The sequence below is a fragment of the Scomber scombrus genome, chromosome 4 (assembly GCF_963691925.1).
Source record: "Scomber scombrus chromosome 4, fScoSco1.1, whole genome shotgun sequence".
Lineage (NCBI taxonomy): Eukaryota > Metazoa > Chordata > Actinopteri > Scombriformes > Scombridae > Scomber > Scomber scombrus.
Genome location: NC_084973.1, coordinates 28,641,544 through 28,785,722, shown reverse-complemented (window position 1 = coordinate 28,785,722; position 144,179 = coordinate 28,641,544). Strand labels below are relative to the sequence as shown.

At 36.8% G+C, this 144,179-nt stretch overlaps 12 protein-coding genes and 2 pseudogenes across 16 annotated transcripts in view; all 14 read left to right on the top strand.

Moving 5' to 3' along the window:
• The window catches only part of LOC133979691 (nuclear factor 7, brain-like), a 1,428-nt gene extending 1,427 nt beyond the window's left edge, over position 1 (top strand). Inside the window, exon 1 of the mRNA XM_062418263.1 lies at position 1. This exon is cut by the window's left edge and continues 1,427 nt beyond it. Coding sequence (XP_062274247.1) covers position 1 — 1 coding nt within the window.
• A 3,565-nt stretch (positions 2 to 3,566) lies between these two features.
• LOC133979722 (nuclear factor 7, brain-like) lies at positions 3,567 to 5,167 on the top strand. The gene has a single exon (XM_062418300.1). It carries the CDS (start codon positions 3,567 to 3,569, stop codon positions 4,974 to 4,976), a length of 1,410 nt encoding a protein of 469 aa, XP_062274284.1. The 3' UTR covers positions 4,977 to 5,167.
• Positions 5,168 to 8,517: 3,350 nt separating this feature from the next.
• LOC133979683 (nuclear factor 7, brain-like) lies at positions 8,518 to 9,942 on the top strand. Its single transcript, XM_062418255.1, has one exon. The coding sequence runs from the start codon at positions 8,518 to 8,520 to the stop codon at positions 9,940 to 9,942; it is 1,425 nt and encodes a 474-aa protein (XP_062274239.1).
• A 4,929-nt stretch (positions 9,943 to 14,871) lies between these two features.
• Positions 14,872 to 17,960, top strand: LOC133979418 (nuclear factor 7, brain-like). Its single transcript, XM_062417929.1, has 2 exons — positions 14,872 to 16,286; positions 17,909 to 17,960. The coding sequence occupies exons 1-2, from the start codon at positions 14,872 to 14,874 to the stop codon at positions 17,958 to 17,960; spliced, it is 1,467 nt and encodes a 488-aa protein (XP_062273913.1).
• A 1,468-nt stretch (positions 17,961 to 19,428) lies between these two features.
• LOC133979734 (nuclear factor 7, ovary-like) lies at positions 19,429 to 20,856 on the top strand (annotated as a pseudogene).
• Positions 20,857 to 26,001: 5,145 nt separating this feature from the next.
• Positions 26,002 to 27,429, top strand: LOC133979690 (zinc-binding protein A33-like). Its single transcript, XM_062418262.1, has one exon. The coding sequence runs from the start codon at positions 26,002 to 26,004 to the stop codon at positions 27,427 to 27,429; it is 1,428 nt and encodes a 475-aa protein (XP_062274246.1).
• Positions 27,430 to 30,654: 3,225 nt separating this feature from the next.
• LOC133979622 (nuclear factor 7, brain-like) lies at positions 30,655 to 32,082 on the top strand. The gene has a single exon (XM_062418181.1). It carries the CDS (start codon positions 30,655 to 30,657, stop codon positions 32,080 to 32,082), a length of 1,428 nt encoding a protein of 475 aa, XP_062274165.1.
• A 3,473-nt stretch (positions 32,083 to 35,555) lies between these two features.
• On the top strand, positions 35,556 to 37,109 carry LOC133979621 (nuclear factor 7, brain-like; annotated as a pseudogene).
• Positions 37,110 to 40,438: 3,329 nt separating this feature from the next.
• Positions 40,439 to 42,049, top strand: LOC133979684 (zinc-binding protein A33-like). The gene has a single exon (XM_062418256.1). The coding sequence runs from the start codon at positions 40,555 to 40,557 to the stop codon at positions 41,980 to 41,982; it is 1,428 nt and encodes a 475-aa protein (XP_062274240.1). The 5' UTR covers positions 40,439 to 40,554; the 3' UTR covers positions 41,983 to 42,049.
• A 4,154-nt stretch (positions 42,050 to 46,203) lies between these two features.
• Positions 46,204 to 47,631, top strand: LOC133979665 (nuclear factor 7, brain-like). The gene has a single exon (XM_062418232.1). The coding sequence runs from the start codon at positions 46,204 to 46,206 to the stop codon at positions 47,629 to 47,631; it is 1,428 nt and encodes a 475-aa protein (XP_062274216.1).
• Positions 47,632 to 50,956: 3,325 nt separating this feature from the next.
• On the top strand, positions 50,957 to 52,461 carry LOC133979663 (zinc-binding protein A33-like). The gene has a single exon (XM_062418227.1). It carries the CDS (start codon positions 50,957 to 50,959, stop codon positions 52,382 to 52,384), a length of 1,428 nt encoding a protein of 475 aa, XP_062274211.1. The 3' UTR covers positions 52,385 to 52,461.
• A 5,901-nt stretch (positions 52,462 to 58,362) lies between these two features.
• On the top strand, positions 58,363 to 59,790 carry LOC133979675 (nuclear factor 7, brain-like). The gene has a single exon (XM_062418243.1). It carries the CDS (start codon positions 58,363 to 58,365, stop codon positions 59,788 to 59,790), a length of 1,428 nt encoding a protein of 475 aa, XP_062274227.1.
• A 3,394-nt stretch (positions 59,791 to 63,184) lies between these two features.
• Positions 63,185 to 64,612, top strand: LOC133979692 (nuclear factor 7, brain-like). Its single transcript, XM_062418264.1, has one exon. The coding sequence runs from the start codon at positions 63,185 to 63,187 to the stop codon at positions 64,610 to 64,612; it is 1,428 nt and encodes a 475-aa protein (XP_062274248.1).
• Positions 64,613 to 75,155: 10,543 nt separating this feature from the next.
• Positions 75,156 to 136,049, top strand: slc4a4a (solute carrier family 4 member 4a). Of its 5 annotated transcripts, none has more exons than XM_062417977.1 (25): positions 75,156 to 75,172; positions 81,027 to 81,100; positions 87,116 to 87,289; positions 101,196 to 101,331; positions 104,023 to 104,183; positions 106,763 to 106,915; positions 110,227 to 110,303; positions 118,342 to 118,499; positions 119,220 to 119,307; positions 120,260 to 120,414; positions 121,815 to 121,925; positions 122,436 to 122,610; positions 122,703 to 122,836; positions 123,023 to 123,297; positions 125,913 to 125,983; positions 126,603 to 126,788; positions 126,893 to 127,006; positions 128,169 to 128,330; positions 129,153 to 129,331; positions 130,727 to 130,799; positions 131,357 to 131,425; positions 131,552 to 131,725; positions 133,246 to 133,404; positions 134,574 to 134,667; positions 136,006 to 136,049. In XM_062417977.1, exons 1-25 carry the CDS (start codon positions 75,156 to 75,158, stop codon positions 136,047 to 136,049), a joined length of 3,213 nt encoding a protein of 1,070 aa, XP_062273961.1. The 5 variants fall into 5 exon arrangements, with proteins under 5 accessions (XP_062273961.1, XP_062273959.1, XP_062273963.1 ...); XM_062417975.1 differs by having other exon boundaries at positions 106,763 to 106,942; XM_062417979.1 differs by lacking the exon at positions 75,156 to 75,172 and adding an exon at positions 108,655 to 108,750 and having other exon boundaries at positions 80,914 to 81,100; positions 106,763 to 106,957.
• Positions 136,050 to 144,179: the final 8,130 nt, after the last annotated feature.

The window sequence follows — 144,179 nt, the reverse complement described above, 5'->3', positions numbered from 1 at the left end:
ATGTTCAGGAAGGTTTGTGTTATCAACATTTTGATTTTACTTTTTTATTATTTTTTCTTTTGTCTGAGGTAGATTTGAATTCATGTTGAGGGTCACTGAATGTTGTTGCTCAATGAAACAAATGATCCAAACTGGTTTTAATGTACAAAACAGACACATGTGAATAATAGTTTTCAATAAAAAAAAAACACTTTTAAAAGAGTATTAAAACTATCACCTATATATTCTGACTTCAATCACATTATCAAGATAAATAAAGTTTGATCCAGAAAATAAAATCATCACTGTATCACTGAGACTGTATTACATCATCTGAGGTTGAACTTTTATAAATATACAAATCAAATCTGTTTTTATTATAACTTTTAAACCTGGTTAGCAGCATCTTGTTTTTATTCAGAACACAATATAATATAGATATAATAAACACTGTAATGACTGTATGAAATAATACAGGTGGGGAACTTTTTAAACTTTCATTGTAATTAGAAATCAAGTTAATTCAGTTTTTTACACTTTAAACTCAGAGTCTCAGTTGTTCAGTGTATCAAAAATCCTTCTGGCTCTGATTGATTATTATTTGTTCTTTTGTTCTTCAACAGATCTGATTTGTTGTCACAGATATTATTTATTTCTTGTTTTTATGTAAAATCATGAACACCTAAACTTTTGTTCTCATCTGAATTGTTTAAAGACGTTGAGCCGTTCAGGATTTAGTTATTTTCTCTTTAGAATAAATGTATTAAAGATGGTGACTCCTGCTTTTGATATTATGCTGACTTTGTAATGAATTTCAACAGAATATTTACTGATGTTGTTAAATACTCTGATTGCTCTGATGCTTTCTTGGCTTTAAAAAAAACTGATTTAGTTAGTTAGTTGTGTCACCTCTTAAAATAAAGATGAATCCACAAGAAAATATGACTACAAAATGCGGAAACTGTATCACATCATCAGGCCACAAACTTTACAAATCAAAGCTGTTAATTATCCTGGTTATCAGCATCTTGTTTTTAGTCAAACAACATTGTATAGTAGTATATATCCACTGTACTGAATGCTTTGATTGTTTCAGTTTTGTGACAGATTCAGTCATCAGATTTAGATTTTTATATTCTTGAGTCTTTTGATGAGTTATTTCTGTTGTGAATGTGTTGTTTTATTCTTTGGAAACAAGTGTTTTATTATAGTTTTATTTTGATTCAGTGTTTAATTCTGACAGAGCTTCTGCAGACTGTGTGTGTCATTTTGGTGGTGTATACATGGATTGATAAACTGCAATGTTGAGATGATGATCAGCATAAAAGAAACAAACAGCAGAACAATTATGTTTAAAAACTGTTTTCCGAATCAACTCTTTTTATAAAATGTACATTTCTGGGTTTTTTGATGAGTTATTTCTGTTGTGAACCTGTATTATTAGAATAAAAGAAACAAACAGCAGTACAATGGAGTTTGATTTGTTTTCTTTAGCTTACAGTAAAGTATTTGACTCTGAGGGACATGTTGGCGCCATCTGCTGGTGACAGAGTTACAGAGCAGCTTTCACCTCTATAAACAGGAACTGACTGCAGATTTTGACATTTATCACCAGAGCTGAGACGTCATTACTGTCACTTTTGAATATTATCTAGTCAGGTTATCTATTACATTAAAAGTGTCTAATGTTAGCTGATTTATTCAATTTCACATTCATATTTTTTGTGTCAAGGCTAAATCAATATAAAGGTTCATTTGGTAGTTTTCTTATACAGTCATCGGCCACTTCAACATGTTCACCTGTACAATCTAATTCACAGGTAATTCAGTTTTTGTTAGCATTGTCAAAAAGATGCTAATTTTACTTAATGTTTATTACTGAGGTCGTACTAAGCGGTGGTGGCATATTGAGGTGCATTATATTGAATGGTTTTCCCAAAATGTTGCCCCCCTCATGTATGATAATGGGGTGGACAAAATATTAGAAACACCATTCAATATAGTACATCACCATCACCCACTACGACCTCAATAATATACATAAAGTAGAATTATCACCTTCCTGACAATGTCAACAAAAACTGAAACTGTATAAACTATAAAATAATATAAGCTGAATTTATAGCAGAGCTGTTGTATTTGATTGAATTAGATTGCACAGGTGTACCTAATGAAGTGGCCGGTGAGTGTATAATGCTGCTATTTTGATAGTCTATAATTATTGAATCAATATGAATTGTTACAATAGCAGAGTCAATCACTTTACATCATAACATATAAATACATTTAAAGAACTCACAGGATACTAAAGTCTCTGTGTTGACAGAGATATTTAATATTTATCATTAACGAAATCACATTAAACAGCAGCATGTATTTTTTTGCTGTGGTTTTGGTCAAATGAGTCCTCTCAGTTAGTAAAACTATATTTTATAACACTTTAAAAAAAAAGCTGCATTTCATAAGGTCATAAACTGTATGATACTATTTTCCTCCTCAAAGCTCAGCAGCTCCACTTTAATTAACATAATTAGCCAAATTTTGACAAAAACACATTCAACAATCAAAAGATCAAAGTTAATCGTTCAGAGGTGACTTTCTCTCTGAACACACTCATAAAAGAGTTCAATGTCACGGTAGTTTTTATATTTCAGAGCATTTATTGAAACAAATAACCAAGCAGAGAAATGTTAGTCAGAGTTTGAAGAAGTTATAAAAGACATGCTGCCATGTTGGAGGAGTTACAACAAAACCAGAGAGCTCAAAGACTGTAATATTGACACGTCTTGTTTCTCTGTTATAGATCATAATCCTGTAGTGTGTGATTAGAAAGTTTACAGATATTTCACTATCAAATAACTTCTTTTAAACTACATTGTTCTTACTCTTATTTTGTGTTCTTGTATTTATACGTATTTCTGATGTTATTTTAAGACATTGACAGAACATTTTTGACTTATTGACTTATAATTCCTCCTTATACTTGAAATAAAAGGTTAAAGATTATCAGTGGGTGAATGAATAAGCATCTACATAAAAGACAACAAGTAGGGGAAATAAATTAAGTAATAAACACAATCATAATGTCAATTTAGCAAAACATGTTTCCTGTAACAGATATATAAAATACAAATGTTAAAAAACGGATAATTGTCTTTTGAAATGTTCACTCCTAACATGGAAGATGAAATCACCAACCTTTCCTTGTTTCATGTTTATAGGATTCTTCTGAGCTGTAGAAATAAAAACAAAATTAATCAAAATGTTAAGACGTGAGTAGTTTATTTTGTTTAGCCTACAGATGTCTGTACAAGGAAATGTTACTGTAATGAATGAAAAAAATAAAATGTACCTCTGAAAGACGTCCTGACGGCACCATCTGCTGGTGACAAAGCTACATCACATCATTTCCTGATGTTAATAATTTACTGTGACAGTTAAAACTGAAAGTAAACTTTGACATCGTTGATCAGAGCTGAGACGCCATTAAAAACACTGGAAAACACTCGTTTGAAAGATTTGAAGTGGTGAAGGGACAGTAACTTGGTGAGTCTGACTATTGAAAGATCATTTAGACAACAAAGAAAATGGCTGAGAAAATTGGTCTTGTTGAAAGTTTCCTGAGCTGCCATGTGTGTTCAGAGACTTTCAGAGATCCTGTGTCTCTGAGCTGCAGTCACAAATTTTGTTCAAGCTGTCTGAAAAAATTCTGGGAACAAGCTAAAAACAAAAACTGTCCCATTTGTAAAAGAAAATCCTCAAAGGATTATCCAAATGTGGACTTTTCACTGAAGGAACTAGCTGACTCCTTTGTTGGGAAACTGAAAGCTGGATCATCTGAGACAGAAAAAGCAGAAAAGAAGGTGGAGGTGGTGTGCAGCAAACATCCAGAAGTCCCTTATTGGTTCTGTAAAGATGAACAGAGAGCTGTGTGTCCTGTCTGTGAGTTTTCTCTCCACCAGAGTCACAAGGTGGTTCCTGTAGAACAAGCAGTCAGTGACCTGAAGGACCAGCTGAAATGTGACTTAGAGTCTCTACAGGACAAGAAGAACAAATACAAACAAGTGCAGAAAACATACAATGAAATGATTGAACACTCCAAGAAGCAGCTGTTGTCCACAGAGAAGCAGATCAGAGCAGAGTTCAACAAGCTCCACCAGTTCCTGAAAGAGGAAGAGGAGTCCAGACTGGCAGCTCTGAGGGAGGAAAAGGAGCAGAAGGAGAAGACTATGAGCAGAGAGATGAAGAGGATTCAGGAGCAGATCTCCTCTCTGTCACACAGTATCTCTGCTGTTGAAGAAGACCTGCAGAAACACAACGTGTCATTCCTCAGCAGTTATAAACCCACTCAGACCAGAGCCAGAGCCCAGAGCTCACTGTCAGATCCACAGCTGGTCTCAGGAGCGTTGATAGATGAGGTCAAACACCTGGGCAACCTGTCCTTCAGAGTCTGGGAGAAGATGAAGGAGAAGGTCCACTTCAGTCCCGTCATTCTGGACCCAAACACTGCTCACGGATGGCTCTATCTGTCTGATGATCTGACCAGTGTGAGACAAGGAGACACAAAGCAGCAGCTCCCTAATAATCCAGAGAGAAACACAAATGGTCCCTCTGTTCTGGGCTCTGAGGGCTTCAGCTCAGGGAAACACAGCTGGGAGGTGGAGGTGGGAGACCATCCTGACTGGAATGTGGGTTTGGCTGAAGAGTCAGTTGACAGGAAGGGAGTCCGAAAAGCTACACCAGAATATGGAATCTGGTGTTTAAAACATCGCAGTGGAAAATACACTGATGGTCATTGTAAGACTGTCACAGTGAAGAAGGGTCTCCAGAGGATCAGAGTCCAGCTGGACTATGACAGGGGGGAGGTGTCCTTCTACGACCCTGAAGACGAGACTCACATCTACACTTACAAAGACACTTTCAGTGAGAAACTCTTCCCTTATTTCAGTATTGGATCAGCTGGTGATGCTAAAACCACTGATATCAAAATCTGTTAAACTGAGATTTCTCTGTGATGTTCAGGAAGGTTTGTGTTATCAACATTTTGATTTTACTTTTTTATTATTTTTTATTTTGTCTGAAGCAGATTTGATTTCATGTTGAGGGTCACTGAATTGTGTTGCTCAATGAAACAAATTATCCAAACTGGTTTTAATGTACAAAACAGACACATGTGAACCTCAATTTATTTTTATCAAAACTATCAAAACTATTACATATATATTCTGACTTAAATCACAACATCAAGATAAATAAAGTTTGATCCAGAAACGAAAATCATCACTGTATTACATCATCTGAGGTTGAACTTTTATAAAAGGTACAAATCAAATCTGTTTTTATTATACATTTTAAACCTGGTTAGTAGCATCTTGTTTTTATTCAGAACACAATATAATATAGATATAATAAACACAGTATTGACTGTATGAAATAATACAGGTGGGGAACTTTTTAAACTTTCATTGTAACTAGAAATCAAGTTAATTCAGTTTTTTACACTTTAAACTCAGAGTCTCAGTTGTTCAGTGTATCAAAAATCATTCTGGCTCTGATTGATTATTATTTGTTATTTTGTTCTTCAAAAGATCAGATTTGTTGTCACAGATATTGTTTTTATCTTGTTTTTATTTAAAATCATGAACACCTAAACTTTTGTTCTCATCTGAATTGTTTAAAGACGTTGAGCCGTTCAGGATTTATTTATTTTCTCTTTAGAATAAATGTATTAAAGATGGTGACTCCTGCTTTTGATATTATGCTGACTTTGTAATGAATTTCAACAGAATATTTACTGATGTTGTTAAATACTCTGACTGCTCTGATGCTTTCTTGGCTTTTAGAACATAGATTTAGTGTTTAAGTTATTGGTGTCACCTCTTAAAATAAAGATGAGTCCACAAGAGAATATGACTACAAAATGCTGAAACTGTATCATCAGACCACAAACTTTATAAATCAAAGCTGTTAATTATCCTGGTTATCAGCATCTTGTTTTTAGTCAAACAACATTGTATAGTAGTATATATCCACTGTACTGAATGCTTTGATTGTTTCAGTTTTGTGACAGTTTCAGTCATCAGGTTTAGTTTTGATGAGTTATTTCTGTTGTGAATGTGTTGTTTTATTCTTTGGAAACAAGTGTTTTAATATAGTTTTATTTTAATTCAGTGTTTAATTCTGACAGAGCTTCTGCAGACTGTGTGTTTCATTTTGGTGGTGTATACATGGATTGATAAACTGCAATGGTGAGATGATGATCAGCATGAAAGAAACAAACACCAGAACAGTTATGTTTAAAACTGTTTTCTGAATCAACTCTTTTTGATAAAATGTACATTTCTGGGTTTTTTATGTTGTAAATGTGTTGTATTATTAGAATAAAAGAAACAAACAGCAGTACAATGGAGTTTGATTTGTTTTCTTTAGCTTACAGTAAAGTATTTGACTCTGAGGAACATGTTGGCGCCATCTGCTGGTGACAGAGTTACAGAGCAGCCTTCACCTCTATAAACAGGAACTGACAGCAGATTTTGACATTTTTCACCAGAGCTGAGACGTCATTACTGTCACTACTGAATATTATGTAGTCAGGTTATCTATTACATTAAAAGTGTCTAATGTTAGCTGATTTATTCAATTTCACATTCATATTTTTTGTGTCTATGCTAAATCAATATAAAGGTTCATTTGGTAGTTTTCTTATACAGTCACCGGCCACTTCAACATGTTCACCTGTACAATCTAATTCACAGGTAATTCAGTTTTTGTTAGCATTGTCAAAAAGATGCTAATTTTACTTAATGTTTATTACTGAGGTCGTACTAAGCGGTGGTGGCATATTGAGGTGCATTATATTGAATGGTTTTCCCAAAATGTTGCCCCCCTCATGTATGATAATGGGGTGGACAAAATATTAGAAACACCATTCAATATAGTACATCACCATCACCCACTACGACCTCAATAATATACATAAAGCAGAATTATCACCTTCCTAACCGTGTCAACAAAAACTGAAACTGTATAAACTATAAAATAATATAAGCTGAATTTATAGCAGAGCTGTTGTATTTGATTGAATTAGATTGCACAGGTGTACCTAATGAAGTGGCCGGTGAGAGTATAATGCTGCTATGTTGATAGTCTATAATTATTGAATCTATATGAATTGTTACATTAGCAGAGTCAATAACTTTACATCATAACATATAAATACATTTAAAGAAATCACAGGATATTAAAGTCACTGTGTTGACAGATATTTCATATTAATCATTAACAAAATCACATTAAACAGCAGCATGTATTTGTTGCTGTGGTTTTGGTCAAATGAGTCCTCTCAGTTAGTAAAACTATATTTTATAACACTTTAAAAAAAGCTGCATTTCATGAGGTCATAAACTGTATGACACTATTTTCCTCCTCAAAGCTCAGCAGCTCCACTTTAATTAACATAATTAGCCAAATTTTGACAAAAACACATTCAACAATCAAAAGATCAAAGTTAATCGTTCAGAGGTGACTTTCTCTCTGAACAGACTCATAAAAGAGATCAATGTCACTGTAGTTTTTATATTTCAGAGCATTTATTGAAACAAATAACCAAGCGAGAGAAATGTTAGTCAGAGTTTGAAGAAGTTATAGAAGACATGCTGCCATGTTGGAGGAGTTAAAACAAAACCAGAGAGCTCAAAGACTGTAATATTGACACGTCTTGTTTCTCTGTTATAGATCATAATCCTGTAGTGTGTGATTAGAAAGTTTACAGATATTTCACTATCAAATAACTTCTTTTAAACTACATTGTTCTAACTCTTATTTTGTGTTCTTGTATTTATACGTATGTCTGATGTTATTATTTTAAGACATTGACTGAACATTTTTGACTTATTGACTTATAATTCCACCTTATACTTGAAATAAAAGGTTAAAGATTATCAGTGGGTGAATGAATGAGCATCTACGTAAAAGACAACAAGTAGGGGAAATAAATTAAGTAATAAACACAATCATAATGTCATTTTAGCAAAACATGTTTCCTGTAACAGATATATAAAATAAAAATGTTAAAAAACGGATAAGTGTCTTTTGAAATGTTCACTCCTCACATGGAAGATGAAATCACCAACCTCTCCTTGTTTCATGTTTATAGGATTTTTCTGAGCTGTAGAAATAAAAACAAACCTAATCAAAATTTTAAGACATGAGTAGTTTATTTTTTTTAGCCTACAGATGTCTGTACAAGTAAATTTTACTGTAATGAATGAAGAAAATAAAATGTACCTCTGAAAGATATCCTGATGGCACCATCTGCTGGTGACAAAGCTACATCACATCATTTCCTGATGTTTATAATTTACTGTGACAGCTGAAACTGAAAGTAAACTTTGACATTGTTGATCAGAGCTGAGACGCCATTACAGGTTGTGAGATCTCTGCTGGAAAACACTCATTTGAAGGATTTGAAGCGATCAAGTGAAGGGACAGTAACTTGGTGAGTCTGACTATTGAAAGATCATTTAGACAACAAAGAAAATGGCTGAGAGAGCTCTTTTTCAACGTTTCCTGAGCTGCCATGTGTGTTCAGAGACTTTCAGAGATCCTGTGTCTCTGAGCTGCAGCCACAAATTTTGTTCAAACTGTCTGCAAAAATTCTGGGAACAAGCTAAAAACAAAAACTGTCCCATTTGTAAAAGAAAATCTTCAAAGGAAGAACTTGGGGTGGACTTCACACTGAAGGAACTAGCTGACTCCTTTGCTGAGAGACTGAAAGCTGGATCATCTGAGACAGAAAAAGTAGAAAAGAAGGTGGAGGTGGTGTGTAGCAAACATCAAGACGTCCCTTATTGGTTCTGTAAAGATGAACAGAGAGCTGTGTGTCCTGTCTGTGAGTTTTCTCTCCACCACGGTCACAAAGTTGTTCCTGTAGAACAAGCAGTCAGTGACCTGAAGGACCAGCTGAAATCTGACTTAAAGCCTCTACAGGAAAAGAGGGACAAATACAAACAAGTGGAGAAAACATACAATGAAATGATTGAACACTCCAAGAAGCAGCTGTTGTCCACAGAGAAGCAGATCAGAGCAGAGTTCAACAAGCTCCACCAGTTCCTGAAAGAAGAAGAGGAGTCCAGACTGGCAGCTCTGAGGGAGGAAGAGGAGCAGAAGGGGAAGATTATGAGCAGAGAGATGAAGAGGATTCAGGAGCAGATCTCCTCTCTGTCAGACAGTATCTCTGCTGTTGAAGAAGACCTGCAGAAACACAACGTGTCATTCCTCAGCAGTTGTAAACCCACTCAGACCAGAGCCAGAGCCCAGAGCTCACTGTCAGATCCACAGCTGGTCTCAGGAGCGCTGATAGATGAGGCCAAACACCTGGGCAACCTGTCCTTCAGAGTCTGGGAGAAGATGAAGGAGAAGGTCCACTTCAGTCCTGTCATTCTGGACCCAAACACTGCAGACCCCCGTCTCTATCTGTCTGATGATCTGACCAGTGTGAGATATGGAGACACATATCAGCAGCTCCCTGATAATCCAGAGAGAAACACTAAGTATACCATTGTTCTGGGCTCTGAGGGCTTCAGCTCAGGGAAACACAGCTGGGAGGTGGAGGTGGGAGACCATCCTGACTGGTCTGTGGGTTTGGCTAAAGAGTCAGTTGACAGGAAGGGAGAGATATTTCTATCACCAGAATATGGATTCTGGTGTTTACTGTATGGTAATGGAAAATACACTAATGGTCTTGGTGAGACTGTCACAGTGAAGAAGAGTCTCCAGAGGATCAGAGTCCAGCTGGACTATGACAGGGGGGAGGTGTCCTTCTACGACCCTGAAGACGAGACTCACATCTACAATTACAGAGACACTTTCACTGAGAAACTCTTCCCTTATTTCAGTATTGGACCAGCTGGTGATGCTAAAACCACTGATATCAAAATCTGTCAAGCTGAGATTTCTCTGTGATGTTCAGGAAGGTTTGTGTTTGATTTTACGTTTTTTCTTTTGTCTGAAGCAGATTTGATTTAGTGTTGAGGGACTTTTACTCTTCTTTTTTTAATCAATTAAACAAATGAACCATTATTTAATGTAAAAAACACATGTGAACCTCAATAATTGCTTTCAATAGAAAAGTCACTTTTAAAAGATTATTAAAACTATACCTTATATATTCTGACTTCAATCACATCATCAAGATAAATAAAGTTTGATCCAGAAAAGAAAATCATCACTGTATTACTGAGACTGTGTTACATCATCTGAGGTTGAACTTTTATAAAGATATAAATCAATCCTGTTTTTATTATGACTTTTAAACCTGGTTAGTAGCATCTTGTTTTTATTCAGAACACAATATAATATATATATAATAAACACTGTAATGACTGTATGAAATAATACAGGTGGGGAACTTTTTAAACTTTCATTGTAATTAGAAATCAATCTTTTGATGAGTTAATTCAGTTTTTTTTACACTTTAAACTCAGAGTCTCAGTTGTTCAGTGTATCAAAAATCATTCTGGCTCTGATTGATTATTATTTGTTATTTTGTTCTTCAACAGATCTGATTTGTTGTCATAGATATTGTTTTTATCTTGTTTTTATTTAAAATCATGAACACCTAAACTTTTGTTCTCATCTGAATTGTTTAAAGACGTTGAGCCGTTCAGGATTCATTTATTTTCTCTTTAGAATAAATGTATTAACGATGGTGACTCCTGCTTTTGATATTATGCTGACTTTGTAATGAATTTCAACAGAATATTTACTGATGTTGTTAAATACTCTGATTGCTCTGATGCTTTCAAATCTCAAAGCTGTTAATTATCCTTAGTTATCAGCATCTTGTTTTTAGTCAGACAACATTGTATAGTAGTATATATCCACTGTACTGAATGCTTTGATTGCTTCAGTTTTGTGACAGTTTCAGTCATCAGATTTAGATTTTTATATTCTTGAGTCTTTTGAAGAGTTATTTCTGTTGTGAATGTGTTGTTTTATTCTTTGGAAACAAGAGTTTTAATATAGTTTTATTTTAATTCCGTATTTAATTCTGACAGAGCTTCTGCAGACTGTGTGTGTCATTTTGGTGGTGTATACATGGATCGATAAACTGCAATGTTGAGATGATGATCAGCATAAAAGAAACAAACACCAGTACAATTATGTTTAAAAACTGTTTTCCGAATCAACTCTATTTGATAAAATGTACTTTTGATGAGTTATTTATGTTGTAAATCTGTTGTATTATTAGAATAAAAGAAACAAACAGCAGTACAATGGAGTTTGATTTGTTTTCTTTAGTTAACAGTAATATATTTGACTCTGAGGGAAATGTTGGCGCCATCTGCTGGTGACTACGTTACAGAGCAGCGTTCACCTCTATAAACAGGAATTGACCGCAGATTTTGACATTGTTGACCAGAGCTGAGACGTCGTTACTGTCAAGGAGAAGACTGGCAATCTGACCTTTCTGGAAAAGTCCACCAAAATGTCAATAACGCAATAGCCAACAGCAGGGGGCGCTAATACGATAATTGGTTTGCTAAATTTAAAAAATAAAAACTGACAAAGAAGAGTAAAATCATTAGTTGTGGCAATAATGGCAAGCAGAAAACGTAGGGAGAAAGGTGGATGGGAAAAGTTAAAAGAAAAGAAAGCCAAGTCACTCGAGACTGATGCATCAAAATGTAAAAAGCTCACAGAGATTTGTGGCTGCATTACAACTCCAGCAGCAGTAGATGTAGTCCTAGACGTTGGACAAAGTGTTGAGGAGCAGGTGGAAGTTGAACCTGATGAGCATCCACAGGCTGGACATGATGAGGGACAGACAGCAGAGGGACTGGTAAGTGGCAGGGACACAAAACAGTAGACTACATTTATTCAGGTTAGCATTGACCCTAGATAGAAGACCATGGTGTTTACTGAACCTGGAAAACCTCAAGCATCCATTGGTATCACTGTTGACATGCTAGCGAGTAGAGTAGGGAAAGGGCTTAAATAAAGCCTCACATTTATCCAAAAGTTTGGGGTGCTAAAATCTCACTGTCTTCCATCTGAATGCTGTTTGTTTCTGTCAACACAGCAAGCAGAGAAAGTGTGATTGTGCACAACACCGCCACATCGTGTAGAGAGGGGGAAAAACCATCCACAGGCACTAAGTCAGATAGAGCATCAGTATCATAAAAGATAAAGATAAAAAGTGACTTGACTGAAATGTATAAAAAACTGGGCTAACACCTGAAGACAATCAACCAGTGGCGGCCGGTCAATGCGGGGCGCTGGGGCGCCGCCCCCATCAAATATCTGGCCAAAATCTACTTAAACATATTAAACATAAATGAATTAGAAAATGCTAAATAATTATGAAATAAATAGTATTTGTTTGCAAGATGGTCCTGTTAGCCTCTAAGCACCTGTCATCATTCATTATAAATCGATTCCAAATGGTATTTTATTAATTTCTATATGTACTTCCTTTATGTGGGGCGCCGGACTAATGGAAGTCAATGCAAGCCCTCAAACTTTTGACAAGCATGTGACCTGAGGCTGCTCTCTCATTGGCCTGCGTCACGTTTCCCACGGGGCGCAGCTCAGTGCGCCCCGGACACGCCCACTTTTATTGGCAGCGAATTGTTGTTGTTTCATGTTTTTTAATCTACTGTGATTGGACAGTTCCGGCTGTCATTCACGCCCTCCCGTCAGCTGCTGTCACCCAAACTCCTGCTTACGGTAGGTTCAGGAGATGACGTTAAAGTGGAGCCGCGGAAATTAAAGAAGATTATTTTGTAATTTCTCTACAAAAAAATAATTTCACAAGACTTTAACTAGAAGAGAGAAAAAGGATAAAGCAGCAGCAGGTGATGGAGGAGCTGAGAGTATCTCCTGCTGCTGTTATGATAAACGGAGCTGGCTAGCTGGATGCAGTGTGAGTTATTCCTTTTATTGCTTAATCTGTTTGCTGTTTCAAAGTGTCAGCACCGAAACGTTGTGGACAACGACAGGGGAACGAGACCTAAAACATCTCTCTGAAAAAAATCAAACAGAAAGCTGCAGCCATCGAGACAATAGCATGGAGCTAAGTTGTTTTTAGCAGACTTAGCATTGCTGAGCTCTTTCTGCAGCTGTTTCACCACATCTGGCCACATGTAGACCTCTGCTATGCCAAGCTCCAGAAGAGGAACATAGATTCAGTCAGTGGCTGCATCCAGCAGCTCCAACAGGACATATAAAAGATCAGGTAGTAGCTGCATTGCTGTTATTAATATTGTAAAGTGTTAAAAAATACTTTATAAAAGACATAACTATGAAATGTAAAAAACTAAAATGCATAAATGCAGGATAAGAAATGATGGAGGTAATTTTGACTATTACAGTTGATTTGGGGTACATTTCATTATTAAAGTTAAATAAATTATGCCTAATCACAGCAGTGTATAGTGCTTAATGCGCCATCTATTGTCATGTTTAGGTATTGCAACAACTAACAGATTACAGTGAAATCAGGACTGAAGACACAATAACTAAAATATAGGTGGTGTCTCTTTTTAAGCATATTACCTTATTGGTAACTCTGCTTTAACTGCTGGTATCTTTAAGTGATGTGAGTGAAATGTGCATTTTATCATATCTGGTTATAATTTTTTATTCCTCTCTCTGTGGGTCAGAGATACCATACTGGGACAAACCAGGGGACATTATAGTGTGTTGTGTTGTTTTTAGATTCGTTTTTCTTTCTTATTTATATTTTTTTGCTGCGGTATGAAGTGGTGCTACGGCTTATTTGACACTAACCCTAGGACCACCAACCATCAAACTGCGCCCCCCCAAACATTTTTGTCACCAGCCGCCACTGCAATCAACATTAAAATGTTCCATCTACTAAAAAATATAATCAAGAAACAAACATCAAGGTGGACAATCAAAGAACATTAATAGACAATAAATAAAGACAAGCTACATAAAATCAGGATAATAAGCAAAACACAGCAGCAGCCAGATCCTACAATACAGTAGAAGTAAAGATAAGGTTGTCAGGTCCTCTGGTACTCAAAGAGAAATCTACAGATATTTAGATTATTTAACAACATAGAAGTGAGTAATGCTTAAAGGCTATAGGCTCAGGTACTGCTGATCACTCTCCAGTTGTCTAAAAAACAGAGAACAGATATTAAAATAATTAAGAAAATAAAGAAAATAATCATTTTGAAACAAAATAAGCCACATGCTATGCCCTCATGATTAAGGCTACTTATGAGCTGCAGCTTAAACACACAAAGTTGATTTAAATATTTGACCAACCTTAAATGAAACTAAATTAAAAGAGGTGCACTCTGAGTCAGCCTGCAGCTCTACATTCAGGAACATTTCAATATCAGCTGTTAATCTTATGATAATGACCTTTCAACCACTGCATGGTGGGACAGACTCAAGTCCTCCTGTGACCCTGAACAGGAAAATATATGAAATTGTAACTGAATGAGGACATTTTGAGAAAAGACAAAACAGTAATAAATTGTTCAACCTGAGAATTTAAAAAAAAGAAAAAAGGAATAAACAAAGTCAAACTGACATGTGGATAGAAAATGCTTCTTGGTACATGTTCCTGTTGGTTGAGAAAGAAAAATGTTGTAAAGCTGGTTTAGTGTCAGTCAGTCAGTTGAAATGTTCACTCCTCCCTGAAGCAATAAAGCACCATCCTCTCCTTATGTCATGTTTATAAGTGAGTACAAATGAAAGTAGATTTTTACACATCGTTGATCAGAGCTGAGACGCCATTACAGGTTGTGAGATCTCTGCTCGAAAACACTCGTTTGAAGGATTTGAAGTGATCAAGTGAAGGAACAGTAAGTTGGTGAGTCTGACTATTGAAAGATCATTTAGACAACAGAGAAAATGGCTGAGAAAATTGCTCTTCTTGAACGTTACCTGCACTGCCATGTGTGTTCAGAGACTTTCAGAGATCCTGTGTCTCTGAGCTGCAGCCATAAATTTTGTTCAAGCTGTCTGCAAAAATTCTGGGAACAAGCTAAAAACAAAAACTGTCCCATTTGTAAAAGAAAATCTTCAAAGGATCATCCATATGTGGACTTCACACTGAAGGAACTAGCTGACTCCTTTGCTGGGAGACAGAAAGCTGGATCATCTGAGACAGTAAAAGCAGAAAAGAAGGTGGAGGTGGTGTGTAGCAAACATCAAGAAGAGCCTAAATTGTTCTGTAAAGATGAACAGAGAGCTGTGTGTCCTGTCTGTGATTTTTCTCTCCACCACGGTCACAAGGTGGTTCCTGTAGAAGAAGCAGTCAGTGACCTGAAGGACCAGCTGAAATGTGACTTAAAGTCTCTACAGGACAAGAAGGACAAATACAAACAAGTGGAGAAAACATACAATGAAATGATTCAACACTTCACAAAGCAGCTGTTGTCCACAGAGAGGCAGATCAGAGCAGAGTTCAACAAGCTCCACCAGTTCCTGAGAGAGGAAGAGGAGTCCAGACTGGCAGCTCTGAGGGAGGAAGAGGAGCAGAAGGGGAAGACTATGAGCAGAGAGATGAAGAGGATTCAGGAGCAGATCTCCTCTCTGTCAGACAGTATCTCTGCTGTTGAAGAAGACCTGCAGAAACACAACGTGTCATTCCTCAGCAGTTATAAACCCACTCAGACCAGAGCCAGAGCCCAGAGCTCACTGTCAGATCCACAGCTGGTCTCAGGAGCGCTGATAGATGAGGCCAAACACCTGGGCAACCTGTCCTTCAGAGTCTGGGAGAAGATGAAGGAGAAGGTCCACTTCAGTCCTGTCATTCTGGACCCAAACACTGCATACCCCCGTCTTTATCTGTCTGATGATCTGACCAGTGTGAGATATGGAGACACAAAGCAGCAGCTCCCTGATAATCCAGAGAGACACACTAATGGTGCCTCTATTCTGGGCTCTGAAGGCTTCAGCTCAGGGAAACACAGCTGGGAGGTGGAGGTGGGAGACCATCCTGTCTGGAATGTGGGTTTGGCTAAAGAGTCAGTTGACAGGAAGGGAAAGCGATTTGCTAAACCAGAATATGGAATCTGGTGTTTAAAGCATCGCAGTGGAGAATACACTAATGTTGTTGGTCAGACTGTCACAGTGAAGAAGAGTCTCCAGAGGATCAGAGTCCAGCTGGACTATGACAGAGGGGAGGTGTCCTTCTACGACCCTGAAGACAATACTCACATCTACACTCACAGAGACACTTTCACTGATAAAGTATTCCTTTATTTAAATGTTGGATCAGCTGGTGATGCTAAAACCACTGATATCAAAATCTGTTCAGGAAGGTTTGTGTTATCAACATTTTGATTTTACTTTTTTACAATTTTTTCTTCTTTCTGAAGCAGATTTGATTCCATGTTGAGGGTCAATGAATTTTGTTGCTCAGTGAAACAAAATATCCAAACTGGTTTTAATGTACAAATCAGACACATGTGAATCTCAATAAAAGTTTTCAATTAAAAAAAAAAACACATTTAAAAAAGATTAAATAAATAATAATAAAGTTTGATCCAGAAGAAAAAATCATCACTGTATCACTGAGACTGTGTTACATCATCTAAAGGTTGAACTTTTATAAAGGTACAAATCAAATCTGTTTTTATTATAACTTTTAAACCTGGTTAGTAGCATCTTGTTTTTATTCATAACACAATATAATATAGATATAATAAACACTGTAATGACTGTATGAAATAATACAGGTGGGGAACTTTTTAAACTTTCATTGTAATTAGAAATCAATCTTTTGATGAGTTAATTCAGTTTTTTACACTTTAAACTCTTTTAATTCAGTGTTTAATTCTGACAGATCTTCTGCAGACTGTGTGTGTCATTTTGGTGGTGTATACATGGATTGATAAACTGCAATGTTGAGATGATGATCAGCATAAAAGAAACAAACAGCAGTACAATGGAGTTTGATTTGTTTTCTTTAGTTAACAGTAAAGTATTTGAGTCTTAGGGACATGTTGGCGCCATCTGCTGGTGACAGAGTTACAGAGCAGCATTCACCTCTATAAACAGGAACTGACAGCATATATATATATTTTTTTTATAAAGCTTTATTGGTTCAACAAGCATCATTTACAGAAAAAATATGTTTTGAAACAGCAGTAGTAATATGAAAATAGGGAAACAAACAGATATACAACGCCAGGGGTTACAAACAAAACATAAAAATGAAATAAAAATGGTGTACCCAATATTAAAAAAAATATATTACAATTATAACAATACATTAAATTTGGAGCACAGCATCAACATTTTCACAGCTTGTCTATTGCAAGAGGTAGATAATGTTTTAATGTAGGACTCTGCCTCATTTTTAAAGGCACAAAAGGAAGGTTTAGTTTTTAACACTTTACATTTAAGAATATAATACTTGGCCAGGAATACGATGAGATTACATAGAAAAAATACATCGTCTAAGTGTCTCCTATAATTTGTAAAACCAAATAATACATCATTCAAACAAAGTACAAAGGCATCATAGATATAGTCCAATATAAAACGAACATTGTTGATCAGAGATGAGATGTCATTACCGTCCAGGTGCAGACTGGCAATCTGACCTTTCTGGAAATGTCCACCAAAAAGTCCGATAACGCAACAGCCAACAGCAGGGGGCGCTAATACGATAATTGGTTTGCCAAATGTAAAAAAAAAAAAAAAACTGACAAAGATGAAAATCATTAGTTGTGGCATAATGGCAAGCAGAGAATGTAAGGTGGATGGAAAAAGTTAAAAGAAAAGAAAGCCAGGTCTCTCGAGACTGATGCATCAAAATGTAAAAAGTAGGGATGTCCGATATTATCGGCCCTCCGATATTATCGGCCGATATTCACTTAAAAATGTAATATCGGGAAGTATCGGTATCAGGTTTTTATAACCGATATTTGTTTTGTAGGCTTCAGCATTTCCGAACCTGCATGAACACAGCATGGGACGTTTGCGCTTGATGAAGTATAACAACAACAACACGCTGGACTCGTGGGTTGCTAACCGTGGCGAACAAGTTCATAGCGTCCACCGCCATGTACACGAACACACAAACAGAAACGAGGTTTACCTCCTCGTTGTTTTCTCTGTTATGCTTTTGGCGAGTCGCCTCTGTGACGTCACCGTCAGAGTCCGGTGGGTCCTATCTGGGTCCTACTCTGCTAGAGACACAACAGCTGAGAGGACCGAGTGAGAGGACGTTCCTATAAAAGGTCCCGCCTCCAGAAACGGGGCTTATGTCTGTGGTTTGGAGCTATTTCCAAGTGTTCCCTACGGATATTAAATTAGTAATTTGCAATGACTGCAAAGCAGCATAATAAATATGGCAGTGCCATATTGCCACTTTTTTCCCTAACTTAAATTGAAGTTGTTCTCTTATTTTGCACAGACAGTGTTTACATTTGGAATGCCATGTTGCATTTATGTATGCATCCAGCGGGGCCTCACAATAAAATTAGGCATAATGTGTTAATTCAACAAAAGGAGATATGTTATGTTGTTATCTGACAGTTTTGGTGTAAAAAGCCTGCAAATATCGGTATCGGGTGATATCGGTATCGTAAATTAAGGGTTTGGGAATATCGGAACATCCCTAGTAAAAAGCTCACAGAGCTTTGTGGCTGCATTAAAACTGCAGTGTTGAGGAGCAGGTGGAAGTTAAACCTGATGAGCTAAAAGATAAAGATAAAAAGTGACTTGACTGAAATGAATAAAAAACTGGGCTAACGCCTGATGACAGTCAGCATTAAAATTGTCCATCTACTAATAAATATAATCAACAAACAAACATCAAGGTGGACAATCAAAGAACATTAATAGACAATAAATAAAAACAATGTCACATAAAATCAAGATAATAAGCAAAACATAGCAGCAGCCAGATCCTATAATACAGTAGAAGTAAAGATAAGGTTGTCAGGTCCTCTGGTACTCAGATAGAAATCTACAGATATTTAGATTATTTAACATCATAGAAGTGAGTAATGCTTAAAGGCTATAGGCTCAGGGACTGCTGATCACTCTGAGGGGGATCAGCATGAGGACATTTGGAGAAAAGAAAAAACAACAATGAATTGTTCAACCTGACAATAAAAAAAAAAAGAGGAGTAAACAAAGTCAAACTGACATGTTGATATAAAATGTTTCCTGGTACATGTTCCTGCTAGTTGAGAAAGAAAAATGTTGTTAAGCTGATTTAGTGAAATGTTCACTCCTCCCTGAAACAGTGAAGCACCATACTCTGCTTATTTCATGTTTATAAGTGAGTACAAATGAAAGTAAACTTTGACATTGTTGATCAGAGCTCAGACGCCATTACAGGTTGTGAGATCTCTGCTGGAAAACACTCATATGAAGGATTTGAAGCGATCAAATGAAGGGACAGTAACTTGGTGAGTCTGACTATTGATAATTTAGACAACAGAGAAAATGGCTGAGAAAGATGCTGTTCTTGAACGTTACCTGAGCTGCCACGTGTGTTCAGAGACTTTCAGAGATCCTGTGTCTCTGAGCTGCAGCCATAAATTTTGTTCAAGTTGTCTGCAAACATTCTGGGAACAAGCTAAAAACAAAAACTGTCCCATTTGTAAAAGAAAATTCTCCAAAGACAATCCTGGAGTTAACTTCACACTGAAGGAACTAGCTGACTCCTTTGCTGGGAAACAGAAAGCTGGATCATCTGAGACAGAAAAAGGAGAAAACAAGGTGGAGGTGGTGTGCAGCAAACATCAAGAAGTGCCTAAATTGTTCTGTAAAGATGAACAGAGAGCTGTGTGTCCTGTCTGTGAGTTTCCTTTCCACCAGAGTCACAAGGTGGTTCCTGTAGAACAAGCAGTCAGTGACCTGAAGGACCAGCTGAAATCTGACTTAAAGCCTCTACAGGACAAGAGGGAAAAATACAAACAAGTGGAGAAAACATACAATGAAATGATTGAACACTCCAAGAAGCAGCTGTTGTCCACAGAGAAGCAGATAAGAGCAGAGTTCAACAAGCTCCACCAGTTCCTGAAAGAGGAAGAGGAGTCCAGACTGGCAGCTCTGAGGGAGGAAGAGGATCAGAAGGGGAAGACTATGAGCAGAGAGATGAAGAGTATTCAGGAGCAGATCTCCTCTCTGTCAGACAGTATCTCTGCTGTTGAAGAAGACCTGCAGAAACACAACGTGTCATTCCTCAGCAGTTATAAACCCACTCAGACCAGAGCCAGAGCCCAGTGCTCACTGTCAGATCCACAGCTGGTCTCAGGAGCGCTGATAGATGAGGCCAAACACCTGGGCAACCTGTCCTTCAGAGTCTGGGAGAAGATGAAGGAGAAGGTCCACTTCAGTCCTGTTATTCTGGACCCAAACACTGCAGCCCGCAGTCTCTATCTGTCTGATGATCTGACCAGTGTGAGACAAGGAGACACAAAGCAGCAGCTCCCTGATAATCCAGAGAGAAACACTAATTATTCCAATGTTCTGGGCTCTGAGGGCTTCAGCTCAGGGAAACACAGCTGGGAGGTGGAGGTGGGAGACCATCCTCGCTGGAATGTGGGTCTGGCTAAAGAGTCAGTTGACAGGAAGGGAGTGCGAAAAGCTTGACCAAAATATGGAATCTGGTGTTTAATGTATGATGATGGAAAATACACTAATGGTCTTGTTAAGACTGTCACAGAGAAGAAGAGTCTCCAGAGGATCAGAGTCCAGCTGGACTATGACAGGGGGGAGGTGTCCTTCTAAGACCCTGAAGACGAGACTCACATCTACACTCACAGAGACACTTTCACTGAGAAACTCTTCCCTTATTTCACTATTGTATCAGTTGGTGATGCTAAAACCACTGATATCAAAATCTGTCAAACTGAGATTTCTCTGTGATGTTCAGGAAGGTTTGTGTTATCAACATTTTGATTTTACTTTTTTATTATTTTTTCTTTTGTCTGAAGTAGATTTGAATTCATGTTGAGGGTCACTGATTTTATGATCCAAACTGGTTTTAATGTACAAAACAGACACATGTGAATAATAGTTTTCAATTTAAAAAAAAACACTTTTAAAAGAGTATTAAAACTATCACCTATATATTCTGACTTCAATCATATTATCAAGATAAATAAAGTTTGATCCAGAAAATAAAATCATCACTGTATCACTAAGACTGTGTTACATCATCTGAGGTTGAACTTTTATAAATATACAAATCAAATCTGTTTTTATTATAACTTTTAAACCTGGTTAGTAGCATCTTTTTTTTATTCATAACACAATATAATATAGATATAATAAACACTGTAATGTCTGTATGAAATAATACAGGTGGGGAACTTTTTAAACTTTCATTGTAACTAGAAATCAATGTTTTGATGAGTTAATTCATTTTTTTACACTTTAAACTCAGAGTCTCAGTTGTTCAGTGTATCAAAAATCATTCTGGCTCTGATTGATTATTATTTGTTATTTTGTTCTTCAACAGATCTGATTTGTTGTCACAGATGTTGTTTATTTTCTTGTTTTTATGTAAAATCATGAACACCTTTTGTTCTCATCTGATTTGTTTTAAAGACGTTGAGCCGTTCAGGATTTATTTATTTTCTCTTTAGAATAAATGTATTAAAGATGGTGACTCCTGCTTTTGATATTATGCTGACTTTGTAATGAATTTCAACAGAATATTTACTGATGTTGTTAAATACACTGATTGCTCTGATGATTAGTGTGTAAGTTAGTTGTGTCACCTCTTAAAATAAAGATGAATCGACAAGAAAATATGACTACAAAATGCTGAAACTGTATCACATCATCAGGCCACAAACTTTACAAATCAAAGCTGTTAATTATCCTGGTTATCAGCATCTTGTTTTTAGTCAAACAACATTGTATAGTAGTATATATCCACTGTACTGAATGTTTTGATTGTTTCAGCTTAGTGACAGTTTCAGTCATCAGATTTAGATTTTTATGTTCTTGAGTCTTTTGATGAGTTATTTCTGTTGTGAATGTGTTGTTTTATTCTTTGGAAACAAGAGTTTTAATATAGTTTTATTTTAATTCAGTGTTTAATTCTGACAGAGCTTCTGCAGACTGTGTGTGTCATTTTGGTGGTGTACACATGGATTGATAAACTGCAATGTTGAGATGATGATCAGCATAGAAGAAACAAACACCAGTACAATGGAGTTTGATTTGTTTTCTTTAGTTTACAGTTATGTATTTGACTCTGAGGGACATGTTGGCGCCATCTGCTGGTGACAGAGTTACAGAGCAGTTTTCACCTCTATAAACAGGAACTGACAGCAGATTTTGACATTGTTGACCAGAGCTGAGACGTCGTTACTGTCAAGGAGAAGACTGGCAATCTGACCTTTCTGGAAAAGTCACCAAAAAGTCAATAACGCAATAGCCAACAGCAGGGGGCGCTAATACGATAATTGGTTTGCTAAATGTAAAAAATAAAAACTGACAAAGAAGAGTAAAATCATTAGTTGTGTTGCAATAATGGCAAGCAGAAAACGTAGGGAGAAAGGTGGATGGGAAAAGTTAAAGGAAAAGAAAGCCAAGTCTCTCGAGACTGATGCATCAAAATGTAAAAAGCTCACAGAGATTTTTGGCTGCATTACAACTGCACCACTAGCAGATGTAGTCCTAGACATCGGCCAAAGTGTTGAGGAACAGGTGGAAGTTGAACCTGATGAGCATCCACAGGCTCGACATGATGAGGGACAGACAGCAGAGGGACTGGTAAGTGGCAGGGACACAAAACAGTAGACTACATTTATTCAGGTTAGCATTGACCCTAGATAGAAGACCATGGTGTTTACTGAAACTTGAAACCCTAAAGCATCCATTGGTATCACTGTTGACATGCTAGCGAGTAGAGTAGGGAAAGGGCTTAAATAAAGCCTCACATTTAACCAAAAGTTTGGGGAGCTAAAATCTCACTGTCTTCCACCTGAGTGTTGTTTGTTTCTGTCAACACAGCAAGCAGAGAAAGTGTGATAGTGCACAATACCGCCACCTCGTGTAGAGAGGGGGAAGACCACTCACAGGCAATAAGTGAGATAGAGCATCAGTATCATAAAAGATAAAGATGAAAAGTGACTTGACTGAAATGAATAAAAAACTGGGCTAACACCTGAAGACAATCAACATTAAAATGTTCCATCTACTAAAAAATATAATCAAGAACAAACATCAAGGTGGACAATCAAAGAACATTAATAGACAATAAATAAAATAATGTTACATAAAAATCAAGATAATAAGCAAAACACAGCAGCAGCCACATCCTACAATACAGTAGAAGTAAAGATAAGGTTGTCAGGTCCTCTGGTACTCAAAGAGAAATCTACAGATATTTAGTTTATTTAACATCATAGAAGTGAGTAATGCTTAAAGGTTATAGGCTCGGGGACTGCTGATCGCTCTCAAGTTGTCTAAAAAACAGATATTAAAACAATTAAGAAAATAAAGAAAGTAATAATTCTGAAACAGAATAAGCCACATGTTATGCCAACATGATTAAGGCTACTTATGAGCTGCAGCTTAAACACACAAAGTTGATTTAAATATTTGACCAACATTTTAAAAAAATAAAATAAAAGAGGTGTACTCTGAGTCAGCCTGCAGCTCTGCATTCAGGAACATTTCAATCTCAGCTGTTAATCTTATGATAATAATCTTTCAACCACTGCATGATGGGACAGACTCAAGTCCTCCTGTGACGCTGAACAGTAAAATATATGAAATTGTTAATGAAGCAGAACATTTGGGGAAAAGAAAAGCAACAATCACTTGTTGAAGGTGAGAAAAAAATTTAATCTAACTTGACGGAATAAAGAAATTCAAAGTTACATGCGAGCAGAACATGTTTCCTGGTACATGTTGCTGTTGGTTAAGAAATAAAAATGTTGTAAAGCTGGTTTAGTGTCAGTCAGTCAGTTGAAACGTTCACTCCTCCCTGAAGCAGTAAAGCATCATCCTCTCCTTATTTCAAATTTATAAGTGAGTACAAATGAGAGTAGATTTTGCCGTCATTGATCAGAGCTGAGACATCGTTACAGGCTGAGAGATTTTCTGCTGAAAAACACCTTTGAAGGACTGAAAGTAGAAAGCTGTTTTCAGTGTTTTGTCTGAACTCTTTGAAATGTAGAGTCAAAACATTCAATCTGATCAGTTGTTCACAAAGTTTTCAGAGTCTCAAAAATCACCAGGAATCTTTAAAAAAAATTGGTTCTTTAAGACAATGTTTCAACCCTGAAATATACCATTATGTTTTGCCTTTTCCTCTTACTGTGATTTTAAGAATAAAGTAAAATGACGTACATTTGGTTATGTTTCACACACTTTTTTTTGGTTTACATTTCATATCTATGGGTTACATCACATTAAACTCAATCAGTAAGTGCTCTATAAATCAGCAGGTGTGGGGTTAACATATTTACTTCTTAACACTTTATCTTATTCTCTAGTATAGTCATTATCAAATGTACTTATCATCATGAGCATAATTTTATACACCACAAAATAATCGAAATAATGAGTTTATGAGACTTATACATTCAAAATATCTTCAAGACATTGACAAAACATTCATGTGTCGTTTCTAATTAAAATATATGATCATTTCTTATTTGTGTAACTGAGCAGAAGGCTCATTGAGACCAGGTAAATTTGCAGTTACAGACATGTGGCTGGTTATAATGACAGAACATTTTATTTCATTCATGAAAAAAAGGTCAAAATTCTTGAAACCAAAACTTTAATTAAAATATGACATAATAAAACGGATAAATGCTGGCTGTCACACAAGTTTACACCCAGAAATATAAAAAACTCATAACAAGTAAAACAACATGGTTAGACTTTGTGCTGTTTTAGGGCAGAAAAGGGAGGAAGATGCACATCACACATTTACACACTACACACTGCACAAACACACAAAAACCATTTTCGGGTTGTATGCATTTCCATAACAAGTGAAAATGTAGCAAAGTTCTTCCGCTGAAAACATTATCAATATATAACTGCTGCTGCAAAGACTCGAACCAGAGTATCCTGAACTAATGACGGACACGATGCCCGTTACGCCACCGCTTCGTTTCATCATTGTTAATACATATTTGTTCCTTTGTTGTATGTCTAAATAAAATGTACTGCATTGTGTGGTCATTGAAAAAAGAAAAATTATTTAATTGGAATGTTCTTATCCCAAAACATAATATTTTAACATTTAATATATTCATATTTTTAATAAAACTAGGATTTCAAGCGTATTTAACTTATAATATTAAGTTTTGACTATAGTACTTTTAAGTAGACTCCACAATTATTTTTCGATTGTTGATTATTTCAACCATTTAAGTGAATATAACTTAAAAATGTAAAATTCTGACTATTGTACATTTAAGTTGACTATACTTGAGCAAATTAATTTTGAGGCAATCACTTGAATCAAATGGTTTAAGTACAATCAACTTATCCAGGTTTACAGCAGCTCTGCATTCAGGAACATTTCAATCTCTCACATTTGTTTTTCAGCCTCTTTCAACCATTGCGTGATGGGACAGACTTAAGTCCTCCTGTGACCTTGAACAGGCAAATATATGAAATTGTAACTGAATGAGGACATTTTCAGAAGAGAAAAAAACAGCAATACATTTTTCAACCTGAGATTTTTTTTTTTTTAAAGGAATACACAGGGTCAAACTGATAGAAAATGCTTCCTGGTACATGTTCCTGTTGGTTGAGAAATAAAAATGTTGCAAAGCTGGTTTAGTGTCAGTCAGTCAGTTGAAATGTTCACTCCTCCCTGAAGCAATAAAGCACCATCCTCCCCTTATGTCATGTTTATAAGTGAGTACAAATGAAAGTAGATTTTTACATTGTTGATCAGAGCTGAGACGCCATTACAGGTTGTGAGATTTCTGCTGGAAAACACAAATTTAAAGGATTTAAAGTGATCAAGTGAAGGGACAGTAACTTGGTGAGTCTAACTATTGAAAGATAATTTAGACAACAAAACAAATGGCTGAGAATGATGCTCTTTTTGAACGTTACCTGAGCTGCCATGTGTGTTCAGAGACTTTCAGAGATCCTGTGTCTCTGAGCTGCAGCCACAAATTTTGTTCAAGCTGTCTGCAAAAATTCTGGGACCAAGCTAAAAACAAAAACTGTCCCATTTGTAAAAGAAAATCGTCAAAGGATAATCCACATGTGGACTTCACACTGAAGGAACTAGCTGACTCCTTTGCTGGGAAACTGAAAGTTGGATCACCTGAGACCGAAAAAGTAGAAAAGAAGGTGGAGGTGGTGTGTAGCAAACATCAAGAAGAGCCTAAATTGTTCTGTAAAGATGAACAGAGAGCTGTGTGTCCTACCTGTGATTTTCCTCACCAAATCGGTCACAAGGTGGTTCCTGTAGAACAAGCAGTCAGTGACCTGAAGGACCAGCTGAAATCTGACTTAAAGCCTCTACAGGACAAGAGGGACAAATACAAACAAGTGGAGAAAACATACAATGAAATGATTCAACACTCCAAGAAGCAGCTGTTGTCCACAGAGAAGCAGATCAGAGCAGAGTTCAACAAGCTCCACCAGTTCCTGAAAGAGGAAGAGGAGTCCAGACTGGCAGCTCTGAGGGAGGAAGAGGAGCAGAAGGGGAAGACTATGAGCAGAGAGATGAAGAGGATTCAGGAGCAGATCTCCTCTCTGTCAGACAGTATCTCTGCTGTTGAAGAAGACCTGCAGAAACACAACGTGTCATTCCTCAACAGTTATAAACCCACTCAGACCAGAGCCAGAGCCCAGAGCTCACTGTCAGATCCACAGCTGGTCTCAGGAGCGCTGATAGATGAGGCCAGACACCTGGGCAACCTGTCCTTCAGAGTCTGGGAGAAGATGAAGGAGAAGGTCCACTTCAGTCCTGTCATTCTGGACCCAAACACTGCCAGTGGATGGTTCTATCTGTCTGATGATCTGACCAGTGTGAGATATGGAGACACATATCAGCAGCTCCCTGATAATCCAGAGAGAAACACTAATGCTCCCACTGTTCTGGGCTCTGAGGGTTTCAGCTCAGGGAAACACAGCTGGGAGGTGGAGGTGGGAGACCATCCTGTCTGGTCTGTGGGTTTGGCTAAAGATTCAGTTGACAGGAAGGGAGAGATATTTCTAACACCAGAATATGGATTCTGGTGTATAACACATCGTAGTGGAAAATACACTAATTGTGTTGGTGAGACTGTCACAGTGAAGAAGAGTCTCCAGAGGATCAGAGTCCAGCTGGACTATGACAAGGGGGAGGTGTCCTTCTACGACCCTGAAGACGAGACTCACATCTTCACTCACAGAGACACTTTCACTGAGAAACTCTTCCCTTTTTTCTGTATTGGAAAGTCTGGTGATGCTAAAACCACTGATATCAAAATCTGTCAAACTGAGATTTCTCTGTGATGTTCAGGAAGGTTTGTGTTATCAACATTTTGATTTTACCTTTTTTCTTTTGTTTTAAACAGATTTGATTTTTTGTTGTTGTCTTTTTTTGTCTCAATTAAACAAATTATCCAAACTGGTTTTCAAGTACAAAACAGAAAAAGTCACTTTTAAAGAAAATTAAAACTATTACTTATATATTCTGACTTCAATCACATTTTCAAGATAAATAAAATCATCACTGTATCTCTGAGACTGTGTTACATCATCTGAGGTTGAACTTTTATAAATATACAAATCAAAACAGTTTTTATTATAACTTTTAAACCTGGTTAGTAGCATCTTGTTTTTATTCAGAACACAATATAATATAGATATAATAAACACTGTAATGACTGTATGAAATAATACAGGTGGGGAACTTTTCAAACTTTAATTGAAATTTGAAATCAATCTTTTGTGAGTTAATTCACTTTTTTTTTTACACTTAACTCAGAGTCTCAGTTGTTCAGTGTATCAAAAATACTTCTGGCTCTGATTGATTATTATTTGTTATTTTGTTCTTCAAAAGATCAGATTTGTTGTCACAGATATTATTTATTTCTTGTTTTTATGTAAAATCATGAACACCTAAACTTTTGTTCTCATCTGAATTGTTTAAAGACGTTGAGCCGTTCAGGATTTATTTATTTTCTCTTTAGAATAAATGTATTAAAGATGGTGACTCCTGCTTTTGATATTATGCTGACTTTGTAATGAATTTCAACAGAATATTTACTGATGTTGTAAAATACTCTGATTGCTCCGATGCTTTCAAATCTCAAAGCTGTTAATTGTCCTTAGTTATCAGCATCTTGTTTTTAGTCAGACAACATTGTATAGTAGTATATATCCAATGCACTGAATGCTTTGATTGTTTCAGTTTTGTGACAGTTTCAGTCATCAGATTTAGATTTTTATATTCTTGAGTCTTTTGAGGAGTTATTTCTGTTGTGAATGTGTTGTTTTATTCTTTGGAAACAAGAGTTTTAATATAGTTTTATTTTAATTCAGTGTTTAATTCTGACAGAGCTTCTGCAGACTGTGTGTGTCATTTTGGTGGTGTATACATGGATCGATAAACTGCAATGTTGAGATGATGATCAGCATAAAAGAAACAAACACCAGTACAATTATGTTTAAAAACTGTTTTCCGAATAAACTCTATTTGATAAAATGTACTTTTGATGAGTTATTTATGTTGTAAATCTGTTGTATTATTAGAATAAAAGAAACAAACAGCAGTACAATGGAGTTTGATTTGTTTTCTTTAGTTAACAGTAATATATTTGACTCTGAGGGAAATGTTGGCGCCATCTGCTGGTGACTACGTTACAGAGCAGCGTTCACCTCTATAAACAGGAATTGACCGCAGATTTTGACATTGTTGACCAGAGCTGAGATGTCGTTACTGTCAAGGAGAAGACTGGCAATCTGACCTTTCTGGAAAAGTCCACCAAAATGTCAATAACGCAATAGCCAACAGCAGGGGGCGCTAATACGATAATTGGTTTGCTAAATTTAAAAAATAAAAACTGACAAAGAAGAGTAAAATCATTAGTTGTGGCAATAATGGCAAGCAGAAAACGTAGGGAGAAAGGTGGATGGGAAAAGTTAAAAGAAAAGAAAGCCAAGTCACTCGAGACTGATGCATCAAAATGTAAAAAGCTCACAGAGATTTGTGGCTGCATTACAACTCCAGCAGCAGTAGATGTAGTCCTAGACGTTGGACAAAGTGTTGAGGAGCAGGTGGAAGTTGAACCTGATGAGCATCCACAGGCTGGACATGATGAGGGACAGACAGCAGAGGGACTGGTAAGTGGCAGGGACACAAAACAGTAGACTACATTTATTCAGGTTACCATTGACCCTAGATAGAAGACCATGGTGTTGAATGAAACTGCAAACCCTCAAGCATCCATTGGTATCACTTTTGACATGCTAGCGAGTAGAGTATGGAAAGGGCTTATATAAAGCCTCACATTTAACAAAAAGTTTCAGGAGCTAAAATCTCACTGTCTTCCATCTGAGTGCTGTTTGTTCCGGTCAACATAGCAAGCAGAGAAAGTGTGATTGTGCACAATACCGCCACCTCGTGTAGAGGTGAGGAAAAACCATCCAAAGGAACTAAGTGAGTTAGAGCATCAGTATCATAAAAGATAAAGATAAAAAGTGACTTGAGTGAAATTATTAAAAAACTGGGCTAACACCTGAAGACAGTCAGCATTGAAATTGTCCATCTACTAATAAATATAATCAACAAACAAACATCAAGGTGGACAATCAAAGAACATTAATAGACAATAAATAAAAACAATGTTACATAAAATCAGGATAATAAGCAAAACACAGCAGCAGCCAGATCCTACAATACAGTAGAAGTAAAGATAAGGTTGTCAGGTCCTCTGGTACTCAAAGAGAAATCTACAGATATTTAGATTATTTAACAACATAGAAGTGAGTAATGCTTAAAGGCTATAGGCTCAGGGACTGCTGATCACTCTCCAGTTGTCTAAAAAACAGAGAACAGATATTAAAATAATTAAGAAAATAAAGAAAATAATCATTTTGAAACAAAATAAGCCACATGCTATGTTCACGTGATTAAGGCTACTTATGAGCTGCAGCTTAAACACACAAAGTTGATTTAAATATTTGACCAACCTTAAATGAAACTAAAATAAAAGAGGTGTACTCTGAGTCAGCCTGCAGCTCTGCATTCAGGAATATTTCAATCTCAGCTGTTAATCTTATGATAATGACCTTTCAACCACTGCATGATGGGACAGACTCAAGTACTCCTGTTACTCTTTCTTTGGAGAAAAGAAAAAAACAACAATAAATTGTTCAAGGTGAGAAAAAATATGTATGAGGAAATAAACAAAACATGTACTGTAAGTAGAAAATGTTTCCTGGTACATGTTCCTGCTAGTTGAAAAAAAAATCTTGTAAAGCTGGTTTAATGTCAGTCAGTTGAAATGTTCACGCCTCCCTGAAGGAGTAAAGGTCCATCCTCTCCTTATTTCATGTTTATAAGTGAGTACAAATGAAAGTAGATTTTGACATCGTTGATCAGAGCTGAGACGCCATTACAGGGTGTGAGATCTCTGCTGGAAAACACACATTTGAAGGATTTGAGGTGATCAAGTGAAGGAACAGTAACTTGGTGAGTCTAACTATTGAAAGATCATTTAAACAACAGAGAAAATGGCTGAGAAAGATGCTCTTTTTGAACGTTTCCTGAGCTGCCATGTGTGTTCAGAGACTTTCAGAGATCCTGTGTCTCTGAGCTGCGGCCACAGTTTCTGTTCAAGCTGTCTGCAAAAATTCTGGGAACAAGCTAAAAACCAAAACTGTCCCATTTGTAAAAGGACATTTTCAAAGGATCGTCCATATGTGAACTTTTCACTGAAGGAACTAGCTGACTCATTTACTGGGAAACAGAAAGCTGGATCATCTGAGACAGAAAAAGGAGAAAAGAAGGTGGAGGTGGTGTGCAGCAAACATCAAGAAGAGCCTAAATTGTTCTGTAAAGATGAACAGAGAGCTGTGTGTCCTGTCTGTGAGTTTTCTCTCCATCACGGTCACAAGGTGGTTCCTGTAGAAGAAGCAGTCAGTGACCTGAAGGACCAGCTGAAATCTGACTTAAAGCCTCTACAGGACAAGAAGAACAAATATGAAGAAGTGGAGAAAACATACAATGAAATGATTCAACACTCCAAGAAGCAGCTGTTGTCCACAGAGAAGCAGATCAGAGCAGAGTTCAACAAGCTCCACCAGTTCCTGAAAGAGGAAGAGGAGTCCAGACTGACAGCTCTGAGGGAGGAAGAGGAGCAGAAGGGGAAGACTATGAGCAGAGAGATGAAGAGGATTCAGGAGCAGATCTCCTCTCTGTCAGACAGTATCTCTGCTGTTGAAGAAGACCTGCAGAAACACAACGTGTCATTCCTCAGCAGTTATAAACACACTCAGACCAGAGCCAGAGCCCAGAGCTCACTGTCAGATCCACAGCTGGTCTCAGGAGCGCTGATAGATGAGGCCAAACACCTGGGCAACCTGTCCTTCAGAGTCTGGGAGAAGATGAAGGAGAAGGTCCACTTCAGTCCTTTCATTCTGGACCCAAACACTGCCAGTGGATGGTTCTATCTGTCTGATGATCTGACCAGTGTGAGAAATGGAGACACAGATCAGCAGCTCCCTGATAATCCAGAGAGAAACACTAAGTATGCCACTGTTCTGGGCTCTGAGGGCTTCGGCTCAGGGAAACACAGCTGGGACGTGGAGGTGGGAGACCATCCTGACTGGACTGTGGGTTTGGCTAAAGAGTCAATTAACAGGAAGGGAAATATATTTCTAACACCAGAATATGGATTCTGGTGTTTGCTGCATCGCAGTGGAAAATACACTGATGATGTTGGTGACACTGTCAGAGTGAAGAAGAGTCTCCAGAGGATCAGAGTCCAGCTGGACTATGACAGGGGGGAGGTGTCCTTCTACGACCCTGAAGACGAGACTCACATCTACACTCACAGAGACACTTTCACTGAGAAACTCTTCCCTTATTTTTGTATTGGACGAGCTGGTGATGCTAAAACCACTGATATCAAAATCTGTCAAACTGAGATTTCTCTGTGATGTTCAGGAAGGTTTGTGTTATCAACATTTTGATTTGACTTTTTTCTTTTGTTTTAAACAGATTTGATTTTTTGTTGTTGTCTTTTTTTGTCTCAATTAAACAAATTATCCAAACTGGTTTTCAAGTACAAAACAGAAAAAGTCACTTTAAAGAAGATTAAAACTATTACATATATATTCTGACTTCAATATATATTTAGATCACATTATTTGAAGATAAATAAAATCATCACTGTATTACATCATCTGAGGTTGAACTTTTATAAAGATTCAAATCAAATCTGTTTTTATTATAACTTTTAAACCTGGTTAGCAGCATCTTGTTTTTATTCAGAACACAATATAATATAGATATAATAAACACTGTAATGACTGTATGAAATAATACAGGTGGGGAACTTTTTAAACTTTCATTGTAATTAGAAATCAAGTTAATTCAGTTTTTTACACTTTAAACTCAGAGTCTCAGTTGTTCAGTGTATCAAAAATCCTTCTGGCTCTGATTGATTATTATTTGTTCTTTTGTTCTTCAACAGATCTGATTTGTTGTCACAGATATTATTTATTTCTTGTTTTTATGTAAAATCATGAACACCTAAACTTTTGTTCTCATCTGAATTGTTTAAAGACGTTGAGCCGTTCAGGATTTAGTTATTTTCTCTTTAGAATAAATGTATTAAAGATGGTGACTCCTGCTTTTGATATTATGCTGACTTTGTAATGAATTTCAACAGAATATTTACTGATGTTGTTAAATACTCTGATTGCTCTGATGCTTTTTTAGCCTTTATAAAAATAGATTTATTTTGTAAGTTAGTTGTGTCACCTCTTAAAATAAATATGAATCTACAAGAAAATATGACTACAAAATACTGAAACTGTATCACATCATCAGGCCACAAACTTTACAAATCAAAGCTGTTAATTATCCTGGTTATCAGCATCTTGTTTTTAGTCAAACAACATTGTATAGTAGTATATATCCACTGTACTGAATGCTTTGATTGTTTCAGTTTTGTGACAGTTTCAGTCATCAGATTTAGATTTTTATATTCTTGAGTCTTTTGATGAGTTATTTCTGTTGTGAATGTGTTGTTTTATTCTTTGGAAACAAGTGTTTTAATATAGTTTTATTTTAATTCCGTATTTAATTCTGACAGAGCTTCTGCAGACTGTGTGTTTCATTTTGGTGGTGTATACATGGATTGATAAACTGCAATGTTGAGATGATGATCAGCATAAAAGAAACAAACACTAGTACAATTATGTTTAAAAACTGTTTTCCGAATCAACTCTATTTGATAAAATGTACTTTTGATGAGTTATTTATGTTTTAAATCTGTTGTATTATTAGAATAAAAGGAACACACAGCAGTACAATGGAGTTTGATTTGTTTTCTTTAGCTTACAGTAAAGTATTTGACTCTGAGGAACATGTTGGCGCCATCTGTTGGTGACAGAGTTACAGAGCAGCCTTCACCTCTATAAACAGGAACTGACAGCAGATTTTGACATTTTTCACCAGAGCTGAGACGTCATTACTGTCACTACTGAATATTATCTATTCAGGTTATCTATTACATTAAAAGTGTCTAATGTTAGCTGATTTATTCAATTTCACATTCATATTTTTGTGTCTATGCTAAATCAATATAAAGGTTCATTTGGTAGTTTTCTTATACAGTCACCGGCTACTTCAACATGTTCACCTGTACAATCTAATTCACAGGTAATTCAGTTTTTGTTAACATTGTCAAAAAGGTGATAATTGTACTCTATGTTTATTACTGAGGCCGTACTAGGTGGCGGTGGCATATTGAGGTGCATTATATTGAACGGTTTTCCCAAAATGTTGCCCCACTCATGTGTGTTAATGGAGTGGACAAAATATTAGAAACACCATTCAATATAATGCACCTTAGTACATCACCATCACCCACTACGACCTCAATAATATACATAAAGTAGAATTATCACCCTCTTAACAATGTCAACAAAAACTGAAACTGTATAAACTTCATAAAAGCAGAATTTATAGCAGAGCTGTTGTATTTGATTGAATCAGATTGCACAGGTGTACCTAATGAAGTGGCCGGTGAGTGTATAATGCTGCTATGTTGATAGTCTATAATTATTGAATCAATATGAATTGTTACAATAGCAGAGTCAATCACTTTACATCATAACATATAAATACATTTAAAGAAGTCACAGGATATTAAAGTCACTGTGTTGACAGATATTTCATATTAATCATTAACAAAATCACATTAAACAGCAGCATGTATTTTTTTGCTGTGGTCTTGGTCAAATGAGTCCTCTCAGTTAGTAAAACTATATTTTATAACACAGGTCATAAACTGTAAGACACTATTTTCCTCCTCAAAGCTCAGCAGCTCCACTTTAATTAACATAATTACCCACATTTTGACAAATACACATTCAACAATCAAAATATCAAAGTTAATCGTTCAGAGGTGACTTTCTCTCTGAACAGACTCTTAAAAGAGTTCAATGTCACGGTAGTTTTTATATTTCAGAGCATTTATTAAAACAAATAACCAAGCAGAGAAATGTTAGTCAGAGTTTGAAGAAGTTATAAAAGACATGCTGCCATGTTGGAGGAGTTAAAACAAAACCAGAGAGCTCAAAGAATGTAATATTGACACGTCTTGTTTCTGTGTTATAGATCATAATCCTGTAGTGTGGGATTAGAAAGTTTACAGATATTTCACTATCAAATAACTTTTTTAAAACTACATTTTTCTTACTCTTATTTTGTGTTCTTGTATTTATACGTATGTCTGATGTTATTTTAAGACATTGACAGAACATTTTTGACTTATTGACTTATAATTCCTCCTTATACTTGAAATAAAAGGTTAAAGATTATCAGTGAGTGAATGAATAAGCATCTACATAAAATACAACAAGGAGGGGAAGTAAATTAAGTAATAAACACAATCATAATGTCAATTTAGCAAAACATGTTTCCTTTAACAGATATATAAAATAAAAATGTTAAAAAACGGATAAGTGTCTTTTGAAATGTTCACTCCTAACATGGAAGATGAAATCACCAACCTTTCCTTGTTTCATGTTTATAGGATTCTTCTGAACTGTAGAAATAAAAACAAAATTAATCAAAATGTTAAGACGTGAGTAGTTTATTTTGTTTAGCCTACAGATGTCTGTACAAGGAAATGTTACTGTAATGAATGAAAAAAATAAAATGTACCTCTGAAAGATGTCCTGACGGCACCATCTGCTGGTGACAAAGCTACATCACATCATTTCCTGATGTTAATAATTCACTGTGACAGTTAAAACTGAAAGTAAACTTTGACATCGTTGATCAGAGCTGAGACGCCATTAAAAACACTGGAAAACACTCGTTTGAAAGATTTGAAGTGGTGAAGGGACAGTAACTTGGTGAGTCTGACTATTGAAAGATCATTTAGACAACAAAGAAAATGGCTGAGAAAATTGGTCTTGTTGAAAGTTTCCTGAGCTGCCATGTGTGTTCTGAGACTTTCAGAGATCCTGTGTCTCTGAGCTGCAGCCACAAATTTTGTTCAAGCTGTCTGAAAAAATTCTGAGAACAAGCTAAAAACAAAAACTGTCCCATTTGTAAAAGAAAATCCTCAAAGGATTATCCAGATGTGGACTTTTCACTGAAGGAACTAGCTGACTCCTTTGTTGGGAAACTGAAAGTTGGATCATCTGAGACAGAAAAAGCAGAAAAGAAGGTGGAGGTGGTGTGCAGCAAACATCCAGAAGTCCCTTATTGGTTCTGTAAAGATGAACAGAGAGCTGTGTGTCCTGTCTGTGAGTTTTCTCTCCACCAGAGTCACAAGGTGGTTCCTGTAGAACAAGCAGTCAGTGACCTGAAGGACCAGCTGAAATGTGACTTAGAGTCTCTACAGGACAAGAAGAACAAATACAAACAAGTGCAGAAAACATACAATGAAATGATTCAACACTCCAAGAAGCAGCTGTTGTCCACAGAGAAGCAGATCAGAGCAGAGTTCAACAAGCTCCACCAGTTCCTGAAAGAGGAAGAGGAGTCCAGACTGGCAGCTCTGAGGGAGGAAGAGGAGCAGAAGGAGAAGACTATGAGCAGAGAGATGAAGAGGATTCAGGAGCAGATCTCCTCTCTGTCACACAGTATCTCTGCTGTTGAAGAAGACCTGCAGAAACACAACGTGTCATTCCTCAGCAGTTATAAACCCACTCAGACCAGAGCCAGAGCCCAGAGCTCACTGTCAGATCCAAAGCTGGTCTCAGGAGCGCTGATAGATGTGGCCAAACATCTGGGCAACCTGTCCTTCAGAGTCTGGGAGAAGATGAAGGAGAAAGTCCACTTCAGTTCTGTTATTCTGGACCCAAACACTGCTCATTGTTGTCTCTATCTGTCTGATGATCTGACCAGTGTGAGACAGGGAGACACATATCAGCAGCTCCCTGATAATCCAGAGAGAAACACTAATGCTGCCACTGTTCTGGGTTCTGAGGGCTTCAGCTCAGGGAAACACAGCTGGGAGGTGGAGATGGGAGACCATCCTGTCTGGTATGTGGGTTTGGCTAAAGAGTCAGTTGACAGGAAGGGAGAGATAACTGCTTCACCAGAATATGGATTCTGGTGTATAACACATCGTAGTGGAAAATACACTAATGTTATTGGTGAGACTGTCACAGTGAAGAAGAGTCTCCAGATGATCAGAGTCCAGCTGGACTATGACAGGGGGGAGGTGTCCTTCTACGACCCTGAAGACCAGACTCACATCTACATTCACAGAGACACTTTCAGTGAGAAACTCTTCCCTTATTTCAGTATTGGACGAGCTGGTGATGCTAAAACCACTGATATCAAAATCTGTCAAACTGAGATTTCTCTGTGATGTTCAGGAAGGTTTGTGTTATCAACATTTTGGTTTTTCTTTTTTTCTTTTGTTTAAAACAGATTTGATTTTGTGTTGAGGGTCTTTTCTTTTTTATCAATGAAACAATTTATTCAAACTGGTTTTAATGACACATGTGAAACTCAATAATTGTTTTCAATAGAAAATTCACTTTTAAAATATTATTAAAACTATTACTTATATATTCTGATTTCAATCACATTATCAAGATAAATAAAGTTTGATCCAGAAAATAAAATCATCACTGTATTACTGAGACTGTATTACATCATCTGAGGTTGAACTTTTATAAAGATTCAAATCAAATCTGTTTTTATTATAACTTTTAAACCTGGTTAGTAGCATCTTGTTTTTATTCAGAACACAATATAATATAGATATAATAAACACAGTAATGACTGTATGAAATAATACAGATGGGGAACTTTTTAAACTTTCATTGTAATTAGAAATCAATCTTTTGATGAGTTAATTAAGTTTTTTTTACACTTTAAACTCAGAGTCTCAGTTGTTCAATGTATCAAAAATCCTTCTGGCTCTGATTGATTATTATTTGTTATTTTGTTCTTCAACAGATCTGATTTGTTGTCACAGATATTGTTTATTTCTTGTTTTTATGTAAAATCATGAACACCTAAACTTTTGTTCTCATCTGAATTGTTTTTAAAGACGTTGAGCCGTTCAGGATTTATTTATTTTCTCTTTAGAATAAATGTATTAAAGATGGTGACTCCTGCTTTTGATATTATGCTGACTTTGTAATGAATTTCAACAGAATATTTACTGATGTTGTTAAATACTCTGATTGCTCTGATGCTTTCTTGGCTTTTAAAAAATAGATTTAGTGTGTAAGTTAATTGTGTCACCTCTTAAAATAAATATGAATCCATAAGAAAATATGACTACAAAATGCTGAAACTGTATCACATCATCAGGCCACAAACTTTACAAATCAAAGCTGTTAATTATCCTGGTTATCAGCATCTTGTTTAAGTCAAACAACATTGTATAGTAGTATATATCCACTGTACTGAATGCTTTGATTGTTTCAGTTTTGTGACAGTTTCAGTCATCAGATTTAGATTTTTATATTCTTGAGTCTTTTGATGAGTTATTTCTGTTGTGAATGTGTTGTTTTATTCTTTGGAAACAAGTGTTTTAATATAGTTATATTTTAATTCCGTATTTAATTCTGACAGAGCTTCTGCAGACTGTGTGTGTCATTTTGGTGGTGTATACATGGATTGATAAACTGCAATGTTGAGATGATGATCAGCATAAAAGAAACAAACACCAGAACAGTTATGTTTAAAACTGTTTTCTGAATCAACTTTATTTAATAAAATGTACATTTATGGGTTATTTCTGTTGTAAATCTGTTGTATTATTAGAATAAAAGAAACAAACAGCAGTACAATGGAGTTTAATTTGTTTTCTTTAGTTTACAGTAATATATTTGACTCTGAGGAACATGTTGGCGCCATCTGTTGGTGACAGAGTTACAGAGCAGCTTTCACCTCTATAAACAGGATTTGACAGCAGATTTTGACATTATTCACCAGAGCTGAGACGTCATTACTGTCACTTTTGAATATTATCTAGTCAGGTTATCTATTACATTAAAAGTGTCTAATGTTAGCTGATTTATTCAATTTCACATTCATATTTTTTGTGTCTATGCTAAATCAATATAAAGGTTCATTTGGTAGTTTTCTTATAGGGTCACCGGCCACTTCAACATGTTCACCTGTACAATCTAATTCACAGGTAATTCAGTTTTTGTTAGCATTGTCAAAAAGATGCTAATTTTACTTAATGTTTATTACTGAGGTCGTACTAAGCGGTGGTGGCATATTGAGGTGCATTATATTGAATGGTTTTCCCAAAATGTTGCCCCCCTCATGTATGATAATGGGGTGGACAAAATATTAGAAACACCATTCAATATAATGCATCACCATCACCCACTACGACCTCAATAATATACATAAAGTAGAATTATCACCTTCCTGACAATGTCAACAAAAACTGAAACTGTATAAACTATAAAATAATATAAGCTGAATTTATAGCAGAGCTGTTGTATTTGATTGAATTAGATTGCACAGGTGTACCTAATGAAGTGGCCGGTGAGTGTATAATGCTGCTATTTTGATAGTCTATAATTATTGAATCAATATGAATTGTTACATTAGCAGAGTCAATCACTTTACATCATAAAATATAAATACATTTAAAGAATTCACAGGATACTAAAGTCACTGTGTTGACAGATATTTAATATTAATCATTAACAAAATCACATTAAACAGCAGCATGTATTTTTTGCTGTGGTCTTGGTCAAATGAGTCCTCTCAGTTAGTAAAACTATATTTTATAACACTTTAAAAAAAAAGCTGCATTTCATAAGGTCATAAACTGTATGACATTATTTTCCTCCTCAAAGCTCAGCAGCTCCACTTTAATTAACATAATTAGCCAAATTTTGACAAAAACACATTCAACAATCAAACGATCAAAGTTGATCGTTCAGAGGTGACTTTCTCTCTGAACAGACTCATAAAAGAGATCAATGTCACGGTAGTTTTTATATTTCAGAGCATTTATTAAAACAAATAACCAAGCGAGAGAAATGTTAGTCAGAGTTTGAAGAAGTTATAAAAGACATGCTGCCATGTTGGAGGAGTTACAACAAAACCAGAGAGCTCAAAGACTGTAATATTAACACGTCTTGTTTCTCTGTTATAGATCATAATCCTGTAGTGTGTGATTAGAAAGTTTACAGATATTTCACTATCAAATAACTTTTTTAAAACTACATTTTTCTTACTCTTATTTTGTGTTCTTGTATTTATACGTATGTCTGATGTTATTTTAAGACATTGACAGAACATTTTTGACTTATTGACTTATAATTCCTCCTTATACTTGAAATAAAAGGTTAAAGATTATCAGTGGGTGAATGAATAAGCATCTACATAAAATACAACAAGTAGGGGAAATAAATTAAGTAATAAACACAATCATAATGTCATTTTAGCAAAACATGTTTCCTGTAACAGATATATAAAATACAAATGTTAAAAAACGGATAAGTGTCTTTTGAAATGTTCACTCCTCACATGGAAGAGGAAATCACCAACCTCTCCTTGTTTCATGTTTATAGGATTTTTCTGAGCTTTAGAAAATAAAAACAAAATAAATCAAAATGTTAAGACATGAGTAGTTTATTTTTTTTAACCTACACATATCTGTACAAGTAAATTTTACTGTAATGAATGAAGAAAATAAAATGTACCTCTGAAAGACGTCCTGATGGCACCATCTGCTGGTGACAAAGCTATATTACAGCATTTCCTGATGTTAATAATTTACTGTGACAGTTAAAACTGAAAGTAAACTTTGACATCGTAGATCAGAGCTGAGACGCCATTACAGGTTGTGAGATCTCTGCTGGAAAACACTAATTTGAAGGATTTGAAGCGATCAAGTGAAGGGACAGTAACTTGGTGAGTCTGACTATTGAAAGATCATTTAGACAACAGAGAAAATGGCTGAGAAAATTGGTCTTGTTGAAAGTTTCCTGAGCTGCCATGTGTGTTCAGAGACTTTCAGAGATCCTGTGTCTCTGAGCTGCAGCCACAAATTTTGTTCAAGCTGTCTGAAAAAATTCTGGGAACAAGCTAAAAACAAAAACTGTCCCATTTGTAAAAGAAAATCTTCAAATGATCATCCACCTGTGGACTTCACACTGAAGGAACTAGCTGACTCCTTTGCTGGGAGACTGAATGTTGCATCATCTGAGACAGAAAAAGAAGAAAAGAAGGTGGAGGTGGTGTGTAGCAAACATCAAGAAGAGCCTAGATTGTTCTGTAACGATGAACAGAGAGCTGTGTGTCCTACCTGTGAGTTTTCTCTCCACCACGGTCACAAGGTGGTTCCTGTAGAACAAGCTGTCAGAGACCTGAAGGACCAGCTGAAATCTGACTTAAAGCCTCTACAGGACAAGAGGGACAAATATGAAAAAGTGGAGAAAACATACAATGAAATGATTCAACACTCCAAGAAGCAGCTGTTGTCCACAGAGAAGCAGATCAGAGCAGAGTTCAACAAGCTCCACCAGTTCCTGAGAGAGGAAGAGGAGTCCAGACTGGCAGCTCTGAGGGAGGAAGAGGAGCAGAAGGGGAAGACTATGAGCAGAGAGATGAAGAGGATTCAGGAGCAGATCTCCTCTCTGTCAGACAGTATATCTGCTGTTGAAGAAGACCTGCAGAAACACAACATGTCATTCCTCAGCAGTTATAAACCCACTCAGACCAGAGCCAGAGCCCAGAGCTCACTGTCAGATCCACAGCTGGTCTCAGGAGCGCTGATAGATGAGGCCAAACACCTGGGCAACCTGTCCTTCAGAGTCTGGGAGAAGATGAAGGAGAAGGTCCACTTCAGTCCTGTTATTCTGGACCCAAACACTGCACATCCATGTCTCTATCTGTCTGATGATCTGACCAGTGTGAGACAGGGAGACACAGAGCAGCAGGTCCCCGATTATCCAGAGAGAAACACTAAGTATGCCTCTGTTCTGGGCTCTGAGGGCTTCAGCTCAGGGAAACACAGCTGGGAGGTGGAGGTGGGAGACCATCCTTTCTGGACTGTGGGTTTAGCTAAAGAATCAGTTGACAGGAAGGGAAAGATATTAGTTACACCAAAATATGGATTCTGGTGTTTAATGCATCGCAGTGGAAAATACACTAATAGTCTTAGTAAGACTGTTACAAAGAAGAAGAGTCTCCAGAGGATCAGAGTCCAGCTGGACTATGACAGGGGGGAGGTGTCCTTCTACGACCCTGAAGACGAGACTCACATCTGCACTTACAGAGACACTTTCACTGAGAAACTCTTCCCTTATTTCAGTATTGGACGAGCTGTTGATGCTAAAACCACTGATATCAAAATCTGTCAAGCTGAGATTTCTCTGTGATGTTCAGGAAGGTTTGTGTTTGATTTAACTTTTTTCTTTTGTCTGAAGCAGATTTGATTTAGTGTTGAGGGACTTTTACTCTTCTTTTTTTAATCAATTAAACAAATTAACCATTATTTAATGTACAAAACAATTTGAACCTCAATAATTGCTTTCAATAGAAAAGTCACTTTTAAAAGATTATTAAAACTATTACTTATATATTCTGACTTCAATCACATCATCAAGATAAATAAAGTTTGATCCAGAAAATAAATCATCACTGTATCACTGAGACTGTGTTACATCATCTGAGGTTGAACTTTTATAAAGGTACAAAATCTGTTTTTATTATAACTTTTAAACCTTGTTAGTAGCATCTTGTTTTTATTCAGAACACAATATAATATAGATATAATAAACACAGTAATGACTGTATGAAATAATACAGGTGGGGAACTTTTTAAACTTTCATTGTAATTAGAAATCAATCTTTTGATGAGTTAATTCAGTTTTTTCACTTTAAACTCAGAGTCTCAGTCGTTCAATGTATCAAAAATCATTCTGGCTCTGATTGATTATTATTTGTTCTTTTGTTCTTCAACAGATCTGATTCGTTGTCACAGATATTGTATTTTATTTTTATATTTATGTAAAATCATAAACACCTAAACTTTTGTTCTCATCTGTTTTAAAGACTTTGAGCCGTTCAGGATTTATTTATATTCTCTTTAGAATAAATGTATTAAAGAAGGTGACTCCTGCTTTTGATATTATGCTGACTTTGTAATGAATTTCAACAGAATATTTACTGATGTTGTTAAATACTCTGATTGCTCTGATGCTTTCTTTGCTTTCAAAAAAATAGATTTAGTGTGTAAGTTAGTTGTGTCACCTCTTAAAATAAAGATGAATCCACAAGAAAATATGACTACAAAATGCTGAAACTGTATCATCAGGCCACAAACTTTACAAATCAAAGCTGTTAATTATCCTGGTTATCAGCATCTTGTTTTTAGTCAAACAACATTGTATAGTAGTATATATCCACTGTACTGAATGCTTTGATTGTTTCAGTTTTGTGACAGTTTCAGTCATCAGGTTTAGATTTTTATATTCTTGAGTCTTTTCATGAGTTATTTCTGTTGTGAATGTGTTGTTTTATTCTTTGGAAACAAGTGTTTTAATATAGTTTTATTTTAATTCAGTGTTTAAATCTGACAGAGCTTCTGCAGACTGTGTGTGTCATTTTGGTGGTGTATACAAGGATTGATGAACTGCAATGTTGAGATGATGATCAAAATAAAAGAAACAAACAGCAGTACAATGGAGTTTGATTTGTTTTCTTTAGTTTACAGTAAAGTATTTGAGTCTTAGGGACATTTTGGCGCCATCTGCTGGTGACAGAGTTACAGAGCAGCAGTCACCTCTACAAACAGGAACTGACAGCAGATTTTAAAAAATTTTTTTATAAAGTTTTATTGGTTCAACAAGCATCATTTACAGAAACAATATGTTTTATGATGATATGAAATGTAGGACTCTGCCTCATTTTTAAAGGCACAAAAGGAAGGTTTAGTTTTTAACACTTTACATTTAAGAATATAATACTTGGCCAGGAATACGATGAGATTACATAGAAAAAATACATCGTCTAAGTGTCTCCTATAATTTGTAAAACCAAATAATACATCATTCAAACAAAGTACAAAGGCATCATAGATATAGTCCAATATAAAACGAACATTGTTGATCAGAGATGAGATGTCATTACCGTCCAGGTGCAGACTGGCAATCTGACCTTTCTGGAAATGTCCACCAAAAAGTCCGATAACGCAACAGCCAACAGCAGGGGGCGCTAATACGATAATTGGTTTGCCAAATGTAAAAAAAAAAAAAAAAACTGACAAAGAGTAAAATCATTAGTTGTGTTGCAATAATGGCAAGCAGAAAACGTAAGGAGAAAGGTGGATGGAAAAAGTTAAAAGAAAAGAAAGCCAAGTCTCTCGAGACTGATGCATCAAAATGTAAAAAGTAGGGATGTCCGATATTATCGGCCCTCCGATATTATCGGCCGATATTCACTTAAAAATGTAATATCGGGAAGTATCGGTATCAGGTTTTTATAACCGATATTTGTTTTGTAGGCTTCAGCATTTCCGAACCTGCATGAACACAGCATGGGACGTTTGCGCTTGATGAAGTATAACAACAACAACACGCTGAACTCGTGGGTTGCTAACCGTGGCGAACAAGTTCATAGCGTCCACCGCCATGTACACGAACACACAAACAGAAACGAGGTTTACCTCCTCGTTGTTTTCTCTGTTATGCTTTTGGCGAGTCGCCTCTGTGACGTCACCGTCAGAGTCCGGTGGGTCCTATCTGGGTCCTACTCTGCTAGAGACACAACAGCTGAGAGGACCGAGTGAGAGGACGTTCCTATAAAAGGTCCCGCCTCCAGAAACGGGGCTTATGTCTGTGGTTTGGAGCTATTTCCAAGTGTTCCCTACGGATATTAAATTAGTAATTTGCAATGACTGCAAAGCAGCATAATAAATATGGCAGTGCCATATTGACACTTTTTTCCCTAACTTAAATTGAAGTTGTTCTCTTATTTTGCACAGACAGTGTTTACATTTGGAATGCCATGTTGCATTTATGTATGCATCCAGCGGGGCCTCACAATAAAATTAGGCATAATGTGTTAATTCAACAAAAGGAGATATGTTATGTTGTTATCTGACAGTTTTGGTGTAAAAAGCCTGCAAATATCGGTATCGGGTGATATCGGTATCGTAAATTAAGGGTTTGGGAATATCGGAACATCCCTAGTAAAAAGCTCACAGAGCTTTGTGGCTGCATTAAAACTGCAGCAGCAGCAGATGTAGTCCTAGACGTCGGTGTTGAGGAGCAGGTGGAAGTTAAACCTGATGAGCATCCACAGGCTGGACATGATGAGGGACAGACAGCAGAGGGACTGATAAGTGGCAGGGACACAAAACAGTAGACTTCATTTATTCAGGTTACCATTGACCCTTTTATCAATTGGATTTGCATAATATGATGATGAAAAATATCATACAGTTTACTGCTGTTACAATTAAATTATTACATCTTGCTGTCAAGCCAATATGAAAAAATAAATAAATAAACACGTTACAAATTAATCTCTTTGTTATAGCGAGCTCACTTCTGCAGGTAGATAGAAGATTGTGGTGTTGAATGAAACTGGAAACCCTAAAGCATCAATTGGTATTACTTTTGACATGCTAGCGAGTACAGTAAGGAAAGGGGTTAAATGAAGCTCCACATTTAACCAAAAGTTTGGGGAGCTAAAATCTGACTGTCTTCCATCTGAGAGCTGTTTGTTTCTGTCAACACAGCAAGCAGGGAAAGTGTGATTGTGCACAACACCGCCACATCGTGTAGAGAGGGGGGAAAACCATCCACAGGCACTAAGTGAGATAAGAGCATCAGTATCATAAAAGATAAAGATAAAAAGTGACTTGACTGAAATGAATAAAAAACTGGGCTAACGCCTGAAGACAGTCAGCATTAAAATTGTCCATCTACTAATAAATATAATCAACAAACAAACATCAAGGTGGACAATCAAAGAACATTAATATACAATAAATAAAAACAATGTCACATAAAATCAAGATAATAAGCAAAACATAGCAGCAGCCAGATCCTATAATACAGTAGAAGTAAAGATAAGGTTGTCAGGTCCTCTGGTACTCAGAGAGAAATCTACAGATATTTCGATTATTTAACATCATAGAAGTGAGTAATGCTTAAAGGCTATAGGCTCAGGGACTGCTGATCACTCTGAGGGGGATCAGCATGAGGACATTTGGAGAAAAGAAAAAACAACAATGAATTGTTCAACCTGACAATAAAAAAAAAAAAGAGGAGTAAACAAAGTCAAACTGACATGTTGATATAAAATGTTTCCTGGTACATGTTCCTGCTAGTTGAGAAAGAAAAATGTTGTTAAGCTGATTTAGTGAAATGTTCACTCCTCCCTGAAACAGTGAAGCACCATACTCTGCTTATTTCATGTTTATAAGTGAGTACAAATGAAAGTAAACTTTGACATTGTTGATCAGAGCTCAGACGCCATTACAGGTTGTGAGATCTCTGCTGGAAAACACTCGTTTGAAGGATTTGAAGCGATCAAATGAAGGGACAGTAACTTGGTGAGTCTGACTATTGATAATTTAGACAACAGAGAAAATGGCTGAGAAAGATGCTGTTCTTGAACGTTACCTGAGCTGCCATGTGTGTTCAGAGACTTTCAGAGATCCTGTGTCTCTGAGCTGCAGCCATAAATTTTGTTCAAGTTGTCTGCAAACATTCTGGGAACAAGCTAAAAACAAAAACTGTCCCATTTGTAAAAGAAAATCTTCAAAGGATAATCTACTTGTGGACTTCACACTGAAGGAACTAGCTGACTATTTTTCTGAGAGACAGAAAGCTGGATCATCTGAGACAGAAAAAACAGAAAAGAAGGTGGAAGTGGTGTGTAGCAAACATCAAGAAGAGCCTAAATTGTTCTGTAAAGATGAACAGAGAGCTGTGTGTACTGTCTGTGAGTTTCCTTTCCACCAGAGTCACAAGGTGGTTCCTGTAGAACAAGCAGTCAGTGACCTGAAGGACCAGCTGAAATCTGACTTAAAGCCTCTACAGGACAAGAGGGAAAAATACAAACAAGTGGAGAAAACATACAATGAAATGATTCAACACTCCAAGAAGCAGCTTTTGTCCACAGAGAAGCAGATAAGAGCAGAGTTCAACAAGCTCCACCAGTTCCTGAAAGAGGAAGAGGAGTCCAGACTGGCAGCTCTGAGGGAGGAAGAGGAGCAAAAGGGGAAGACTATGAGCAGAGAGATGAAGAGTATTCAGGAGCAGATCTCCTCTCTGTCAGACAGTATCTCTGCTGTTGAAGAAGACCTGCAGAAACACAACGTGTCATTCCTCAGCAGTTATAAACCCACTCAGACCAGAGCCAGAGCCCAGTGCTCACTGTCAGATCCACAGCTGGTCTCAGGAGCGCTGATAGATGAGGCCAAACACCTGGGCAACCTGTCCTTCAGAGTCTGGGAGAAGATGAAGGAGAAGGTCCACTTCAGTCCTGTTATTCTGGACCCAAACACTGCAGCCCGCAGTCTCTATCTGTCTGATGATCTGACCAGTGTGAGACAAGGAGACACAAAGCAGCAGCTCCCTGATAATCCAGAGAGAAACACTAATTATTCCAATGTTCTGGGCTCTGAGGGCTTCAGCTCAGGGAAACACAGCTGGGAGGTGGAGGTGGGAGACCATCCTCGCTGGAATGTGGGTTTGGCTAAAGAGTCAGTTGACAGGAAGGGAGAGCGAAAAGCTTCACCAAAATATGGAATCTGGTGTTTAATGTATGATGATGGAAAATACACTAATGGTCTTGTTAAGACTGTCACAGTGAAGAAGAGTCTCCAGAGGATCAGAGTCCAGCTGGACTATGACAGGGGGGAGGTGTCCTTCTACGACCCTGAAGACGAGACTCACATCTACACTCACAGAGACACTTTCACTGAGAAACTCTTCCCTTATTTCACTATTGTATCAGTTGGTGATGCTAAAACCACTGATATCAAAATCTGTCAAACTGAGATTTCTCTGTGATGTTCAGGAAGGTTTGTGTTATCAACATTTTGATTTTACTTTTTTATTATTTTTTCTTTTGTCTGAGGTAGATTTGAATTCATGTTGAGGGTCACTGAATGTTGTTGCTCAATGAAACAAATGATCCAAACTGGTTTTAATGTACAAAACAGACACATGTGAATAATAGTTTTCAATAAAAAAAAAACACTTTTAAAAGAGTATTAAAACTATCACCTATATATTCTGACTTCAATCACATTATCAAGATAAATAAAGTTTGATCCAGAAACGAAAATCATCACTGTATCACTGAGACTGTATTACATCATCTGAGGTTGAACTTTTATAAATATACAAATCAAATCTGTTTTTATTATAACTTTTAAACCTGGTTAGTAGCATCTTTTTTTTTATTCATAACACAATATAATATAGATATAATAAACACTGTAATGACTGTATGAAATAATACAGGTGGGGAACTTTTTAAACTTTCATTGTAACTAGAAATCAATGTTTTGATGAGTTAATTCATTTTTTTACACTTTAAACTCAGAGTCTCAGTTGTTCAGTGTATCAAAAATCATTCTGGCTCTGATTGATTATTATTTGTTATTTTGTTATTCAACAGATCTGATTTGTTGTCACAGATATGATTTTTATATTTTTATATTTATGTAAAATCATGAACACCTAAACTTTTGTTCTCATCTGATTTGTTTTAAAGACGTTGAGCCGTTCAGGATTTATTTATTTTCTCTTTAGAATAAATGTATTAACGATGGTGACTCCTGCTTTTGATATTATGCTGACTTTGTAATGAATTTCAACAGAATATTTACTGATGTTGTTAAATACACTGATTGCTCTGATGATTAGTGTGTAAGTTAGTTGTGTCACCTCTTAAAATAAAGATGAATCGACAAGAAAATATGACTACAAAATGCTGAAACTGTATCACATCATCAGGCCACAAACTTTACAAATCAAAGCTGTTAATTATCCTGGTTATCAGCATCTTGTTTTTAGTCAAACAACATTGTATAGTAGTATATATCCACTGTACTGAATGCTTTGATTGTTTCAGTTTTGTGACAGTTTCAGTCATCACATTTAGATTTTTATGTTCTTGAGTCTTTTGATGAGTTATTTCTGTTGTGAATGTGTTGTTTTATTCTTTGGAAACAAGAGTTTTAATATAGTTTTATTTTAATTCAGTGTTTAATTCTGACAGAGCTTCTGCAGACTGTGTGTGTCATTTTGGTGGTGTACACATGGATTGATAAACTGCAATGTTGAGATGATGATCAGAATAAAAGAAACAAACACCAGTACAATGGAGTTTGATTTGTTTTCTTTAGTTTACAGTTATGTATTTGACTCTGAGGGACATGTTGGCGCCATCTGCTGGTGACAGAGTTACAGAGCAGTTTTCACCTCTATAAACAGGAACTGACAGCAGATTTTGACATTGTTGACCAGAGCTGAGACGTCATTACCGTCCAGGAGCAGACTGGCAATCTGACCTTTCTGGAAAAGTCACCAAAAAGTCAATAACGCAATAGCCAACAGCAGGGGGCGCTAATACGATAATTGGTTTGCTAAATGTAAAAAATAAAAACTGACAAAGAAGAGTAAAATCATTAGTTGTGTTGCAATAATGGCAAGCAGAAAACGTAAGGAGAAAGGTGGATGGGAAAAGTTAAAGGAAAAGAAAGCCAAGTCTCTCGAGACTGATGCATCAAAATGTAAAAAGCTCACAGAGATTTTTGGCTGCATTACAACTGCACCACTAGCAGATGTAGTCCTAGACATCGGCCAAAGTGTTGAGGAACAGGTGGAAGTTGAACCTGATGAGCATCCACAGGCTCGACATGATAAGGGACAGACAGCAGAGGGACTGGTAAGTGGCAGGGACACAAAACAGTAGACTACATTTATTCAGGTTAGCATTGACCCTAGATAGAAGACCATGGTGTTGAATGAAACTGGAAACCCTAAAGCATCCATTGGTATCACTGTTGACATGCTAGCGAGTACAGTAGGGAAAGGGCTTAAATAAAGCCTCACATTTATCCAAAAGTTTGGGGTGCTAAAATCTCACTGTCTTCCATCTGAATGCTGTTTGTTTCTGTCAACACAGAAAGCAGAGAAAGTGTGATTGTGCACAACACCGCCACATCGTGTAGAGAGGGGGAAAAACCATCCACAGGAACTAAGTGAGATAGAGCATCAGTATCATAAAAGATAAAGATAAAAAGTGACTTGACTGAAATGTATAAAAAACTGGGCTAACACCTGAAGACAATCAACATTAAAATTGTCCATCTACTAAAAAATATAATCAAGAAACAAACATCAAGGTGGACAATCAAAGAACATTAATAGACAATAAATAAAAACAATGTTGCATAAAATCAAGATAATAAACAAAACATAGCAGCAGCCACATCCTACAATACAGTAGAAGTAAAGATAAGGTTGTCAGGTCCTCTGGTACTCAAAGAGAAATCTACAGATATTTAGTTTATTTAACAACATAGAAGTGAGTAATGCTTAAAGGCTACACGCTCAGGGACTGCTGATCACTCTCCAGTTGTCTAAAAAACAGAGAACAGATATTAAAATAATTAAGAAAATAAAGAAAATAATCATTTTGAAACAAAATAAGCCACATGCTATGTTCATGTGATTAAGGCTACTTATGAGCTGCAGCTTAAACACACAAAGTTGATTTAAATATTTCACCAACCCTTAATGAAATCAACATAAAAGAGGTGTACTCTGAGTCAGCCTGCAGCTCTGCATTCAGGAACATTTCAATCTCAGCTGTTAATCTTATGATAATGATCTTTCAACCACTGCATGATGGGACAGACTCAAGTCCTCCTTGTGTGACCCTGAACAGGAAAATATATGAAATTGTAACTGAATGAGGACATTTTGAGAAAAGACAAAACAGTAATAAATTGTTCAACCTGAGAATTAAAAAAAAAGAAAAAAGGAATAAACAAAGTCAAACTGACATGTGGATAGATAATGCTTCTTGGTACATGTTCCTGTTGGTTGAGAAAGAAAAATGTTGTAAAGCTGGTTTAGTGCCAGTCAGTTGAAATGTTCACGCCTCCCTGAAGGAGTAAAGGTCCATCCTCTCCTTATTTCATGTTTATAAGTGAGTACAAATGAAAGTAGATTTTGACATTGTTGATCAGAGCTGACACGCCATTACAGGTTGTGAGATCTCTGCTGGAAAACACTCATATGAAGGATTTGAAGTGATCAAGTGAAGGAACAATAACTTGGTGAGTCTGACTGTTGAAAGATCATTTACACAACAAAGAAAATGGCTGAGAAAATTGCTCTTTTTGAACATTTCCTGAGCTGCCATGTGTGTTCAGAGACTTTTAGAGATCCTGTGTCTCTGAGCTGCAGCCACAGCTTCTGTTCAAGCTGTCTGCAAAAATTCTGGGAACAAGCTAAAAACAAAAACTGTCCCATTTGTAAAAGAAAATCCTCCAAAGACGATCCTGGGGTGAGCTTTTCACTGAAGGAACTAGCTGACTCCTTTGCTGGGAGACAGAAAGCTGGATCATCTGAGACAGAAAAAGGAGAAAAGAAGGTGGAGGTGGTGTGTAGCAAACATCAAGAAGAGCCTAAATTGTTCTGTAAAGATGAACAGAGAGCTGTGTGTCCTGTTTGTGAGGTTTCTCTCCACCACGGTCACAAGGTGGTTCCTGTAGAAGAAGCAGTCAGTGACCTGAAGGACCAGCTGAAATCTGACTTAAAGTCTCTACAGGACAAGAGGAACAAATATGAAAAAGTGGAGGAAATATACAATGAAATGATTCAACACTCCAAGAAGCAGCTGTTGTCCACAGAGAAGCAGATCAGAGCAGAGTTCAACAAGCTCCACCAGTTCCTGAAAGAGGAAGAGGAGTCCAGACTGGCAGCTCTGAGGGAGGAAGAGGAGCAGAAGGGGAAGACTATGAGCAGAGAGATGAAGAGGATTCAGGAGCAGATCTCCTCTCTGTCAGACAGTATCTCTGCTGTTGAAGAAGACCTGCAGAAACACAACGTGTCATTCCTCAACAGTTATAAACCCACTCAGACCAGAGCCAGAACCCAGAGCTCACTGTCAGATCCACAGCTGGTCTCAGGAGTGCTGATAGATGAGGCCAAACACCTGGGCAACCTGTCCTTCAGAGTCTGGGAGAAGATGAAGGAGAAGGTCCACTTCAGTCCTGTCATTCTGGACCCAAACACTGCACATTCCTGTATCTATTTGTCTGATGATCTGACCAGTGTGAGACGTGGAGACACATATCAGCAGCTCCCTGATAATCCAGAGAGATTATTTAAGTATGCCAATGTTCTGGGCTCTGAGGGCTTCAGCTCAGGGAAACACAGCTGGGAGGTGGAGGTGGGAGACCATCCTGACTGGAATGTGGGTTTGGCTAAAGAGTCAGTTGACAGGAAGGGAGAACGATTTGTTTCACCAAAATATGGAATCTGGTGTTTATGGCATGGTGATGGAAAATACACTAATGGTCTTGGTAAGACTGTCACAGAGAAGAAGAGTCTCCAGAGGATCAGAGTCCAGCTGGACTATGACAGGGGGGAGGTGTCCTTCTATGACCCTGAAGACGAGACTCACATCTACACTTACAGAGACACTTTCACTGAGAAACTCTTCCCTTATTTCAGTGTTGGACCAGCTGGTGATGCTAAAACCACTGAAATCAAAATCTGTCAAACTGAGATTTCTCTGTGATGTTCAGGAAGGTTTGTGTTATCAACATTTTGATTTTACTTTTTTATTATTTTTTCTTTTGTCTGAAGCAGATTTGTTTTCATGTTGAGGGTCACTGAATGTTGTTGCTCAACGAAACAAATTATCCAAACTGGTTTTAATGTACAAAAAACAAACACTTGTGAACCTCAATAATAGTTTTTTTTCTTCTAAAGTCACTTTTAAAAGACTTTAATATCTGTTTAAATCACATTATTCGAAAATAAATAAGATCATCACTGTATTACTGAGACTGTGTAGCATCTTGTTTTTATTCATAACACAATATAATATAGATATAATAAACACAGTAATGACTGTATGAAATAATACAGGTGGGGAACTTTTTAAACTTTCATTGTAATTAGAAATCAATCTTTTGATGAGTTCATTCAGTTTTTTTTACTCTAAACTCAGAGTCTCAGTTGTTCAATGTATCAAAAATCATTCTGGCTCTGATTGATTATTATTTGTTCTTTTGTTCTTCAACAGATCTGATTTGTTTTTTTCTTGTTTTTGTGTAAAATCATGAAGTAACTTTTGTTCTCATCTGAATTTTTTTTAAGACGTTGAGCCGTTCAGGATTTATTTATTTTCTCTTTAGAATAAATGTATTAAAGATGGTGACTCCTGCTTTTGATATTATGCTGACTTTGTAATGAATTTCAACAGAATATTTACTGATAATATTAAATACTCTGATTGCTCTGATGCTTTCTTGGCTTTAAAAAAAACTGATTTAGTTAGTTAGTTGTGTCACCTCTTAAAATAAAGATGAGTCCACAAGAAAATATGACTATAAAATACTGAAACTGTATCATCAGGCCACAAACTTTACAAATCAAAGCTGTTAATTATCCTGGTTATCAGCATCTTGTTTTTAGTTAAACAACATTGTATAGTAGTATATATCCACTGTACTGAATGCTTTGATTGTTTCAGTTTTGTGACAGTTTCAGTCATCAGATTTAGATTTTTATATTCTTGAGTCTTTTGATGAGTTATTTCTGTTGTGAATGTGTTGTTTTATTCTTTGGAAACAAGAGTTTTAATATAGTTTTATTTTAATTCAGTGTTTAATTCTGACAGAGCTTCTGCAGACTGTGTGTGTCATTTTGGTGGTGTATACATGGATTGATAAACTGCAATGTTGAGATGATGATAAAAATAAAAGAAACAAACACCAGTACAATTATGTTTAAAAACTGTTTTCCGAATCAACTCTATTTGATAAAATGTACTTTTGATGAGTTATTTATGTTTTAAATCTGTTGTATTATTAGAATAAAAGGAACACACAGCAGTACAATGGAGTTTGATTTGTTTTCTTTAGTTTACAGTAAAGTATTTGACTCTGAGGAACATGTTGGCGCCATCTGTTGGTGACAGAGTTACAGAGCAGCCTTCACCTCTATAAACAGGAACTGACAGCAGATTTTGACATTTTTCACCAGAGCTGAGACGTCATTACTGTCACTACTGAATATTATGTAGTCAGGTTATCTATTACATCAAAAGTGTCTAATGTTAGCTCATTTATTCAATTTCACATTCATAATTGTTTTGTGTCTATGCTAAATCAATATAAAGGTTCATTTGGTAGTTTTCTTGTACAGTCACCGGCTACTTCAACATGTTCACCTGTACAATCTAATTCACAGGTAATTCAGTTTTTGTTAACATTGTCAAAAAGATGATAATTTTACTTTCTGTTTATTACTGAGGTCGTACTAAGTGGTGGTGGCATATTGAGGTGCATTATATTGAATGGTTTTCCCAAAATGTTGCCCCCCTCATGTATGATAATGGGGTGGACAAAATATTAGAAACACCATTCAATATAGTACATCACCATCACCCACTACGACCTCAATAATATACATAAAGCAGAATTATCACCTTCCTGACAATGTCAACAAAAACTGAAACTGTATAAACTATAAAATAATATAAGCTGAATTTATAGCAGAGCTGTTGTATTTGATTGAATCAGATTGCACAGGTGTACCTAATGAAGTGGCCGGTGAGTGTATAATGCTGCTATGTTGATAGTCTATAATTATTGAATCAATATGAATTGTTACATTAGCAGAGTCAATCACTTTACATCATAACATATAAATATATTTAAAGAACTCACAGGATACTAAAGTCACTGTGTTGACAGATATTTCATATTAATCATTAACAAAATCACATTAAACACCAGCATGCATTTTTTGCTGTGGTCTTGGTCAAATGAGTCCTCTCAGTTAGTAAAACTATATTTTATAACACAGGTCATAAACTGTATGACATTATTTTCCTCCTCAAAGCTCAGCAGCTCCACGTTAATTAACATAATTAGCCACATTTTGACAAAAACACATTCAACAATAAAAAAGATCAAAGTTAGTCGTTCAGAGGTGACTTTCTCTCTGAACAGACTCATAAAAGAGATCAATGTCACGGTAGTTTTTATATTTCAGAGCATTTATTAAAACAAATAACCAAGCGAGAGAAATGTTAGTCAGATTTTAAAGAAGTTATAAAAGACATGCTGCCATGTTGGAGGAGTTACAACAAAACCAGAGAGCTCAAAGACTGTAATATTGACACGTCTTGTTTCTCTGTTATAGATCATAATCCTGTAGTGTGTGATTAGAAAGTTTACAGATATTTCACTATCAAATAACTTTTTTAAAACTACATTTTTCTTACTCTTATTTTGTGTTCTTGTATTTATACGTATGTCTGATGTTATTTTAAGACATTGACAGAACATTTTTGACTTATTGACTTATAATTCCTCCTTATACTTGAAATAAAAGGTTAAAGATTATCAGTGGGTGAATGAATAAGCATCTACATAAAATACAACAAGGAGGGGAAATAAATTAAGTAATAAACACAGTCATAATGTCATTTTAGCAAAACATGTTTCCTGTAACAGATATATAAAATAAAAATGTTAAGTGTCTTTTGAAATGTTCACTCCTCACATGGAAGATGAAATCACCAACCTCTCCTTGTTTCATGTTTATAGGATTTTTCTGAGCTTTAGAAATAAAAACAAAAGAAATCAAAATTTTAAGAAGTGAGCAGTTAAAACTTAAAGTGAAACTCAAAATGAGTCCTAATTTAATTCTGACAGAGCTTCTGCAGACTGTGTGTGTCATTTTGGTGGTGTATACATGGATTGATAAACTGCAATGTTGAGATGATAATCAGCATAGAAGAAACAAACATCAGTACAATTATGTTTAAAAACTTTTTTCTGAATCAACTTTATTTAATAAAATGTAAATCTGATGGATGCTGCTTAGTCATGATGTGTTATTTAATCACTTTGACTCCTTTCAATGTGGAAGTCATACTGTCGGAGTGGAGTGGGCGACAGTGACCCAGCCGTCCCAAATCTCAAGTTAGAGGAGTTTAAAGCCTCCTTGAAGTAGATCACAGAGGTAGGGGAGAGAGTCTCATCCGGACTGTCAACATGTCCGTTTTCATCTGACCAGTTTTGCCTCTCTGAACTTTCTGACACCTCTGAAGATGACAGCAGGGAGAGCTCTCCTCCTCACTCCTCCTCTTCTCTCCTCTCTCTTCCTCCTCCTCTCTCCTCCTCCTTTTCTCTCTTCCTCCTGTTCTCTCCTCTCTCCTATTCTTCATCCTCCTCTTCTCTCCTGCTTCTCTCTCCTCTCTCCTACTCCTCTCTCCTCCTACTCCCCCTCTTCTCTCCTCTCTCCTATTCCTCATCCTCCACTTCTCTCCTCCTACTCTTCTCTCTTCTTCTTCCTCTTCTCTCCTCCTCTTCCTCCTCTCTCCTCTTCTCTCCTCTCTCCTCTTCTCTCCTCCTCTCTCCTCCTCCTCTTCTCTCCTCCTCCTCTCTCCTCCTCCTCCTCTCTTCTCCTCCTCTCCTCTCTCCTCCTCTTCTCTCCTCCTCCTCCTTTCCTCCTCCTCTGTCTTCCTCTTCTCTACTCCTCCTCCTCCTCCTCTTCCTTTTCTGTCCTCTCCTCCACCTCTCCCTCCTCCTCTTCTCTCCTCTCTCCCTTCTCCTCTCTCCTCTCTCCTCTCTCCTCCTCCTCCTCTTCTCTCCTCTCTCCTCCTCTTCTCTCCTCTCTCCTCCTCCTCCTCTTCTCTCCTCCTCTTCCTCTTCTCTCCTCTTTCCTCCTCTTCTCTCCTCCTCTACTCCTCCACGACTAGTAACCAAACCTGACTGTGCTCCCATGATTCATTGCAGTGAGTACCAACAGCTCTGATGTGTACTGTGGTGCATCTTCTCTGTGTTAGGCTCTCTGATGAACTATTTATACCTTTCTGGGACATTTTTAGCATTTTAGAAAAACGATGACATTTACTTTCTTTTAACCCTTACCTAATCCCTATTTTTAAAATCCAGGATAAAAACATTTCATTTTCAACAGCTTTGTTCAACAGCTTCTTCCTTTATTTGTTTTTTGATTTTATTGTTGTATACATTTGTCATTCTCATATCACTATCTTTTTGAGCTGCTGTAGCAATGCCTTTTCTCCACTGTGGGATCAATAAAGTTTTATCTTTTATCTTTTCTTTATCTTTAGCCATCAGATTGTTGAACTCCATGGACTATATACAAGTTTAAGTTACATTTAAGGGGAATTGTCTTTCCATTGCCTTACATGCTGTTCATGGGTCAGATTTGTCCCATTTTGACATTTAAGAGCTGTAAAAACACTATACACACATTTCTTCTAGGAGGACTTTTCCTAATGTGAACCTGAATATACAAAAACTGAAATAAAATACATATTTTTTTAATGTTTGTGCAGCTGATACACATTTTTGTCTCATACAGATGTGCAAATTTGAAGTAAAATAAAAGAATTGGCATTCAAACATGTTGTTGGAGTCTTTATAAGCTATGAAAAATGTCTCTTGTATCATAAAATAGTGATAAATAAAAATAATACACTTCATTAAGGATTAATTAAACATTTATTAATGACTGATGAATGTGAATCAGTGTAGAGACTTAATTATGAGTCAGATTATGAACAGTATGCGAGGGTTAAAGACATTTGAATTGGACACACTATTTTACAGTATGCCACACATTGATAGACAACATACAGTCACTGGCCACTTCATTAGGTACACCTGTGTAATCTAATTCAATCCAATACAACAGCTCTGCTATAAATTCTGCTTTTTTCAAGTTTATACATTTTCATTTTTTGTTGATATTGTTAAAAAAAAAAGGTTATAATTGGATTTTACGTTTATTACTGAGGTCATACTAAGTGATGGTGACGAACTGGGATTAAAAGAGAACAAGTTGGGGAAAGAAATGTTAATAACTAAACGTTGCAAATTTTACTTTTAGGCGTTTTGTACAAGATTATAAAAGTCAAATGGGGTTTTAATTAATAATTTGGACCATGTAGTTAATGAAAGTGGATGAAATAAACACAATCATACTGTTTTGTTATTAAAACATGTTTCTTGTTACAGTTACATAAAATCAAAATGTTTACGACTTGTTTAGTGTCTGCCAGTCTTTTGATATATTCACTCCTCTGAAAGCACCAACCTCTCCTTGTTTCATGTTTATAGGATTTTTTCTGAGTAATTATGTAGAAATAGAAACAAAAGAAATCAAAATGTTAAGACATGAGCAGTTTATTTTATTTAGCCTACATATGTTTATATAAGTACATTTTACTATAATGAATGAAGAAATAAAATGTACCTCTGAAAAACGTCCTGATGGCACCATCTGCTGGTGACAAAGCTACATCACATCATTTCCTGATGTTAATAATTTACTGTGACAGTTGAAACCGAAAGTAAACTTTGACATTGTTGATCTGAGCTGAGACGCCATTACAGGTTGTGAGATCTCTGCTGGAAAACACTCGTTTGAAGGATTTGAAGTAATCAAGTGAAGGAACAGTAACTTGGTGAGTCTGACTATTGAAAGATCATTTAGACAACAAAGAAAATGGCTGAGAAAGATGCTCTTTTTCAACGTTACCTGAGCTGTCATGTGTGTTCAGAGACTTTCAGAGATCCTGTGTCTCTGAGCTGCAGCCACAGCTTCTGTTCAAGCTGTCTGAAAAAATTCTGGGAACAAGCTAAAAACAAGAACTGTCCCATTTGTAAAAGAAAATCTTCAAAGGATTTTCCAGGAGTGAACTTTTCACTGAAGGAACTAGCTGACTCCTTTGCTGAGAGACAGAAAGCTGGATCAACTGAGACAGAAAAAGGAGAAAAGAAGGTGGAGGTGGTGTGTAGCAAACATCAAGAAGAGCCTAGATTGTTCTGTAAAGATGAACAGAGAGCTGTGTGTCCTGTCTGCGAGTTTTCTCTCCATCACGGTCACAAGGTGGTTCCTGTAGAACAAGCAGTCAGTGACCTGAAGGACCAGCTGAAATCTGACTTAAAGCCTCTACAGGACAAGAGGAACAAATACAAACAAGTGGAGAAAACATACAATGAAATGATTCAACACTCCAAGAAGCAGCTGCTGTCCACAGAGAAGCAGATCAGAGCAGAGTTCAACAAGCTCCACCAGTTCCTGAAAGAGGAAGAGGAGTCCAGACTGGCAGCTCTGAGGGAGGAAGAGGAGCAGAAGGGTAAGACTATGAGCAGAGAGATGAAGAGGATTCAGGAGCAGATCTCCTCTCTGTCAGACAGTATCTCTGCTGTTGAAGAAGACCTGCAGAAACACAACGTGTCATTCCTCAGCAGTTATAAACCCACTCAGACCAGAGCCAGAGCCCAGTGCTCACTGTCAGATCCACAGCTGGTCTCAGGAGCGCTGATAGATGAGGCCAAACACCTGGGCAACCTGTCCTTCAGAGTCTGGGAGAAGATGAAGGAGAAGGTCCACTTCAGTCCTGTTATTCTGGACCCAAACACTGCAGCCCGCAGTCTCTATCTGTCTGATGATCTGACCAGTGTGAGACAAGGAGACACAAAGCAGCAGCTCCCTGATAATCCAGAGAGAAACACTAATTATGCCACTGTTCTGGGCTCTGAGGGCTTCAGCTCAGGGAAACACAGCTGGGAGGTGGAGGTGGGAGACCATCCTTTCTGGTCTGTGGGTTTGGCTAAAGAGTCAGTTGACAGGAAGGGAGAGCGATTTGTTTCACCAGAATATGGATTCTGGTGTTTACTGCATCGTAGTGGAAAATACACTAATGGTCTTGGTAAGACTGTTACAGAGAAGAAGAGTCTCCAGAGGATCAGAGTCCAGCTGGACTATGACAGGGGGGAGGTGTCCTTCTACGACCCTGAAGACGAGACTCACATCTACACTTACAGAGACACTTTCACTGAGAAACTCTTCCCTTATTTCAGTATTGGATCAGCTGGTGATGCTAAAACCACTGAAATCAAAATCTGTCAAACTGAGATTTCTCTGTGATGTTCAGGAAGGTTTGTGTTATCAACATTTTGATTTGACTTTTTTCTTTTGTTTTAAACAGATTTGATTTTTTGTTGTTGTCTTTTTTTGTCTCAATTAAACAAATTATCCAAACTGGTTTTCAAGTACAAAACAAAAAAAGTCACTTTAAAGAAGATTAAAACTATTACATATATATTCTGACTTCAATATATATTTAGATCACATTATTTGAAGATAAATAAAATCATCACTGTATTACTGAGACTGTGTTATATCATCTGAGGTTGAACTTTTATAAAGGTACAAATCAAATCTGTTTTTATTATACATTTTAAACCTGGTTAGTAGCATCTTGTTTTTATTCAGAACACAATATAATATAGATATAATAAACACTGTAATGACTGTATGAAATAATACAGGTGGGGAACTTTTTAAACTTTCATTGTAATTAGAAATCAATCTTTTGATGAGTTAATTCAGTTTTTATTACACTTTAAACTCGGAGTCTCAGTTATTCAGTGTATCAAAAATCATTCTGACTCTGATTGATTATTATTTGTTTTTTTGTTTTTCAACAGATCTGATTTGTTGTCACAGAGATTTTTTATTTTCTTGTTTTTATGTAAAATCATAAACACCTAAACTTTTGTTCTCATCTGAATTGCTTTAAAGACGTTGAGACGTTCAGGATTTATTTATTTTCTCTTTAGAATAAATGGATTAAAGATGGTGACTCCTGCTTTTGATATTATGCTGACTTTGTAATGAATTTCAACAGAATATTTACTGATGTTGTTAAATACTCTGATTGCTCTGATGCTTTCTTGGCTTTAAAAAAAATAGATTTAGTGTGTAAGTTATTGGTGTCACCTCTTAAAATAAAGATGAATCCACAAGAAAATATGACTACAAAATGCTGAAACTGTATCACATCATCAGGCCACAAACTTTACAAATCAAAGCTGTTAATTATCCTGGTTATCAGCATCTTGTTTTTAGTCAAACAACATTGTATAGTAGTATATATCCACTGTACTGAATGCTTTGATTGTTTCAGTTTTGTGACAGTTTCAGTCATCAGATTTATATTTTTATATTCTTGAGTCTTTTGATGAGTTATTTCTGTTGTGAATGTGTTGTTTTATTCTTTGGAAACAAGAGTTTTAATATAGTTTTAATTTAATTCAGTGTTTAATTCTGACAGAGCTTCTGCAGACTGTGTGTGTCATTTTGGTGGTGTATACATGGATTGATAAACTGCAATGTTGAGATGATGATCAGCATAAAAGAAACAAACATCAGTACAATGGAGTTTGATTTGTTTTCTTTAGTTTACAGTAAAGTATTTGACTCTGAGGGACATTTTGGCGCCATCTGCTGGTGACAGAGTTACAGAGCAGCTTTCACCTCTATAAACAGGAACTGACAGCAGATTTTGACATTATTCACCAGAGCTGAGACGTCATTACTGTCACTACTGAATATTATCTATTCAGGTTATCTATTACATTAAAAGTGTTTAATATTAACTCATCAATTCAATTTCAAATTCACACGTTTTTTTGTCTATGCTAAATCAATATAAAGGTTCATTTGGTAGTTTTCTTATACAGTCACCGGCCACTTCAACATGTTCACCTGTACAATCTAATTCACAGGTAATTCAGTTTTTGTTAACATTGTCAAAAACATGATAATTTTACTTTATGTTTATTACTGAGGTCGTACTAAGTGGTGGTGGCATATTGAGGTGCATTATATTGAATGGTTTTCCCAAAATGTTGCTCCACTCATGTGTGTTAATGGAATGGACAAAATATTAGAAACACCATTCAATATAGTACATCACCCACTACAACCTCAATAATATACATAAAGCAGAATTATCACCTTCCTGACAATGTCAACAAAAACTGAAACTGTATAAACTATAAAATAATATAAGCTGAATTTATAGCAGAGCTGTTGTATTTGATTGAATTAGATTGCACAGGTGTACCTAATGAAGTGGCCGGTGAGTGTATAATGCTGCTATGTTGATAGTCTATAATTATTGAATCTATATGAATTGTTACATTAGCAGAGTCAATAACTTTACATCATAACATATAAATACATTTAAAGAAATCACAGGATATTAAAGTCACTGTGTTGACAGATATTTAATATTTATCATTAACAAAATCACATTAAACAGCAGCATGTATTTTTTTGCTGTGGTCTTGGTCAAATGAGTCTTCTCAGTTAGTAAAACTATATTTTATAACACAGGTCATAAACTGTATGACACTATTTTCCTCCTCAAAGCTCAGCAGCTCCACTTTAATCAACATAATTAGCCACATTTTGACAAAAACACATTCAACAATCAAAAGATCAAAGTTGATCGTTCAGAGGTGACTTTCTCTCTGAACAGACTCATAAAAGACATCAATGTCACGGTAGTTTTTATATTTCAGAGCATTTATTGAAACAAATAAGCAAGCGAGAGAAATGTTAGTCAGATTTTAAAGAAGTTATAAAAGACATGCTGCCATGTTGGAGGAGTTACAACAAAACCAGAGAGCTCAAAGACTGTAATATTGACACGTCTTGTTTCTCTGTTATAGATCATAATCCTGTAGTGTGTGATTAGAAAGTTTACAGATATTTCACTATCAAATAAATTCTTTATAAACTACATTTGTATCACTCTTATTTTGTGCTCTTGTATTTATTCGTATTTCTGATGTTATTTTAAGACATTGACTGAACATTTCTGACTTATTGACTTATAATTCCTCCTTATACTTGAAATAAAAGGTTAAAGATTATCAGTGGGTGAATGAATAAGCATCTATATAAAAGACAACAAGTAGGGGAAATAAATTAAGTAATAAACACAATCATAATGTCATTTTAGCAAAACATGTTTCCTGTAACAGATATATAAAATACAAATGTTAAAAAACGGATAAGTGTCTTTTGAAATGTTCACTCCTCACATGGAAGATGAAATCACCAACCTCTCCTTGTTTCATGTTTATAGGATTTTTCTGAGCTGTAGAAATAAAAACAAAGTAAATCAAAATTTTAAGGCGTGAGTATTTTATTTTATTTAACCTACAGATGTCTGTACAAGTAAATTTTACTGCAATGAATGATGAAATAAAAATTGACCTCTGAAAGACGTCCTGACGTCACCATCTGCTGGTGACAAAGCTACATCACATCATTTCCTGATGTTAATAATTTACAGACAGTTAAAACTTAAAGTGAACTTTGACATTGTTGATCAGAGCTGAGACGCCATTACAGGGTGTGAGATCTCTGCTGGAAAACATTCGTTTGAAGGATTTGAAGTGATCAAGTGAAGGAACAGTAACTTGGTGAGTCTGACTATTGAAAGATCATTTAGACAACAAAGAAAATGGCTGAGAAAATTGCTCCTGTTGAACGTTTCCTGAGCTGCCATGTGTGTTCAGAGACTTTCAGAGATCCTGTGTCTCTGAGCTGCAGCCACAAATTTTGTTCAAGCTGTCTGCAAAAATTCTGGGAACAAGCTAAAAACAAAAACTGTCCCATTTGTAAGAGAAAATCTTCAAAGGATTATCTACTTGTGGACTTCACACTGAAGGAACTAGCTGACTCATTTGCTGGGAGACAGAAAGCTGGATCATCTGAGACAGAAAAAGCAGAAAAGAAGGTGGAGGTGGTGTGCAGCAAACATCCAGAAGTCCCTTATTGGTTCTGTAAAGATGAACAGAGAGCTGTGTGTCCTGTCTGTGAGTTTTCTCTCCACCACGGTCACAAGGTGGTTCCTGTAGAACAAGCAGTCAGTGACCTGAAGGACCAGCTGAAATCTGACTTAAAGCCTCTACAGGACAAGAAGGACAAATATGAACAAGTGGAGAAAACATACAATGAAATGATTCAACACTCCAAGAAGCAGCTGTTGTCCACAGAGAAGCAGATCAGAGCAGAGTTCAACAAGCTCCACCAGTTCCTGAAAGAGGAAGAGGAGTCCAGACTGGCAGCTCTGAGGGAGGAAGAGGAGCAGAAGTGGAAGACTATGAGCAGAGAGATGAAGAGGATTCAGGAGCAGATCTCCTCTCTGTCAGACAGTATCTCTGCTGTTGAAGAAGACCTGCAGAAACACAACGTGTCATTCCTCAGCAGTTGTAAACCCACTCAGACCAGAGCCAGAGCCCAGAGCTCACTGTCAGATCCACAGCTGGTCTCAGGAGCTCTGATAGATGAGGCCAAACACCTGGGCAACCTGTCCTTCAGAGTCTGGGAGAAGATGAAGGAGAAGGTCCACTTCAGTCCTGTCATTCTGGACCCAAACACTGCTGGCCGATGGCTCTATCTGTCTGATGATCTGACCAGTGTGAGAGATGGAGACACAAAGCAGCAGCTCCCTGATAATCCAGAGAGAAACACTAAGTATCCCACTGTTCTGGGCTCTGAGGGGTTCAGCTCAGGGAAACACAGCTGGGAGGTGGAGGTGGGAGACCATCCTGACTGGAATATGGGTTTGGCTAAAGAGTCATTTGACAGGAAGGGAAAGATAACTGCTTCACCAGAATATGGAATCTGGTGTTTAGTTCATCGTAGTGGAAAATACACTAATGGTCTTAATAAGACTGTCACAGAGAAGAAGAGTCTCCAGAGGATCAGAGTCCAGCTGGACTATGACAGGGGGGAGGTGTCCTTCTACGACCCTGAAGACGAGACTCACATCTACACTTACAGAAACACTTTCACTGAGAAACTCTTCCCTTTGTTCAGTATTGGACCAGCTGATGATGCTAAAACCACTGATATCAAAATCTGTCAAACTGAGATTTCTCTGTGATGTTCAGGAAGGTTTGTGTTATCAACATTTTGATTTTACTTTTTCTTTAATTTTTCCAGAAGCAGATTTGATTTCATGTTGAGGGTCACTGAATGTTGTTGCTCAATGAAACACATGATCCAAACTGGTTTTCAAGTAAAAAACAGACCTGTGAATCTTAATAATAGAATAATCGTTTTTCTTTTCTTTTAAAGTCACTTTTAAAAGACGTATCTAAAAGACAGTATCTATTTAGATCATATTATTTGAAGATAAATAAAATCATATGAGGTTGAACTTAAAGGTACAAATCAAAACTGATTTTTATTTATTATTACTTTTTAACCTGATTAGTAGCATTAGTAGTAGTGTTCTTTTGTTCTTCAACAGATCTGATTTGTTGTCACAGATATTGTTTTTTATTTTTTATATTTATGTAAAATCAAAACTTATAAACTTTTAAATAAACTAAATAAACTTTTGATCTCATCTAAAAAACGTTAAAGACGTTGAGCCGTTCAGGATTTAGTTATTTTCTCTTTAGAATAAATGTATTAAAGATGGTGACTTCTGCTTTTGATATTCTGCTGACTTTGTAATGAATTTCAACAGAATATTTACTGATGTTGTTAAATACTCTGATTGCTCTGATGCTTTCTTTGCTTTTAAAAACTAGTAAATTAGTTTTGTCACCTCTTAAAATAAAGATGAATCCACAAGAAAATATTACTACAAAATGCTGAAACTGCAATGTTGAGATGAGGATCAGCATAAAAGAAACAAACAGCAGTACAATGGAGTTTGATTTGTTTTCTTTAGCTTACAGTAAAATATTTGATTCAGAGGAACATGTTGGCGCCATCTGCTGGTGACAGAGTTACAGTGCAGCCTTCACCTCTATAAACAGGAACTGACAGCAGATTTTGACATTGTTGACCAGAGGTGAGACGTCATTACTGTCACTTCTGAATATTATTATTATGAATAATATTATCATTGACAATGTCCACAAAAACTGAAAATGTATAAACTTCATAAATGTAGAATTTATAGCAGAGCTGTTGTTTCGACTCTTTTGGTAAAATGGCAGCTATAATTTGTTACAAATAATTGGACACACTTCAACACTTTAGCACAACATATTGATCCAAAGTGCTTCACACAGAGGACAAACACAATAAAAAATGTCTGAATGTACTATACGTTTACGGTACAACAAATAGCTTTGAATTCTATGACATAAATCATTCACCATAGTATAAAATAGAGTTGTTGCTTTGAATTGTTTCTAAAAACTAAGAATGATTGCCACTGATTTGTGAATGTGTTTTTAGTAACTAGTAATACGATTAGATTAGTTTGGATATATTGATTATTGGACTAGAAGAAGCGTTAATAACTGAAACCAAACAATACATGTTCAGAATCAAAGGATGAATAAATGACAAAAAACATAAAACCAACAAACAAACAAACAAAAAACAGTCAATGTGATTTTTTTACTAACTTATATTTAACTTATAAAAACACTGTTTGCCTATAGAATGCAGTTAATATTTTAACCACATAATGAGATTGAGCTGCTCCACGTGTAATGCCCAAATTGGACAGCAGGGGGAGATGCAGGACTGATGATACCAAGTTTAAAAAGGCTGGAAAATATAAGAGCTTTCTTTATTTCTTTCTTTCTCTGGAGATATTTTACTGACTTTGTAGCTTTACATTGGCAAGCTGCAGCTGCCAGATCTGACGTTTATAATATTTAACAACAAGGTGAAATAATATACAAACACATCAATGTTAAATTCCCATTCAAACAGTTTTTAAGAAGGGAGTAACCTCATTTTGTTTTCATATAGTAAGACATGCAGTTGAAGGTTTTTAACTTTGCATTTCCTTCTGTAAGGAAATTAATTAACCTCATTGTTTCCAGTTATAACCACCACTACATCAGGCATTGTATTGAAGCCCCATCAATCAATAAGATGCAAAGAAAGAGCTATTGGGCTAAATGAACCAACACAAGATATAAACCACACTACAATGTTCAATCTCTTCAGAGCAATAACATGAAGGTACACATTTCTCCTTCAAGGTTAAAACCACACCTGAAGGGACACATCAGCTGCTCAGCGTTATGTGTGTTTTTCTTTTGTGATAGATTAACAGTTACATGAAAACTACTCACTCATTTAGTCGGTTCACAGATTGTGAGGAATTGCAACAGTACAGAGTTTGTATCTGTACGTCAATGCACCTCATAAACACTGTTATAATGCCACATGATGCCACCTTTCAGGGTCATTATAGACACAAATTAGATTTATCTTTGCATTGCATTGTACAGTACGAAGACTGATAGAGTGTACATCTGCTACTCACCAGCTCAACCTAGTCAACAGTCAAATGGAAAGGTAATGTAAAATACACAGCTTTATTTTATTATAAAAATCAACACAAATATATAACTGAGCAACTTTTATGAGTAGGAATTGACTTCAATATGCATTAAAAAGTTAGTGTTGTGCAAATGTTTTAGCCACTAAAAGCAAAGTTTGGATGATTCCAAAATGAATGCCATTTGTTGTTTTTATTCATCAATTAACTTCATATCAGGACATTGGAAGCACGGACTGACAGATTAAAGAACAGTTTTTATGCCAGAAATACTCAATACTCACTGTGGAATATCCATATGAATCGGGCAATATCTGCACAATGTGAATGTTTTTGTGTGTGGTATGTGTTTTATTCTTTTAGAAGCCTGTTAATTAGTTTATATCATTATTGTTTGCATGCACTTTCAATTTTGTTGAACTTGTACAATGACAATAAAGACATATTCTATTCTATATAAAGTCCAGTAAACAGAAATACTTGGAAGGTCATTTTTTTCCTGCATCTTGAAGAAGTTGCCACATTTCTTCTTCTGTGGATTTCGGCGTCTCAGCTGCTTCTGTCTCTTCATGTAACACCAGACTGACTCTGTGATGTTGGGATTTTAGTGTTGAGGCTCTGTGGAAACCAAACCATCTGTTTTCAGGACTCGTTGTACTTCTTGTCTCTGTGGATAGGTCTTTGTGACTCTGGCTGTATGTTTGGGGCTGTTGTCATGCTGCAGAATAAATACCATCGGGGACGCCTCCCTTATGGTACAGCATTACGTATAAGACTGTAAACACCTAAAATGCCCTAAAATTGTTGCACATTATTGTATGTGGCATGATAAGCTTTTCCTGTGTTTTCTGTAGCACATTCAATTCAAGTTGGATCAAACCAGGCTTTAGGATTGACTGTATATATAATCTATTTTCACTAAAGTTCAGAGCTTGCTTTTCTGTTTCCTTTCATAGAGCTCTGCTGCATATTACACTGAAACCTCACAGCTGTATGAGGTATGAGAACATCTACAAACCATAGCATCACGGCCATTTCTCATCATGCCTACAAAATAAATGCTATGAACAAAATACATTTAAACCGTATCAGAACAATATTGTATTCATGACATTGTTATAATTGTCTGTTAGGAGCCACCAAGTCATAATAAGATCTGACCACATATTAAAATCAAATTCAGGGAATGAAAAAACTGTCATGTTTTCAGTTTTACTTTGGTATTACCTGTTCTTACTCTCAGTGCATCCAGCATTTGTCTTTTGTGTCACTCCTAGTATCCCGGTGTGTTTAAAAAAAAAAAAGTTTGTTTATTTTAGTAACCTTAGTTACTTTTTATCCTCCCGTTCTACCTGTCTTACTTTATTTCAGCTTAATTTTATTTCCAATTTAACACTTTTAACTTAATCTGTTTATTTGCCTTGCTTATTTCGTCAGTTTTATTCCATGTTTTAGCATTACTTATTTGTATTTCCATATCTCCGTGGTGTTGTTTGAAAAGTTATTGATATCAGATATGTTTTATAGCCACACAGAAGAGCTGATATTTTACACTTTGTCTGGAGATGCAATATCAAGAAATACATTTTTTTTTGCCTTTTATATTTAATGATGGTTAAACATAAGAATAAACCTCCATTTGACTTTGTATTAGTTATTCAAATGACTGGAAGGGAATTATCATTGTGGTTGATGGGAAGAAAAATTCAACCTATTTTTCCCGAACACATAAGAAATAATTCACCCAGAAAGACAACAACACTACAAATAATTAAACATCTGATAGTGAATCTCTGCCTCTGTTACAATTGTTAATTTACCAGCTGGTGAACCTACTTACCGGACCTGCTTGGTGATAAAAACTCAATTTTGCACATTTCTAAAGTGATGGTGTGGTCTGAAGAGTGAGAGACAAAAGGGGAGGTGGAAACATGTTTCCTGGAATTTCCTGGAATTTCACTTCAAAGGAACGAGCTGGCACAAAATAAAACCCTGCGGAAAGACACCAGGAATCAAAACTGCAGCATCAGAAAGTCACACAGAACACACGTTTCAAACTACAAAGCGCCAACAAGCCAATGCAAATACCCCCGAAAGCCTCCTTTAAAGGGAAAATCAAGTCAAATACTTATTAGGCTTTTATGTTTCGAGATTGAATTTGATGTAAAGTTTGAACTTCATGATCTCCTTTTTCTCTTTCCCTCTCTCAGCTTTTCAGCCTTTCTTTTCCATGAATTAAATGTGTTGTATACATGAGGGCAAACATGGAAATGCTGACATGCTTGAGCTTTTTAATGTGTAAAACAGCATCTGTTTTGCATTATACACACATGTATGGGGGACAATCCCCTTTCACATTAACTTGTCTCAGTCATACTGCTGTTAGCCTTAAAAATATTTTGTGTTATGAATAAAAACATAAAACATTGTTTTGAGAACAAATTTCTACTTATGGAAAAATTTTACTGATGGTAAAAGCACTTGACTATGGTTTGTTCATGTAAAGTGCTGTTTATTACTCAAATACGTTACACAATACATTCAATAAATATTAGTATCTTTGCTATGGCAACGATACAAAAATGTCAGAATTGCGCAATCTCTCTCTGACTTCTAGCTCACATGAAGTCAATGAGAAGTCTTATAACACTCATCCATATACATGTAATTTTTGTCCAAACAGCTTAGAAGAAGAACCAAAAATGAAAGTTGCTACAGTGAAACAAGACATAACACACAATAAATACTACACACTTAGAGACAATACCAAATGTTTGTAATTTTGTTTTTTACGATACAGAAACAAATTATCTTTATTAATAAGGAACAATTTATCTAAATGTCCCAAACATCAATTTGTACAATAGCTAAATGTAGATGTGAATTATCAATATAAAATAAAGATTTTATCCCCGTTGCCTAGTAGTATGCCCAAATTGAATATATTTTTAGTGAGTCTCTTTTCACACACAAAGCAGTTTCAAAGTAAATGCATAAAATTCAGAAAAAAAGAAACCAGCTATCAAATCAGTCAGACAGTTCAGACAGATGATATCTCTAAGTCAACAAAGTCACCTGACAGCAGAAGTCCCTCTCCGCGGGTTTGTTTTGTCAATAACCCCTAATTTTCCAAAAAGTGTCAGGTATCAGAGCGTGTCTTAGATGACACGTGAAAACGTCTAACATGCCAAGTGAGTTATATGATTGAACATGATTTTCACACAGGTTAAATATTATTCTCCAGTTACTGAATATCATGCAGGAGAAACGTGAGCTGCGGGGAAATGTTTAAATAAGAGGTTACACAGCAACTAAGGTTAATCTGTAGAAGCTTAGGACACTGCCAAGGATTCCCGGTCGAGTCACAAAAACCAGACAAATGAAAACATGTCTGAGCCAAGAGTTACATTGCCAAAGACAACGTTTTAGCTTTTGAACATTTGAACATTAATCACATCAGCACAAGTTTCCAAAACTTGACCAAACTGGATGATATGGGTGAAACCAATATTATGCATTATGCAAAATTATGCAAAATCACTGGTTAAATTGCAGTTCAGTGCTGCTGTATTCCAGCTTTTATACATTACATCAAACCAATCATTTCCCACATGTACAACAAGCTTTACTGTGAATCTTTAAGAAAAAAATTAACATATCTTCATAGTTAGATTCCCCTGCAAGTCTATAAACAATCATCATTATTGCACAACCCTTTACAATACTAATTATGTAACATATGTTAAAGCTTAATTAGACCATATTTTATAATAGTGGATCAAATGGCTATATGCAATGTAAAGGAGGTTGCATTGTAAATAACTCTGCAGCTGTATGTTGGCCCCTTTTGCTCAATGTTTAGATTTTAGAGCGCTGTATAAGTTTCACGCAGCTGTTTTCTACAAACAAGCTCTGATAAACCCGCTGAGCCCTGGTTTAATAGGTTTGAAATGAAACAGTAGTCATGTAGTCATCTGCACATCCAAGAAATGTCACTAACCCTAACCCTAACTCAATTTGAGACATTTTGAGCAACTACAGATTTTTCCTATGCATAAAGGGTTAGAAAAGGATCGAGTTCAGTAGGTTTGATCAACACTAAATTACTTTACTGATCAACTTTGTGAGCTAAGAGGTGAACCAATATTGAATTTGCATTAGTCAGGCAGCAGAAAAATGATCCAAACTTGAATAATAACACTGTTCTGTGACTGCTCAATGTGTAGCCATCAGGGCTGCATGTATGTAACATTGATATCTGTCTTTTAAAAGCCTAACTAGGGAGAGGAGATGGGAGCTAGCTATAGCTACAATCTCTATATGCATATGTTTGTAACAAGCTGAAGTTGTACTATGTTAATTTGCATTATCCCTAAAAAATAAACTAATAAAGTGAAATAAAATAAACATCTGTCTGCTATAGTTCCTCTGCTGGCAGATAATCGCCTCTACTGTTACTTTTAATGCAGCTTGAAGATCATCACTCACAATACTGCAGTACTTTTACTGAAATACTTTAACTACATCACTTATAATACTGCAGTACTTTTACTGAAATACTTTAACTACATCACTTATAATACTGCAGTACTTTTACTGAAATACTTTAACTACATCACTTATAATACTGCAGTACTTTTACTGAAATACTTTAACTACACCACTCATAATACTGTAGTACTTTTACTGCAATACTTACTTAAGTAGGATTTTTCCTGAAGGACTTTTACTTGTAATTGAGTATTTTTTATATTGCTGTATTAGATCTTCCACCACTGGCTGCAGGATCTATCAATTGACACATTATTAGTGCGCATGCGTGAACCGTGTGACCAGCCACAAAACTTCGAGAAAACTAATTTAAACTAGCTCTTAAAACTAATGACAGCACTGCGTTGACAATATATTGCCAGTTTTACCTTTATCAGTTTGTCAAATGTGTCAATACCAGATTACTTTACTACATTTCAGTGCAGTGAGTCACTTGGAAAGCCTTGAAAATATATTTTTAATCCATGACAATTGTAGCGTAACAGCTAACGTAGTCTACATAGCTACATTATAGCGTTGGAAAACTGCAGAGCACCTGTGCATCTTTTGACCGAAAAAACTACACAAAAGTAAGTGTAACATCATTAGATAACAACATGTAAACCGGGGTAAACTATGTGTCTGGTTGTTGGTAAACTTTATTATAAGCTCCAATCATCTCTTTCCTTGTTTATTGTGACATCGCCCAGACAGGTAAGTGTACACAACCACTTCATTAGATACACCTGTGCTAATTCAATCCAATAAAACAGCTCTGTCATAAATTATACCGTAAAGAAGCTTATACATGTTCAGTTTTTGTTGACATTATTAGAAAAGGTGATAATGCAGGGTTCAAATATGTGTTCCTAATATTTTGCCCCCCTTATGTAAGTTAATGGGATGGACACAATATTTGAAACACCATTCAATAGGCTATAATCCTCCAGTACACCACCACCACCACCCACCATGAACTCAATAATAAACATTAAATAGAATTATCACCTTTCTGATCATGTATAAGCTTCTTTAAGGTATAATTTATGGCAGAGCTGTTGTATTGGATTGCATTAGCTTGCACATTGTGTACCTAATGAAGTGGGCAGTGACTGTATATTCAGCAAATATTGCTGCAGACATTGTAAATATATTGAAGATTTTCCTGTTTTACAGAAACTTCACCAACTAAATGATTTGAGGAAAAAATTTAGCTTTTGAAATCAGTTTGAATCTGCTGTAGATGGATGGAAAAATGTGCAAAATGTATTTCAGATTTCCTCCAAAAAAAGAGGAAATCAGCATTTATTTAAATCGTGGGATCATCAAGGATATATCCAGTTGAATCCAAGAGAAAATGTGATCAAAGACAATCAACTGCCTTTACTAATTTACTTTATTTCTCTTTTTATCCCTGCAAGGATGAACAGAAACACAGGGGCTTTGCATAAAATCTCTCAACATCCAACTAGAGACTTTATAGACAGTCAGAAAGTTTAATGATCCTTTGAGGTGTTGAATGAAAAAAATGCCCAAAATTGAGAGTGACCCTGGAGAAAAAAGAAACCCAACAACAAAATATCAAGTTTTATACGTTTCTGACTGGACAAAAATCATGTTTAATTGTACTTGAAGAGTGGTTTAAGTTGTATTTTCTTATACATAGAATATTATAATAATAGTATAGAATATTTGTGATCTGATGATGACAATATGTTGCATAATGTGGGCTGAAATTATTAGGACCCCCCCCCCCCCCCCAATATTTGTAAGGTGTATCTGAATCATGCCACAGCTTTGCTTTAAATATAAATTGATGAATAATCTAAAAATCTTCATGCAATTACTGCTTTATTTGATTCTGATATACCAGAACACAATTGGATGTTCATAAAAAAAAAGAAAAAAAGACAACTTTGACGATTAGAGCAAATAATACCATATTTCCACCACCAGATGGCGCTGTGGATTAAAAATACACAATTCACAGCTGAAATATGTAAACAGTCCCACCAAATGTCCCATATGAAGACACAACATTGTAATGGAATGCTTGATAAATATCAGCACTATGCTAGTTTGGGGATATTACATGGATTATTTTCTGTATGATAAGGGATTAAAAACATATTAAAGTATCACAACAATATCCTAATGCTACAGGTAGGCTTCAGGTTTATGGAAGGTAAAATAATGAAGCAGGGCAGATGCCGATATATAAATGCAAAAATGCACAAATCATAAATATTTAATGTCCAAAAAGTTAGGGCAGGTTTGCTTTTAAAATAAACAATATCTTTATGTATATTTGTTTTTTTTAAATAATTTTAACGAGATTTAAAAATAATAATAATTTTGGTAATTTTAATTATATAGACAACAAATGCCTTCCTGATGTTAATGTTTTCAGTAACGTCTACAGACTGCTGACTTAAGGTTGAACTGTGTGTGTTCAAACATTGACCCTGGCTGGCATGTCTGCACAGAGACTCCAGTTTAGTTGTAGTTGGAGGTGGTTGTGTTGGTGGTTGTGTTGGTGGTGGGGAGGCGGGTGATAGAGGGATGATGTTGCAGCAGTGGACCAGTTTGACCTCCCACTGGAGGAGTGGCGTTGACAGAAGGATGGTCCAGCAGATAGAGGCGGCAGCATGCTGAGTGCAGCCGCCGCACAATGCCACATACAAAGTGAGCGCTGGAAGTCGACTTCTTTACCTTCATGCCACCGCAGAGGTGACAACTGGAGCCAAACACATAGAGCCAAAGATCAACCTATAGCGGTAAGTCCTTCACTCATGTTCCGATTTAAGAATTTTTTTTGGACAACTTAAACTCATTTCTGCAGGTCTGGTGCTCATACGTGAAGAGGCACATTTAGTTGATTTCGCTGACAGCGTGTCAGTCGCTCCTTCAGGACTTTAGCGACCTTATCGTGCTTTTTATGACACTTTTAATGCATTATGAGTCATGCCATGTACGTGGTGTCTAAAGTTTTGTGGACATGTTGTAATTTATTGCGCGATCAGACGGCGCCTTGTGCGTAAATGCGCAGCAGGGAAGAGCGTTTTGTTTTGGTCAAGCGCTTTGTTGGACCAGCTACTACTAATACCCAAAAAGTGAGTTAAACAGTGGCTTTAGTATGACTTATGGTAGTAATTCAATGTCGTTTTTTTCACCTTTGGGTGTTTTTTTAGTAAGCTGCATTACATTTTTAACTCCTGTAGTTTTCTAACTGTATCATATGATAACTGCAGTTATTATAAAGAGCTTTAAAGAGAGTGTCAGCATTGTTTTTTGTGTGATATTCCTTATCTAATATCTGTGATTATCTTGTCTTGTTTTATCCTTAATTATACGTTTTGAACCAACTGCACCTGCACCTGCACCATAACTCTACACTGTATATTTTCCTTTTTGAGTCTTTTCATGGTGATATTGTAGCTGATTCTCTCTCAGTGAAGCATTTTGATTGGGAAAAAAGGGCTCTGTGAGTGTTGTGCAGTGAATCCACAGAGAGCAGAGAAGTAACCTCCTCCTCCAATGTGTGTTACCTTGTCAGATCAAACATCAGTAGCCGCTCCGGTGATCCTCTCTGCTCAGCACGTTCAGTAAGGAGCTTTATCACACGCAACCTGAAGAGATGAGCGGCAACAAGAAGTAAGTGACATCAATAAGATTTACTGGAGCTGCTTGATGTTAAATAAACTGTGAGCCCTGATTGTAAAAAAGAAAAAAGAGAGAGAGGCTACAAGTGACTGCAGGTGTTCATTATGAAGTGTGTGTGTGTGTGTGTGCGCATTTCAGGAGCAGGTGGTTCAGTAATGAGGCTCACAAGTTAAAATAAACAAAAACATGATCTTACTGGAAAGGCTGGCATGCTTTTAGACTAGGTGGGCTGTAGCTGACTTCCAAGTTAGTATAGAACAAATGTAATCATATTAAATCTACTCCTATATACTTACCTAATAAATACCCTCTGTATGGCATTTCTTAAAGGTCATTTAGAGTTTGAACATGTTGAAGTTTAAACAATCAAGCCGTGAGAAGTCATGTAATTGCTTTTGCAGGATCGTAGCCTCGGAGCAAAACACACCTCAGATACAATTGTGTGTGAACTCGTGTGATCAGAGTGACGCTAAACACACAATTTGCTCTAATGCTGCACAATTACAGCTGTCACTAAGAAGCCTGAAGTGAGGTTAATGTTAGATTTGAGAGGAAACTGTCTGCATTTGGTCCATTTAAAAAAGAAAAAAGTGAATATTTTGAATAAAGTGAGCGATGGAGCTTTTTAACTGTAACTTTAAAGGTCAATCACAGCTCAGGTGGCACCATATCATACTGGCTTGGCATTACTGGTCTTGTCAGAATCACATAACATACAATTAATGAAGAGTTGGAATTCTTATTTTGATATTCACAGAAGACACTTAGATGAAAATTTTGCATCTTATATACTTAAATAATGCTGATATCCTGAAGTCAAGTGCTGCAGAGGACAAAAAATGGTAATAAAAACTGCGAAATTAGGAAAACACAGGGAGAATATCATCAGTTGAGTGATTATAAACCACTATTCAAGGGCGTTAAATCCTCTTTTGAACCCTGCATTTGGTTTCCCATGTGACCCCCTTCATTCATGTTGTGTAAAGCAGTGAAACCTTTTTTTGTGTGGTTTGTGTGACAATTACCAAGGAAACAACAAAGCCTTGAATTAAAACCTTGTGCACACTGAAAACTACCGTCAGGCCAAGTATGAGGCCCGGTATCGCTAACATTTAACACAAACTGTACATATCGTTTTACTGTGTGGCAAAAGCCTTTGAATCTCACAGAAATCTGATACCCAATGCCATTTTGCCATCATTGCATAAAGGATCCGACTTGATTGGAGTAGAGGATACAAGTTACATACGCCGGGGGAGCATTTATTCATATCTCATGGGACGATTACCGCAGTTTACCGTATACCATAACACAGTCTTGGATGCCTTGAGGCTGTTTGATGTTTCCACCGCTCGGACACACAGTTGTCTGTTGCATCAGCTCGGGTGCAGAGAACACACTCTCCTCTCCAGACAGATAGTGAATGTAGGCTATATGCAGATTACTGTAGGTCTTACAAGGACAGGGAGGCTGATATGTTATCTGTGAAGTGAATGACAGATAGCAGCTAATATACAATCATGAGTGCAAAGTAACAGCTTGTCAGGCTTTTGATTACTTGTACAGTTCATAATAAGGTTGTGAGACAGTTTAACTATTGATCATCAATACCCTTATAATTAGTATTGATTAACGGAGAAATACTTGAAAGTACTAGTAAGTGATCAAGGAAGTGGTTTTTTTTAAAACACTTTTAAAAGCACGGGTGTTGGATGAGTCATTTGCCTTCCTGGGTCCATTTTGTCCAACACAGTATTATGACATGGAGATATTTTGATAGCACACATTGTTTTAGTGATTTAAAACATAAAAGGAACAGGTGAAACTTTCCACATCATAAGCAAATCACAAGTAGTTCCAAAACTTCAAACTAAGTCCAGTCTTGAGTCCTAAACTTTGGCACAGAATGCAAAAAAAAGTCACTTTCTGTCAACTTTGTACTGAGTGTCACTTGAAACAAAATGCAGTTTTGCCTGATTTATAGCTCGAAGGAGTGCGTTAAGTTCACTACTTCTTGCATAAACTTGTGTTGCATAAAATGCTTTTGAACAGATGTTTTGTGCTGCTTGTTTTTGTCAAGACAATCTGGCAGCTTGCTCGAAGCATCTACTGTAAAAAAAAAACAAAACAAAGAAAATCTCAACTATATGACAGCAGCGGTCATCCAACATTGTGAGATTAGGACCAGTCATGTTGTATAAATGCTCAACTCACCAGTTGCTTTAACTGGATGTGGTTGTGAGCTCAAATCCCAGTGCACGTGGTTCAATGGCATTTTAATTGCTGTTTTAAAAAGAGTGACAGCAAATGTCACCCTCATGTGTGGCTATTTTTTATTTTGTACTGTCACAGTCAGTGTTTGTATTTCTGTTGCTCAGCCCGCTGCTTTACACGCACACATTATCAAAACATCAGGTAGAGTAATCAGTTAATTATTCACTTATAGTAGCTTATCTTTCATTAGAAAATTCTAAATCCTGTAAAGAGTTTATTATATTACTAACTGATATTCATTGCGTTGATTACACCATAATCTTAAAGTCCAAAGCTCACCGTTTTTGGCAGCTTATCAAAACCACAAAAATCAAAACCAGAAACTCTGACAGCTACTTTATATTATATTACTCTTTGCTTTCTGCTATTGAAATGACTCCTCAGAAATGAGCTGTTAGGGTTTATTTTGATTGATGGCTCATTGTTTATTGTAAAACCAAAATTAATTCTAGAAAAAAATGTGGAATTGAGACCAAGATGCACTCTCAACACTTCTCTTTCCTCTTGGATTTGAAGGAAATTACACGTTGAAACAGACAAAGTAGGTCAAGGGAAAGCATGCAAAACAAAAAGTAAATACATTTTTTTTTTAAATCACAAAATAACATCATAAAATTGTCGATATTCAACATATAAGTACCTGACAGTAAATGTATGATTTCAGCTTCACATCAAATGCAAAGCTGGTGAATTAAATGTTTCTTTCTTGCTAAAAAAAAAAAGTGAACAAAAGCATGTTATTGTCTTTTTCTTGCTCCTGAGAATACAGCATAGAAATACTGCATAGCTGCAGGCACGTGTGGGCTGGGTTGTCACCTCGGGTTGAGTGGAGTTTGGCCTGTCATATCCACACTTGTTCCATAGGTGGCAATGGAGGAAGTAGGACCAGGCCGCCAGAGTTAGTGGGGGGAGCTGGTGAGACCCAGAGACCCCAGCTTTTTATAACTGTGGCTGAATCATGGTGTTGTTTTTAAAACTCTTAACAAGTTAAACCAGAGCAGACAGAGTTGTATATTGTGTTATTTAGTCGTTTTTGAGTAATGAAACAGTCAATCTTGCTCCAGAATCTAAAGGTGGTACTCTATCATACTTATTTATACCTCTATGAAAGACTAAAAATATACTTATACATGTTTTATGTAAGAGGAGAAACACTTTGAGCTGCAATAGCAAAGCACTAGAGCCCACTTTTAGTGCCAATATGCTCTCAAATGATTAAAACAGATGACAAACTTAATCTGTTTTATTTATAGATTAATTAGTTTGTGTTTTTTATAGCTTAAACACTTGAGACAGGAGGAGGTCTAGAGTTAAGTGTTGATTGGAGACTTGTTTATCCACTATAGGGCTGATATTATGAGGTGACATTTTTATATTGTAATGTGCTAAATTTGACCATCTCTGAGTAAAAATAAGATTGAATTAGACTTGATTTCACATAGTTTTTTTTACCTCTTGCTCTGTTAATGTAACCACTTAAAGTAGATATAGATAAACTGGATTCATTAGTATATGTGACATTAACTTAGTGAGGTGGAGAGCGTCTTCTCATACTGAATGATCATGGAGCAAGACTCTGGAGGACCCCGACCAGCCTGGAAGTATGCTGCTCTCTGGCTGACCTTTGACATCTGAGACCACTGTGTCCAGAGTGTCTCCCTGACAGTTTCCTTGACGCCTGCTGGCCGCTGCACTTTGACCTAGTATGCATTAAGTCGGTGGTGAAAATGACTGAAGGTTAATGAAGGTATTAGTGATATGTCTCCTCAGTTTAAGGGACAGTAACAACATTAATCGACCACCTCCATTAAAAAAAAAAAGTAAATATCCAATCAACACTTGACAATAATATTACTTCATTACCACTTCTTCTACAAATAATAAAATTGATATTAAAAATATTCAATTACCGGTAAATTAATAGAAAAAAACGTACTTCTTGAGCCAATTCTGATGTGTTGTGGCCAAAATATACTACAATTAAAGTTAGTTTTATTTGATTTAAAAAAAAAAATGCAGTGATGAACAATTAATTCATGAACAATGTTGCAGCTATTCTTTTACAAAACAAACCAATTTGTTGGAGATCCCATTAGACTAAAACCCAGGGATTAAGTATTTCCGGTACTACTTGTAAAGTGTGTGTGTGTGTGTGTGTGTGTGTGTGTGTGTGTGTGTGTGTGTGTGTGTGTGTGTGTGTGTGTGTGTGTGTGTGTGTGTGTGTGTGTGTGTGTGTGTGTGTGTGTGTGTGTGTGTGTGTGTTGGTGGATTAAAGGAGGGTCCTCAGTGATTGTCTCTGACTGTCAACAGATAGCTCTTTGTCAGTCCTACAAAGATGTGTTCATGTAAATATTTAAAGCCTCTGTTTATATAAAAGCGAATTTTCTTTGTTTTTTTTTCTTTTTCTCTTTATGTGGCTGTCACTCGCACACACACACACACACACACACACACACACACACACACACACACACACACACACACACACACACACACACACACACACACACAAACACACAAACACACACACACACACACAAACACACATGCACAGACGCACACACACACACACACACGCACGCACACACACACACACATGCACACACGGCTGACTGAGATAACTGTATCTTCCCCACCGCTTAAACAAACAAACACAACTTCTATTCAGCTCCTACAACCAGCAGGAATGAAACATTTTAAAATTGTTTTTCATGTCGATGTTTGTCGGTAAAACAGCACGGCCCGTTTGAGGCGAGGGACGAACGTGCGCGGAGTCGTCTCCGAGAGCTGTGGAGGAGGTTCCTGTGTGCCAGGCTGTTACGGGCTTGTATCTGTGTTGTCACTTAAGTAAAGCCGACGTAATCCTGTAAGGGCGGATGAGTAGAAAGACATGTGATGCCCCACTTGTTTCTTAGGTGGAGGGTGTTGGAGAAGGGGGGCTGGCAAGCATTACTGACCAGATGGAGAGGCTTTGTAATGTGTGTAGGCGTGGGAGTGATTAGACACAACATGACCGATATGTTTTCAAATGTCCCTTTTTCCCCTGAGTAATTAAACACAACACTTTGTTCAAACATCTAATTGTTGGAAGGGAGACAGATGAGCTAGATCCAGATTTCAATAGGCTCAACTCTCAGTCAGCCGGATGTTTTTTGTATTTTTTCTTTCTTTTTATTTGCGCATGACTGCCACCAGTCACTCAGGCCCATCACACTCAATTAGCTGAGACTTCCTGTCCTCTCCCTCACCCCCCTCCGCCAGATTAAATCCATTACACCCTACCTATCGGCCGCGCACGTCGTCCTCCTCAAGGGCGACGCACACTCTCACATTTGAAGATATTTTTTTATTGGAAAGCAAAAATCTCGAGGTGCTAACGCCGAGCTTTGAGGTAGTCAAGGTAGGGGTGTCTGTCAATGAGTCTTTAATGGGTGGAGATGAGTGCCACCAGCAGCACCAGACTGAACCCCAGTCCCAACTTACTGCAGGTGAATGAGCCAAAGCGCTATGGCTCCACGTTGTCGATGGAGGAAAAGTGTGAGCAATCTTTCTTCCTCTTTTACTACTACAGGATGGAGGATGAGGCGGTGTTGGACCGAGGGGCGTCCTTAGTCAAGCACAAATGTGACGAGGAGGAAGTAGAAGGTAAGTTTTTCTGTTCTCGTACACTTTTAAATTATCTGCTTGAGGTCAGTAAAGTGATTTGTTTGACATGTGATGTGATGTAGACGTAGCTGGATAATAAAAACATCAATTTCAACAAACTTCAATCTCTATACTTCTAAGATTTCTCTAATATTTAACTCGTAACATTTTAATTGCTTAAAACCTTAAAAATTCTTCAAGTTCTTTAACAGCCGCTGAGTCACTATTTTCCCACTTTTTTGTTTGTTTGAGCAACTCATTCTTTCTTTACCATTTCAAAGCTAGAAAAGTCATTGAGAGAAATAAGAAAGCCGTCATTAAGCCATTAGACGTATGCCAAATTTCACGCACTTCCTGTAGGTTAACTGTGACGCTCGGTTGTTTAGCGAGCTGGCACGAGAAGGATGTAGAACACGGAGCATGTGATCCTGTGTTTACCTCACTAATCTCTTCAAAGAACCGCAGCACAACAAACCCAAAGAAAAATGCAGAAACATCTAGAACGTGTGTCTTTAGATTATTTATTTATTTATTTAGTTTATTATGACTGTATTCTCTTGGTATTCCTGCAGTCAGGGAATATTGTTGAGCTGCAGATGTTTACATTTCTCGTCATTATGAGCTGTAGATTTTTTGTCGGAAGAAATATAATATAAAATCTAATTTGAGGCATAAAGTGTAGGAAACCAAAATAGTAATATATTATGTCATTGTCTCACTTTTAGATGGAATTATAATGAAATAAATAAATTGCTGAGGACTTCCTGGAACCCCTTCAGGGACCTCTGGGGGTCCCCAGACGTCAATTTGAGAACGCCTGATGTAGGCTACAGACAGAATAATAGACAATAATTTGGATTTGTTTATTATAATCTGCTAAACTAGGTGTTTGTCTGTCTACAACGTGAAGTAAAGAGTACAGCAGTTGACCTACACATATAAAAACCATTCAGGCAAACACTTTAAAGTGAGTTACAGGGTCAGGAGGAATTTCAATATATCTCCATGGAAACCCTGGAGGTCTTGAGTCCTATCTCAGAGCACATTTCTATCCCCACGTGGCCCAGCACCCTCACACACTTGAAGTATTGACGGTCAACACGTCACGGTATGTACGACTGAAGTCAACAAGTGTCCAGTTCATAAGTTCAGAGGGTGGACATTTGGATTCAGCCAATGTCGTCAATACATTCTGTTAAATAAAGAGGTTTTTTTTGGCATTTCTGCCTCTAGTGGATAGCTGATAGTGAAGATGCAGACAGGACACAACTATTCGGCTATTGGGGCACACCCTGTAATATTACTTGATTAAGAGCCATATCAGAGCTTTTTTAAATTTTAGCTATCTTATATTTTTGCCAGTGATTTCAAATGCATGCTATAGAGTAGGATCTACTGTATATATCATTTTTAGAGGCAACTTTTATTTCCATTCATTTCAGTACAGCATGATAAGGTATAAGCAGACTGTTGAAACCTCAGTTATGTAATACATTACATTGCATTACAAAATGCAGAATTGATGCACGCTGATAGTACACTGGTTAAACAAGTTTCAAAAGTCTGCTAATTGATTTTTGTGCTGTTTAGAAGTGAATGGCTGCATAAAACCTGTCAGTCACTTAGCTGTACACATGATTAGCATAAACAGTCAAAGCTGGAATTTGCACAGCAGGGTCCCTCAAGCTAGAGGTCAACATTTTGTCAGGTGTCACCTCAGCTTGAACCCTGTTTCAATCTCTCTGACTGACTTCCTGTGTGTAACCAGCGTCTCAGCTGTGTTTACGTGTCCTCGTCTTCTGGCTAAATCTCTTTTTTGGAGTCTCTGCTGAGCTGTGGTCCCTCCCTGCTGCACGCTCAGACAGGCCCACTTAAAGACTGACTGATAAAGAGAACAAAAAAAGAGTTGAGGTGGCTTGAAATTTCGCACATTGTTGGAGATAAAGCTCTGGAGGCGATGCTTTGGACCAATGACCTAATTATCTTTATCAGACACAGATTAGCCTGCAAAATATTGAATATCTGAACTCTGCGTGAGACACTGTTAAAGCTAAAGATAGACTGACAAGATTTTTTAAATCTTTTGACCAAATAATCATATGAGGTCAAACCAAATACTGTATGCATGCTCTTCTTAATATATGACATTATTACAGTAATAAATGCATTTTTAATAACAGGAGATGCCAGATGTGTTTTTACTCCTTTAAATGTCTTTTGACTGAGTTATTGCAATATAATGTAGCTCAAACTTTAGAGTTATTGCAGATATAAGCAGCTACAGCTGAGTCACATGTGAATAGGAAGAGGGATAATTTATGTATGTTTAAAGTTGTTCAGTATTAGCATGCTGTCAGTGCTGCGTGGCGTGTTGCCATACCCCCCACTGCTCTGGGCAGGTCCCAGTGATGAGGTTACTGGGGAAACTGGCGTTGGCGTTGCTTCTCCTCAGAAATCTACTGAGCTAAACAAACCACCCAGAAAACACAAGGATTTCTTTTAATTCAGTCCACGCTCACGGGCAGCTCCAAAAGAAGTTCTTCTTCCACACAAAAAAGAAGAAGAGGAAGTCGTTTCACAATGCTACTCTGGCAGTGTGCAAATCTTCCTTTCCAGCTCCTTGACTCGACTATTTTTTATTCCATCTCCTTCATCACTCTGACTGTCTTTCTTGTTGTCGTTTGTCCAGTGCAAACGTCTTCACGCTCTGCTTTATTGCTCATCCATCAGCTCTAATAGCAACATCCTCTTTAGTTCCTTCTGCACGTTTATGTCTCTGTTTTCTTTGATTGTGGCTGTCCGACCATCTGCTTCTGGGTCTTGTAATGCCCACTTACTGTCTGGTGAATCTTGATTGCTCCTTTGGTTGACTTTGTTACTAAATAAACAAGCATGAAAGGGAAACGGTAACACAATAGATCATTTATGTATGCTATTTCTAATCCATAACACATGTTACTTGGAAGAAAAAAAGAGAGAACTTTCACTAACACTAGCACTAACACACATCATTATGAATTCATATGACTGTGAAAGTTGTCTCTAATGATAATAGTTTTCTGGTGCCTTAGGTAAAAAAAGACAGTATGGACTCAAGTGAAGAAGCAGCATGAATCAGATTTAATCAACCTTTCCGTATTAATATTTCCACAGTAGCTTTAATGCAGATATTATGGAAATATCAGCCTTCCTCTGAAATGATGAGTAAAATCAAACATTTCAGTCAACTTTATGTTGTTGATTGACATAAAATTAAGACAGTAAAATTAATTCCTAAATACACAGCTGTCGTAAATGCCCTCTTCTTCCCTTTTAGCTCTGTTGCACCTGTTAATATAAAACTTACACCTTTTATCAGTGGGTGGGTCCAAAACCCAGCTGGCACATTTGGGAGTTTGAACAGTGCAGACCAATAAATACATTTGATGTCACGTGATGATGTAATCTAGGCTTTTTATTTTTTTATTTAACATTCCCATGACATATATGTTACATTTTAATGTTGTAATCTTTTATATGAACATAAATTACTAAAATCTATCAGCAATTTCAGTACAAAAATGTCAATATCGTTCTTAAGAACTCAAATTTGTAAATTATTTTAACATAATTTATAGAAAAAAATCCTGCATGGACTTTGAAAAAGCACTGAGCAGCATTCATAAGCACTTTAACACATTTTGTTGTTAGATGTAGGAGTTTGACATGCCATTAATTGAGGTACATAATCCTCATTATTATGTGTTGTGGTCTGCCAGTTCCAACTGAACTTGCAGCAAATTGGAGTTTTGTTTCCTAGAGTAGAATAGAGAGTTTTTTTTCCTTTTCGGTAGGGGATGCCGTCAGTGCTTCAGTTGTACACGATTGATCTTGTGTTTTGATGTTATCACATAAACACAGGACAGGTTCCCTCTTTGTTGAACCAAAAGCCTGGTGGACAGCAGCTCTGGTGTGGGTGATGCTGGTTCTGTCTCCCATTGTCTGACTGTCTGTCTGTTTTCTGAAGAGTTTTTCCATGTTTTTGTTTTTCGCCTGCCTTGTTTTTTTTCTGTCTTTCTGTTTTTTTCTTTTCGCTCATTTATCGCTTCTTGTTTTTAGGTTACAGTGTTCAAATCATTTTTAGATCTTCTTCGTCTCTTGATGCCAAGTATTTGCTCGGCATGCTGCACTGTCGGTGTCGGTGAATTTAGATGAACCCCTAAAACACAGGGCATTGTGGTACGAGTGAATAATGAATGCTGTTGTGCGTCAAGAGAGATCATTGTTTGTTAGCTTTGTGGGGTTCAGCCACTTCCTGGTTGAGTCATGTGAAGTGCTTGGCTCAGCGTTGCCCGATCCGCTCCAAAAGGTGACGTTTGAAACCGATCGCACAGAGCCTTTTGTTTCAGCAGGACCGTAGATTTTTTTTTTACTCTGAAAGGTTGCTTTTTATAGTCCATCTCTGCTAAAAAAAGAGATGTTGACAGTGCCAGTGAAGTGGGTATGTTTGTAGGTTTGATGTCAGCTTTTTTTAAAGACTAGGACAAAAGTCAGCTAGATGTAAAAGAGAGAATTATGCAGGTATGAGACTGATTATGTTACACAGGTGCCAAGTGACAGCCTTACTTCCACAGATGTCACATGTGGGATACAAACCTCTATAATGATTTTTGTATAGAAAGCATTATGATGACGCTCTGCTTAAAAAGCATCACCAGCCCATCCTGACTCCTGACATGATAACTGCAGAAGAAGCTCACCTTTTAAAGGAGAATGGATGCCTGACAGCAAAGCCAACAATGTGTGCTTGCTTCGGTAAACAACCTCCAGCCTCCACTAACTATTGTGGTGTTTGTTGTGAGGCAGAAATATTCAGGGAGGACAATGCATATCCTTCTCTTAATGTTTAGGTTGACACGTTTTGACTTTCTCCTGCCAAATCAGCAGCTGCGGTCGTGTTCAGGGAAGATGAGCTTACCCACTGAGACAGAGCTGCTGCCCACAAGGAATGACAAACACTTGAATGACACCCAAAACACAAGGACATTTAGTTCCAACGTCGTACATCTCTTTTGTTCTTCTTCTTCTGCTGCTGCTGTTTTTGTCCCCACACATTTAGCAATCTCACTTGACAGTTTTAAATTTAGAAGCTTTCAACCCTTAGATTTGTGCTTCAAAAGGAAGTGTTTTGAAGAGCATGAGTGAAACAAACACAATAAGAGACAAAAATACATCATGTTATGAGTTTTAATTGGTATTGGTATTAATTGCAGCATCTTTTATTCATTTTGTGTGTTTTATATACTTGAATTTAGTTTAAAAATAAGTGTTTTTCAGATGTGATGCAATATGACGTGCAAACAAACAAACATGATGCTCCACTCATGTACGAGTGGATTAAATTCCACAATGAAATCCCACTTACAGTAGACCTAAGGTAGGTTAGTTGGTTGAGAATGAGTCCCAACAAACATACCATGGACAACATTTCATTGCTGTATAGCATGTTGGCATGAACTGTCCATCTCTGGCAATATATCAACAAACAGTCTGGTCTGTGTGTCGTAACTGACCCTAAACCTTCCGACTACATGTAAAACCGCACGTCCTATTGGTATTGTGCCAACATGGGTAACAGGGATGTAGTCATGTAAGCAGTCATGGCGTCTCCACTGCTACGTGCTACTTCTTTTTCTGTTCAAATATTTGTTTTGACAGTGTACTGCAACCTCTATAACCCTGCTCTGCTACGCTGTCTTGAATCTGTTGTGGGCCACGTGAGAATGTTCCCTGTTAAACTCAATTGAGAAGTGGTCAAGATTAGGTTAGGGCGACGTTGTAAATCAGTTATCCTATAGCGTTGAGTGGTCTCATCATGATTTTCTGAAGGTAATTTTGTGTCTTGTCATTTTCAGGAAGTCAAATATGAAGGTTTTTAAAAAAATATTTGCAGCACAGCAGTCTGAAATGAACAGGATGTTTCATGACACGTGCCACAGAGTTCATTTGCCCTTCGCCTTCTTTTTTTTTCTGCAGGTCACCACACCATTTACATCGGCGTGAAGGTTCCCAAGAGCTTTCGACGTCGGAGGCGTCACCGCCGGAGAACCAGCCACAAGGACAGAAAGGAGAGGTTGACGGAGAACGCCTCTGACAAGTCGGACACAGAAAACAATGATGAGGCCAGCAACAGCATCCTCAAACCTCTCAGTAAGTTTTGATGGACTCCATGTCAAGGCTCATTAGAATTCATGTCCGTCTTCGCTGAAGGCCGCTCTCTTTTCCAGAAGAAAAAAAGAAAAGAAAAAAGCCCTCTGTAATTCTCTGTGACCCCAACAAAGTTGCTGAGTCCACTTAGTGGCCAGAAATAGCTACGTGTGTCCTGCTGGGTGACGAGTGTGTTTCGACAGAGCAGAGCGAATTTTCAGTTTAAGTAATGGCTTCTCTGATACAGTTATACTAGCTGCTGATACGAGTCTCTTGAGTATAATGTGTGAGCGTGTGTGTTGCTGTGCTTTCATCCTTGCCTACAAACATAAGTGCATCTGTCACTGTTTATGTGTGTGTGTGTGTGTGTGTGTTAGCATCTATATGTGTTAGTGCATGCGTCGGAGCTTCTTCTGTCCCGTGGGATGTAAAGTGCGATGCGTGCCCTCAGGCGCTGCTCCGATCTGCCGACGCTCGGACAAATAGGTCCGGTCAGTTCAAGGCAAGCATGAGAATGAAAGGGAGCAGGGGAAGGTTATGCTGGGTTATGAAGACTGAAGATGTGAGTTAAAGTGTAAACCCAACTATTTAGTGATGTCAGCATCTTTCTCTCCGGCCTCGTTCACGTTAAAGGTGTGAAGACCAATGTCCTATTCAGATAAATTAAATCTGTGGACATCCAGTGGTTAATAATGACAGCAGAGATTGGTTTTTACTGTGTAATGAAACTCAAAGTCCCCCATCCACTCATCATGTATTTGCAGTCTGATACTAGATAACCTGGAAGTTTCTCTTTGCACACTGAAATTGCGATTTTAGGGGCTTATGAGCATTAATAATGACATAATTCAGGCCCAATATTCAACTTACAAAGTGTGATGTGGAAGCTAGAAACCTCCTTTGCACAAACACACATTTTTCAGTGAGGTCGGAGACCTGTTGTGTCCAACAGTAAACCTTAAAAATTAACAATGTTTGCATATTTATTCTGTGAAAGGCAGAAAACAGGCAAAGTACTGTAGCTCCCAATGCAGATATAGTTTTAATGGGATATCATGAGTGACGGTTACAGCACCTTGCTCTTTCTCAGACAGATGAAATGTCACTCTTGATATCTCATTAAAACTATATCTGCATTAGGAGCTACAGTGTGCACACTTTTCACTGTCTTTCACATATTTAATTCTTTGCGTTTTCATATTTATAGTCTGACATTTTTTTAGTGAGGGAGAAAGAGGAGATGTTATTTTTAAGGGTTTACACAAGATCATTTTGAATTGTTTTGTGGAAAAGTTTCACTTCATCTTTTGAAATAATGGAGAGTTTTGTCTCTTCAGGCCTTTAAAAACTAATCTTAATCCTAATCTGAGAAATGATCATCACTCTCATAGACACTGAACCTGTGATGGAGGGTCACTGCAATCCAAAAGCGTCGGGAACCACTGATTTATGTCTAAATTTTGGAGAGGTCAGACGTCTGCTGATCATCTGATGATAACACTGATAACATGCAAACTGAACATGCAGTAATTTCAGGGAAAAAGAAAAGAATAAGAGGAAATACTGATTACATGGCGGCCGTCTGTAACACTAGATCTCTGTAAACGAGGCTTAACATGTCACTGCTTTCGTCAAATCCACTAATGAGGCAGGCCATTGTCATTTCTGGGGAATTATGTAATTTTACACATGCCTGCTTGCATATGATGTGACAAGTGGATCAAAATTTACCAGATTTTACAATGTGTACACATCTCTTGATGTTGGGGGGATTTTCTTCAGGACATAAATCCAATGAGAGAATAGATTACAGCCCATCTGGTCGCTGCCACAGACGTTGGTGATGCATTTTTTTTGCAAAAAATCAGTTTTAATGATTTTCAGCCAGTGAGAAGCTGGCATTATTAAACTACATGTGGTCTGTAATATGCCTGAAAGAGTGATTACTGATGTTGTATCTAGGCTTCATTCAGCATGTTAGCCGTTGTTGGGAATAGAGAGCAGAACAGTATCATCTTCTGGGCTTTTCTTTTCGAATGTCTTATGAATCACACCAGATTTAGGTCCGACCGTCACTTAACATGTGACCCTTTACAGCCAAGCAGTGCCCAGCTGTGACCCCTTGTTACAGGTTGCAGCAGTTCAACCATGTGAGTAAGTGAAGTCTGAATCTAAAATGTTAGATCTTGTTTTTTTGGATCCTTTGAGAACCCTGATCCCCAAGTTGTGAACCACTGGAGTGAAACTACTCTACTCCAATGAGTAATTACATAAGAGTTTAGACAGATTAAGTAGTTGTCTATACCTCTAATTAATTAAATAATAGGATAAGGACACATGAATCTCTGTCTAAAGATGGTTCTTGTTATTGAGCCTTTGGACCGACGCGACAGGAGTTGTAGTCGCCGAAGCTAATGGGTCGTGACCATGGGGCCATCAAGGTTGCATTTGGGTGGGGTAAATATTCCAGCGTGTTGTGTGTAAACAGCGTTGCAGTTACTCTTCATCCATGCCGATTCATTTTGCTCACACTTGGTTAAACAAGATTAGCCTTTTTTGAAGCTGCCGCCAGTATTTGGAGTTTAAATGAATCAATTGCCAGACAACGTCGTCGAGGAGTGTTTGGGAGTTGTTTATTGTTTGATTGTGATGATGGAGACATGATGTTTATGTCTGTTACTCGTTAAGTGCTTTCATAGAGATTCATGATTGATGTTTGAATGTATGAGATAAGATTAATCAACAAATGTCAGCTTTATTGTTTTCCTGCATTTGCTCAATTAATCATCACAAATGCAACAAACCAGAAGATATATATAGATATATATTTATACAGAGATGTGTCTATTTAAAAAAAGGATAATTTCCAACAGCCAAATATCTTCTTCATATTTCAGGCACCATAGTTCAGATTCAGATTCAGTTTCAGATTCAGATTCAGATTCCTTTATTTGTCATTTTTATGCTCCACGTGAAATGCAATTGTGCTTCACAAATCAACCAATCAGTAATTCAGTGCAAGACATAAGTTAATAAATAAGAGCGCTAATAACTAAGATTATGCTAAAATAGAATAAAATGGGAGGAACAGTCTCTTATGTGCAGTTCTGATTGCTGTGGGAATCAGTTAACCCTTTACATACTGTTCATAATCTGACTCATAATTACTCTTTACACCAATATTCACATTCATAAATTCCCCATCAGTCATTAATAAATCACTATTTTATGATCCAGGAGAACATTTTATAGAATATGAAAAATACATGTTTGAATGCAGATTTTTAAATTTTGAATAAACACAGGTCAAATTTGCATATTTGCATATTTTAGTATTTCAGCTGCACAGAAGTAAAAAAAAAAGAATGCATTTTATTCCCATTTTTGTATACTGTGGGTCACCTAAAGGAAATGTGATGGGGTGTTTTTACAGCTCTTAAATGTACAAAAGGGTCAAATTTGACCCTGAGCAGTATATAAGTGTTAAGTTAAAGTTAAATAAACAGATGTATAAACTGACACTCAAATGATGCAGAAGTAGATATTGAGTGACAATGAGTGTGTATATTTGTGATAAGATGAAAGGATATCTTTCTGAATTTTATTTTTCTCCTTTATTTATACCATTACTGATTCCACCTTCCAATCCAATATAATTATGGCTTTAAATTTACATTAAAAATACTCAGTTTCTACCTGCTCACATTCAACTGCATAAGACCAAGAAAAAAATATGTGTCAAAGTTAAAGATAACCTTCCTTCATTCCTTTAAAAAGACATGACAAACCCTGCACATTTCACAATACAGGTAATTCTCTATTCATGGAAAAAATGCGACTACATTTTGGCACAAGTTTATGAGCATTGACGTATTGTTAACAGTCAACACTGGGGCGCTCTGCTGGTTCATGCGGGTAAAATAGTGAAACGCTGTTGGTGTTACGTAAAAATCCTGTCATGGAATTAAGGCGTTAATGAAGTGCACAGCAACACAAACAGAAAGCGCACAGTTCATTTGGTATCGTATAGTCAATGCTTCATTTAGTTTATTGTATGTAAACACACTTTTGTAAATTTTTACTGTCTGCATGAAAAGAGCCATTAACCATACTGCTGCAGTTATTTATAGTTATTTACTAGTTCATAGGTCTCACGTGCACTTCCAAGCATAGCAGGATATAAGTGTAATGTTTATTGTATGAGATAGAAACCACTGTGGCACATGTATCTCTGATCATAAGCAGCAAATCCTTAGTAAAGTTGGCTATTTCCTTTCTTTTGCAGCACTAGAAAAATAAACAACTTCGCAAAAGAAAAATACACCTCTCATACGGAGGGCAAGTGTCTGTTTGAGCCCGCCTGCAGTGCGCTGGGACAGACTGGAGTTTTAGTAAAGACGAAGAAGGAGGAGATGCTTACCATGTCACAAATTAGAGATAGAGGTTTTTACATGCACATACAACATAAAGCCCCCTTTTTTATCTATTTTACCTATTATATCAACATAAATAGTTGATAATATGTACTGTATATCATTGGCTGCATAATATAGTGATGCTTTTGTAGAAAATATGGCATTCCAAGGTGTAAATTAGCTTAATGAAGATGTGAAGTTTTGTGAAAAAGACCAAAAGTAAGAGAATGGGCTCTAATAGAAGTATGGGAATCAAAATTAACCTGGTCTGGTTTGACTTTTTATAAAGCATAAGGTATAAATTATCACCCAATTTCATGTATGATCTTTTTAACCAACGTCATTCCAACTTATTACCACAGGTTTTACACACATTTTATGGAAATTATGGTCAATATGCCTCATTTAAATGACATTATACCTCATTTTTTAGTTGTCCTCTGGGTTCAAAACAGGAGGGTTAAGCTGATATCATAAAGCTGAAGTTGGCAGGATGAAAACTGAAAAAAGGAAACTAAGCTAGTGAGCTGAATCTCCAGTATCATGAATATTGTAGTCATTACCAGGAAATCTTTTCCATTTACTTTTTTAATTTAGGGTCCTTTTTTCCAGTTGGTCACCCCATTAGCGAACCTAGTTTTTATTTGTGTCTTTGGGGATTTGAGAAATGTTTGCACACTTAAACTTGGATCTGTTTGGCACACAAAAACCTGACAGGCACGCAAGTACTCTGAACATCCTACGAATATCCACTGCTCTCTCTTCTGTGTTCCTCTCTCTGGGGAACGTTGCCACCCCCAGAGGAGGGCCCTTGTGTGTGTGTGTGTGTGTGTATGTGTGTGTGTGTGTGTGTGTGTATGTGTGTGTATGTGTGTGTGTGTGTGTGTGTGTGTGTGTGTGTGTGTGTGTGTGTGTGTTGTCTGGACTGAAATCCTCTTGTTTGGTCAGATGGGCGCTGCAGGGACCACATGCATCCTCTTGGTTACATGTGTGTCCACTGCAGGGCCGTTTGACAGCTGCTCATTTTGGTGAGCGAATTCTTCTCTAAAAGCTCTCTCATAATGGATTACTAAGAAACGGGGTTTTCATTCTCCAAAGTCAGAAAGAGCAAGCTGCTGCGGCTGATGTGATGTTTTTTTAGATTTGTGTGAATACATCTCCCTGTTGTTGTTTTTTTACATTTTACTCCACTGGGCAGATACCTGTCCCTCTCAGAATTGAAAGCACAATCTTTAGATGTCTGAAGACTTTCAAAGTTGATTAGATAAATATAAAGGTCAGATGGAATTTGAAAAATTGACATTTTGGATTTACCCAGCATTCAATCTGTGTTACATCCCTGAACATTGACAGCAAATAATACTCTACCTTGATAGCACTGGCTACATTTACATGCACACTAATAATTTGATTATAATGCGATTAAGGCAATAATGTGAGAAAGGCAGAATCCATTTAAACACTATACTCTGATCATGTTAATGCGAATATGCTCAAAGTTTAATTGCAGTAAGTTATATGGATTACTCTGATCTGAACTCACATTATTTGGGACCAGTCAGATCACGTATACACCTGAGTCGAATCACTGAAACTCTGCGAGAAGAAGCAACATTTCTCTTAGTTTGAGGAGTCTTGCATAGGTTGGACATAATACATATTTAGCGCTAACATGGTGATATTTTGAGGCGTAGTTGTTTTGGTCAAAATAATAATATGGAGGAACAGGTGCGATATATTCATAGTTAGTTATATATGATGTTCTTTATTGACTTAACATGATAAAACTACTCAACATCACAGCTCTCAATAGATAAATGAACAAACTGTATGACACATCTTAATGCGATTATTAAAGGGAGTTGCCACCTTTGCAATCATGTAAATGGCATAATTGCACTACTGTCTTAATCGCAGTATTGGCCTTAATTGCACTACTTGTGTAAACATAGCCAATGATACAGCAGTGCTCTACTCAGCGCCAAATATTCTCCCTGAGTGTAACTGTAGAGATATTTCAGATATTGCAAATTAAGGGTATACATAACCTGACAACCTGAAAACAATCAGCTACATTGTTCTCATGCATCATAAAGAGTGAGTAGATTTCATAAAAAACCTTTCTCCTGCCATGTAAACAGCGTGGATACAGGTCGGACATTGTGAGACTATCCTCTGCTCGGAATCACTGACTGAGACATTCTTCAGTGTCGCAGGAAAAAATAAATTATATCAGTAGAAAAGGTCCCTGGATATTGATTGGATAAACCACTTAAACTTCTGAGAAGCCATCATTCTTGTTCGACGTTGTCTTGTCTGGTCATTCTGATGGGTTTAATCTTGTCTTTTTATATTTAGATCAACAATGTCATCAACCCTGTCATGTCCACAGTTTTATTTTACCTCTCTGGTCTCGTTTGATGGTGTTTTTGCTTTATTTTCTGCTTTAAGACGTGCAAGATAAAAGACAATCCCATTTTAGACCATTAGGCAAATAAAATGTTCCTGTAAGAGGACATGAGGCTGTACATAAATAGATACAGTCATTTAGTCATTTAACTTTGTTGTAGTTGGTAATATCCTAGCATTAATTATGACAAGTTTTCCTCTTTTGGATTCTTCTTAGTCTTCACTGAGTTGTCCCGAGTTGCCGAACCGTCAAAAACTCAGAGGAATATTTTGGTCCTTAGACAGTCTTTGTGTCACCCCCCCACCCCCCTTTTTTCTGTTAAATAATCTTCCCCCTTTATCTGACAGTAATTAGAAAATTACTCAGTGCTGATGACCCCTTTCCATTTATCAGACTCACTTTCAACAGATACCGAATGCTATGATTTTGTATCACTGAAGAATTTCTCTTTGGTAAAACTCAACTATTGATTCTTCTCTACTGAGTCTACTGCCTCGGAATAAAACAGACACAGAGATAAAAAAAAAGTACTTTCATTAGTGCACATGTACCAAAAACACTACAACTTCTCAGAAAACATGAATGAAAATCAATTCCCCTTAAGTGACTCTAAAGTCTAAAGGATAAGACAAAGTCCATCTCATTCATACCTGAATCTGCAGCTGCAGCTACTCACTAGTTGATATTTCTAATAGTACATTCTGTGTGGATTTAGATCTAAGATGATGAAGAATTAGCCATATTAGCTCAGTTGTAATTCATTTTTATGTACATAACTATTTATCGCTACCTAAAATTACATGTAAATATCAATTAGGTGCCTTAAGAGGTGTGGTGTCCATCTGGTCTCTATCCTAAAACCTCTGCTCGTTCAGTGGTATTTATCCTTACTGGTTGACATTGTACTCAAATTACATTTTTCTACCCTTGCATGCCTGTTTGAGAAGTTCATGTAACTCATGTCCTGCCTGTATTGGTTAAGTGGGTTAACAGAAAACACAGCAGGCAAGCAAAGGCACAAATTTAAAGATCTTTAAACATTTTGACTTTTAAATGTTGTCCTGTAATCTGTGGGTAACGCATAAAATAATTTTAACTATGTATTAATAATTAATTGTCTTACCTGCTATTTGCCATGTCAAAGATAAACACTTCAAAGGCTTAATTGCAAGACTAAAACACATTTGTATTTTCCATGATTTTGGTTAGATTCAGTTTGCTTCCAGTCAGGTCGCCCATTGAACACGTCATTAAAGTGAGCGGGTGACTGGGGAACTGAGTGTGTCATTATCCCGTAATTACCTCTTGTAACCACAGTGGCTGGTGATCATACAAGTTACAATTTACAACTTTAGCCAATTAATTATCCTGTGAACATTATCATACATTTGCACACTGAAGTTAATCAGTAATTTAAACACTTCATTTTTGTAGATCCAGTTGGTGTATTGTTGCCTTTCCTCTAGTTAAGGTGGGAAGATGCACCATGTTGGACAATGTCGTAATTTGACAGGAAAACTACACATTAAATGATGACTGAGAAGAATTAAGACTGTAATTGATTTACTCTTATTGCCAAATGATTGAATGATTCACAAAAATGCTCGTACTGTTGCCGAGCCTCCATGGACAATGGGGGTGTATTGATCCCTTTTGAAGTGTGTAGATAAACGTAAACCTGACCTGTGCTGTTTACAGTGAAAGCACACGTGAGAAAACGTGGTTGTACTTTCACTTTACATGGAAACAGTAAAGTAGTAACTTCATTCCTGCTTCTTTCCCCTCAGCTGGTATTTGTTACGTTCTCATCAGAGCTTGCCCACCTCAGCTATCACAACAAAATACCAGAGCTAGATGGTCTGGGTATAAATACTGTGCTCTCAATGAATCACCCTCAGGGTGTCACTCTGCATTCAACCCAATCCCTGTTTGCTGCCTGTGTGCTAGCTGCCCTGCATACTGAATGTCAGACTTTGTGGCATGAAAAAACAAAACAAAACCATTTCCTGTACTCTGAGCGATCCCCTGTTTGCTTTCAATGAGGTTACGCACAGTGGAATTATCATTGCATGTACAGTCAGAAACAATGAACTTGCTATTAGATCCCATGTAGCCCTTTACTGTGCTGAGGTTTTTCAAAAAGGTCAGAGGAGATGGAAGGTATTTGTGTAGGATGCATGTCAAGAGTGGGACTAAACAGGCCTTTAGTGGCAGTCACACTAAGCTTTCTGCCGGGCAGCGGGCATTCTTCCTCCATCCCCTATCCCATGAGCCTCTGCTGCTGGGACAAAGTCCTCTTTGTATGCCCATGGCTCTTGGCTAGAGCACACAGAGCTTTGAAATTGCGTTTGAACGATGGGATTTTCATTTCTATCCCTCCTTTTCGTGCTAGCTCTCACCCCTCTTTGCTTTCACTCTGCCCCGAACCTCACCCCCCTCCAACCCTCCTCACCCATCCCCACCTTTCTCTTAGCAACTGCTCGAGTGGGACAGTATTGCATTGACACCAGTACTGTGCTTGTTACCAGCTTTGGATAGCATGGCGAGACAGCATCAGTTTCTCATGGAGGATTAGAAAATCTGTCTTTGTCATGTATAATATTGATTAAAAAAATGCATCTAGGTGATCACTGTGTAAGAAGAAGCATCAAAACATTCAAATATTTAAAGGTTTTATTCTATAAGGTAAAATTTAGTCTCAATGTCACACATAATTTAAATGTTATCATGTCATTTATGCTACGTTACCTGCTCATAATTATTCAAAATTATTAACATATAAAGTTTATGGTTTGAACAGGCAGAAAAGTATGGATTCCAGTCTTTTATGATCATGTGCAAAGATTAGTTTATGCTAAATAGATCTGTTTCCTTCACCCAATATTATTTGTAAATTGTTGCTTTTTCTCGCACTTTGAGTTGCAATGATTAGTCTCCTTAATCTAGTAATTCCCAAAGTGTGATCTGGTAACCCCCAAGGGTCTTACAGGGGGATAAAAGGGGTCCCCAGCAAAAATGAGAACATTTTATTCTTACTATAATTCAATTCATAAGTGACACAACAGAATATATGACTGTTTTGGTACACTTTCTGTAATAAAATATCTAAAAGCAAAAATCGTATCAAATGGGTGTTGGTAGTCTAATTTGTGTTAGTTTGAGGGTCTTTGATGTGAAAAAGTTTGAGAATTACTGAATTAATTGATTGTCAATAACGGGCAATTATTTTGATTTTTTTCCCCCTCTAAGTCAAAATGCCAAAATTGTATCTTTCCAGCCTCTGAATTGTGAATATTCCCTGGCTTATTTAACCTTCTCCAATAGTAAACAGAATATTTTGGGTTGTAAACTCTTGTTTGGGGCAAAACAAAAGTCAAACAAAGTCATACAAATTATGAAACATAATACATTTACTGCGTGGCTCTTATTTGTTTACATTGTCCTAATATTAGACTTTTATATGACTTATACTGAATGAAGACACATTTAAAGGACACAGAAGTAGGTGCTATATGTGAACCTCCAGTACAGAACCAAGGTTTCGACCCCCACCTTGCACTGCTTACCATTGTTTGCATGTAATTTGGGAAATATAGGTATTTAAAAGCTCGTTCCAACTGTTTACTGTAATCAGTGTAAATCGCCCTGAATGAGAGCGTCAGCTGAATGTGTGAAACGCACATCTAAATTAGTCCAGTCAAGGTGCTATTAAACAGGTTGCGGTGACTTAAGCTAGTTGCAGCTTGTGGAAATGTGTGTGTGTGTGTGTGTGTGTGTGTGTGTGGGGGTGTGAGTATGTGTGCCAGCAGACAGTTTATCCCCTACCTAGTAATCTAACAGCTGCTTGTCTGGCTAGTACCTGCTGTTGTTGTTATTGTGCCGCTGAATACACGATAAGGAGAAACTTCAAGCCGTTACCTCATTAACCTTTGGCCAATAAACTATTGACTAAATGAATGAATGATACACTTAATAAGTATGTGGATACTGTAATGTTATAGGGTGATGTGTTGGTAAAAGTTAAGGAAAGTCCAGTTTAAAAGTCTCATGTTAGCCTCGATTATCATTCCCTTCTTCCCACTTTCACACCAACTTTATGTATAAGTCTCTAATGCCTGCAATGAAAAGTGATTTTCACATTTTATTGATGTTCCAATAATGTGCTAATTAATTAATTAATTAAACAATATGGCACATGTTAGGCTTGTGTCCCCTCTCACCTTTTGCAGATCATGCCAGACCTGCTAACCCTAAAGTTTTTGTATCCATGATAGTTAGAAGTATGTTTTCTCATGTTTGTTTTTTTCATAATGAGCACTGAATGACTGCATTTTGAGGAGTAAAAGCAGTCAAATGTAAATATATTTAGTAACTGTAGTCAAAACTCTTATGGCACAGCATTAGTAAGCTGTTATGTAATCAGTAGGCCTACAGGAGACTTTGTTATTATCCCTCACTCACACACACATATACACACACATAGATCATGTTCGCTTTTGGGGACATTACATAGACTTACATTCATTTCCTGGAGACTTATCCTAACCATAACCACTGACCCAAAAATCATCTTTTTTCCAGTTGGAGACACAGCTTTTGTCTCCAATTAGACAAGCTGTCCCCAATGAACTGGTCCCCATAAGTAGCCTATGACAGACCACACACACACACACACACACACACACACACACACACACACACACACACACACACACACACACAGAGATACATCCTCAATGACATAATGCAGTTGAGTTCATGCCCATAGCCTTAACCTGAACCCTAGAACCAGGTCCTGACTCTCAAACAGACCTTTTGAAAATGCCCCCTTCTCTCTCTCTCTCTCTCTCTCTCTCTCTCTCTCTTCTCTCTCTCTCTCTCTCTCTCTCTCTCTCTCTCTCTCTCTCTCTCTCTCTCTCTCTCTCTCTCTCTCTCTCTCTCTCTCTCTCTCTCTCTCTCTCTCTCTCTCTCTCTCTCTCCATCTCCATGCATAGTAGGAATGTGAATTTAAAGTTGTCATGCTGGACTTTAGTATTTTTCTGTAAACCAATAACTCAAGTCAGATTGAGAAATGTTGCAAAGGAACTGATGTATGTGGGGTTTTTTGTAATTACAGCATCCTTATCTCAGTCTTTATCGCCGTTTTGATTCTGACACGTGGTAACATAGCTCAAACAATCAAGACATTGAGTAGAAATCCAGGTGTTCAGCTTCATTTAAGATAATCAAATTTTTAAAAGCATTTAAACGTCAACTCCTTAAAGGTGTAGTCTGAAGAGTGTAGTAATTTGCAGCATGTTTTCTAAATGCTGTACATGTGTTGACAAACTGATGAAGTTTTCTTCTCATTTTGTATATTCTTAAGTTGCAGTGTATTGAGCTCTCAGGACCACTGTAAAATTCTTGTTTTTGTATTTTTCTATCTAAAAGTTTAATGAACGTATTCTCAAGTTATCAATTACATTCTTGGATGTTGCTCCAAATGAACCTGATGACCTGAATCGATAACCTCCATTGATGTCATCTTTATATACAGTCTGTGGTCAGAGATGTAATTTAAAGTAACATACAGCTATTTAAATGCCATCATGAAAACTAGACATACTGATTTAACATAGAATCATGTTTACTAACTTTTTTTAAAATATATAAAGTCTAGAGCCGTCAAAAATATCACATTTTGAACCTGAGACGTTAGCAGCATTTCTTCTCAGGGATTAATTTCGGTTTGCTCAGAGAGATAAAAATGATTTCTATCCACTCAGACTTTTCCCACAGAAGCTGCTGTCCAATATGACATGACTCGGCAAGTCTCTGACAGTGAATTTAGCCTTAGTAGACCTTTTTCACGGCCAACATTTTGACGTTATAGCAGGAAAACACAGGTGTTGGATGTTGGATGTTGGTGTTCTGCTTCATTAGTGGGTTACACCTGTGCTTTCCCTGCAATAAAATTGGTGTAAGTGGACAATGTTGAAGGCACGGTAAACTGTATTTAGGCCTACTCTGACTTCACATTGATCTCCATCAAGCAGCACCTGCACACAGGAAGAGGATCACAGTGAGTCAGGGTTTTTCTAACTAACGATGCTGTCATTTCGCTCATCTGATCTTTTTTTCCAAGAACAAGCAGCAGCTCTAATGATGCACCATGCACCAGTCTTACGTGGTTGTTTGCTGATGACAATTAACTTTGTGTGCAGTTTTCTACATGCATGGGCCTGCTTTCATGAAAAGGGGGGCAGTAATTACTTGCGGGCTCCCATTCAAAGTTCAAATAGACTTTCCACTTGTTAGAACAAAAAATGACGGTGTCAACCACTTGCAACGTGTTTGAATAGCACTGAAAAGTATTATTTATATTTCAATCCTGTTGAATTTCTCTTTGGCTCTTTTTTTTTTTTTTTTTTGTTTGGCTCAATAAATATTCAAATGAGAAGACAAGAGGAAGGAAAGCCAAGCCTCCGCTGAAGAATAGGCCAGTTTGTGAACCATTTCCTAATTGTTAATGAGGGGCTCCAGGGCAGCTTGCCAAGGCTGGAGGGCCAATGGGGAAGGCCTGTTTGAACAGTGAAGGAGGGGGGGGGATGTAGAGAGGGAGAAGGGGCTAGCTGTCGGGACACTGTCACTGAGGGGACCCCCTAAACCCCATCTGCCCCCTCCTACCTGGTTTACCAAGTGCTGGAGCAGGCAGCTGAGAGTGGCTGTCACTTCACCCGAGTAGAAGGACTTTAATGAGGGTCTAGCTGCTGCACTGGGGAACTCCTGCACTGGTGAGCTTGTGTTGCTTACCGATTGCTATCTGAGGAGCAAAGCTTGGGTCAGCTGATTCAGAGAGTGAAAGGGGGGTCACTGAGTTTTTTAAAGATGTCCAACAACAACAATAACCAAGAGGAGAAAGAGGAGATGGAAGAGGACACAGAGGAGAGAGGAGAGGAGTTCATAGTGAAAATCCCACCACCTCCACCTCCTCCTGAGGTCACTGCGAGAGGTCCAGCTGAGGAGGGGAAGTCGGTGCCCAAACCCTTGCCCAACGGGCAGCATTGCCAGCCTATGAACCGCAGTATTTTTCCTCTCTCCCCAGTCTCACCAGCAGCCGAGAGGATCCGTTTCATTCTTGGGGAGGAGGATGACGGCCCGGCGCCCCCTCAACTCTTCACCGAGCTGGATGAGCTGCTGTCGGTGGATGGGCAGGAGATGGAGTGGAAGGAAACGGCCAGGTAAGGACCTCAATGTCATTCTTAAGGCTTTCTCTCAAGTTCCTGTATTTAAACCTTCAGATTTGGATGGTTAAATTGAACCTGGTACTGCAGCTATGGTAAAAATCTGCTATTTGTCAATGTTTCTAAAACTTCAGATGGGTTTGAACAGCCTTCGTAGAGCCAAACTACCTCAATGATTTCACAAACGTTTGCCATCTTCAGTAATTTTGTCAGTTTAAAATCCACTTCAGTGTGCATTGCATTTGGAGCAGTGCAGTGCAAAAAGTGAGCATGCAGCCTTTCACAGGTTTCTCCTGTGTGGCCCGCTAGTGGGATGGGATGGTACGAGATGGGATGATTGTTTATACATCATTAGCGTTGGATGAGTGAAGCTCTCTCAGGGGGAAACTGGATTCCTGGGCTGCTGTTTGAGGCTCCAAATGAGTTGAATTGTTATCCTAACCTCTGACCAATTGTACTGTAGATAGAAGTTACATTTTGGTTCACTGTTGGTTGAATGATTTGTAGAGGAACTTGACTGAAGAACACTGCTGTCAGAGTCTTCCAGTATACTTTAAAATACTTTAACTCGAGTTAACTCTAAAGGCTTAACTTCTATTTAAACTTTTTACAGTCGACTTCAGCATTAAACATTTGTATTGATAGTTTGTAGAGATTCAGAAAGAAAGTTGTTATTTGATTTGGTAAAGATTATTACAGAGGGGCTTTAATTGCATAAATGTGTAATATTTCAAAATGTGGACCAACGACATGTCAGCCCTGCAGAATCAAGCCACTGGGAGCCTTTACTAACCTTCTCTTAACCTGGATTAGATCAAATATGTCAGTCAAAAATGCAAATGAGATGAGAGTGCATTACTGGCTTTGACACTGCGAACTTGGGAATTATGTTTCTGATCATGTCATGTCAACCAACCTGGAAAAAAACCCCAACTTAATCATCACAAATGAACCGACATTTTTATCTACATGGGATGATTTTATCAGCCAAATCAGATCAGAAGTAAAAAAAAAAAAAAAAAATCAAGAAAAGGCTTTATTAATAACCAAGGTGATTTCAGTTTTCCCACCAGGAAAAAAAAATTTCAGTCTGACAGATCTTACAACACTTGGCCACAAATGAATTACCACATTAAAACAGTTCAAGTACCAGAAATGAATACAAGAGGGTTAAAAAGCTCAAAAGAGCACCGAGCTTCCAGATCACTCTTAAAAACTGTTATCTTACTTATTTCTGAAGTGAAATTGAAATGAAATTGTTATATAATTGTATTTCTCACAAAAGGTTGAAATAAATCAATCTTGAATGTAACATGTCAAACTTATTATCACGCAAAGAACTGCAGAGATTAAGATCCTGGTGCAATGTTTAACCAAGAGCACTCTCAGGATTCAAAATGCATAAAAGATCTCACAAGTGCAGAGTTAGTGCTGGCTGCCTGCCAAGTGCAATTTTGGCAGCCAAGCGGACCAAATAAAACCCCTGGTATAGAAACAACTGCTCAGTACCAGTTCAGTTTTCTCACCCCACTGACTCTGAGGATGAGAGGGGAGGGAGGGGGGAGTGATTAAAAAAAAAACATGAAAGTGATGAAGCTGCATCACAGGTCAAGCGTTGATTTATGATTTAATTATTGATCAAAAACACAAAAGAAAGTATTGAATTCATACAGATTGGAAACACTAATTGAAAATGCAACAATATGACCTTTTGTCACCTGTTGCATGCCTGGCAGACATCACTTAATTGGACTTTAATGAGAAACATTACAGTAGTGACAAAAAGACAGTTTTGATGTGCTACTACTTATGCAATGATACAAGGCAATTTCAGTTTTATCACTCAAAACAACTTGCCTTTGAATTTATAAATACTTTGGACATGTTGTCACTCATTTTTTATTGATGTTTCTTATTTCCACTTTCCCAGAGCTTGGAGCCAAGTTCACATAATCTCTACCCACATGATGATAATCTTTTTTTAGATATCTTCTTTTCCTATTTTCAGACTTTTGATTATCTAACATGATTTGTGTGTTCAGTGAAATAGTGATGGGTGCTGTTTAGATTTGTGAGGCAGCTACAAAGCATGAAATCTGTATAAGGGTCAATAGTCAATAGTCAAAGGGTCAATAAAGGCACGAATATCTTGCACACATTATTTTTTTGTGGACCCAGCATAACATTTCTGCTTTTAATCCATTTTGAGAGAATATATTAGAGGATTATGGTAAAAATGTCTAAGTGGTGTAACCATAAAAACTTTGTACCAAATAATTCAACTTGCTTAAAAACACTAAATTCTCAATAAAACACCATATCAACTAGTTTGGCATGATCTTACATTATAACTTTTTATATTAAATAAAGGTAATGGAATACAATTGTTTTAAATATTGAATTTAATAAAATTATTTGTATAAGTACACAAATTGACATCACCTCTAAGTCTGTCTTGCTTGTGAGACACAACTCCATACAGACCAAAGGCTTTTTATGATTTAGGATTTAAGTCCAGTTATTAAAATGTCATTATATTTGTAGATTGAGTTGTTAGCATGTTAATATGTTGTTTGTCCTGTGGTGACTGTCCTCTCATGTCTCAATGAGAATTACACTTGCTTACCAAAGCTGATGTTATAGAAAATTAGCTTAATCTCTTGTCTCCTTTTTAAAAAATCTCTCCAGGTGGATCAAGTTTGAGGAGAAGGTAGAGAAGGGTGGTGAACGCTGGAGTAAACCGCACGTGGCCACGCTGTCCTTACACAGCCTGTTTGAACTGCGGACATGCATAGAGAAAGGCACCATCATGCTGGACATGGAGGCTTCCACTCTGCCTCAGGTTGTCGGTAAGTTTGACTCTGGTCGCCTCTTCTAGTCGAACATCTATGAAGCTAATGAACATGATTTGATCTATTTAGCAACCAGAAGTATAGAAGTGGAACCAAATGATAGAATTAGTGAAGGATAACAACAGAAGTTGTTTTAATGTAGCAACATTACCTTCAATAATATATAATACTATTACACAAGCTGGCCATTGTCACCTTTAAAATGGTAGTAAACAGTTTTAATTGATGATATAATAATATTATTTAATTCTGACCTTTTATCCACAATTATACTCATAGTAATTATTATGGATAATGACACAAACTGTTTTAGATTTGATAGATTATGTTTAACTGGTAACATTTTATTCCAGCAATGTCCATTTGTTGCATTACATTATATACATTGTTATATTGCTTATATGTACTATATCTTATGTTATACTACTTTGAGTTACCCAAACATAATAAAAGGTTCATTATTCTTTTGATGCTTGAAGTTATGAGTTATAGGGTAGGAAAAAAAAGTTTTGACAATGACTATTTTGTAGTTATACTATTAAATATAACTCAATTTGTTGATTAAAAACATAATAGTAAGAATACATGAATTAGCACAAAATACATAATAAAATAAATAAATAATGAAATAAATAATACAATTTATATGGGAATATTTTTATGATTTGACCATTTACTTATTCTTTATTAAACATTGTTACCTGGGACGGAGCAGGTGAACCCAAATGCAGACAATGAACAGGGATATGATAAAAAGGTATATATTGTAAAGGCTGGGGAAAGGGAATGTAGGTCTGAGGAAGAAGCTCGGGTTGATAACTACGAACGAAGACTGGTGCAGGTAGCTGGGAAACTGGAGCTGAGGAGCGAAGATCCAGGGCACGGAGGCAAAGTTGACAAGACAAGATAAGACAAAGGGATTGAAGTCAGGGGAGACCAAACTGCAGGAGACAGGAAACAGGAAACAGGGTTAGGCACAAGAAAACTAGATAAATGCAGGTGAAATGTAGCTGACTAACTAACACTGACTAAAGCAGAGTGGTAGTGGCAGAGTTGGGTATTTGTAGAAAGGTTCATAACGGTGATGAGGTGCAGCTGGTGTGACTCCGGCACACCTGTCTCCACTCACGCAATCAACACACACACAAACACAGGGACAGAGAGAGAGAGAGAGAGAGAGAGAGCCATTGATAAAAGGACAGCAGGTTAAGGAGATGCAAAATTATAACACACTTTGTTTTATTATTGCTGTGTAATACCTGATGAATGACAATATCTTCATCTGTGGAGCAAGAACCTATCTGCCAGTTTGATTTTTGGGTTTTTTGGTCTGTGGTGTTGCGTTTAGGTTTATGTCTATCTATATCTATCTATCTTTTTTTTAAGAGTAACAAAAGGCCAGAGCTCAGGTCAAGACCTTAATGCATTGCTTAATAGAACGCTAGTGGACTCAAATGGTAGCTTGTGAAGGGCCACATAAAAAACTTCCTAATCTGAGGACTGCCAACCCTCCTCCGTTGCTCTGAGATGATTATGTCTCTCTCTCTCTGCCCTCCTCATCTCATGCCACCACCCCAACGTTTTTGTCTGCATGAGGGAGCAGGAGGAAGAGTTACCACTAGGAGTGATTAATGTGAAGTAATTGACTGTGCTGCACGGACTGTACAGGCCGAGCGGAGCTGGGCCTCTTGATTTGAGGCCAGCCGACTTGACTGATGGGCCATTAACAGCACTACCTCTCCACAAGAGGAGAAAACTCCCCGAGGCTGCTATCTGTCAGCATTCAGGCTTCTGACCTTCTTTTTAAAAATAGGCTAGACCTTGTGATTGAGCCATTTCATGATGCCACAAAGACTCTCATACAGGAGCGTTACAGACTGGGAGGCACTAATTGTCTCCTCACAAGTATGAAGAGACTTTTTTTTGTGTGATGACTTAGCTGTTTGCTTTAAGTGATGCTGTTACTATATTAAGACTGTTGGATAAAAGGCTGCACGGAGGGGAAGAAATAGACACAAAATGACAACTTCATTTGAAAGTACAGCAGAATTTACCTTCACACAACACAATAGTTTTTTTTAGTTCATTTATTTGTTTTTTTATTGCTTTATTTTTAATAAATAGTTAAGTATTGTTGCTACTTAAAGCTTTATAGAAAACATTGGTCTATAAATGCTTGATAAATTCATGTCAACATTTAGTTAAGTGCTAAAGAAATTAGCTAATTTAATCTATAACAATTCTGATAAATGAGTAAATGGTTTTATATTGCATGTTAGATAAATGTACAAATCATTTTGTTTTTTTACTCAGTGTTTTGTTGCTGTAAATTCAATAAATGTGTGTTTTTAACTGTTTGTCAGACAAAATATGCAATTATAAGACTTCTTTTTGGATGCTTTTAAATTGGGAATTTGTGTTTTTTTTCAGACATAATTCAAAATCAGTTAGAGCGCAATGAAAATAAATCATTGGTGCTCGGATATAATAATGCAGTTTATCATGTCTTAAAGTCTCATTAAACTCATTTTTCCTCCTCTTCTTCCTCTCTCTTTCTCTCATCTCTGTATCTTCAGAGATGATCACCGACAACCAGATAGAGTGCGGCCAGCTGAAGGCGGAACTGAAGGACAAGGTGATGTACACGTTGCTACGGAAACATCGTCACCAAACCAAGAAGTCCAACCTGCGTTCCCTGGCTGACATCGGCAAGACAGTCTCCAGTGCAAGTAGGCTGTTTTCCAACCAGGAGAACGGTAATACTTATGCCAGTTTGGTGCAGTCTTCTTTTGTTTTTAAAAAAACAACAACAACAAAAAACAGCTATTTTGCTTCATAATTCATTCATTTATTCACACCTGCGTTACTGGGTTGAATTAACTTTTTTTTTTGGGTCACTTTAATTTGTGACGTGAGGTGAATGCTGAATTTTTAGGGCAGTGCGAAACACCACAGGGTGATAAGGGGCACACTGCTGCCCTCCTCTGCATGAACCCACAAATGTGGCACCAAAGTAGTTCAGAATCAGTACCAGCTTGTGCTTATTAGTTTATATTTGTACTTTATCAGAACATTTGGCCCTACTACAATAATTTTGAAGTGTTAATATCAAGAAGAAACACAAAAAAACCTTCATATTACTTCACTGCTCACTAAAGCTTTGCAACTCGTGAGCTCTTAGTTCATATATGTCTTTTGCTATTTAATCATAAACCACCAGTGTTATCACTTTCATGACACTATTAATATACTAACTATAGTCCACTAACTGCATTCAGAGGATGCATCAAATTCCACTGAGCAGGAAAAGTAAACGTCTGTCAGCACCTGTAAAAGCAGGTGGAGCTACTTTCAAATTGACTTTCAACACTGAAGATATGGAATTTATGACACTGGTGATAAAAGTCCAAGGCTAAATGAAATCATAAAACACCCCCAGTGTCTATCATTTAACGCAGTAAAAAACATAATCAAAAAGTTCATTATTTGTTTTTTTTTTATGTGATTTATTTGTTATTCAGCTTTAGCAGACTTTAACTCTTCTTTTCAGCACACAGGACGGGCTGTCACTTTATTTCATCTCAAACAAAATGATAACAAGATGAACTTATTTCACATTCATGCAAAAAAAAAGAAGGAAAAATACAGAAAGAAATTGGCTTATGAGACGCATTTTAATGTGATTGTAGCTGCTGATGTATGAAATGGATTAACCATGTATCTAGTGCATTCTGCATATCATATCCTTGAGTGGAGTTTAGGCAAATTTAACAACTATAAATAAATATTTCTCTCTAGAAAAGCTGATCAAATCTCAAATAGCAGCAAACAGCATTTCACACACATGGGAAAAAGTGACAGCCCTTCAGCACACTCATATCTAATAGACTTTAATAACAAATGTGTATGAGTGCTTTGATTGAGTAACTAGATGTTTCACTGTTTTGACAATGTAATTGATCTGTTGCCAGTCATGGGTCTTTGGAAAGATAAAAGCTATTTATTACCTGCTGTCATATTAATAAAACAGGTTCATGAGTATCAAAAGAAAAGCAGCGGTCAGATGGAAACTCACCACATAAAAAGCCTCTTATCGAGATCACAGTACAGCGATAAAGAGCGTCACTGATAATCATTAATTGATTACAACTTTGCGAGGATAAAGTACATCATAGGATTTATTAAAATACTTTATAACTCATCTCTTTCCAATGACCCATGGTCTGATTTAATGAGACTACTATTCATGCCTCACTCTTATACCCTGCACAGCTTGTTAAAAATACAGAATAATCATGTGCAAATCTTTTAACATCTAATTATCCTGCTAACATAAACACTTGCTTTGGTGAAGTGGGCTTGTCTATCAACTCTTCTGTGTCATCTCTCCCTTCCATCTCTTTTTTTCCCCCCTCCTTTTCTTGCTGCCCTGGATTGGGGTTTTATAACCTGCTGCTGCTACTAAAAGCCCGTAGTCCTCTTGAGAACTCTGTAACTTGCCTGTCGGGTCGCATCTCAATGGAGGACTTGCAGACCCAAAGGAGTACCAGCATGGACTGGCTTAGTAAGTTTGACTGGAACCAGTTCACGCTGCAGACCATCGACATCAGTTCTGAGTCTACGTTTTCCTCCATGAGTACAGAAACAATAACTTTTGAGTTTTGACCACACCAAGTTTCTGGTGTATTTGGCTTTCTTTCTAATTATATAATCGACTTCAAAATAACCGCATTAGCTCAACCAATCTGTTTAGACACCAAAGTCATATGTTTGCCATTAGTTGGATGATGAGGCCTCGGTATCTCATTGTCTGCAGGTGAATTGGAAAATGACAAAGAGCAGAAAACATGAAATATTTGTGGAAACAATCAATCAGAACTGAGAAATGATGAGCTGCAGTTTGAACGTAGCCACAACAAACCCTTGTGGTGTAACAGTAGAATAATAATTTGATGTGCTTTATAGAGTAGTGATGCTGAATAAATACCTTTTCTCATAGTGTAGCTGTTACAGTTTAGACTTTTTAAATTTACTTTAGTGGATTATTTCCATCCCTTTATAGCTGTAGATGGCTAAGACCCTGTAAATAAATTCACTATTTTAGTTATTTTATTCAATCCTCAAGTAGTGCAACCTGTGAGCGCAATATATATTTTTTTATCAATCATTTTTTCATCATATTTATTTATACTGGCTGCATCATACTGTCAACAATAGTATTACCCTCAATGCTTAGGGGGGGCAGAAGTGACAATCCATATGAAAGTGTACAGTGGCATCAGAATTTGCTCTCGTGGAGATGTGCATCTCTCCGGATATCGTCTCGTATCTCTTTACAGCTTCAGGACTGCAGCCGGGTCACGTGTCTTCTGTCAGACCTGTGACGCTGGAGTTTGACAAGCCGAAACCAAAAGTCAGCAGAGCATCAATCAGAGTCTCTGCTGTTCACCGGCCTCAGAGGAGACAGGCCCTTAGTGGAAGAGTTTGATGTGAAATTCAGACGTTAAAGACGATCAGATATTCCTATGTATGGGTATCCAAATAGTCAACATTGTAGTAAGAGTGGCACTCTGTTATACAGTATTTACCATTTCTAAAACCACAGTTTATTTTCTTACAGTCTGATGTAGCAAACAGTTTGTCATATTTAGATTATTAGCTAATTTAGTATCTGCTGCAATTTCCAATCGCTCATTTTCTTTATAGATCTGAGTATCGTCCCATTCGGTCACTCAGTTAGCATCTGAGTGAAATCCTGCATAAATATTCTTCTCAGCTAACCTTAAAATGTAAATTGAAAATGTGCCATCCTTTACTAACAGGTGACGGTTAATGTTAAAGCTAAATTTCTTTCTGTTTTACGGTTTGCATGAAGATCGTTGTTGTCTTGTTTTTGGCGTTGCTTGGGGAGTGAACTGTCTGGGCCACTGTCTTTTCTTGGGTCACTGCCGTCCTCTTTTTTTTTTTTCTCCGTTCAGTTCTCATATCCTGGTGAAGGTGAAGCTGGTTTAACTGTTTAGGATTGGTGTTTTTTTAACAGATAGTCCAACCACAACTCACCGGAACCTGACGTCCAGCAGCCTGAACGACATTTCAGACAAACCGGAGAAAGAACAGGTGAGTCAGCTCGATGGTAGTAAAGTCAGACTGTGTGCAGGGCATTTTACTCTGTAGGTGGTGAAGCTGGTGTTACTATAGCCTTGCTGTAAATTTAAAACACATCCCTACAGACACGAAACAGATAATTACATGTTTTGATGAACTTATAAATAGTTGTGACCATGTTATAGTAGTGAGTCTATTTCCGTCAAGATTTAAGTCTATGAGAGTCAACTTAGTTGTACCAGATAAATCAATAAGCTGTGGATATGATGACATTGTTTGCCAGCTCTTGAAAGCCCGCAAGTTTTGACAAAAATAAGCAACGTTTTAAACTAGATGTTTTAGATGAAAATTAAGCTCAGAATCAGAATTTTAGAAATAATTTATCAGAAAATTATGTTTTCAGTAGCTTTTTCAGTTTTTTCAGACTGAAAATAAATAAAGAATATAAAAATATAGCAACATTTAATTACAGCTTAGTGAGTGGGGTGTTGGTTCAGTCAGTTTCAGATGAGATTAAAGGAGTAGTACACCCAAACTTTTACAGCTTGAGACCCAAAAGAGAAATTTGGTGTCTCACCCAGGACCCAAACTTACAAAAATTCATCAGGAACATCTACATTTATAAACTACTGATAAAGAACACAAGAAACCATTAATTTAAAATGAATTAATATATAAAATATTTCATTATAAAAGTACATGACAGCAGTAATCAAATTTGCTGTGTGTAATGTCATAAAGTCTGTACATAACATTTTGAAACACTTTTAATTGAACAAACAAACAAACATGTTCTACTCTCATTTCTATTTCTCACCCCTTTCTCAGCTTTCCCTTTCTTACCCTCTGTTTGTCCCTCAACCTTAAACCTCAACATTGAGCAAAAATCTTATTAATTTTAATCTGCATAATATTTATCCTATGGAACAATGAAATCTAATGAGAGGTATGCAACAGGTTGAAGTTTTCAACCAGCTGACTTGGTTTTTGAAAGTGCTATCCTGAAGTTATGCTGAGCATTTAGGTTTTTTTTCTATATTTGTTTTTCAGGTATGCTAGAGTAGAAAAACTCAGGTTCACATAAGTATGTGGTGCCAAACTGAATCAACACATTTCCAGATTTCTGAGCCAAGCAGGAGAACTCTACCTGCTAGAAATGAGCAATCCAAACCTGTGGGAGGATGATTGTTTTACTGCCAGTCTTGACCTGCAGTGTGACCAGCAGCACTAACTCTGTCTGACTTAGACACAGCTCTAGTGATGGCACAGCTTGTGAGGGATACTTCACCCACTGGAGGTTTTAGATCCCTGCGAATCAGGAAAGTAGCATTTAAAGTTCTCCTGTAGGCCAAACATGTGCTCAACTATGTTCTGCTTCACAGAGAGTCACTCAGGAGAACACAGATAAGATCGATACCGCTCATATCTGTACAATAAATATGAAGCTCAGCAGCTATTTAGGTCAGCTTAGCACAAAGACTATAAACAGGGAAACGGCTCTGTCCAAAACTAACTAAAAGTGCTCTTGTACACTTTTACAGTCATATTAATGAATGAGCTTTAAAAGTGTGTTTCAACACGATGACAGAATCTTAAGGCAGGCATTGAGAGGCCAACCTTCACCTTTGCAGCCTTGATCTAGCTTCATCGACTGCAGAGCTGAAGAAACCAGTCAGAGCGAGCAGCATGCAGTCGCTGGCTCAGATCACAGATAGCATTGTCTAAAGTACATTGTTCAGACTTTGCTGTCATCACTCAGCCTGCCCCAGCTGCTGTGAACCTGCTACAGCCAAGTCTGTAAAACTATATTCAGCTTACTTGCGTAAAAATCTCTGCTCCGCTCTGCAGTTTGTTGAGTCTGTCGTAAAAGTGAATAAACTTTTCCTTTAATGGACAGTGAGTGTGGAGCTTCTGTAGCGAGAGGGAGGGTGTCAGTGAGGACAATGCTTAGGCTCAGAATGATATCGGGTATAATGAATAACAGAGAAAGGGAGAGCAAGGTGAGAAAGATAGAATTAATGATTAATTTATAATGGAAAGTACACACCCAAACACTCACCTGTGCTCTCCCAGTCTTTTCCAGTCCATTTCCACTACTTTACAATACACCAGGCCGTTATCTGTCACACCTAGAGGAGATATCAGTGTGAGGTTTTTTTTTTCTCTTACCTCACAGTGTTTATCTTTGAATTTCCATGCTGAATTTGTGGCATCTTTACTTCTCCTTTTGCCCTCTGGTAACTGTATAGTTCACAGTTCACACTATCTTATCTGTCTTTCTTATATGTGAACGTTGGTTTCTGCCAGAATACTACAACACCAACCGCCTGCAGAGAGCATCGCTTGCTTTTACTACAGTGCAGCAGATGATTGTAGTCCTATATAATAATCTTTAATAATGATTATCTTTATTTATAGAGCGCTTTTATGAACTCTTGTTACAAAGTGCTTCAACACAGAGCATCAAATTAAAACTGGCAGGTCATACAAAGCACAAACAAAACTGGCCAATTAAAACAAATACATTAAATATGAGAAAAGTGCAAACAGGTATCAGGGTAGTAGAATTAAGATGTATATGAATGTGATTGGACAGTGCTGTATTGAAGTGTATAACCTAAGTATGTACTTCATAGTTGGTTAGATGTGATGTTGCGGTAATTCTGCTGGGATAAAAAGCACAGTATTCATTTAGTAATGCTTGTGAATAGATTTATTCACCATACAATTCCCATTAGTTCTGCTATTCCCACTCACTCAAACTAAACTACTAAACTCCATTGATTATGATTGTGGAATACTTAGATTACCACAATTCACAGCACCCATTGGTTCATATGCTCTCATGCCTCTGAGAGAGGAGAATTAGGTCAGACTGATACAGTTAGTCTTCCTGTGAGACAGACAGATAGAGCAGGAGAAAGACAACTGGACAGGAAGGACATCTCCTGAGCTGAAACGCTTCTACACCCACTCAGCCTATAAATACATTCAGACGTTTCCTCCGTGGGCTGACGTGCACTGACCATTCTCACACTGGCTTCATGTTTGAGAACTTAACAATAGAGATACGATAGGCATGGAGATAAGAGCTTGGCAGATTCACATCCAAGAACTGGAGAAAGATTAGAGGTGCATAGGTGAATTATGAACACTGTAAAGCTCATATGAATTATAACTCATAATGGCTCATAATTGGGTTGTTGGACTGTCCAGAAGGCCTACATTGTGTACTGTAGTTAAAACGTTTAATCTATTTTGTGAAGAGTTTTATGATGTATGCATAAGTCTCAGTAACTTGCCTATTCTCAGTTTTCCCATCAAACTACTTTCCCTTAAAACTACAAATTATCCAAATGACAAAATGTATAGGCCTATGCATTGTTTCTAGTCAAGCATATAGTTTTTTTCTCCGTGTTTTAAGACATCTATCTTTACGTTTTTTGCTACTATCCCAACAAAACTGGGGTGAATGGAGCTTATTTTGTGGTGTTGAAAATATATATAACATTTTTTTTCCAAAATTCAGCAGCAAGGTGTCTTTTTGCTGCCAAAGCAGCACTGCCAGACTAACGAGGAAACAAGTATTTTAACACTCCACAGCTGTCCTCAGCTCTCTTTAGTTTTAGAACCAATGAAAAAAATTACAAAAGAAAACAAAAAATATTTTTTGTCCATAAAGCCTTACATGTTACCATAGACTGTATATAAGAAAGCATGCTACACACGTTTGTCCAATATCCAAAATACAAATTGTGAAAAATCCATCAGGTCTCATATGTTGTCCCACTTTGGTCATGCTTTTGATCTTTCAGAGGTGAAGAAGCGGACAGTTAACATATGTAAAATACAGTGAAAGTAATTCATTAACTCAGTTTTAAGTTCTTATGTGCCAAGTGTACTTCATGTCTGACATAGTTGAATTACTGCGTCATGCCAGTTCAGTTAAATAGGGACAGGAACAGATTGAGGTATAGATTACACGAGCAGTGTGGTGTGCATTAGCAGTGATCGGACACAGGTCAGGGTGCGCTGTTACGCAGGTTTAACCTCTCGATTCAATCATTTACAGACAAACTCTTTGCCAAGAAGGCTCAACAGCCTCTGATTGGATCTGTTTGGATCCTACCAGTAGAAGGTCACAAGTTTATGGGATTTCAGCTCTCAATGGTTGACGGCAGCGATCCTGCCAGTACTGGATCTGGATATAGCGGGCTTGATGTTGAGTGGGAGACAGATAACCAGTCTCCATTTTGATTTATTTTCCCTTGTTTAAGTAAAGACCTATTTTGCTCATTTCTAGCACTATGTTTTTATTCTGGTGCTGCATTGGAGTAGCTTTGCATGATTTACAGTTCGAAACACTGCTTATGTATCTCATACTGGCCCTTTATGCAGCCCCTCAGTTCAGTCTCTGTGTCTAAATGGCAGTTTTAGCCAACTATATTTTCTGATTGGCTTGTCGAGAGGCAGCCGCATTAGAGTTGTGTTAAGTTACTACTGGTGTGAACAAGCTGTAATAGCTCCAGTGATGATGATGTTAGATAAAGAGCTGCAGATGACTACCACACCTCCAATAGGTTAAAAAACGTATTTTACTTTTCCGTGCTGTGAAATGGAAAAACAGTGACAGTATGTTAGCTCCACTCAAGTCATGGCTCGGTGTGACTGGCCCCAAAACAATGGAGAAATACTGTTATATTTGCATTGTGGAGCAGTGAACTTGTGCCTTGTGCATAAAGCAGATGATTATATATAGAAATCTGTCACGAGTCGATGTTGGTTTGGGCTGAAAGTAGAAAAAAACTATTGCAAACTGAGTGTTCAGAGCAGAGAACTGGTCCTTTTTACTCACAGGAATTACTTCTATATATACTTTAATCTTATTATTTGAAACTTTGGCAATATTTAATATGAACATCCAACATGGTGACATATGATTTGAAAACAAGGAAAAGCATTATAAGTCCTCTTTAAGGTTTTAACTGCTGGTTGGTACCAAACAAGATGGAAATTATTTTAATTCTCTCTCTTTTCATTATGTATTTTTTACTAACGGCCTACTCCAATTTAAATAAATGTCAATGCAGTTTGTGATCTAACCCAATTTAAATCCTGGCACTCTTAATTCAGTTAAATATCTCATGTTTTTTTTTCTATCAAGTTGAGTGTACTCTAGTAAGAAAAAGTTTATGTGCTGTAAAAGCTTTCTAAACCACAGTTATCAACATTTTACAACACACATAAAAACCTAAATAAGCCCACTGAAGAAATTAGGTAATTACCACAAAAGTTGGGCACAAACATAAAATCAACACCAGCAGCAGTGACAATAAAATTAAAGCTGTAGTAAAACTGAGGTAATTTTTCTTAACAGCCTTGTTTTATAGTTTCATTCGTACTACTCCTTCTGTTGTGTGGAAAAATTATCAAAGCAAATATGTTAATGTAGAATGTAACAAGCTTTGTTATCTTGAGATAACGAGATAACCGACCGGTAATCTCAAAGAAAACAAAAAGGTTGTTTCCTTTTATTACTTCTATTGTTCATCATGCATGGAAAGCATGTATAGTGCATCCTACTCTACTGGTTATCAGTTTACACCACTAGTAATTTAGATGCTTTAAACATATCAATTCATGAAGACACAAATTGGTCTAAGTATTTTTTTAAGTGTAATTAGATTTTGCCACGTAGTCTGACTTCTGGCTATATAACAGTGTAATTAGTGAGATGTGCCACCGCTAAGTGGAGTGCATATCTCTTCAAACTTCTTCCATGAGTGCCAGCACTTGTGACAGCAATTTTGTAATAACTATTATGAGGGAACTATTATAGATGTAGCATTGGTTCAGTGTAATGGAGGAGTGACATGCAACGTGCCAATTAATATTCATTTCCATACTGAACAAAATGAGCCAGCAGCCAGGAAAAAAAAGTCATTTTCTTGTGATGAATTAACTTATTATCTTGAGAAATTGGCCTTTTGTTTTCTTGTGATAATGAGATAAATTAGCTTTGTTATATCAAAATAACAAAATAATTAACTTGTGATCTATAACGGCATTAAAAATGTATTGCAAGACCACCTGTTCTTGGCTTCTGTATTAAAAGGTAATGAAGATCTTTATAGAATCCATATCTTACAATAAATTCATGCGTAAATTAGACTGATGAAATATTACAGAAACATCTTTTTTTTTTTTTTTTTTACATTAGCCACAAGAGTTTCTGAATAGGATGGAAAATAGTCTCAAGTAGCGCTAGTTGAGGAACATTTTGAATGCATGTAAGATATTTTATTTCTAAAATTCAGAACAGCAGCCAGTTAATGGTTGCGTATCCTTTTTTGGTGTAGTTCATGTGAAGGGACAGCTGACGACGAAACACCCTGCTGAATTACAGGGTGTTTCATTTACCATAAAAACTGGTGTATAAAATGCACCTTTAACATGATTTATTTTCATTTAAAAGTGGGGTGCGTCTTATACACCGGTGTGTCCTATTCACCAGTAAAATACAGAGAGAGGTTGGATCTGGATATTATCATAGGTCTGTAAAAGGCCGTCCACACTAAGACAAATAACTATAACTTTAAACATAATGATGTGAGCGTCCACACTTATGAACTATAACGTCCTATAAACAGCAGTGTTAGGCACACGCTGCACGCTCCAGCTGTGTCTGCAGCTAATGGAAATAGAGAGACTATTGATGACCCGTTACTGCTGTATGCTGTACAGAAAAATAAAAAATAAAAGCAGGCAGGTACTCTGGCGGGTAATGATTCAGTGTGATGATCAGAAGTATTTCAGACACTAGTTCGAGACAGCAGCTGATGTTGAAGCGTAATGTGTAAAAGCGCACAAATGGGCAGCTTTTATTATTTATATTGAGCTGTGGCAGAGACACACAGTATGAGCACAGATCTGAAGAAGACACAGAGTCCGAGGACAGTGAGCTTGGTGAGACACACTGTATCAAATATTTAAAGTTAATGGGGTCTTTTAAAGGGTTTAATTGACACTCATAGCCTAACCTGAACCCGGTCAGAGTTAATATACTGGTCCAGTTCAGTTAAGCAAATCATTACCGGACCATTAACCTTTAACCTTTCAGGTGTAATATGTGTGTTTTATTGTATTTAAAATAAAAGTAAATTGAAACGTTTTAGAGAATAAACGTAGGAATCTGTAAATGAATAGATACTGGTGCATTCAAATAAACCAGTCTTCAATAGAAAAGCTTTTTTACCGACATGACACCCCCCAAAATGTCACTGTCACTTATACACCGGTTTTTACGGTAAATCTTGTGCAACGGAGGATAAGGACATTGTTAACATCTGGGTTAGGGTTAATTACTCATCTAATTAGAAAAAACTGAAGTAAGTGTTATGTGTTGTATGTGAAGACGCTGATGTAAAACATACCTCGATGTAATCCAGAGACACAGACGTCCTATTAAACGTCACTGGCTGTGTCCTAGTAAAAGTCTTCAGTGTGCTCTGTGCTGTTCTTAAAGTTAATATATAACAAAGTGGTTTTCCATGATAATCTTATCTAAATTGTTAAGATTCATTGTCTTTGAAGTTTGATTGATTAACATTATCAATCTGCACATATACTAAGCACTAAGCCACTAATGTTATCATGGGGAACAACTGATGGAGTGAGTGGGACATGAAGTGTAGTGATAGAAAGTGTCTGATAACATCACCTAGAGGCATTTTTAAAGGGCATTTTAAAAAATATTGCTGTTTTTTAAAAAATCCACCATTACAGTTTAATTCATTGGTTACATTTAGTTTATTACATTTCCACTGTTAACTCACCAGAATTACCAGCAGAGGAGAAAAAGAGTTGACACAAAGGCGGACAATTTTTAATTATTTAGATACAAGGGGAGCCTCCTGGTTTGGTATTTAAGCTGAATGGGATTGTCCTGTTTGATATAGGTCGTCTAATTCAGGCTGCAGCATACGAGGCAGGTTGATGGTGTGAACGTAGCATTTAACATCTCCTCCTGTTCTCTTTTGTACTTTTTCAGCTGAGGAACAAGTTCATGAAGAAGTTGCCCAGAGACGCCGAAGCCTCCAACGTGCTGGTGGGGGAGGTGGACTTCCTAGATGCACCGTTTGTGGCATTTGTTCGTCTGCAGCAAGCTGTGATGCTGGGAGCCTTAACAGAAGTCCCTGTTCCCACAAGGTGGCTGAGATTCATGTCCTGACTGCTGGAATTTTTTAAATAGGAGCTAAATTTTCAATGTAGAAAGAAGGTGTCAGTCCAGAATTCCCATGAGTCAGGAGTCTAGTTGTCTAGCTAACACCTTACATAATATTACAACAGTGACAGTGAGTTCAAACTCTGGAAAAATACTTTAAAAGCCTGGAATAGATCATAAAGATTTTAATGTGTAATGGAAAAACACCACAGTAGCTTCACTGAACTGCTCTCTGCTGTTATATGCCCAGTTTTGTGATGATCGAGGAGGAAGGAGAAGTTTATTTTATGCAATTCTTTATTCATACAGTTGAAAATTACAGTGGAGGAAACCTGTCAAGCCGCACACATGAAATATGAACTCCTCTGTGCTGCAGACGTATCTAATGCGTCACCATTATGGCCAAACTCATACTAAACAACTCCCTTTAAGGGCGTATTGTTATAATGTAGCTTGTAGAAACATTTGTAAGGCATTTGAATGGCTGGAATGTATATACAGCGGCTTCACTGCAGTCAAAACAGAGTGACTTCATGTCTGTTTGCTTAGTCAAATTAAGTAAATGTGTCCTTATATTCAAAAATCTATGAAAAACACAGCTGCTTCCTGCACAGATGGCCATGATGTCATAATGGAGTAAAGATGCCGTGATGTGAAATTATGCAGATTTTTAACATAAAGTGTTTTTCTTTTTTTATTTGCAGATTTTTGTTCATCCTGCTTGGACCCAAAGGCAAAGCCAAGTCGTACCATGAGATTGGCCGAGCCATCGCCACGCTGATGTCAGACGAGGTGAGGCACATTTCGTCTGTGCTTTTATTTTAATGCTGACGGTGAGTCTCCAACATACGTCAAAATTAGATTTTGAATGTAACCTGACGAATCGCTTTCACTGAGCTTTGACAGTAAATGTTTCTAAAAAACTACAGAAAGGGAGACTTAAAATATTTTATTCTTATTGACCGAGAGTGTTGGATCTAGTACTGTGGTATTTTTTGACGGATTGCATAATACTGTAAGTGTTCATGTTATTTTGTCCACCATCTGCAGACTCGCAATCTTACTTACTTCATAACTTTTTTTTTTACATAGTGGTTTTATGTAAAGATAATTCCACAAGTTTTGAATAAAGTAAAGATCTACCAAATCATCTGGAGTACTTCCTCAAATTAATATCTTTAATTATCTATGAATATCAGCATTTTTAGAGTAATACACAATATGAAGTTGTGTATTTGTAGTGTTTTATTTATGTAAATGAAAAACCTCCAAGAAAAAAAGCGTTGATCAGATGTAGCTCATAAAATAACTGACAGTGTGTCTGAGTCCACGCTGCATTGCATTCACATTGATTTAACATTTTACTAATAAAAAATGCATCTCTGTCCCTTTACAGAATTTTCTTTGGTTAAATATTTAAACTGTGCGTCATGGGTGCACTTATATCTGGATTTTGTGATGTTTTTGATGTGTGTGTGTGTGTGTGTGTGTGTGTGTGTGTGTGTGTGTGTGTGTGTGTGTGTGTGTGTGTGTGTGTGTGTGTGTGTGTGTGTGTGTGTGTGTGTGTGTGTGTGTGTGTGTGTGTGTGTGTGTGTGTGTGTTTGTGTGTGTGTGTGTGATCTTTCTCTCTTCTTCATCTATTAGTCAGCAGATCCGATATCACAGTTCCCTGCCTGGTGACTCTGTAAGCTTTGACAGGTTTCTTTTACACTTGAATGCCACGTCCTTCTCTGTCTCCGTCCAGGTCTTCCACGACATTGCGTATAAGGCGAAGGACAGACAGGACCTGCTGGCTGGGATCGATGAGTTCCTGGATGAGGTGATTGTGCTTCCTCCTGGAGAATGGGACCCCACCATCAGGATAGAGCCTCCAAAATCTCTCCCGTCTTCTGATAAAAGGTCTATAAAAGTTTGTAAAAATATAACGAAGTATAAAAACTATCCACTATGATGAAGAAAATCATTAAATCATCACATTTTAGAAGCAGAAAACAGGACATTTTCAGGCATTTTGCTTTAAAAAAAGACTCAAATGTTTATTGAATTAGCAAAATAGATGACAATTAATTTTCTTTTGATCAACTTCTCCATTAATTGTCTTATAGTTGCAGCTCTTGCATTAACTAAAGCTGTATGTGTCCCTTGTCTTTTACAGCAATAATCTAATATTACCGATTTACCGATTTCCAGTGAAGTTGTATTTCAAGATTGTGTTTATATTTTTAAAAATTCAGTTGTTTTAGTTTTACATGTGAAAGTTGTTTTTCTTATGTAATGTTTAACTGAATATCATATCATTTATTTTATGTATGATATTACATACATTTGCCATTTTGTGTTACTTTCAATATCAGAAGAACAGAAGAATCATTTTACTGATTTCAACCATCTTACGTTAAGAAAATAAGAAAATAGTTTCAGCTTGTGTCAGTGGCAGGGCAAACGTATTTTAAAAGTATTTATGAGGGCTATAAAAAGACAGTATAGAAAGATTACAGTAACCAAAAGTAACCCCTCACTTCGTTATCAGCCTCATGAATGAAGACTTGAAGACAAGTGTTCACTGATCCTACGAGGGCCTCAGGCTGTAAATTACTGTAGGCTTCTGGTCATTTATTAACTCATTTCCCCCACACATGCTGACAGAGAAAACCCTGCATGAAAACACACATTTTAACCAACGCAACATATTTAATAAACGCATGTCATGCACTTAACACATGTATAATCAGTGCTATATTATAATGAGCTGCAGGTAGAGCAGCATCAAGCCTTCATCAAACTGTAAGGAGGATTTAACAATGGAGACAGACTATTAGTAAGCACACAATCAGTACAACAGCACATTTAAAAACAACACAAAACATGAAAATTGATAAAATAGAGAGTTGGAGTGAAGGCACATCTTGCATTAAACATGTAAGAAGCCACAGATGTAAATGCTGTCTGCAATAAGTACATAATTTTATAGAAAAGCAAGAGTTGCAAAATCACTGAGGTGTGTTCAGGTGTACAGCACAGCGTTCAATTATGAAAGAGCAGCAGAGGAGCACACAGGGGACTTTATTTAAAGCTGCAGTTACTCAATAAAACTGGAAACTTGTGACTGTCAGCTGCCAATGTGAGCATTCATTGATTAGGATATTTAATATTTCTTCAGGTAGTGACAGAAATAAAAATGAGGCTATGACAACATGCTGCAACTTGGTTTATAATGTGTATCAACATAAGCAGATGTGGCAATCGGAGATATTGCAACTTCCTGACTGAATGAAACTGTGTGTTTTTGTGTATTTTAGGAAAAACATGTATGCAGGAGGAGAATCTCAGATGAACGGAGATATGCCTCATGATGGAGGTCATGGAGGAGGGGGGCACGGTGGAGGGGAGGAGCTGAAGAGGACCGGAAGGTACCAAATCATGGACTAAAGCACATCTAGATTTTTGACTTAGATTTGTACCAAAGTTTGGCTTGAGTCTAGATAGGCTAGATACAGTATGATAGTGTTTTAATTAATGTATTTGATAGGAAATGTTTGAATGGCTGTAATGATTTGCCAAAAAACTGGACACTGAGCATCATCACATGACCTTTTTAATATAATCATATGATCAAATAGTGAATGGTCAATGAGAAGTGTGAAATTTAGAAAAGCAATGTTTCTTACAAGCATGCCGAATTGGCATTTGAAATTGCACAAATACTTAGAGTATTGATTATTGGATCACTCAGAGAAAATCAGCTGTCTGAAAGATTACAGAGAAGTAGGAGGAGTCATATAGCTCTTTTCTTAAAAAATATATTGATTAATCATGAAAATTTAAAAGACAGTCTTGGCATACAGAGCCAGACTCAACATACATATAGTGTTCATGTTGTTGTTTCTGGTGTGAAAACAATCTTTTTTTTCTGTTTCCAGGTTTTGCGGAGGTCTCATACTTGACATCAAAAGAAAAATGCCTTTCTTCTTCAGTGACTTCACCGATGCATTTCACATTCAGGCCCTGTCGGCCATTTTGTTCATTTACCTGGGAACTGTGACAAACGCCATCACCTTCGGCGGGCTGCTGGGCGACGCAACTGAAAACATGCAGGTCAGACACAGAAATGAGCCTTTTCACAGTTTATAAAGTGTAAATAACGTATGCTTCGAATGATTCCCTGACTTCTTCCTCTGTGTCTTCAGGGTGTGTTGGAGAGTTTTCTGGGCACGGCCATCGCTGGCGGACTCTTCTGTCTGCTGGGAGGCCAGCCGCTCACCATCCTCAGCAGCACAGGTCCTGTTCTGGTGTTTGAACGGCTGCTCTTCAACTTCAGCAAGTATGTTCTCAATCTCAAATTTCTCGAAAAAGTACAAAGCAGTTGTCCTAAACTTTGGCTGATGATGACATAGTATTAGGACCTCTGTTAGGACAGAATAAAGTCACAATATTAACATTAAAATGAATTTCTCTGACTTTTTTTGAATATTTTCTTATTGTGGTTTTGTTTTTTTTTCCCACACAGAGATAATCACTTTGACTACATGGAGTTCCGGCTGTGGATCGGCTTGTGGTCGGCGTTCTTCTGCCTGGCGCTCGTGGCCACAGACGCCAGCTTCTTGGTGCAGTACTTCACCCGCTTCACAGAGGAAGGCTTCTCCTGTCTCATCAGCTTCATTTTTATCTACGATGCCTTCAAGAAGATGATCAAGTTATCTCACGACTACCCCATCAACGAAGGGTTTAAGGCGGATTATGTGACGCAGTACGACTGCCTCTGCATGGCTCCCGCTGTTCTAGGTGAGATGCTGTTTCTTAACTTTTAGGCATTTAGCTGACATTGGTTATCCCGACACTGAGTAAGCAGAGTCGAGGATGCCAATAAGACATCTCCATTGATTAACAGGCTGTCACAGGTTTAGAAAATCCAGTTTTTGGGACGGTCTCTTTAACTTCCTCTTTTTTCTATTTTTAAGCCTTTATTTTTATATCAAAACAGGTGTGTTTATTAACTATCTTTATATAGTCATGTTAACACCTTAATATCGATTTAAAAACAATAAGTGCACGATGCAAAGAAGGATAATTCAAACAACAGGGTCACAGTGATACTGTTTTATTTAATGTGAGAAATTATTAGAACAGAAATGACCATTTTTTTCATAATAATAATCATGATAAAATTGACTTAAATAGCACAATTCATGCATAAAATGCTACACAAATTGGTTAACAATAGAATCAGGGCATTAATGATAATAAATAATAATAAAACAAAGCCAGAGTTGCCTCACTGTGTTTGAGACAGAAGATCTAAAAGGGCAGGCAGAAATGTCTTAATGTCTATTAACATTAGTTCTATGGCAGACAGGTAACCAATGTAAAGATTTTAAATTCAGTTTTTCTGTCTTAGTTTTGGCTTCAATAAGTAAAATCTCAGCCATGAAAAAAGAGAAAATAATTTTAAGTAAAAAACCTCAAAATATGTTGAGTTTTTGTTATATTTAGACCCACTAGCAGGATCATGTGGCTTTAAGGATGAACAATATCGGTCAATAGGCCGAAACAATCAGGTGGAATTTGTATGCTATGATTGTTACAATAATCCAAACAAGATATATATATAAATTCTAAAAAATTACATTTCATTGTGATTATGGAAAAGTGAAAAAAAAAGACTTAAATATGACACAGCGTGCCCCTTTATTTTCTTTTCTGATGGAGGATGGGAGAGAGGCAGAGAGGGCAGAATTACTGGTAATCCCCTGCTGTTTTGTAAATATCTCTCTGCCACATACACAAACACACACACTATTACTATTCCCCATGTTGCTCCGCATGAAGAATGCAGTGCATACCAGAGGAGGGGGACAGAACAGATGCTTGTGTTGGCGATTGAGCAGCTGACACATTATCAGAACAGACTGGTGTCCAGCTCCGCCTGCATCCTGCACGAGCCACATACAGTAACTAAATGCTCTCTCTCTCTCTCTCTCTCTCTCTCTCTCTCTCTCTCTCTCTCTCTCTCTCTCTCTCTCTCTCTCTCTCTCTCTCTCTCTCTCTCTCTCTCTCTCTCTCTCTCTCTCTCTCTCTCTCTCTCTCTCTCTCTCTCTCTCTCTCTCTCTCTCTCTCTCTCTCTCTCTCTCTCTCTCTCTCTCTCTCTCTCTCTCTCTCTCTCTCTCTCTCTCTCTCTCTCTGCTGCCCACTATCTAATAAATGCTAAATAAATAAATAACGCCTGCTGTAACACTGACAGTAATTCAGGGAACTCCTGGCTCGCTCCCCAGAACCAAACAGTCACTGTTGCCAGTGTTTGTTGTCTGTCAGTCTGACACTTTAATACAGACTGATGACCCATATGGATCTTTGGTGACTAGAGATAAAAAAAATTATTCTCCAAATTCTCACAATGTGACTTCTGCAACTCACAGCTACACACATCAGAATAAGACATGAATGACACATAATACATCGGCCAGCATGACATTTCATTAGTGTGTTTTTTTGCAGAAGATTTAGGGGAATAACACTTGTTTTTCTATGTCACCCAAAAGTTTGTGTTTCTTCGCTGCATTTTCAAAACATCAGATGGGTGCAGATGGATGACGTCTCTGCTTTCATATATTTTTTCTATTCACATCGTAGTGCAGCGATTCACCACATATTCAGTGCAAAGCCTCAAAGTAATATTGTGCAGTCTGACAGATCATGAACAAAATGTTATTAGACCCATCTCTCACAATGTGACATCTAATAAACTTACAAAGACTAAAGATGCCTTTATTCTGACCGACTAAGTGTGAGATTATCCTACAGTAAATGTTCACTGTACTGAAAATAAACTTGATTCGATTTGAACAAAATAGCTGTTTCTTTTCCCTCAGGCCAAAGTTATTTTTCATCCATTCAACAATTGTTTTTCTTGTATATACTAAATAATAATATAATAAACTTTTTTTTTTTATAAAGCACTTTTCTTAACAAAGTTACAAAAGACATTAAAACCAAACAAGGCAGACAAAAATAAGACAAAGAGGAGCACAGAGGTAAAGACAGAGGTAACAATAGAAAACTATATAATGCATATACAGCATTATATCCTTATGGTGCCATTATAGCATAAAATACTTAACATTTAGATTTTAGTCACTGCGTAGCACAAATATTCTCTCTTGTCCAGGATTCCTGCTTCCCAAGGACCTCGCCACACTGTCATCACACGCCATTTTTTTTCTTCATTATATTTAGAAAACATACGTTTCAAGCCTAAAATAGTTGATGATAAAATGCTGTTGATGAAATTTAGCCATCAGCTTTAGCTATTAGCTGAATAAGCGTGCTAATATAAGTACTGTGTTGTGAAACTTATAATTTCAGTGTTACAAAGTGTGTTTTATGTGTGTGTGTTTTTGCAGAGAACAGTACAGACATCATTGGTGATCCTTTAGAAGGTTCTTCAGCTTGGTACTGGAATAACACTGATCTGGTACGTATTTCCTGTTTTGTTCTGTTTTGTTTTGTTTTGTTTTTTTTTATTTTATTTTAATCCTATTCCCTGACAAAAAATGTTTAAATACTCTGATCATCTATGAATATATCCACTTGTCTTTTGGCATTTGCCCTGAGTGCAAAATCGTCCTTTTTGATGGTTTGTGTGCGATATCATTTATGCTGCCTCATCTATAGCTGTAGGATACTGTAGTCTGTTTTTTATCACCATCTTACTTCAAACACTTTTCAAATCAAAGGACTTTGTTCTGAATTTGTTTACAATTCTTTCTCTTGATTTGGAAACCTCACATACCAACCACAGTGTAGAGATACAGTCACTTGAATAAGACGGTTGTATTGTGAGTGTTTGTCATGTTACAAGCAGCAGTGAATAGTTTGATAAGATAAGTAGAGTTGTTTCCATTTTGAGGTTACTGTGACACAGTTTGTTGGCTTGACTTTATCTGTTGTTTACTTCAAAACACTTAAAAGTCCAAGACGTCCAACATAAGTGCCGGCGGTTATATTACTACACCTGAAAGGACTTTGAGTAATGAAAAAAATAAACGTGTCTTACATATAGTGATGTGTTGGTGTTTTTTTCTGCTTCACAGCCAATGAATGCCACCTGGTCGTCCCTCTCGAAAACTGAGTGTTTAGAGTACAAAGGAGAGCTGGTTGGGAAGGCCTGTGAGTTCGTCCCCGACATCACCCTCATGTCCTTCATCCTGTTCTTTGGCACTTACACCTGCTCCATGGGTCTGAAGAAGTTCAAGACCAGCCCTTTCTTCCCCACCACTGTGAGCCACTTACTTACGTGACATCGGCATATATGAACTTATTTACCCCAGCAGGTCATCTGTGAAGGAAATGAAGCAAATCATCATGTTTTTCTTTGATCCAGGTGAGAAAACTCATCAGTGACTTTGCCATCATCCTGGCCATCCTCATCTTCGTTGGAGTGGATATGCTCATCGGTGTCGATACTCCTAAACTCATTGTGCCAACTGAATTCAAGGTAAGCCCGTCCCTGCTCCCTCAAATCCTAAATGCTGAACCTAAGAGCATTTTATTTTGATGTATGTCTTCATGAATATCCTTTAGACTCTTGTCAAAAGCACAGAAACGATCCCGCACGTCTTCAACTGACATCGGAATGACAAGAATGCAAAAAACGCTGACGACTTGTTGACCACGATAGCTCACATTTTTTCTAAAAAGTTCTAGGTCACCGCAAGTTGATTTTCACACTACAGTGAAATGGGCTGAAACTAATGGCTGTCTAGGAACATGAGTGACTGAAAAAGCAGTTTATGAGCTAAAACAAACAAAACCACCACAGTGGTCTGTTTACTGGCTGCACAATTCAAAACACATCCAAGTTTCCCCTAAACTGAAGATCTAATATCACATTTGGCCTAAATATAAGACAACAATTATAATCCAAGTTACAACACACTTTCACACTCGTCCTGTTGGGAACGTTACCCTCATCGCTGAAGCCTTTTCTCTCATAAAAGTGAAACACTTGCATTAAAGCAGAACTTTTTTTTTTAGACCTTTTTAAAAAAGAATTATTAAACAGAGTATATAGTAGTATAAACAAAGAATATACAAGCAGTCATTCCAATTCATAAGTTAAAAAATAAATAAAATAAAAACATGTAAAAGGCAACATAATAAATCCAAAAGAAAGAAAGAACAAATAAATAAATAAATAAAGACTTCTTCAATTATCCAATATTTTTTAGACTGTCTGTTTGAGCTCCTCATCATTTGTGACAACGGTAATTTTTGGCTGCTTGACAGATTAATTAGACTCTGGTCTGTTTCTGCGTTAAAGACGTTCACACTTCACTAATCATTATCATTTATTCACTCCTCAGGAAAAAACATGTTAAATAATCCTTCAGAAGCTCCTGCAGGTTAAAATGAGCTAACACACAAACACTGGAGATACTTGCTAGCCTAGCAACATTAAGGCTACAAACAACCCATAAAGTATATCTGACCTTCTGAACACGTAATTGTCCAGTCGCTGAATATAAGACGACTCGATATCGTCTTATATTCGGGTCTGTACAGTATTTAAAAGTTTCAGTCTCAAATAAGTAATGAGCACAAATTCCTCTTTCTCTAGTTGGCTCACTGGTTGACTCTTTTGTTTTCCTCTCATGTAGCCAACAAGTCCTAATCGGGGTTGGTTTGTGCCCCCGTTCGGAGGAAACCCCTGGTGGGTTTACCTGGCGTCAGCTCTGCCCGCCCTGCTGGTCACCATCCTGCTCTTCATGGATCAACAGATTACTGCTGTGATCGTCAACAGGAAGGAGCACAAGCTGAAGGTGAGGAAAGCTTACAGAGAGGAAATGTTGAAAGTGTTCAATCAATCAAACTTTATTTATAGAGCACTTTTCATTAAGGTTAATAAAGTTCAAAGTGCTTCACAGTTGATTGACAAGCTGAAAATAATGTTTAGACCAAGGACAACATAAAGAAAAAGGAACAAAAATGATGAAGGAACAAAAATAAAGAACAAATTAGAGGGAAAATTTGATTTGTGTTGAGCTCTTGTACCACAGATGGGAAGACTGACATTAAAACACTCTATGCTCTTGCACTGGACCAAAATAAGAGCAGGATTTTGCAGCATAACTCTGTATTTGCCGTTAAATGCTGGATGATTGCCATCGAAAAGCTTTCCAGGAAAAATGCTCGGTAAAGAATGTGCGGTAAAAGACTCAGGCTTTCTATTTCTGTCCTTTCCCTTCTTGTATCCTCACACCTGATTTATGAAAAGTGGAACATTTTGATGTGTTTCCCCGTGCAGGACAACGTCTACCTTCACACTGCAGCTAAATATGATTGTCATTCTTCTCACGGGAGTGAGAGATGTTTCATGGGAGTGTCTGAACACAGTTCAGTTAAAACAGCAGCTACTTGAAATGTTCAGGCCGTCGCTGAAGTTGACTTACAGTTTCTTTGATATCAGCGTTGTGTGCTGCAGCTGTAGATGGATGTAAGAAGTCTGTATTTCACATAAGTTATTCTGAGGAAAAGACAGGAATTAATGTCGCCCCCTTTTTTTTTTTTACTGTCACCCTTCTAATAATCAAGCAATCAAACCATAAAACAGCTTTTGACCTCATGTTTATTGTCTGTAACAGAAAGGGGCAGGTTACCATCTGGATCTGTTCTGGGTGGCTTTTCTGATGATAGTTTGCTCCTTCATGGGTCTTCCTTGGTACGTGGCCGCCACCGTCATCTCCATCGCTCACATCGACAGTCTGAAGATGGAGACTGAAACTTCGGCTCCCGGAGAGCAACCAAAGTTCCTGGGTGTGAGGTGAGACTGGACAATATTTCATCCAATAGAAACAATGTTATGTCCACCAGTTATATAGTTTTACAACACATTATTCAACCATAAAGCAGTCTGAAAGCATGCATGTACCTCCTCCAAGTCTGCACAACACCTTAAACTGGTTATTTTGTTACTAGAGCAAGTTTTTAAACTGCATCTGGATCCAAAAAGTAACATCAGAGCTTTATACAAGGATGAAAATGTACTCATGATCACTGAGTTAAGGTTATTTAAATAAATCTTATTGTTCAAATATCATCTAGAGGTTAGATGCCATCACACTAGTCTCATGCACCTGTCATCCAAGCTTTGTTGCGGTGTATTGTGTGGGCCATGCTACGAGGAATTTGGCAACCAATGATAAGAAAATAGTACGACACTATCAAAGACACAATAACTTTTGGGGCTCATTTGAATATTTCTTGTATCAAATGTGATGAAGATTAGATGGACTTTGTGAGAGGAGTTGCTGAAAAGTGAGGCTCAACCTTCACAAACTCTCTGACCGATATTGGGGGGAAAAAAAGCTTTTAAACAAGCAAACTACAAAAAATGTAATATGCATTTGTTTCAGATTTTAAATGCCAAAAGAAACTGGTGTAAAAATGGCCACACGGTGGCGCTGTGTGTGCCAAAACCAAATTATTACCTTCTTGGCTCACTCTGTAACTTTTCAACAACATTTCACTGTAATCTGCTGTTTGTAGTTTTTAACTGAAACACAAACATTCACACTGGACCTAAAACATAAAAAAAGTCCCTTGTTGAAGGTAATGAAGTGAAGCGTAATAAGCTGCTTAGAATTACACAGATTTACACAGTAGATTAATGTTGGATGGTTAATCCTAGCTGGTCAAATTCTGCTTATTAATGTGGCTCATGTGGCTGTTAAAAAGCACTTCAGAGGTAAGTAGAGAAGTTTATTTTGCCTCCGTCATATTAAATTAATACTTAACCAATCTCAAAGGATATTTATTCAAATGAGTTGCATAATCGGCAGCATAACAAGATTATAATGCTTTCATGCACACTTCAACTTCTCTTATTCTGTGTTCACTGTTAGACATTTTACTTGTGATGTTGTACCTGTTTTTAGAGATTTTTTGTTTTTACGTATTTTTGGTGACATCGTTCAGACCCCTGATGTGACAGCTGAAAGCTGAACTAACAAACTCTTCTCACTAGATACACAAAAACATCTGAAATATCAACTCTGAACTTCCTACAGACATTGTAATGTCTCTACTTTGGGAATTTGTGAAATGAATGTTATGCTTAAATAATAAGTTTTCAGGTTTCTCCAACTAAAGAAATCACATTGAACAGGTGTTGTTTTGGTCTTGTCTCAACATAATATTTTTCCTCTCATTTCTGCAGAGAGCAGAGGGTCACTGGTGTGTGTGTGTTCATCCTGACTGGGCTGTCTGTATTTATGGCTCCTATTTTGAAGGTAATTAATCAAATATTGAACTTATTTCCTGTTTATACATCTGATTAGTACTTCTGTTTCCTCGTTATCTTTTTTTCTTTTCAAAACCACTGAGTGTTTGGTTGACGTTGGAAAGGAACATTACAACATTTTAACTTCCACATTCGAACAACACATTTTTACTGCTGTACTACAAAAGTAAATCTCAGGAAATCAGGTTTTAATGAATTATTTAAATGTGAATAGAGTAAAAAAGACTAAACTAAAGCACATCTCATCTAAGTGCATTCATTTAAATACCTACAGTATTAGATTGATCATAATGTTTTTAATTGAACAAAATAATCCCATTATATCACTTACACAAATGTCAAAGGTTAGATTAATTTATTATATCTCTGCATCATGTTTGGTTTAAAATGTAAAATTCGTGAATTTACTTGAACACTGAGCCAAGATAAGTTGTCTGCTTTTGTTTTGCACCGCTTTTTGAAAGCTGTACAGGATTGTTTTGTATTGTTAGAATACAAAAAGTTTTTTATAGTCATTTATATGCTGCCTTTTCTTTCTTAACCCAGTTCATCCCCATGCCTGTGCTGTATGGAGTCTTCCTGTACATGGGAGTTGCCTCTCTCAATGGAGTACAGGTAAATACTTTCTTAGTGTCTTATAAAGTATATAAATAATTTGGAGCGAAGGAAACAAAAGATGAGAATTATCTTCCTCTTAGTGTAGCTGTTAGTCTGACTGATACATGTCATGTGTGTCTGCAGTTTATGGATCGTCTGAAGCTGCTTCTGATGCCAGCGAAACATCAGCCGGACCTCGTGTACCTGCGACATGTTCCCCTCAGGAAGGTCCACCTCTTCACCTTCATCCAGATCCTTTGCTTGGCTATGCTCTGGGTCCTCAAGTCCACTGTGGCTGCCATTATTTTCCCTGTGATGGTAAGAGACAATCATGTTAACATATAAACTACCTGAGGCTACAAATGAACAATATTTTGTGCTTATGTAAATTTATATTTATAATTAATTGTGCTATTGAGTGATATTGTGTTGCTTTAGTTTCTGAAATGTAAATAACGGGACAAGAGTCCAAAGTTACAGAATATACAGGGTTAGGGTTAAGTATTTTATTTACTACAAAACTTTAGATTTTTCCAGTTTGTCATGTACATTCATGTTGGTCTTGTAGATTCAGCTGTTGTCATGTGACATCCATTTATTTTCAATTAATAATCAGTTTTCTGTCCGTTAACTAAAACAAAAAAACATGTAGAGTCAGCTTGATAAGATAAGGTATTTCTTTATTTTTCCCACAATAAGGAAATTTACATTATTACAGCAGCAAAGTGGATAGTAAAAAAATAGAAGAGCATCAATAAAAAAGAATAAAGAACAATAAATAATAAGTAAAAAAGCAATAAAGTAAAAAAAAATATAATATAAAAATACTTTTATAATATGAGCAAGACTATGATTTTTACTTTAGGGTTGTAAATGCAGCACTCAACACTGCTGTATTATTAATGTTATTGCCCTTTGAATTGTACTTTGTGTTACTGTTATTTTTTGTACTCAGGAAGTGTATATATGTTTAAATATCATTATATTTATTAAATTATGTGATACACCTAAAAGTAAGACATTATAAAAGCTAGAATATTGAATGAAGTACATTTAGTGTGATATATTTAAACCCTTTGATCATAATGTGTATTAATATTAGTAAACATTTTTCTCTTTTGTAAGATGTTTGGCTGTTAAGTTAAGTTACCTATTTATAAAACTGTGTAAATGCAGTCTGTATTTGGAGAGTCCCATAAAATCTCTGTTTTCTGTTTTTTGATTGCGGTGAATTTTTTTTTAACTTTAATATCAGGTTTAGTGTCATTATGGTTCAAGTCAAAAGAGAACTGATGAAGGCAGCATTAAAAACATCGATATAACAATAATATATAATATAAACAGGCCACAACTAGTCTATCTGTACATTGCGTAAGAGGAGATATTGCATTTAAAACTAACATTTGTATCTTATAATATACTGTAAATAACTCTGTTCCATGTAAAAGTCTCAAAGCTTCAAAAATCTCTTATGTTGTGTTTTTGGATTGCAGTGAATTTATCAACTGTCATTATGATGGTCTTTTTTAGAGATAACTGATGAAGGAAGCATTAAAAACATTATTACAGTAATATATAATTATAGTAATATATAATATTTAAGCAGGCTAAGACAATTGTCACACATTACAAAATAGTGTAAATAAAGAGTTAAGATGCATTTACTGGTAAGAGTTTCCAAATCTAGTCTGTCTGTATGTGTTTAAAGGAGAGCTAGTGGATTTAAAAAGTCTTTTAAAGCTCTAATATTCTGTATTTAACTCTGTTCCATGTAAAGGGCTTAAAGTTTAAAAAACCTCTCAACATAAACCTAAACCTTCTCGTTCTGCTGCTTTCAGATTCTTGCTTTGGTCGCCGTCAGAAAGGCGATGGACTACATGTTCTCCCAGCACGATCTCAGCTTCCTGGATGACATCATCCCGGAGAAGGACAAGAAGAAGAAGGAGGATGAGAAGAAGAAGAAGAAAAAAGGAAGCATAGACAGCGACGCTGAAGACGTAAGTGTGTTAACCAGCTTTTATCTTTCTTCGAAGAAACAGGAAGTGTCTTATTTTACATCCCAGCCCCTTTCCCTGAGTGTGTCGCCCTGCTTTCAACCCGTCTCTTCTTCCTTTGAAGCAGCATGTACACTTTAAGGGTCCACAGGCTGACAAATACCAGTATCTACAGATGTCAAGATTTCTCAACTTTGCCACATATTTTAACATGTTTTGACTCCTCAGTGCCAAAAACACAAACAACTGGCCGGCTTTACTTCAGCAGAACAACAATCCCTGACCTTCATCCAGTTTCCCATGTTGGTTTTTGGACTGATGAGAAGTTCTTTGTGTTTTTAGGTTTTTGCATCTCTAACTAAATTCTCTCTCGTCTAATATCTAATATAACTCAACAGAAATAACTGTAGATCGGACACTTCGTCATCATTTCTTAGAGAGAAGTGGTTTTGAGTTTAATGAGAATTGCTTGAGCCTGATACCTAAAAACTAAACAGGAGATCTTTGTGGGTCTAATCAGTTACTTTCTTAGACCTGACTTAGTCTAGTTAAGTGGGGTTTGGTCTTATTGTACCGCCATGATCTCATGCTATATATCTTAAGTGGACTCTAGTAGGTTTGACCTCTTGATGTTACGACATTAATATAACTATAACAACTACTTAATATAATATTGCAAAGGAAAAATGTATTTATTTGTTTTTAAACATTATACTTGTAAATAATCTTATTTTTGAGGTGAGATTTAGAGGGTGAACTTTGACCTGCAGGAATGTTTTAGACCACAGCTGCTGGTTAATTGTTGTTATTTTCTCTCTATTTGAATCTATTGAGGCTGACTGCATTTTGGATGAGGTCTAATTATCCTCAGGTCTATGTGGACCAGGTCTGAATGTCCCTTTTGGATTGGAGTACCAATCCAAAAGGAAATCAATTCATGCATGTTGATTTTGAGTCTGAATACAGACTGAACTCTTCGGACGTTATGTTTGAATCCTTGGACCAGAATCATAAAAAACCCCCCCGACACCATCATCCCTACTAACTGTTATGTTTTTTCTTTTAGGGTTAAGTTAAATACAGTAATATGATTGCATGTGTGTGTTGATGCCAACTCACCTACTTCCACCTGTAGATGTCCAGTCTCAGCATATGTTTCCTCTCTCCAACAGTCCGACTACCCTTACAATGAGAATGCTCCCAGCATTAAAATCCCCATGGACATGATGGAGCAGGAGCCTTTCTTAGGTGATAAGGCCTCTGACAGTGAGTAACGACCTGCAGCGCTGGAGGAATAATAACAAAAAAACAAACACCTGTTCTTCCTCCTCCTCCTCTTCGTCTCCTGCCTGACTCCTGCTCTGTTCTCCTATTTAACCTCGTCTGTTTGTCTCTTATCACTGCTCGACTTTCACTGCATGATATTAACACTTTCTTTTTGATTGCTTTTTTCTTCACACCAGGACTGTCTTCTAATGCATGAAATTAACTATTTTTTTTCTCCTCCTTTTTCTTATTTTTCACTTTTCTCCATGTCAGCTCGAACTTCCACATCTGAATTAATCCTTATTACGGTTCTTTGATTCTTTTCTTGCTCCACTTAACCTGTTTTTTTTCTTCAGTTTACACTCTTTAAAATCTTTATTTAATCTGTATTTCTACCTTGCTTACATAAACATATAGTAAATACATGATACTGTATTATTAACATGTATCGAAATTACATGTAACTTTTATTCGTAGCCTTGTTTATGTATGATTAAATATAGTACTGTAGGATAGGTAACCAAACAAATTCTTATCTACTGTTTTTTTTACAGCACTTTATAACAAAAACATATTAGATGTTATCATAGAGTAGCGACAGTATAGTATAATCATAGTGACTCTAATCAGGTAAACAGTTGCCTTCCAGGAATACTCAACTTTAAATAAAATCATAAATACATTTTAAGTATCAAATAATCCCCTCCTGTAGACTTGAGGTGGCGCTGAAGAAGTAGTCATGGCAATAAAAGTTATAAACATTCAAAAAAACTATTAAAAAGCACGATACACTTCTCTGCTTTCTGTTTGTACACTCACTAAATTTTTAATTTCAAATTCATGTTAAAATATTTGAATATTTTGCTCCTATGTGCCAAAATCTAGCTTTGTTTTGTTGCTACTTCGGGTAGCTGTTTACCACGTTACACTTTACCTCTCAAACCTTTTATTTAAACTCAAAGAATCATTGAGGTTGCCTTCATTAACAGTGATGTCGAGTTACAAACAAAACACAGTTAAAACAGTTAGATCAGGGTTTAAAACTGTCCATGATTGACCTCAACAGCAAACAACACCTTTCAAATCTGCTAAACTCATACATGTTTGATTTTATCCAGTTTTTACTTTGGTTAGATAAGCTAAAGTTGTTGATCCATCCAAAACTCAATAGAAGCTACTTACACCGGCTGGCTCCGCTTCTCTGGTTGAAAGTGTAAAGTCTGACTGAAAACCTGCTGCTCTGGTTTAATGTAACACTCAGCATGTGTGAGACAAGATATAACTCATTATCTCGACTACGTACATGCACGTTAATGACTGTTTTCTTTTCCTCGAAAGGAGAGAAGTCCCCTTCATTCCTTGAGCGACACACGTCGTGCTGAGCAGCTTCGCTACTACCGGGACAGCTACTTGTCAGGGTGAGATTTCTGTGTGTGTGTGTGTGTGTGTGTGTGTGTGTGTGTGTGTGTGTGTGTGTGTGTGTGTGTGTGTGTGTGTGTGTGTGTGTGTGTGTGTGTGTGTGTGTGTGTGTGTGTGTGTGTGTGTGTGTGTGTGTGTGTGTGTGTGTGTGTCACACCAGTTAAAACTGAAACAAAGCAAAATATAACTGGCCCTGATTTTTTTTTTTTTTACATTCATTCATGACCGTGGCATCAAAGGTCACAGAAGGTAGAAAGCGAGCTAAGTGGCTAACATGATGCTAGTCTGAACTTTAAAGGTCAGTTAGGCTAATTAATGTAGCAGTGACGTCATATTTCCTCTCTCTGCAGATCTTTGGTTTAACAGGTTGATTATTATGAATATAATGGACTTCATACAATTTTCTTTACAAGTGATTTTGTGGATATTTTTGCCTTTTTATTACACTGTGTACAGTACAGACAAGAAATAGGGCATCAGGGCTTCACACTGTTTGACTGCAGTCTTCCTTACAGCAGATACATAGTGAAAAGTACAAAACCTGCTGATTTACAAATGTCCACAAAGTAAACATGAGCTATTTGAGTAACCATATATGTTTTCCTGTGAGTGTATAACTACAAATATTCATACACATGCAGGTTGTATGCCCAAAATGACAGATGCCACATAAAAAGCTCACAGTCACAGTATTGACTTTGTCACCATTACTAGATTAAGTGCATGTTGCATTTATAAATACAGACTGTGCTTCACTTCGCTTAAGAGGACACAATGAGTCTTAAAGAGGCAGAACAAGCCTTGTGGGGTTTTTTGGAGGGGGGGTTAAATATTTAAAACAATGATTATGCTGCTCAAGAAGAGATTACGTTTCTCTGTCACAACCTCTCATGATGACCGGCGTCCACGGGTCAAACCCAAAGGGTCACAGCTTGTTCCGGTTTTACCCCATCTGCTCTGTGACTGTCGTAATAGTGCTGACGACAGCCCCACTTGAAGGGGATTAGTGTTCGGGACAATGTGTGAAAAGCAGCTGTGATCACAGTACATCTATGATGTCAACAAACAATTTACAAGATTGATTTTTAATTGGTTTTCAGCTGCAGAGATCAGACATCTCAGTTGTTCACAACTGTTGACAAACTAAAAACATATTCTACTGACAGATGTGCAGGCTGTGTGCACTCAAACAGAAACGCTTATTTAAGTGTTTGCAAATCAATCACTATTTCTTTTAATATTTTGCTCATTGCTAATAAAGTGAAGCTTCATATGACTTCATGCAGATGGAAAAATGGTAGCAAAAGCTTATTTTAAAGGAAGAAAAGCAATAAAATCAGATTTCATGTAACTTCAGAGACCTTGTGCATTTCAGTGGTCTGGGCACTTGTCCATTAGAGTCAGTGACATTAGACATGGGGATGAATTGCAGCAATGCTTTAGTAATGAGGAGTAATGCTGCCCCCTCCCCGCTAAAACTAATCCTGTCCCACTAAGACTGAAGCCAAATTGCTTTGTGCTCAAATGACCTCAGAAACCATCAAACACTGATCACTGGTTGTATGTCTGCGGTTCATTTAGACACCGGAACACAATGCTGTAACACTGTAACACTGTTTGAACCTGTGACCTGACGATGTGGCACTAAATGAGATGCTGAAATAGCAGACTGAACAATTTCACATCTGATGTTTTTTAAGACGGTCCCTAAAACAGAAGATGAAAAAAATACTTCTGAACAAAGAGGAGACACGAGTTCTGGTCTTGTATTATTGTAAGGATGGGTTTGAAGTCTTAAAGCAGCTATAATATGTATTTTTTGTATCAAATGTTTATAATAATGGATTAAATTACGATGTGTGATCAGAGAGGCGTCACCTACAGACAATTATCACCCCACTCTGCAGCTCCGCTCAGCTTTATGCAGATTCACAGGACTAACATTCACTATAAATAAATGATAACGTTGCTCCATAACTGCCCGTACAAGTATGACGTCTGCTGTAGTACAAAGTTTACAAAAGAGACCGATCGGGTAATAATTTCCCCAAAAAACTGTGACGAACTTTGGAGGTTGATTTACAACCTGTCTGAACATCTAATGGTCTTCGTGTTTCGACTTCTTTTTCACGATGTTGCAGCTTTCCCATTTCTCAGCAACTACGTGATACAGATACAGCCAAAAGTAGAAAAAAACTAAATGATCCTTTAATCTCCACTCATGTCCTAACGACCACGTCTGTATCTGTGTTTTCAGCCTTGAGACGAGTCCGCTGAAGCCTGTGCCTCAGATTAGAATAGAAATGGACCCAGACGACGAAGATGATGATGATGATGATAATTCATTCTACTGGAGGAGCAGAGGATCTGAAACGTCTCTGTAGACCACCGGAAAAACCCCCGCTGCCTCCACTACCACCACTGCCGGGTGAATCCTGCAGCACCTGCAAGACAACTCTTTCTTTTCTTTTATTAAAAAAAAAAAACATCTTTTTAACTCCAAATGCTAAACTTTATTCTGAATAAGTGGCACAAGAAAAAAAGGGATCACAGTAAGAAAAAAAAAAAAAGAGTAGTCTTAACATGAACTACACTAAAGAAACCTTTCCCTCCTGTTAATGAAGCTATTTTAATCGTCTCTTCAGTCTTTGTGTCCGACTCAAACACTGATAAACTCCTTACTTACTTCTTCTATGCAACTTCCTTCCACATATCGCTGATCAACGTAAATGCTGCAGCTCTCTCTGACCACGCATGGAGTTTCCCTCCCTGCTCTTTTATATAAATATATATTATAAATATCATCTGTCTGAATTTTTATATAAATCAAATTACTCTAATAACATTTTCCTGTAGCAGGAAAATTATGTTTTATAGCTCTACCTCTTGTTTTAGATTCAATGCTTATGATGAACAAATGCAACATGTTGATTTTTGACGCAGCATGGGGTTTTGATATTTTCTCTGTCCTCTTGTAGAGTTGAAATGATTAAAGAGATTCACTGTATATTATAGCTTGTGAAGGCATATGTGTGCAAATAGATAATTTAAGTTAATTAACAGTTAATTAACAATGCATATTTGTATGTTCAGATGAGGTAAATATTTTTATTATCACTTTTTTTTTGATGCAGTTTTGATTTGCTTCACGTTCCTCTTTCTAATTTTCTGAATTTCTCTTTCACATGTTCACTTCAAAGCTTTTTGTTACTTGTTTAAATTAAATCATACATTTCTTTTATTGTTTTTTAATGATTATGTTGTGTGTGTGTGTGTTGGTAACTTTTTCCTGTCTTTTTTTTGTTGTTTTTCTTCTGGTTGTTTGTGGGTAGAAAACAGTTCAGCGGTACATAATCATCTGATTTTCCTCAGCCAAACTTTAACTAGGAATGCATATCATATAATTGCTTGTGATGCACAAACTACTTTTACCTAAGTGGCTTATAAGAGATCGATCCCGACTGAAATTCATATGATATATAAAATGTGATAAGGGATTATGAGAAGGGAATCAAATCCATGTAAGCTCCATGCGGTGTGTTTTATTTCTTCATGTGTCAGCTGCTGTTGGGTTTATCAAATGTGAAAAATGGGATCATTTGTTTCTTTTTTTTTGTTTTATGTAATAAATCTTTCCACGGTTGCTTTTAGGAATTAATCTCAATCTTCTAACATGGGGCAGAAGATTTCTTTATGCTGGGATCAGACTAAACGATATGAGGGCGATAATGGGCTGACCAGACAGACATCGGTTATGAAATGAAGCATCGGGTGTTTTTCGAGTGGTCTTTGACGTCTCACGACAAACCAGACAGGCTGTTTTTTAAATCTCTCAACTAGTTTGAAAATTTAAGAGGCAAAAAAGAAAATAAAAAGAAAAGATTAAGTGAATCTGTAACCATTCAACCATACGCTCAAAGCAAACAGTATCGACCTTTCGCTTCAACAAGCCACAAAAAAGTCACGACCAGCACAAACGCAGCATCGTAACACCACTCTGCAGTATCCACAGGTGTTGCAATGGTTGCAGGAATAGTTATAATAATTATAGGAATAGATACTGGGATTGAAACCACTCTCACATCTGTCAAGTTCATCGTGAAGCTACAGCCAGCAGCCAATTAGCTTAGCTTAGCCTAAATACTATCTGGCGCCGTGCAAAGGTAGTAAAATTAAACCTAAACCTCTAAAGCTCACTAATTAACACATTCAATCTCACTTGTTTAATCCGTACAAAATGTGCCAGACTGTGTAATTGGACCGAGACAGGATAGCTATTTCCAGTTGTTATGCTAAGCTAAAAGCTAAACGGCTACTGTTTGCATCTTAATATGCAACAGACAGATAAGAGAGTGCAGTGTGCAGGATTTACTGGACCCACTGCCTAGAATGATATAAAGGGTTCAATCTAAAGTAATGAAACACAATGATTCTTATTATTAGGTGATTATATACTTATTAAAATATACTTATGAATATTACATTTAATTTCTACAAGCTGCACCTTTAAAATCTCCAACTTTCCACCAGAAAGTGCATAAACTCAAAATGCTGAGCTATAAACTCACTTTAAAAGTGATTCACTATTACAATACAACCTTTTATCAAACAAAATATACATGAGTGGCTTAAATTGAATCCTTCCATGCAAATATTGCTATTTTGATTATTCAAAACTATTAACCAGTTGCTTTATAATGGTTTCCTCATTAGTAAGCTCCAGTCTGGAGCATTACATCATATTTAAATAACACCTGCAGATGCAATAATGAATGATTAATTTATAAAACCTTGATTAAATCTGTTAAAAATAGTTGTTGAGGTGGCTTTTTAGTCATCAATGTAACTCTTGACCAGCTTACAGTAAGAATTGATGACTCTTTAATCACTTAATGCAACACAGTGATCATCTTTAAAGACAGAAACCTCGTGTAGTCTGATCCCGGTATAACATCTCTGTATTCACTCCATTTTTTAACACTATTTCACATTTCCTACAGAGCGATTAAGCATCTCAAACTGGAGAACCTGACTTATATTGGCCAGTATCGACAACAGTACACGTTTGTCCATTTTATTATCACTTTTGTGCACAGTGGAGCACTTTCACGCTTGGATTTTAACGGCTGATGAATTGTGGGAGCTGTTTTTATTTTATGTTAAAGTCCAAGTAAGTCAGAGATTTTAATTTGAAAACTGGAAGTCCTCATTGTTTTCAGCACCACTATAGATACAAAAAGAATTTAACAAATATGTGTGATAAATGAGTCGCCTTCTTCCTCTGTAAATCATGTACATAAACAGGCATGTTGGCTCAAACCAAAATGTCACAATTGAGTTACTTTTGTTTTTGTCTGTTCTTTTTCCAGCTATAAATTCATCAGCCGAAGTAACAATGTAATTTATATAACTCCACATCAGTGTTTTTTTTAGCCGTCAGCAGAGAAGAGGATGACTTTGTGTGATGTCGGAGAGTCGTTAGTTTAAAAAAAAAAAGGTGTCGTTCAGTGTACGCATGTCGGACAAAAAAACCTACAATGAAAAACTTATGATGTTAATTTTAGGGTACAGAATACTGATCATTTGTTCTTGCTTTTTGGTTTGTTTGTTTGTTGTTGGGTTTTTTTTTTTTTTTTTGTTGATTAACTTTTTGTGACTTCTTAGAAACAGGTGAAATGGATTATTTTAGAATTTATATTTTTCAAATGAAATGTATATTGAAAATAAACAGAATTATCAAAGAGTGACGCTGTGACGCTTCTCAGTTTGTGGGGACGAATCTATAAAAGCACACAAAATATTGTAAAAAGGAAACTGAACCAAACTTCAAATTAACACTAAAACTAAACATGTTTCATATTATCTTACATTATTATAGTCAGTGTAATTAGATTTTTCAGTCATTTGGAAACATTTTGATTCAGTAAAATAAACTGAAACTGAGTGTGATGTACAATTTGGGTTTCAACTAATGATTATTTTCATCATCAATTAATTAATCTGCCATATTTTATAACTTTTCTCTGTAAAATATCAGAATTTCAATCACAGCATTTCCAAAAGAAAGGACTTGTTTTGTGTGACAAACAGTCAAAACTCAAAGCATTATTATGAAAATGCTGAAATTAAAATTGAAAAAAAGGTAAAGAAACTGATAAACTCTCCTATTCTAATGCCTAAAACATAAAAATTATCTTTAAAGGGAAAAAAAACAACTACAAATATGATGTTTTTGATGTGATTTTTGTTGCAGTCTGTACCAAACTAGCAGGTTCCCTTTACATCTGGAGAACATGATCTCTGACGAACCACAATACTTCATTTTTAATGTTATTTTGTGACACATCTTACGTTTATCAAAATATTATATTATTATATTGCATTTGGTCATATTACAATTTCAATAATAGCCCTAATCAATGATTCTTCTTCTTCTTATTATTACTATAGATTTTATGTCGATTCACAGTTGATTATAGATGTTTCAGTTATGTGTGCAATATAGCATGAATACTACATTATTATAGAATATAATACATTTGTTTCTACATGTCAAGTCTTGCAGAGGTGACATGTCTGAAATCACTCTTATGAAGATACTGGAAAAAAAAACCCAAAACATAATTAAAATGTCAAAAGTTGTATTTATAAAACAAATATGTATATAAGTAATAATAAAAATATTCAGTGTGCAAGAAGTGCCAATAAAAGTGCACTGCAGTAAAAGATATAACATCTAAAAAAAAAAAAAAACCTGTGTATACAGCACACAGTCCACAGTTGAGAGAAATATGGAGTTACTGTTCAATTAATAATAAACACACAGTTCAACTCAAAGTTCACAGCCTATAAATATTCTGTTCACTAAAAAGTTGGAACCAGAGAATTTGAGTATTTTTTTCTGAAAAACTGACTCAAAACGCTTAATTGATCATCAAAATAGTACAGTGATTCATTTTCTGTTGATCAATTAAACCAGCGGTGTCAAACATAGGGCCCCTGGCCCAGAACCGGCTCACCAATGGGCCCAATCCGGCCCACTGGATAACTTTTCAATAACTCAATTTGCAATATGATTCAGATTTAAAGGACACATTTTTACTGTAATGGTTTTACTGGACCGGCCCACTGGAGATCAAATTGCTCTGTATGTGGCCCTTGAATTTAACTAAACCATTAAATGAACTCATCATTGCAGCTCCAGAGGTCATCAAACTAGAACAAGAAATAGAATAATTAGATTAAGTACCAAAATTGACAGCTGTATGTTCATTTCCATTTCTACATGTCAACTTTTGCAAAGGTAACAAGTCTCTCAGGTCTCTTCATGTGAGTGATTTCAGACTTTTCTTTGGCTGTTGTGATTATTATAAAGAAATCATTCATACAGTCCACACAGTTGAGAGTTACTCTATAAACATGGAGTTATTAGTTTAATAATAAACATGGTTATATTAAAAGAAAACAATATTTCAATCTATCTCAAATATTTGACCACTGCTGTACTGAAAATCCTCTCATACAGCCAACGGTCACGCCTCATTCTGCACATGTAAGTATTGTATTTCCTGTGAAAAGGTCAATACTCCTCGCCCTTTTCACTTGACTGCATTGGTTCCCAACATTAGCAGTGTATAAATGTGTTAAATCATTAATTCCTGTCCAGTGTTTTAGTTAATCTATTAATGTATCAGTCATGCTTGGCAAATAACAGAATAGTGTAGTTGTGAAGTTTCAGTTGAGCAGTTTCACAAGGTTATGAATTGTTGGAGGGTTTCAGGTATGATGCGAGTTTGTGATTTTTACTGCAAATCAAAACTATTCTGTAGTGAACGATTAAATTTAGTTACGTTAATTTTAATTGTGATTATCAGCAGTAACATACATCCTATATATGAGTGATTTTCTATGTGCTTTTAAAGCTTTTAAACAGTCGAGCTCACCCTGTTGCCACCTGAGCAGATTAGCAGAGGTTGAAAAGGTAAGAAGCCAGTCACTGTATTTTATTTGTTTTTGTTTGCATTTATAGGTTAAAATTTTCATATATTTGTTCATAAATTTATTCCTAGCTTCCGACATGCTTCCTCAACATC

Bases quoted from the DNA above. Each gene is read 5' to 3' on its own strand.
- slc4a4a (XM_062417979.1), top strand. From the start codon at position 80,980: ATGGAGGAAAAGTGTGAGCAATCTTTCTTCCTCTTTTACTACTACAGG. The intron at 87,290-101,195 runs GTAAGTTTTGAT...CTCTCTCCCCAG, and splicing joins CAGCATCCTCAAACCTCTCA to TCTCACCAGCAGCCGAGAGG. The intron at 126,789-126,892 runs GTGAGCCACTTA...TCTTTGATCCAG, and splicing joins GCCCTTTCTTCCCCACCACT to GTGAGAAAACTCATCAGTGA.
- LOC133979692 (XM_062418264.1), top strand. From the start codon at position 63,185: ATGGCTGAGAAAATTGCTCCTGTTGAACGTTTCCTGAGCTGCCATGTG.
- LOC133979683 (XM_062418255.1), top strand. From the start codon at position 8,518: ATGGCTGAGAGAGCTCTTTTTCAACGTTTCCTGAGCTGCCATGTGTGT.
- LOC133979622 (XM_062418181.1), top strand. From the start codon at position 30,655: ATGGCTGAGAAAGATGCTCTTTTTGAACGTTTCCTGAGCTGCCATGTG.
- LOC133979684 (XM_062418256.1), top strand. From the start codon at position 40,555: ATGGCTGAGAAAATTGGTCTTGTTGAAAGTTTCCTGAGCTGCCATGTG.
- LOC133979418 (XM_062417929.1), top strand. From the start codon at position 14,872: ATGGCTGAGAAAATTGCTCTTCTTGAACGTTACCTGCACTGCCATGTG. The intron at 16,287-17,908 runs GTTTGTGTTATC...TTTGTTTTGTAG, and splicing joins ATCAAAATCTGTTCAGGAAG to GCTTCAGCATTTCCGAACCT.
- LOC133979722 (XM_062418300.1), top strand. From the start codon at position 3,567: ATGGCTGAGAAAATTGGTCTTGTTGAAAGTTTCCTGAGCTGCCATGTG.
- LOC133979663 (XM_062418227.1), top strand. From the start codon at position 50,957: ATGGCTGAGAAAATTGCTCTTTTTGAACATTTCCTGAGCTGCCATGTG.
- LOC133979690 (XM_062418262.1), top strand. From the start codon at position 26,002: ATGGCTGAGAATGATGCTCTTTTTGAACGTTACCTGAGCTGCCATGTG.
- LOC133979675 (XM_062418243.1), top strand. From the start codon at position 58,363: ATGGCTGAGAAAGATGCTCTTTTTCAACGTTACCTGAGCTGTCATGTG.
- LOC133979665 (XM_062418232.1), top strand. From the start codon at position 46,204: ATGGCTGAGAAAGATGCTGTTCTTGAACGTTACCTGAGCTGCCATGTG.